The sequence below is a fragment of the Notechis scutatus genome, chromosome 5 (genome assembly GCF_049901735.1).
Source record: "Notechis scutatus isolate UNSWTSFEM ecotype Mainland chromosome 5, rNotScu1.2, whole genome shotgun sequence".
Classification (NCBI taxonomy): domain Eukaryota; kingdom Metazoa; phylum Chordata; class Lepidosauria; order Squamata; family Elapidae; genus Notechis; species Notechis scutatus.
Window position 1 is genome coordinate 113180603 of NC_142013.1, and position 131829 is coordinate 113312431.

The window sequence follows — 131829 nt, forward strand, 5'->3', positions numbered from 1 at the left end:
GTGGAGGAGGCTGGGGAAGGGCAGAGGCCGGCTGGGTAGTCAGAGGAGGACCCAGGCCCATCCCTTATCCATCCTAGGGCATGCAGGGAGGAGAGGATAAGGGAGAGACGTGGTCTCCTCGGGAGGAAATGGCCTTGATCCTCTTCATGGGCTGCAGCTGTGACAACTGAATAAGAGGATGGACATGCGTATGGGTGAATGCTGGAAACAAAGCATGTAACTATCTCTAGTTTATGGTTCCTCTCTGAGTTTGATGTCCTTCCCAGTGTGTGTTCTGTTATCTGTGGACGTCTTCAAGCCCTTATCTTGCCTGGTTTGTGTTGCTTTTTTCCCTCCTTCTTGTAACTGTTTGTGGGGGAGTTTTTTGTCTTCCGTCAAGGATATTTGGAGCTTGGAAGCAAAGTGAAGGAATAAAAAGGGCTTCAACGGGTTTTTGTGACTGTGTTTATTTTGTATCTCCACTCTGGGTCATCACAGAATCCCCCCATCGATACTACTTGTCAGGTGGTCACAAAAGGGGGACTCTGCAACCATCATAAGTGTGAACCAGTTGCCAAGTGCCAGAATTTTGATCACACGACCACGGGAAGGCTGCAAGTCGTAAGTTGTGAACAAGGGTCATAAGTGTGAAAATCGGTCCCATTTTCCCCCCAGCGCCATTGTAACTTCAAACAGACACTAAGGAAACAGTCGTAAACTGAGGACTGCCTGCCCTGCATGACTTGCAAAAACCCTTCAAAATTGAGAAAAACTGGTAAACGTTTTTCGATTTAGCACAGGGGCATTGAATTCCAAATCCCAAACAAACAAGTAATAATAATAATACTAAAAAATTCAAATACAACCAATTAAAAAAAAAGTTTCTTTAAAGCTACCACTTTGCCTAATAGCTTCCTCCACAAAGCACTTCTAAATGAACCCTAATCCATCACGGAGCGTAAACACTAATAACGATGATGATAACAGTGGCCAGTTTGCCTTCAATCAGCACATTTCCCAGTTAAAAAGTCCTTTATACCAAATTTAATTAAGTGCTTTTTGGCGGAGGAAAAAGCCTTTTTCAATTTTTCGGCTAGACAGGGATGAAGCTTTTGTCCATCTGGGTATCCCGGATATCCATTGTCTTCCCTTAATGCTTTCGGTGGCGAAGAGCCCTTATCGCAGCTCAACAATTAATAATTGATATAGAAAATTTTGATAGACTGATTTACAGAGGGGAGATCTCCCTTACTTATCTGTCTGTGTCTCTCTCTGTGTCTTTCTCTGTGTGTCTCTGTCTCTGTGTCTCTCCATCTATGTATCTATCTCTTATATCTGTCTGTCTATATCTATCTATCTATCTATCTATCTATCTATCTATCTATCTATCTATCTATCTATCTATCTATCTATCTATCTATCTATTATCTATCTATCTATCTATCTATCTATCTATCTAATCTCTCTCTCTATCTATCATCTGTATATCTATCTATCTATCTATCTATCTATCTATCTATCATCTATCTATCATCTATCTATCTAACTAATCTCTCTAATCTCTCTCTCTCCATATATGCATCTCTCTATATCTATCTAGCTGTCTGTCTGTCTCTATCTTTCTAATCTCTTTAATTTCTCTCTCCATCTATGTATCTATATCTGTCTATCTATCTATCTATCTATCTATCTATCTATCTATCTATCTATCTATCTATCTATCTATCTATCCAATCTATCTAATATATATGCATATAGTTTATAGTAATAGATAAAAAGAATTGTATGGTTATTAGAATATATAATTTGTTAAAAGAAATTAAGATGGAAATTATGATTTGTGTAATTTAATGAGATTAAAAGAGGGATCTCGTATTGAAAATGTAAGGGTGGGGAAATTAACAGTCAAAAGGAGAAAATATGGGATAATACACATTAACATGGATTCATGAATTATTATTTGAAGAATATAATTTCCTAAAATTAGCAAAGATGACAATTACCATGAACATGTACTAAAAATGATATGAAGAATGTAGTAATTGGTATAAAGTAATGTATGAGAATATTGAAGAAAGCTTATAGTATGAATGTGTAAATATGGTCGTGTTTGCTTTGAAATGTTAAACGACTTGGATCCACACTATTCACATAAAGATGGATTTAGTTTAGTTTAGTTTAGTTTAGTTCAGGGGTCACCAACCTTTTGGACCTCAGGGACCACCAAACTCATAATTTTAAATCCCGTGGACCAGAGACCCTGTGGAAAATCCCCCAAAAAAGTCTGCAGGAAAATCCCCCACCCCGTTTTCCTACCGATCGATCGTTCTTTATTTGGGATTGCAGGATACCGTCTCCAGCTCCGTTCTCAGGGGGAGAGAGAGAGAGAGAGAGAGACTTTTGGCTTCATGCAAGGAAAGCAGCAGAAGCAGCAGAAGTCTTTCTTTTTCTCCCCCAAACTCCGCCAGAAATGAGTCTCTGAGACTTGTCGCTTCAGCGCAGCCTCTTGGAGCAGGAGGCCTTGCAGGGTCCCAAAGACTCATTTCTGGCAGAGTTTGGGGGGAGAAAGAGAGACTTTTGCTGCTTTTCTTGCGTGCAGCCAAAAGCAGAAGGAGAAAGAAGCGGAAAGAAGCAGCCCGATGGCCAGGCCAGGTGTTTGGGGCGCGTGGGGCAAGTTCTCCCCCCTCCGCCCTTTCCCCCCTCCCCTCACTACCTCGTGTTGTTCACAGTGCAAGCGACACAAGCCTTGTGTTCCCACGGGCCATGTGGGCGGCACAGCCTTGTGTTCCCGTGCAGCCTGGATTAATTGCTTTGGGGGTGACATTTCTCTGCAGACCACCAAAATTTTCTCACGGACCACCAGTGGTCCCCGGCCCACTGGTTGGCGACCACTAGTTTAGTTTATTGTCCTTGCACCTCATACAATGAAATTTAATGCCATCTTCAATGTACATTATGACCATGAAAATAAAATACAAACATACCTCCTTCGCATTCTATACAATTGAATTGAAATCCCCTGATATTGCATTCATATTGCTCTATACAGTAGAATTCAATTTAAAGAAATAAAAATAAAAAACTTGAAAGGGGGGGGGAGAAAAAAGAAGTGTTTTCCCCTTTTCCTGGCGCTGGCCAAAGGCATCTGTAGCTACAATCTGTTCAACTCCATCGTGTAGGAACACAGGAAATAAAAAAATGGGAATGAGGAATCAGGCCTGGAGACCGTCAACCTCATACCAATAGGATTTCCTGTCAGTACTCAGGATGGGGAAACAGGACGCTTCCAACTCGTGGCGGCGTCTTCTTCGGTCCTTTGGAGTGGGCTGTACAGCCGAGAGAACATTACAACGAGCACAACTTCAGGCCGTCCTCCAATTACAATGGTTCGGTGAGTGACCGTTGAAAGTTGGCCCTGAAAAGAAATGTAGGAATGTTTTTTTTCACCCTTACAGCTGTTGTGACATCCCCATAGATGTTGTGGTTCACTGGCAGCAGATGCGGACGGCTGAGGTCTCAGAGAGCGAGGACTCAGATGAGGGGCCTGCGTGGGATGCAAGGATGGGTCCAGGACCATCACGGAGTGGAGCGCTGCCTTCAGAGATTGTGGAGGCTGGCAGCAGTGATGAAGAGGCCCCCGAGGAGCCTGTGCCCAGTGCGTGTGCACGCAGGGCTGCTTGAAGGAAAGAACAGCTGCAGCAGCACGGGCGACTCGGGAGTAAGGCTGCAAAGTAATGGCCCCTCCCTGAAGAGATAAAAGCCAGCTGAGAAACCGCAGTTCTTTGCAGGAAGCAAAGAAGTTCTCGCACTCAAGTCTTGTGGACATTCGGAGTATCTTGGTTGGTGTTTGGAGACTCTTTGTGTGTGAAATATTTCTTGGCAACTTTATCTAGTGTTCTTGGCAGCCTTGCACCACCTTGGCAAGGCTCGTTCTTATCAGAGACGATTAGTTTGAAGCAACCTTTTAACTGGGAAGGAACGGAATTCGTAAAGAATCATTAAAAGGTTTTGCTGTTACCTCCCTTTCATGTTTTTTTCCTTGGAACAAGGAACAACAGGTCAAAATCTGGACACTTGGCCACTGACTCATATTTATTCCTTTATTTATTTCTGGTAAAATGTTTTTTATTTTTATATACAACAAATCCATTCCATTTCAATCGTGCGTCGATTAGGTGCATATTTCAGTTATTTAACCATCATTAATAATGTTCTTCTTGTCAAATTTACCAATACCACAGTAATCACATTCCCACGAAAATAATATAAATGAAGTCCAATATATCTATGACATTAATTTACTCTACAAATACATCCAATCCCTTTTAATTTGTTCTATTCTCCTCCATGCTGCAGCGAGAGCCCAGGATGGTAGAATTGGGTAGCCTCCTTCTTATGACGTCATTAAGCTGAGTCTGTACTTGTATATAAAAAGCCAGCCCCCCCGGGAGAATCCCCAGCTTTGACTCAGCTTCTTGAAGTCACAAGCTGTGCCTCTGAAAGCGTTAGCGTTTCATTCGGCGATTTTCTACAGGAGCTACCCTGGCTTCAATCAGCTCCCTGGGATCTGGGCAGCTGCAACTTCATACCATATAGCCGTGATGGCGAACCTATAGCACGCATGCTGGAAGTGGCATGCAGAGCCCCTTGAGTCCTCGCCCAGAGCAGGTCTACTGCGCAAGCGTGTGCACCACCCACCCAATAGCTGATTGTCGGGTATCTGGTGCTCATGCGTGGGATGCGCGGGGTGCGCATGCACATGTGCAGAGATGAGAGGGGCATGGGGGGGTCACTCACGCATGCACAGAGACGTGCAGCACATGGGAAGGGTTGTGCACGCATGCGCAGGGCGTGGGGGGGGGAACACCGTGCGCATTGCCTTCTGGGCGCTGGCATGTGAGCGTGTAAGCACAAGCGCAATTATTGTCACAGGAACCCAAAACTGTTAGCCACTACTGCCGATTCAGATTCTTCTTTTTCTTTAATTTCTAATGTCAGCCTATTCATTTCTGCCCATTCAAATATTTTTTTCAATTATTTTCCCCTCTATTGGTATCTTATCACTCTTCCAGTTTTGGGCAAATACAATTCTAGCTGCTGTTACAACATGTATAATTAAGTAAACCTTTTCTTTACTATAACCTTCTGTATTCCTATACATTAAAATTAGAGTTATAATAATGAAGACCGTCGGGGGATTATCTTAATTTGGACTTTAAAGGAGCACAAATGCAGTTCGACCATGGTTTTTCTCCTAGTCTTAGGTCCTCATAGAGTAGGGAAGAACCCTGAGCTGGTAAATGTAGTAATCCTTTGTAGACCCTTTCTCTCTCTCTTGCTCTCTCTCTCTCTCTCTCTCTCTTTCTTTCTCTCTCTCTCTCTCTTTCTTTCTTTCTTTCTTTCTCCCTATTTCTCTCTCTCTCCCTCTCTTATTCTCTTATTCTCTCTTTCTCCCTCTCTCTTTCTCTCTCTCTCTCTTCTCTCTCTCTTTCTCCCTATTTCTCTCTCTCTCCCTCTCTTATTCTCTCTTTCTCCTCTCTTTCTCTCTTTCTCTCTCTTTCTCCCTCTCTTTCTCTTCTTTCTTTCTTTCTTTCTCCCTATTTCTCTCTCTCTCTCTCTCTCTCTTATTCTCTCTTTTCCTCTCTTTCTCTCTCTTTCTCCCTCTTTCTCCCTCTCTCTTTCTTTCTCTCTTATTCTCTCTTTCTCTCTCTTTCTCCCTATTTCTCTCTCCCTCTCTTATTCTGTCTCTTTCTCTTTCTCCCCCTCTCTTTCTCTCTCCCTCTGTCATTCTCTCTCTCTCTCTCTTATTATCTCTCTCTTTCTCTCCCTTTCTCCCTTTCTTTCTCTCCCTTTCTCTCTTTCTTATTCTCTCTGTCTCTGTCACTCTCTCTTATTCTCTCTCTTTCTCTCTCTCTTTCTGTCTCTTTCTCTCTCTCTCCTTCTCTCTCTCTCTTCCCCGCCCCCCTCTTTCCTTGAGGGAATAGTCACGCCATCTCCATTTCTTGGAACAATGTGCAATGCACAAGGATTCAGTGTGCAGGCATGCTCTCTATCCGTAGCAAGGTTTTACACCTGGGCAGGAAAAAAAACCCCAAAGGTAGAAGTACAGTACGGATGAGGCGAAACCTGGCTCAAAGACTGTGAGGGGGACCTTGGAATCCTAGTAGACAACCCCTTAAAGTGTCAGCCAGCTGTGTGCGGCAGCAGCCCAAAAGGCCAATACAATCCTGGGTTGTATTAACAGAGGCACAGAATCAAAATCACATGAAGTGTTAGCACTTCACATAGGCCTTAGTAAGGCCCCATCTGGAACACTTGCGTCCAGTTTTAGTCACCCCATTACAAAAAAAGATGTTGAGACTTTGGAAAAAGTGCAGAGAAGAGCAATTAAGATGATCTCAAGGCCTGGAGACTAAAACATATGAAGAACCGTTGCAGGATTTGGGTTTGGCCAGTCTGGAGAAAAGAAGGACTAGGGGTGACCTGATAGCGGTGTTCCAATATTTGAAGGGCTGCCACAGAGAAGAGGGGGGGGTGTCAAAATATTCTCCGAAGCACCTCAAGGCAGGACAAGAAACAACGAATGGAAACTAATCCAAAGAGAAACAACTTGGAATGAATGAGAAACTTCCTGTCGGTGAGAACAATTAACCAGTGGAACTCTTTGCCACCAGAAGTTGTGGGGGCTCCATCCCTGGAGGCTCTTAAGAAGAGATCAGACAGCCACTTGCCTGAAATGATGAGGGTCTCCCCCTCTATACCATTCCAGACAATCCAATCTCTTCTTAAAAACCTTGAGCAAGGTGGGTTGGTCTAGAAGACCTCCAAAGTCCCTTCCGGCTCTATTCAGCCCCCCCCCCAGCTTCCCCAGAAGCCCTTCTTCCAGATGTTCAATCCTGGGTACCTCGCTTTCTTGCGCCCCTCTCCCAAATAAGCGCACACGCTCCTAGCCTCTTGGAAACCAGCCCTCCTTTGCGCACCGCTTCCCTTCCCTCTCCGTGCCCGGGTCCCCCTGCGCCGGGGCAAGCTAGCCGGCGGGGTCCCCACCCTCCCTCCCTCCCTCGCACCCCTAACCCCCGGCCGGGTTTCTTGCAAAGACGCCCCCCTCCTCCTCCTCTTTCCTCCCCTGTCCGCCACTTGCTCGCCTTCTGCGCGTCCGGCTCTTGCGCGGCTTCCCCGACAAGAGGCGGCGACGGCTGCGGAAGCCGGCAGAGGCGGTCGCTGGGAGCCGAGGCGGGGCCGGGTTGGAGCCTGGCGGTGGCGGCCGCTCCTCCTCGGCTTTGATCCCCCTCCACCGCCTCCATCTCCGCCCAGGGAAGAGCAAAGAGCCCGGGCGGAGGAGGAAGGAGGAGGAAGAGGAGGAGGAGGAGGAAGAGGAGGAGGAGGAGAAAAAGAGAGGAAGGAGGAGGAGGAGGAGAAGAAAAGAGAGAGGGAGGGAGGAAGGAAGGAGGAGAAGAAAAGAGAGGGAAGAGGAGAAGAAAAAGAGAGGGAGGAGGAGAAGAAAAGAGAGAGGGAGGAGGAGGAAGGAGGAGGAAGAAGGAGGAGGAGAAAAAGAGAGGGAAGAGGAAGAAGGAGGAGAAGAAAAGAGAGAGGGAGGGAGGAAGGAGGAGGAGGAGGAGGAGAAAAAGAGAGGAAGGAGGAAGGAGGAGGAGGAGGAGAAAAGAGGAGGAGGAGGAAGAGAGGGAGGAGGAAGGAGGAAGGAGGAGGAGGAGGAGGAGGAGAAAAAAGAGGAGGAGAAGCAGGGAGCGGCTGTTGCGCCCGTCGGACGCCGCCGCCTTGACGCGCTCCTGCCCCGCCGCCGCTTCCCGTGCCCGGGCTGGGTCTCCTGCGCCTCGGCCGGCCGACGGCGGAGGGAAGATGGCCGGGGTCGAGGCGGGGCTGAGCGGCGCCGGGCTCCGGGAACAGCCGCCGGGGGACCCCGGGGGCGCTGCCGCCCCCGGCCGAAGAGTCGTCGGACAGCGAAGGGGAGCCCGAAGGACCGCAGAAACTCATCCGCAAAGTCTCCACTCGGGGCAGATCCGGAGCAAGGTGAGCCCCGGGATTGGAGGGGAGGGGAATTGGGGTGCGGGGGGAAGGTCCCCATCCCGGGACCGGCCGGGCTGCTCCTTTGCCCCGGAGGGAAAAACGGGGCTGAGCGCAGCGGCGGCGGCGCCTGGTTGCCTTGGGCGGCCGCCTCTCCTGCTTGCCTGTCCGGTTGCGCGCAGCTGGAGGAGTCCCAGCCGCCTCCTTCCCTTCCCTTCCCTTCCCTCCCCCGTCGGCTTCCCCTTCCCCGCGTCCGGGAGGCAGGCAGCGCTGGTGGGGAGGGGGGTGGGGGGAGGGTGACCCAGGTCTGCCTGCCTGCCTCTGCTTCCTGCCCTGCCCTCCGGAGCTCTGGCTCGCCTGGCCCCGGCGGATGGCGCTCCAGGTTGTGCCGCGCGTGGAAGGGGCCTTGGAGGGCGTCTAGTCCGACCCCTTTACTCAAGCAAGAGACCCTGTGCCATTTGACAGGTACAGGGCCTGTCCAGTCTCTTCTGAAAAGCATCCCATGATGAAGCCACTCCCAACTTCGGAAGGCAAACTATTCAGAATAACAAGAGTTGGGACTTTGGAGGTCTTCTAGTCCAACCCCCTCTTCTCTTCAAGCTGGAGAACCTATCCCATTTAAAGGTACAGGGGCTGTCCAGTCTTTTAAAAGCCTCCCGTGATGAAGCCACTCCCAACTTCTGAAGGCAAACTAATCAGAATAACAAGAATAACAGAAAGGACCTTAGAGGTCTTCTAGTCCAACCCCGTTCAAGCAGGAGAACCTATACCATTTCAGACAAGTGGCTCTCCAGTCTCTTCTTAAAAACCTCCAGTGATGAAGCACCCACAGCTTCTGGTGGCAAGCAGTTCCGCTGGTTAATTGTCCTCACAGTTAGGAACTTTCTCTTGAATTCCAGGTTGCTTCTCTCCTTGATTAGTTTCCAACCATTGTTTCTTCTCTTGCCTTCAGGAGCTTTGGAGAATAGCTTGACTCCCTCTTCTTTGGGGCAGCCCCTCAAATACTGGATCACTGCTATCATGTCTCCCCTGGTCCTTCTGTTCTCTAGGCTAGCCAGACCCAGTTCCTGCAACCGTTCTTCACACGTTTTACTCCCCAGGCCTTTAATCATCTGGGAGAACCCCGTAAGAAAGAGAGTGGAAGTTTGCACAGGGCCTTCTCTTCTTGTGTTGGATCTGGGAGGGATGGAGTTGTGGGTTGTGGGATCCTTCCAGGTCAAAAAGTTTCCTCAAAGCACCTTAAAAATACAGCAGGGACTGGAAAAAAAAACCTTCCTGGGTGAGAAGGAGGAAAGGAAACCGCAAGGAAGTCCAGTTGCCTTTTGCAAAAAGCACCTTGGGGACCCCCATGACCTGGACGATGGAGAGTCTCCGTAGCTGGAAAGGATCGAAGAGTAGTAGCCCAAGGCAAGGGGGGAGTAGCTGCGCCTTGCGTTGGCCAGTTGGGAGTCTAGCTCCACCTTTCCACGCTTGCCAGCGTGGTAAGTTTCTTGGCTAAAAGCCACGCTCCCTTTCTTCACGGCCTCGGGGACCCCAGGGCTGAGTTTCCCGTGAACCTCTTTAACCGGCTGCTCAACCAGAGCATTTATTGGGGGGGGGGGGTCCCCCAAAAAGCTAGGATGGAAACCAAGGAAGTGGCAAGAGCTGGGCTGGCCTAAGACTGAACCACCAGCAACACCAGAGATGATTTGGTGACAGGCAGGCAGGCAGGCAGGCAGGCAGACGGACAGATATCTGCTGAATATAACTCTGTGTTGGTGATGGGAAGGGCATCCGGCCAGTAAATACTTAGCTCCATTCAGTTGTCCAGACTCCACCCTGCAAAGGATTATGGGGTCATTAGAAGTAGATAGACAGATGGACAGACAGGAAGGAAGGAATATATCTGCTGAATATAACTCCACATTGGTGACAGGAAGGGCATCCGGCCAGTAAACACTCAGCTCCATTCAGCTGCCCAGACTCCACCCTGCAAGGGATTATGGGGTCATTAAAAGAAATAGATAGATAGATAGATAGATAGATAGATAGATAGATAGATAGATAGATAGATAGACAGACAAATATATTTACTGAATATAACTCTGTGTTGGTGATGGGAAGGGCATCTGGTCAGTAAATACTCAGCTCCATTCAGTTGCCCAGAGTCCGTCCTGCAAAGGATTATAAGAAGTCATAAGAAGTAGATAGATAGATAGATAGATAGATAGATAGATAGATAGATAGATAGATAGATAGATGAATATATTTACTGAATATAACTCCGTGTTGGTGACGGGAAGGGCGTCCGGCCAGTAAATACTCAGCTCCATTCAGTTGCCCAAACTCCACTCCTTTTAATGGGGTCATTAGAAGAAGATGGTAGGTAGGTAGGTAGGTAGATAGACAGATGGATTTACAGATAAATAGTCCTTAAGTTACAACTACAATTGACCCCAACATTTAGATTGCTAAGTGAAACATGGGTTAAGGGAGTTCGCCCTATTTTACGACTTTTCTAGCCATCATGGTTAAGTGAATCATGGCATTTGTTAAGTTAGCGACATGGTCGTTAAGCAAATCTGGCTTCCCCCATTGTTTTCGCTCATCGGAAGGTCGCAAAAGGAGATCGCATGACCCCTCCTGGGATGCCCCCACCATCATAAGTATGAGTCAGTTGCCAAGAGTCCGAATTTTTGACCACAGAGATGCTACCGTGGTCCTTAATCATGGGAAATAATCCTGAGTCCCCTTTTTTCAGGGCTGTTTGTAACTTCAAGCGGTTGCTAAATGAATGGTCGTAACTCGAGGAATGCCTGCGTGGTTCTCCTTCCTCGAAAAGGAGGCTAACTTTGGAGAATTGGATGTTCGGTCCCGTAGTGCAGGGGTCCCCAACCACTGGTCCGCGGACGGTACGGTCCGTGGAACAAGTCCTACCGGGCGCTGGTTTGCTGGGCGCCGCCATCTTGTTTTGATGAAAAGTGCTTCCGGTGAGCTTTTCCGGTGAAAGCTCACGGAAGCACTTTTCATCAAAACAAGATGGCGGGCGCCAGCTGATGCTGTACCGGGCCGCGGCATAAAAAAGGTTGGGGATCACTGCCGTAGTGGGATCCTACCTTAGTTGCTACTGGTTCGGTGGGTGATCGAATAGGTCGGTGATGTCGAACCTTTTTGCTGTGTGGTGTGATGAAAGCGTGCACATGCCAGCACCCACAATGCAATGCACTCCCCCTGCACATGCTTGTGCAACCCCCCGCCCCCTTACCTGTACTGCGCATGCGTGCACCTCCCAGTTGATTTTCAACCCGTTTGAATCCTTTTTCGCCCTCCTGGAGGCTCGAGGGAAGCCTCTGCAGCCTCGGGGGGCCGAAAAATGGGCCCGTTTCGGCACTCCCGATATTTCAGTGCCAAAAAGGGTGCATTTTTTTGGCCTCCAAAGGCTGCAGAGGCTTCCCTCAAGCCCCCAGGAGGCTGAAAATGGCCTCCCCAGGCTCCGGAGGCCCTCTGGAGGCTGAAAACAGGCACTTCTGGTATTTCCGGAAGGCCTGTTTTTCGGCCTCCTGAGGCTGCAGAGGTTTGCTTCGATCCTCTGGGAGGGCGAAAAAGGCCTCAAACGGTCCGAAAATCAGCTGGGAGATGTGCGCATGCGCAGTGCAGGTAAGTTTGGTTGGGGCTTGTGTGCCCGCACAAATGGCGCGCCAGAGGTTCGCCATCATGGGAATAGGTAGTGATTTTTACTACCGGCTCATTTGAACCGGGCCAAACCGGTAGCATACCACCACTGGTCCAGTCTTCTCTCTCTCTCTCTCTCTCTCTCTCTCTCTCTCTCTCTCTCTCTCTCTCTCTCTCTCCCTCCCTCTCTCTCTCTCTCTCTCTCTTTGGGACGGCAAAACTGTCGAAGTTTTTCATCCTTTTGTTGGCGTTTTCAAGGAAGGTTTTGAAGAAGAGACTAGACCGTCACTTGTCTAAGAGGGTATAAGTTCTGCTGTTCGAGCAGCAGGCTGGACTAGAGGACCTCCAAGGCCCCTTCCAGCTCTATTCTGTTCTAAGAAAAAGGGGACATACGTTCCGGGACGGTCAGTGTGGGCTTCGCCTGGTCCACCCAACATTGTAGCTGTTCGTGTGGATTTTTCTCTTGGTGCGTGGTTGCTTGCCTGTTGTAGGATTGGCCATAATTAATAATCACAGATTAGCCATGATGAATAGAATAGAATAATACAGAATAGAATAGAATTAAAATTAGAATAGAATAGAATAGAATAATACAGAATAGAATAGAATTAAAATTAGAATAGAATAATACAGAATAGAATAGAATTAAAATTAGAATAGAATAGAATAATACAGAATAGAATAGAAAAAATTAGAATAGAATAGAATTAAAATTAGAATAGAATAATACAGAATAGAATAGAATTAAAATTAGAATAGAATAATACAGAATAGAATAGAATTAAAATTAGAATAGAATAGAATTAAAATTAGAATAGAATAGAATAATACAGAATAGAATAGAATTAAAATTAGAATAGAATAGAATTAAAATTAGAATAGAATAGAATAATACAGAATGGAATAGAATTAAAATTAGAATAGAATAGAACAGAAGTCTTTATCGGCCAAGTGTGATTGTACACAGAAGGAATTTGTCTTTGGTGCAAATGTTCTCAGTGTACGTAAAGGAAAAAATAAAGTACATTCATCAAGAATCCTAAGATACAACACTTAGTGATAATCATAGGTTACTAATAAGCAATCAAATCATACTAGGGAACAAATAAAACAATACAAATTGTAAAAGATACAAGCAAATGGGGTTGTAGTTATAAATGGGAAGAGAGAGGTAATAGGAAGGATGAGAAGAAGAATAGTATAATACAGTCTTCCTAAATAGTTTGACAGTGTTGTGGGAATGAGTTGTTTAGCAGAGCGATCGCATAATAATAATCATAATAATCACAGATTGGCCGTGATTAATAATCACAAATGCTGACGGAGGCACGGAGGCTTCGTGGAAGAGGAAGAGGGACGAAGGAGGTCTAGTAGGATTAAAGAGTTTCCCGAACAGTTTTGAAGTATCTGCAACGTGCAACTGACATGGATTTGGGTTGGGCCAGTCTAGAGGAAAGAAGGACATGAGAGCAGTGTTCCAATATCTGAGGGGCTGCCCCAAAGAAGATTTGGGGGTCAAGCTATTCTCCAAAGCCCCTGAGGGTAGGACAAGAAGCAACGGGTGGAAACTAATCCAGGAGAGAAGCAACTTAGAACTAAGGAGAAACTTTCTAACAGGGAGGACAATTAACCAGTGGAACAACTTGCCACCAGAAATCATGGGTGCTCCATCACTGGAGGTTTTTAAGAAGGGACTGGACAGTCACTTGTCTGGAATGGTACTGGGTCTCCTGCTTGAGAAAAGAGCTGGACTAGAAGACCTCCAAGGTCCCTTCTAAATATTATTCTGTAATTCTTTTAACCAGTGAAATTGCTTGACTCCAGAAGTCGTGGGCACTCCATCACTGGAGGCTTTTAAGAAGACACTGGACATCCATTTGTCTTAAATGATGTACAGTCTCCTGCTGGAGCAGGGGATTGGACTAGATGACCTCCAAGGTCCCTTCCAGCTCTATTCTGATAATAATAACGACAATCCAATTCCTTGCCTGCTGGGGGTGGAAGTCTTGGTTTAATGAGAAGGTAATCCTCAACTTATGACTGTTCAGACTGAACAACACTACTGGGGGAAAAGTAACTCCTGGTTGTTTTTCACGCTTACGACCATCGCAGAATCCTTGTGGCCACTTGATCCAAATTTGAGTGCTTGGCAACCGGCGTAGATTTCTGAGGGTTGCAGGGTCCCAGTATCCCATGGTCCCCCATTTGAGACCTTCCCAGTTGGCTTCCAACAAGCAAGGGTCCACGGGGAAAGCCAGGTCTGCTTCATGACCACAAGGTTCACTGAACGACCCTAGCAAAAAAGGATCGTCAAATTGGATAGAACTGACTTCACTCACCACCAGCGACTGAAATTTCAATCCTGGTTTTGGTCGTAAGTGGAGGATCTCTTATACTGCAGCTGTTTCTCAAGTCATAGTTTGCTCAACTACGATGGTCCCAAATCTGTAGAGATTCTCAGTCCTCCAGGTCCTGGTTGTCCCAAAGATGCTTCTTTTTTCAGGAGGCAACTGGACCTTTCTTGTTTTTTCTTTTGAAGAAAAAAACATCCAAAACATCCAAGAAGCTTCTTCATTTCTGATCGGATGGTGGGGAATGGAAGGATTTATTGCAGACAGTTGGTCATTTCCATCCTCTTAGAGAGTCATTGAGGCCACTTGGAGGTTTATCTGTGTCCTCAGGGTCTCCTGTAGTCTGCAATTTTTTTACCCTCCTGCAATCGATTCCCATGTCATTCCAAGGGTGTTTATCCCAAATTGTGTGGCTAAAACTGTAGAGATTCTCCATCATCCAAGTCATGGTTGGCCCCAAGGTGCTTTTTCAGGAAGCAACTGGATTTTTCTTGTTGTTTTTTTTCTTTCGAAGACGAGGGACAAACTGGGCCCCATTCCTGGCTTTTACATCAAAGCCTTGATGGTCTTAATTCTGAGGGAGAAAGACCCCGTGATCTGATAAAACGTAAATGGAGAAAAATGAGGACTATTGGCTTGCGATGTGGAAAAATAAAAAAATAAAATTCTCTCTACACCAAGCTTTGAAATACAGCTCATTTTTTGGAACGGACGGAGGTTCTTTTTCTTCTGTGTATAGCTGGATTCGGAGCAGAACCAGAATTTGATGTTTGCTTTCCGTTCAGTCTTGCGTAGAAGAATTGGGGGGGTTACAATGTCAGTTTCTGAGGACAGTTTGTTCCCTGGCAGCATTTTCAAATTCTTCATGGAAGGAAGGAGATAGACATTTTTAAGACCGGGAAATTAGTAGGAGAAATTTCAGTCCCTTCCTCTCTGATATTTATTTTTTAAAAATTATTTTTCTTATTTTCTATTTCTTTTCTATTGTGTTTTTAGGGCCTTGTAAGCCACCTTGAGGTGTGAGTAGTGGAAATATAAATTTTCTAAATCTATCTATATAAAAGCAAAATATCCCTCATGCATCATCACAAAATCTCCAGAACCGTAAAACCTACAAACTTGAAATTTGGCACATAGGTTCCTCTTGGCTTCTAGGTGCTCACTAAGAATTTTTTTTTTTGAAATGACCATCAGAGCATTAAGTATTTCCCATATTTTTATTATTATTAACACGCTCTGATGCTAAGGAGTTCTACTCCCCCTCCACACCCGAAAAAAAGAAATCTCTTCCAAATGCAAAACACAAGCAGAGGTGTTTCAGTTTCAGTTTCACAGCAGCAAGCAGCTTTAGTACAGAACAGTTGAGCTAAGCCACGCCTAGGCTCCTTGCTGTCTCCTCCTTGCTCACACAGCAAATACTATTTCAGTTTCCAAACAGCCCTCAACTCTCTGACACTGACAGGATGCTAGCCAGATGAACACCAATGGATGTTGGTAGGCAGAGGCAGAATTCCCCCCCCCTTATTTTCCTCCCCAAAAACTAAGCCTGACCACATAGTTTCGTAGTGAAACACGGGTATCGAGCTAGTTCTTTATATGTGATTGCATCGCACAGTTGTTTCTAAGACCTGTTTAAAAAATGATAGTCAGAAGGTGCTGCCAAACACCTTTACTGGGGCCAACCTAAATGCGACTGAGGAGTATTTTGGTTTTCAAATACCCCAGAATTTTTTCCCCCCAAGAATGTAGTAAAGCAACTGATGAGGAAGAACCAAAACATTTTTTTCCCTTTTAATTTTCCAAAGTTTTTCATTTTTATATTACATACATATCAGTGTGTGAACAATATAACACCTGGGTGTTTTACATTTTACATCCAATATTTTACATCCAATATTAATAATCATATTCACTATTTTTTCCATATTCTTATTTCATTCCAACCTTAATATCTATCCTTGTATTCCATTATAATCTCTTATTCATTTATATATTCAATATTTTATTATATTAGTTCTTTTATGTTAATCCTCATATTATTCAAATATACTTAATATCACCCTCATTCAAATTCTAATTTCTTTTTCTTACACCATCTTATTATTAAGGAATTGTATACCCTTATTTTCCCTCCAATTCCATCCCAATTCTCACTTTCAAGTTATGCCACTACAGTTCCCAAGAATATTCCCAAAATATATTTTCTTTTTAATGTAACATTTCATTCATCAGATACATCTTTCCTTTTACCACAGATAAAACATTATTAATGCATCTTTTCTTTTATGTACACTGAGAACATTTGCACCAAGACAAATTCCTTGTGTGTCCAACCACACTTGGCCAATAAAGAATTCTATTCTGTTCTGTTCTGTTCTGTTCTATCCATCATATTTAATGCATTTGACCAATCCTTGTAGCTCTACTAATATTAGTCCTATTCATATTAGATCACCACTTTAACAATCAATCAAATTCCATTTCATATATTCCGTTATTCCCCTTCTCTCTTATTTCCAACCCTATTCTTGTTTTAATTGTATCTTTATTACATTGTAGGAAGACGAAAAGATCAAAATAAATTTAATGGGAGTGGAGTTTTTTCTTTAACCATTTTTTTTAAGTTCACCTCTTATATTCCTCTCTCAAATCTTTATTCCTATCTACTTCCACATTTTAAGCTGCTCTCCCTTCTCTACCCTGTTTCATTGTCTAATTTTCAAAATATCTGCTCTTAATTTTATTTCTCTCTGAGGGGAGCCATCTTACCCTTTTATTATCACATTTAATACATTTAACAAATCCTTAAAACTCTATTAGTAATAAGCCTGTTCATATTAGATTCCATATTTCCATTATTTAATTAATCAATATTTCAATACATTGTTTTTATGCTAATCACTATTTTCAAATCACTATTCTCATTCAAATTCCATTTCATATATTCCATTATTCCCCCTCTCACTAATTTCCCTTTTTAAATTGGCCAGATGCTTCAGCCGTTGCCATCTGCAGCTGGGAACCAAATCCGAGATACAATGTAGAGACTGGGGGAGGAAAAAAATCTACAAATTGTCGAATGTTTGAGGCCAACGTATACCTTGCATTTCGGGTGGTGAAAATCGGTCCTTGCCAGTTTTGTAATTATAAAAAATTACAAAGCTGCAATTATAAAGAATTGACAACCTCGATAAGCTTTTGCTGCTGGCAGTTCAGATCAGCACTTTTGCACTCGTAATTTAGCAAAAGAAAACCAGTTTGGCTGTTAGTGGTTAAAGAGCCAAGCTAGAAACCAGGCGATGTGGAATTCTAGTTTTGCTTTAGGCATGAAGCCAACTGGATGAGAATGCGTTGGTATTATTATTATTATTATTATTATTATTATTATTATTATTATTATTATTATTATTATTATTATTATTATTTTATTAATGTTTGGTGAGACTCACAGCCTTTGGGGCTGGTTGGTAGCTCAACAGCTCGAGTCCTAACCAAGGACCTAGGAACTGTTCAGGTAGTGTCGGAGGATATAAGCCGTTCCAAGCAGGGTGTTTTTTTTGTAGAATCAGGGTGTTCAAGTCTGATAAATTCAGGATTTCCAAATAGCGAGGCAGACCTTTAGGTATTGCTCCAAGGGCTCCAATTACAATTGAGTTAACACACGATTTCTTTTTCCAAAGTTGCTCAACTTCAATTTGTAAGTCACGATACTTTGTGATTTTTTTTCTTGCTGCGTGTCTTCAATTCTTGCATCACCAGGTATTGCAATGTCGATGAACCAAACATTTTTCTTTTCAACTGTTGTTATGTTGTGGACCAAATGCCTGTCCGTCTGAATTCTGAAGTCCCACAAGATGATGATGATGATGGTGATGATTATTATTAAATGTATTTGTCAAGCAAGCATTAGATAACAGGTATAAGTATAAAATTGATTATGAATACATGAAATGGATACGAATAAAAAGGGAGCAGTAGGACAGGGACGGTAGGCACGTTGGTGCGCTTATGCACGCCCCCTACAGACCTCTTAGGAAAGGGGTGAGGTCAATAGTAGACAGTCTAAGGTTAAAGTTTTTGGGGTTTGGGGAAGAAACCACAGAGTCAGGTAGAATATTCCAGACATTGACTACTCTGCTGAAGTCGTATTTCCTGCAATCAAGTTTGGTGCGGTTTACCCTGAGTTTGTATCTATTGTGTGCTGATGTATTGTGGTTGAAGGTGAAGTAGTCATTGATGGGTAGGACATTGCAATGGATAATTTTATGCACTATGCTTAGGTCGGACCGAACGGCGTGGTTCCAAGTTGTCTAAGCCTAAAATTTCAAGTCTGGAGGCATAAGATATTCTGTTGCAGGTAAAGGAGTGGAGGACTCTTCTCGTGAAATATCTCTGGACTTTCTTGACTGTATTAATATGCGATATGTAGTGCGGGTTCCAGACTGATAGCTGTATTCAAGAATTGGTCTAGCAAATGTTTTGTATGCTTTAGTAAGTAGTGCAATATTACCGGAGAAAAAGTTACGTAAGGATTAGGTTAACAACTCTTAATGCCTTTTTGGCGATGTAGTTACAGTGGGCTCTAGCCCTTAGATCAATAGAGACGAGAACTCCAAGGTCCTTGACATAGTGGGGGTCATCAACAAGAAGAAGGCAAGGACAAACCACTTCCAAAAATCTTGTCTGTTCCATTTCAGGAGGCAACAAGTCAAGGCAGTCATCAGGAATTCACCCACACTCAAAGTACACTACGCGTAATACTTTTCGGAGCACTACTGGTGTCAAGATAAAAGGACTGAAGGATTCCCTCCCCTCTCTAGCCCATGAAAAATCCTATCTGAGTTTCCCTTCAGATGAGCTAGGGGTGTGAATTCTTTGGCAGGGGGAAAGGCATGTATTTCTTTCCGGTTTTGTCCCATATCTGTTCACGAGCAATGCAAAAAATGCAGAAAGACAATTAGGTCAAAACTAGGGTGGGGTGGGATGGGATGGAATGGAATAGAATAGAATTTGAATAGAATAGAATAGGAAATAGCATAGCATAGCATAGAATATGGAATGGAATGGAACAGAACAAAAGAGTAGGAGGAGGAGAAGGGAAGGAGGGAAGAAAGTAGAATAGAATGGAATGGAGTGAATATAGAATAGAATGGAAAGAATAGAGTAGAGTAGAGTAGAGTAGAGTAGAGTAGAGTAGAGTAGAGTAGAGTAGAGTAAAGGAATGGAATAAGGAACAGAACAGAACAGAGTAGAATAGAATAGAATAAGAAATGGACTAAGGAATAGAATAAGGAATAGAATAGAATGGATCGTAACGGAATGGAATAGAATACAATATTGGAATGAAGAGTGGAGTGGAGTATAACGGAACAGAACAGAATAGAACAGAACAGAACCAGAAAGTACCTTGGAGGTCTTCTAATACAACTCCCAGCTCAAGCAGGAAAACCTATACCCAGGGGTGGGATACGACAGGGTTAACTACCGGTTCAGGATTTACGAGCTTCCCTGCATGCTGCGAGCCGCGCGCCTGTAAATCCTCATTAGCACGCTGCCGTGCGGAGAAGCAGCCTTTGAAACAGCCCTCTTTTCTTGTTTTTTTTTAACTGCAGCTGTGCCTCGTTCAGCAGCTGAAGTTGAAAAAAACAAGGAAATAAAGATCAGGTAAGAGCCCGGGTGGGCGGGTGAGCAAAAAACATCAGCAGACGTAGAACCGGTTCTATGTCTGCTGCTCTTCAGAGCTACCGGTTCTACAGAGGTGGACAGAACCGGTAGAAACCCACCCCTGCCTATACCATTCCAGAAAAATGGGTTGTCCAGTCTCTTCTTAAAAGCCTCCAGTGATGAAACATCCACAACTTCTAGAGGCAAGCTGTTCCACTGATTAATTCTTCTAACTGTCAGGAAATTTCTCCTTAGTTCTAAATTGTTTCTCTCTTTGATTAGTTCTCTTCCATTGCTTCTTGTCCTGCCTTCAGGTGCTTTGGGGAATAACTTGACTCCCTCTTCTTTGGGGCAGCCCCTGAGACATTGGAAGACTGCTATCATGTCTCCCCTAGTTCTTCTTTTCATTAGACTAGACATACCCAGTTCCTGCAACTGTTCTTCATGTTTGATCATCTTAGTTGCTCTTCTTTTCCCAAAGTCCCAACATCTTTTTCTGTAATGGGGAGACCCAAACTGGATGCAGCATTCCAGGTGTGGCCTTAACTAAGGTTTTATAAAACGGTAATAATAAACAGACTGTCTTTAAACAAAGTCTGGGCATCAAAGGTTTCTACTGACCCAATTAAATTGTAAGTCAGGACTTGAATTCCTAATTACAAAAAGCTTTGGGTGCAAGAAATAAGAAATGAAAAAATAGAATTCAAACCAGAAATGTTTTTATTAGGGATAATTAGATCCATAAAATTATGGATTGTGCGGAAATGAATAAGCTTACTATGGAGTTGCAAGAGAAGGAAAAAAGAGAATTCTATACGGTCTGGGAGAATTTGTATACTTGGATAGATAACAGGAATAACAGATAATGTATAAGGTAAATATGAATAATGTATATATGTATATAGTCATGAATAATGGAAGATGGCAAAACCGATGCTACAATGAATGGCAAAAATTGTAAACATGATTTGTGGTTTTTTTTTAATTTGTAAAACTTTAATAAAAATTATTATTTTTTAAAAAACCAAAAAACAAAAAGCTTTTTACTTAAATGATGAAGCGAGGACTTTGAAAACAAAGCAGCAGAAGAGAGAATTAAAGTTTTTTTAAAAGTTAATAGATACCACCCATGATAATCAGCAGGGTGTTCCTTCGCCAGATTGGAGTAGTTTATAAATACTGACTCCAACAGTCAATCATAGAATGAAACCACCACGTTTGGCAAGAATTATTATTCTTTTTGTTCTGAAACTGGTTGCTTGAGATCAAGGAATGGGCAGATCATGTCTGACACTTTCTTATCGCGAACAGATTTTGCTGGCTGCTGTTGGAAACAGGCCACAATAGCAAAAGCGTGATCCAGAAGAAGAAATGATAACAGTAACCCAGATAATTTATTCGGGTAGGATATGAAAGCCGGATAAAATAATCAGCACATGCTGACATGGACTGGAACAAAAGGGTTGAGGGATTCGGTGTTCCTTTTTGTCGTGTCCGTCGAGAAAGGAAGCTCGGAGTCAGTGACTTGGTTTCAGCTCTTTATTGGCTCCTGATACAGCTTAAGCTTGAAAGGAAAAACTGCGGCTTTTTATTCTCGAGCCAGCGGCGGTCGCCAATGACACCGCTTGAATCTCCCGCGATTAGTTTCCACCAATCGCGGGGATTCGCAGCGGACCAATCAGTGCGGCTCGCCGACCAATCCGGTCGCGCGCGCCTTAACCAATCGCGACGCGGGCTACGAGTATGTAAATTGACTTGTACAGAACACCCTCCCCTCTTGGTTCGGTCCTACGTAACGTAGTCCCGTAGGTAGGCGGGGCTTCGTACTTGTCTACTTGACTTGCGCAGCTTAGTTGTTGTTTGGTTCCCGGCCGGTTCGGCCGGGACTTCTGTTTCTCTTGGCCCTGTCGATGGAACCCCCTGGAAGGTGTCGCTGGGCCTCTTGTTGCAGCTCCCTCCCGGTCTACCCGGGTTGGTCGAGCTGCGACTTTCGCCGCGCTCCTGCCTGGTCTTTCCGGGCTGGTTGAGCTGGCCTGGCTGTTCCTTCCTGGTGAGACTTCGGGCTGGCTGTTGACTGGTGAGTATGTGCTGGTTATTTCCTATTTGATCCTCTGTGTCTTCCCTCCCCTCTTGGTTTGTGTTATCGGGGTCGTCTGTGTTTGGTTGCGTGTCGGTTGTGTTTTTGTTCTTGATCTTATTTGATCGATGTGGCGTTTCCATGTTTGTCCATCGGTTGTCTGTAGCCGGTAGGAGTGGGGTCCTGTCAGTTGGGTTATAGTTGCGGTACCCATAGTGGGTCTCCGGTAAGGTTTTTTGCATAGACTGTCGCCTGGTGCAAAAACCCGGTGCTTGCTAGATGAGTCCGGGGGTTTTTCCGGGTTGTATGTGGGGTGTAGTCTGTCGAGTGGTGACCTTAGTTTTCTCCCCATTAGTAATTCTGCCGGGCTTTTGTTAGTCGTTGTGTTAGGGGTGATATGTTGTATTAGGAGCATTTATTTATTTTTTCTTGTATGTCCCGTGTTCGATCTTTTGGAGGGTTCTTTTTGTAAATTGAACCATCCGTTCTGCTCCCTACCATTGGCCGGATGCGCCGTCGCTGTCAGTGCGTGTCGTGATGCCTCGTTCCGCTAGGAATCTTTCGAATTCCAGCGAGGTGAACTGGGGTCCGTTGTCTGACACGATGACATCCGGGAGACCGTGGGTTGCGAAGAGTTTGTTTAAGACCTTGGTTACCGTATCTGTTGTGGTGGTCTTCATGTTGCTTACCTCCAGCCAGTTGGAGTAAGCATCCACCGTGATGAGGAATGTGTTCCCTTTTGTGGGCCCGGCAAAGTCTATATGGAGTCTCGACCATGGTCCCCTGGGCGTTTCCCATTCTAAAATTGGTGCTGCGGGGGATTTGGTCTGGTTTCTTGGCAGCGAGCACTTGGCTACCCAGGCCTCGATCTCCTTGTCCATACCTGGCCACCAAGCATAGCTTCTGGCTAAAGCTTTAGTCCTCACAATCCCCGGGTGCCCTTCGTGTAATAATTGTAATACCTTCCCTTGCAGTTTTTCCGGTATGACCACCCTGTCCCCCATAACAAACAACCTTTCTGTAGTGACAGTTCTGTTTGCCGGTTTCGGAATGTCCTGAATGCATCATCGCTGTCTTTCTCTGGCCATCCCTTTGCTACCCAATGTAATACCCGCGCCAGACGCTTGTCTTTATTAGTCTCTCGGGCAATGTCTGACGCGGTTATGGGTAGGTCCGGCAATGTCTCTATGCTGAGGGTGGTCGCCGTGGGAGCTGGATCGTCGTCAGGTCGGGAAGCGGCGAGCGGCTCAACGCGTCTGCATGGGAGATCGTCTTACCCGGTCTGTGTGTGAGCCGGTAGTCGTAGGCGGCGAGGAACTCAGACCACCTTGTCATCCTGGGGGATAGGATGTTCGGGGTGGCCTTGTTCCCCGCCAGGATGCCTAGCAGCGGCTTGTGGTCCGTGATGAGGGTGAATCGGCGGCCGTAGAGGTACTCAGTGGAACTTCTTTACTGCCGCGACGATGGCCAGTGCCTCCTTATCTAATTGGCTGTAGTTTCTTTCGGGTTTGCTGAGTGTTCTTGAAAAGAAAGCGATGGGTGCTTCTTTTCCGTCTGGGAGTGTATGGCTGAGGACAGCGCCGACGCCAAATGGTGAGGCGTCGCATGTGACGGCGATGGGTAGGGTCTCATTATACTGAATGAGAACGGCATCCGAGGTGAGCAGGTCTTTGGTATTCTTGAATGCGGTGTCCTCCCCGTTTCCCCAGGTCCATTTGGCCGTCCTGTCCAGGAGCCTATGCAAAGGCTCCGCCGCGGTCGCCTTTTGGGGCAAGAATACATTGTAAAAATTTAGCAGTCCCAGAAATGCCTGCAGCTCTGTTTTGTTCTTGGGTGTGGGGGCTTCCTTTATGGCTTTGACCTTGCTTCCGGTTGGGTGGATGCCATGTCGGTCTAGGAGGTACCCCAGAAACTCGACTTGCTCTGTGTATAGCTGGCATTTCTCTTTCTTCACCTTTAGCCCGGCCCTTTGAATTTTTCTAGTACCTCCCTTAGGCGACCCTCTAGTTCCTTCTGGTTGGCTGCTGACACCAATACATCGTCAAAATAGGGGACCACCCCTTGATTCCTCGCAGCAGTCTCTCCATGAGGCTCTGGAAAATTCCTGGGGGCTACGCTGACTCCAAACTGGAGTCGGTTACAACGCAAACGCTCCCGGTGGGTGACTATTGTTTGCGCCTCGGCGGTTTCTTCATCGACCGGCAGTTGCTGATAGGCTTGCGCCAGGTCGAGCTTAGAAGACCTTGCCCCCCAGCGAGTGTAATAGGTGTTGCACTACTGGGACGGGGTAGGCGCTTTGTTGCAGGCGCAATTGAGGGTGGCCTTATAGTCCCCGCAGATCCTTACTGACCCATCTGGTTTGACTGGGGTGACTATAGGGGTCTCCCACCGGGCGTGGTCGATTGGCTGCAAAACCCCCTGTTTGACGAGTTTGTCAATCTGCTCGTCTATTTTCTTCCGGAGTGCAAAAGGCACCCGTCTGGGTTTTAGGCGTATGGGGGCGACATTTGGGTCTAGGCTAAAAGAGATAGGGGCCCTTTGTACTTGCCTAGGGTGCCGTCGAATACTTCTTGGAAGTCCCTCGCCAGCTGCTGCTCCCAGTCGGCCTCTGTGGTGTGGTTTACTCCCGTGACCTCGATCCCGAGTGGCGCGAACCATTGGAGTCCTAAAAGGCTGGGTCGGTTCCGGTCCACGATAGTCAGGGAAGTTTCGCAGTGCGGTTTTTGAAGGTCACCATGAACTGTCCGGTCCCAATGACGGGGATGCGGTTCCCCTGATAGTCCTTGATGATCAGTTTCTGGTTCTCCAGTCCTCTTTTCTGGATGTTTGGCACCAGGCGCTTGAGTTCTTTCCAGGCGACCATGGAGAGGTAGGATCCGGAGTCTACCTCCATCCGGCATGGTTCGCCCTCGATGCTCACCTCCACGTAGACCTTCCGGGCATCCGTGGTTTCGGCATGGCCGATGGTGACCGTCTGGTGGGTTTCTTCTCTCTGTCGGCCTTCCCCGCTCCGTCGTCCTCGGTTGTCTCGGTTCCAGCGATAGTCGGCTTGGCGATCTCTGGTTCTCGGGGGGGTGTCGTCTCGCCCCGGTTGCTTGGTTCTCGCCGGCGGGGCTGTGTGTCTTTTGAGTCGGCAGACTCGGGCGATGTGGCCCTTCTTGTTGCACTGCCGGCAGATCGCGTCGATAAAACGGCACTCGGATCGAAAGTGGTTTCCCCCGCACCCGGCGCACTGGTTCCCCGACTTACGACCCCGTTGATCTCGCCGGTCCCGTCCTGTTTGTAGTCGGTGGACGTCTTCCTCCTCGTCCGTGGTATCGGAGGCGGAGTCCAGGTCCCCGTGGTGTGTGGTGGTTTCTCGCCGGCTTGTCTCGGGGGTTTCAGTGTGGTCCCCGTTGTCTGCCCTCCGAAGTCTGGCTGCTGACTTCCGGGTGGCTTCGGCTGCGGAAGCTTCGGCCAGGGCGTCCCGAGGTCGATGTTGCCTTTCGCCATCAGTCGACTTTTTAGTGCCTGATCCCTGAGGCCTAGGACCACGCGGTCTCGGAGGACATCGTCCAGGTCCCTGAACTCGCACATCCCCCTAGGTCTCGCAAGGCGGCTATAAAGTCGCTAATGCTCTCGTCCTGCCGCTGGTTTCGCTGATAGAACTCATCCCGCCGGATGAGGATGGGCACAGCGGGGCGTAGTGGTTCCGAAGGAGTGGCTCGAGATCGGCCCAGTCCATCGCCTTCACGTCCTCTGGCTTCGCGAGGGCTTTGGCCATCTTAAACACTGCGGGCCCGCAGTGTGTGAGAAGACGGCCCTTTTCTTCTGCCCGTTCGCATCCTTCAAATTGCTACTTCGAGGAACATCAGGAATCTATCCGTGTACGATTCCCAGTCCTCGGTAGCGGGGTTGAAGGGTGCTGGTGGGGTCATGCTGGCCATCTCGTCGGTCCTTTGTCTTCCTCGGGACACGTGCTCGGTGGTTATTCTCTGGATCCCATCCTCGCCGCCAGTGTCGTGTCCGTCGAGAAAGGAAGCTCGAGTCAGTGACTTGGTTTCAGCTCTTTATTGGCTCCTGATACAGCTTAAGCTTGAAAGGAAAAACTGCGGCTTTTTATTCTCGAGCCGCGGCGGTCGCGTGACCAATGACACCGCTTGAATCTCCCGCGATTAGTTTCCACCAATCGCGGGGATTCGCAGCGGACCAATCAGTGCGGCTCGCCGACCAATCCGGTCGCCGCGCGCCTTAACCAATCGCGACGCGGGGCTACGAGTATGTAAATTGACTTGTACAGAACACTTTTCAATGTAGTTTTTTTTTTGCAGAGCCCGTTTTCAATTTATTTCAGTTTATTCAGTATTTTGAAGGGCTGCCACAAAGAACAGGGGGGTCAGCTTATTATTTTTTTTCAAAATATTGGAAGGCAAGGCGACAAACGATGGAAATTAATCAAGGAGAGAAGCAATCTGGAATTAAGGGGAAACTTCCTAACAGTGAGAAAAATTACCAGCTTGACACCAGAAGTTGTGGGTGACGGTCCATCACTGGAGTTTTTAAAAAGAGGCTGGGAAGTCATTATTCTGAAATGGTCTAGGCCAGGGCCTCCTGCTTGAGCAGGGGGCTGGACTAGAAGATCTCCAAGGACCCTTCCAGCTCTATTCTGATTTTTTTTTATTTCACGGAGACGTCTCTCTAAAGTTGGCCATTGACTTGATGTAGCTCAGCAGCAGAATGATGCAAAAAAATAATAAATAAATAAATCATATTTTTGCTACCAGGCATCAAAAAGCCTCTTGTTTGATCTCACAATTCATGTCATGCCCCTGTCGGAATCTGAATCCAAGGAGGAAGACGAACAGGGAGTGAGAGTGGGGCTCCGTTGGCTGTGGAGGAAGCTGGGAAAGGGCAAAGTCCGGCTGGGCAGAGCAGGGGAGAGGTAGAACAAGGGAGAGGGAGTTCAGAGGAAGACCCAGGCCCACCCCCTCTTCATCCTAGGGCATGCAGGGAGGAATGGAGAAGGGAGCAATGTGGGTTGCGTGGCTTACGGGGGAGGAAAGGGCCCTGATTCCCTTCATTAGTCACAGCTGGGAAGGGAGTTTAAAAGAGATGCAAGCTGAGTGTGGCAGCTCCTGGGAGCAAATGTGAGTTTATCTTGTGTTGACTTTGGTTGTCTGTGTTCCTGATGTCTTCCCAACCGGGTTGCAGTGCCTTCATGTCTGGAATTCTTCCTCCTGCCCTGCCAGACTAATTACCTCATTTTGCCTTGATTGGACTTAAAGTTACAGTTTTTGTTGACCATGTTCTGGACTTGATTCTCTCAAGCCAAAGGCTGTTCCTGGGAGAGTTTTTCTCCAGCCCAGAAGGTAACCAGGACATTGGGGGCAAAGTTGGAGATAATAAAGGGATTCCTACTGATTATCTGACTGGGTTACCTTTGTGCCACGCCCCTTGGGTCATCACAATTCAGTACAGGTAGTTTTCGACTTGCAACAGTTCGTTTAGTGACCGTTTGAAGTCACAATGGCATTGAAAAAAAAGGCTCTTAGGACCATTGGTCACACTTATGACCATTGTAGCATCCCCATGGCCACGTGATCAAAATTCAGCCGACTCATACTTATGACGGTTGCAGGATCCTGGGCTCACGCAATCCCAGGCGGTAGGCTGCTACCGGTTCGCACCGGTTCAGATGATTCCGGAACCGGTTGCTAATTTTACACTTGGTTCTCCCAACCAGTAGTTGCAATGACTGCCTGGCCCCGCCCACCCCACCCCGCCTCTCCCAGGCATCTCCACGCGGCCCATTTGGGATCCCAGGTAAATGCAGGGCACATGCAGAGGCTTGGGGAGGGCGAAAAATGGGCCTCCCAGAGACTCAAGGAAGCCCAGGGAGGGTGAAAACGCCCCCCCCGCCATGGTGCAGGGGGCCAACTAGGCCACGCCCACCCTGGCCATGCCCACCCAGCAACCGGGCAGAGAGCCGGTTGCTAAATTTTTTGGAGCCCCCTCCCTGCACAATCCTTGTTTGCAACCTTCTGACAACCTTCTGAAATCATCATAAGTCAACAGAGTAGCCCAATTTGCTTAACCACTGTGTTACTCATTTAAGAACTTCTTTTTTTCTTTTTGGAAATTTATTTTGATTTTATATTTTACAATAATTCTATTTCATTTCAACCCGTGTGTCGACTGGGTACATATATCTTAGAAGAGAAGAGAAGAGAATAGAATTCTTTATTGGCCAAGTGTGGTTGGACACACAAGGAATTTATCTTGGTGCAAATTCTCTCAGTGTACATAAAAGAAAAGATACATTCATCAAGAGTCGAGAATCATAAGGTACAACACTTAATGATAGTCATAGGGTACAACAAGCAATCAAATCATACTAGGAAACACTCAATATAAATCATAAGGACACAAGCGACAAAGTTACAGCCATACAGTCACAAGTGGGAGGGGATGGGTGACAAGGAGTGAGGAGAAGATTAACAGTAATAGTAGTGCAGACTTTGTAAATAGTTGGACAGTGTGGAGGGATTTGTTTAGCAAAGTGATGGTGTTCAGGAAAAAAACTCCCCTTGTGTCTAGTTGTTCTGGTGTGCAGGGCTCTATAGCATCATTTTGAGGGGAGGAGTTGAAACAGTTTATGTCCGGGATGTGGGGGGTCTGTAACTATTTTCAGAGCCCTCTTTTTGACTCAGGGTGCAGGATACTTGTCCTCCTCCATGGAAGGCAGGTTGGTAGCCATTATTTTTTCTGCAGTCCTAATTACTCTCTGGAGTCTGTGTCTGTCCAGTTGGGTTGCAGAACCAAACCAGACCAGATCGTTTATCCTGTAGCCCTAATGGTTTCTTATAATTAAGATTACTAGCCTTTTTAAAAATCACAATTAAAGTTAAGAGACAGCAGGTCAAATTGATTATGAGTTGGAATAGATCTTTGTTTAAAAAGAAATAGAATCCTTCCTGTTATTAAGTGTAATTCTTTGGAAATATTGGTGCAAATAACTAATTTCTGGAACTTTTATAAACTCAGGACATGACTTTATTTACTACATTTTCAATAGTCATACACAGAGGTGCAGACGACAGACTCAATCTTGTGCTTACAATTATATTTAATACTTTTCTTACCAATGTAACAATAATCACATTTTAACTATTATTTAATATATCTATTTTTTAACAATCTTATTCCTTTAGATATCCATCTAGTCCATTTTAATTTGTTTTATTTTCCAACTGTTGATCAAACCCATTTAAGAACTTCAATGATTCACTTAACAACTGTGGCAAGGCAAGCCGTAAAATGGAGGCGAAACTCACTGAACCAATTTCTCGCTTGGCGACACCCATTTTGGGCTCCATCGGGGTTGTAGAAATCTAGCTGTAATCTGTTTTCTCGGTGGGAAGAATCGCTTCTGTCAATTCTCATGCTTCTCTTTTGTTGCTTGGTTTAATGTGATGGAATCAATTTGTTTTTTCTGGGGGGAAAAAAGAGGAAGCTTCTGAGTGTGTAAACACCAGCCCTAGATGCTATAATTAGTTATTTATTATATTATTAGAAAATAGGAGTCATTTCCTCCCCCTCCCCAAGAAGTCCTTATCTTCCTGCAACAATTGTGTTTCATTCCAGTTCTCTGCCGGGTGCGTAAGTCACATTTGGCTGGTAGATTTTTCTAGAAAAATAGAAATATTGGTCAGCTCCGAGTTTTGGGTGCCGATATAGGTCGGCATAGGTAAAGGTAAAAAAAAGGTTCCCCTTGCACATACATGCTAGTTGTTTCCGGTTCCAAGGGGCGGTGCTCACCTCCGTGACAAAGCCGAAGAGCCAGCGCTGTCCGAAGGCATCTCTGTGGTCATGTGTCCAGCATGACTAAATGCTGAAGGCGCACGGAACGCTGTTCCCTTCCCACCAAAGTGGTCCCTATTTTTCTACTTGCATTTTTTACGTGCTTTCAAACTGCTAGGATGGCAGAAGCTGGGACAAGTAACGGGAGCTCACTCCATTACGTGGCGCTAGGGATTTGAACCGCCGAACTGCCGACTGTGATGACCCAGGGTGTGACACAAAAATAACAAAGTCACCAAAGTAGAACAAATTCCCTTTAATGCCTCCAACTTTGGCCCTAATGTCCAATTATCCTCGGCTGGATATCAAATTCTTCTAAAAACAGTCTAGAAGAAATGCAGTCCGAACCCAAAGTAAAGATAATTAGAAATAAAAAAATCCAATACAAACCACACTGAAGTAATTAACACGGCAGGCCAGGATGATAAATTGCAGACTTTCAAAGGATAACGCAGCACCCACAGTTGGGAGGATGCCAAAACCCAGATAAGGCTTGACCAAGATAATGCACGCTTTGCTTCCAGCAAGAAGCTGCGTGCAAACGCCTCTCTTACATCCTGTTCTCCCAGCTGCAACTAATGAAAGGGATCAGGGCCTTTTCTTCTCCCATAAGCCATGTTGCTCCCTTCTCCCTTCCTCCCTGCGTGCCCTAGAATGAAGAGGGGGTGGCCCTGGGTCTTTCTCTGAATGCCCAGCCAGACTGTGCCCTTCCCCCATTTCCTACACAGCCACCGGAGCCACACTCCCACTCCCTGTCAGCTGTTCCACCTCTCCCTCGGAATCAGATACCAACAGGGGCATAACACTGACCTTTCTGATCGACAAGCTCGGTGTCTTAAGCCACTGAGGCACCGCGTCGGCCTAATTTAGCCTAAATATGGTTTATTATGTTTTTGAAAATATCATTTATTATGTTTTTTTGTGTCCCGGGGACTTTCACACAGTATTCCTTGAGTTGTTCTCTTAGGTCAAGATTACAAGCAGTCCTCAACTTACGACCACAATGCAGCTCAAAATGTCCGTTGCTAAGCGAGACGATGGGAAAGTGAGTTTCCCCATTTCACCACCTTTCGTGCTGTAAAATGAATTCTGCAGTTGTTAAGTGAGCGAACCACCTGTTAAGTGAATCTAGCTTCCCTGTTGACTTTGCTCATCAAAAGATTACAAAAGGTGACACTGCAATCGTCATAAATATGAGTCATTTGCCAAAAGTCTGGATTTTTTAATCACCGTAGAGATGTTGCAAAAGTCGTAATCTGAAGTGACCCCAGAAGAAAGGCCCACAAGCCACGAGAAAGCAACTGTCTCGCTTAGTAACAGAAAGTTGGGACCCCGTTGTTGCTGTAAACCGAGAACTACCTGTAGTTCTAGAGAGAAGACAGAATGAAAAAGGTGAATTTAACATTGACTTGTAAGGTGTCCTCACTGTGTTTGGGTGCTGTCCATATTCTTAAACTGGAATATCCGAGATTGACCGATGAAAACATGGGAAAAAAATGGGAAACAACAGTGTTGAGTTGACGAAAACAATAAAGGTTGAAGTTTGCCTGGAATTTCCACCTATGCCAGGAAGTCCCCAGTTGTTGTCACCCTTTGTGGCTAATTTGATGAGTTGTTTCTGGGGGGGGGGGGAAGAGAAGTTTTCCCCAAGTTACGTAGTTCTACTGAAATTGGGGAGGAAGATTTTCAACACAAGGAAACGGACGTTCCTTCTGACACTTCCAAATTCTTCGGAAAGCTTGAATCTCCAAAGATGGGATTCAGTAAGTCCTCCACTTACAACAAGTCAGGTTTGCCGCCTTTTGCAACCTTTTGCCTCAGTCTTTAAGTGAATTGCTGCAATTGTTTAGTTAGTGCATCTGGCAACCTAAATTGGGACCATCCCAGGGGAGGATGAAACTGATAGCAGCTTTTCTGAGAATCAGGATAGATAGATAGATAGATAGATAGATAGATAGATAGATAGATAGATAGATAGATAGATAGATAGATAGATAGAGAGATAGATAGATAGATAGACAGACAGAGGGAGAGAAATTCCCCACTACTGCGATCAAAAAAGGAAGGGAAGTTGTCTAAAACCTCACAGATGGAGCTATGACATAAATGTAATATTTTTTTCTTAGAGAGCATAAGGACTGAATGTACTATTCTGATAGAGGACCTGCAGTGGAAGAAAGTTGGTGTCAATTACCATTTCCTTCCTTCCTTCCTTCCTTCCTTCCTTCCTTCCTTCCTTCCTTCCTTCCTTCCTTCCTCCCGCTCCTTCCTTCCTTTTCCCTCCCTCTCTCCCTTTATCTCTCCAACCCTCTTTCCTTTCTTCCTTCATCCTTCCCTCTCTCTCCTTTCCTTCCTTTCTTCCTCCCTCCTTCCTTCCTTTGTCTCTGTTCTTTCTCCCTCCCTTTTTTCCTCCCTCCTTCCTTTCTTCCTTTCTTTCTCTCTCTCTTCCTCCTTCCCTACTTCTTCCCCTCCCTCCCTTTATCTCTCTGATTCTCTCTCCTTTCTTCCTTCACCCCCCCTTTGTCCCTTCCTCTCTCCTTCCTTTCTTCCTCACTCTCTCCTTCCTTCCTTTGTCTCTCTCCCCCCTCCCTGCCTCCCTTTTTTCCTCCCTCTCCTTCCTTTTTCCTCCCCCCTCCCTCCCCCCTCCCTTCTTCCTTTCTCTCTCCCTCCCTTCCTCCTTCCCTACTTCTTCCCTCCCTCTCTCCCAACAATTAGACATCATAAAGCCTTGCTAGTTCTTTTTAGCAGTACCATGGAGGAGGAGGAGGAGGAGGAGGAGGAGGAGGAGGAGGAAGGAGAAGAAAATGGGGTTCCACATCCCAATGGAGAGAATGTTCTTGAAGAGGCCCAACTGTGATGGGTCCTAAGATCCAAAGTGCCCTCCGAAATGATGCTTCTTTGGTTTAATTCCTTCCTTCTTTGTCATTTTTCCTCCTGGCAAGCAGAGAGAGTTTGATGAAGTTGGTCAGGCCTTGTTCTTGTGTATTTATGTATAATTAACCACCCAGAGCTGGCAGGAATGGCATCATGCATCCAGAAAGGGTTGGTGGGGCTGACATGCCTTCCTCCTTCCCTCCCTCCCTCCCTCTCCCCCTCTCCTTCCTTTCTTCCCTTTCTCTCTCCTTCTTTCCTCCCTTCCTCCTTCCCTCTCTCTCTCTCCTACCCACCTTCCATCTTCCTTCCCTTCCTCTCTCCCTTTCCCTCCCTCCCTCCATTCCTGCCTTTCTCTCTCCTCTCTCTCCCTTTCTCCCTCCCCTCCCTCCCTCCCCCTCTCCTTCCCTCCCCCTCTCCTTCCTTTCTTCCCTTTCTCTCTCCTTTTTCCTCCCTTCCTCCCTCCCTCTCTCTTTCCCACCCACCTTCCATCTTCCTTCCCTTCCTCTCTCCCCTTCCCTCCCTCCCTCCATTCCTCCCTTTTCTCTCCTCCCTCCCTTTTCTCCCTTTTCTCCCTCCCTCCTCTCTCTCCTTCCCTCCCTTCCTTCTTCCCTCTCCCCCACTCCTTCCTTTCTTCCCTTTCTCTCTCCTTCTTTCCTTCCTCCCTCCCTCCCTCTCTCTTTCCTACCACCTTCCATCTTCCCTCCCTCCATTCCTCCCTCTTCTTCCTTTCTTCCCTTTCTCTCTCCTTCCTTCCTCCCTCCCTCCCTCTCTCCTACCCACCTTCCCTCTCTTTCCTTCCCTCCCTCCCTCCATTCCTTCCTCTCTCTCTCCTTCCTCCCTCCCTCCCTCCCTCCTCTCTCCTACCCACCTTCCATCTTCCCTCTCTTTCCTTCCCTCCCTCCCTCCATTCCTTCCTCTCTCTCTCCTTCCTTCCCTCCCTCCCTCCCTCCCTCCCTCCCCCTATGTTTTTAATTCTTATTTTTACAGAAGCGACCCAAGGTTGTTTTGCAGAATTTCTACAGCACAATCTTGAGAAACTGGGAGTAGAGATTCTCCCTTCGAGAACCAAGAAGGGTTTAGTAGGATATGCAAATGTAATTAGGCCAAGGTCTGTTTTGGGTGGAGAAGAAAGCATCCGAAGAGATAATTCTCTTCTGAACTGAGATAACTTTCAGTGCTTTGCTTTGTGGATTTGCTTAGCCCTTCGGATCCAGAAGTAGAAAGATGGTTGTGTACATGTGTGGCTGTGTCTTCATCTCTTTGCAGCAAACACATTTTTTTTTTTGGCTAGGGTGAGTAAAGATGCAGCTGCTTTAAGGAGCTGCAAGGAGGAGCTGTGTGTGCATCCAACACAGATGTTGTGAAATTCCTTCTTGCTTCCAAAAGAGGAACTCTGTCCTGCCTGGAAGTATCCTCAGGTGACCTCTGATAACAAAACAACAGGAAAGCAATGCAGGTGTTTAAATAACCCAAATCTCACAAGGCTACTGATTCCCATGAGGTGTTGACATTCTCATCTGACGTCCTCTAAGAACCTCACCCTCTCGGGAGGTTTTGCAATGTGGTATATTTTGAACACTTTTGTTATCATCCAACCTGGGTCGCTCGCCGGGACCAGAGCTTTTAATCTTTTGAGCTTTTGGACTCGTGCTGGAGCCTATCTTCAGGGAACTTCTCCCTAGCAGAGTGTGTGCTTTGGGCTACTTTGTGAGTTGTATTGATGTGGTACCTTCCCAGGGGGTGGGATTCTACCGGTTTGGACTGGTTCGGGCAAACCAGATGTTAAATTTGCATCTGGTTTGCCGAACTGGTAGTTGAACCGACCGGCTGGGCCTCCAGATCCCAGGGGAGGCCATTTTCGCCCTTCCAGAGGCCTGAGGGAAGCCTCCGGACACTTGGGAAGGAGAAAAACGGCCCTCCCGAATACCGGAAGTCGCAAAATGGGCCTGTTTCCTGCTTCAAGAGGGCCTCCAGAGCCTGGGGAGGCCATTTTTGCCCTCCCAGAGGCCTGAGGGAAGCCTCTGGACCCTTCAGAAAGTGAAAAACGGCCCTCCCGAAAGTTCAAATAGGCCATGCCCACACGGGCCACACCTACCCAGTAACAGGGTAGCAAACCAGTTGCCGGGATTTTTGAATCCCACCCCTGTGCCTTCCTAATGGTTGACCGGTGCGTTGACAGCTGGTGATTGGTTGTTTGGTTTCCTTGTCCTGCCAATCCCTAAGTTTCTGGTAAACTGGTGATAAATCAGCGCCCCCATTGAGTGACAAAGGGCCCGTTTCCCAGGCTTCAAATATTTCCCTGGCTGTTTTTGTCCCTGCTCGGCCAACAATCTTAGTAGCTGCGAAATGAATGGATGTCCTTGTTCATTGCAATATGAGGTTACCAATGAGTTTGGGTCTCCTCGCCTGACCGCTCCCTTGTGTTCTTGCAATCTGGGGGTTAGTTCCTCCCCCATTGGTCCTACCTAATCACACGCAGGTGTTCTTACGATCCATGAAAGGTCTTTGTCCTTTTTTGTCCTCCCTCTTTGTCTTCTTCGGTCCCTGCTGTTTGACTCTCGTTTTATGCTCTCTGTATGGTCCAGGGATGGCTTGTGCCTGGTTTGCTTGAGGCCAAGGACAGGAAACTCCATGTGGTTTCCTGAATGATGAACAATTGGCCTTGAGAAAGACCAAAAAAGGATATGAAAGAGAAGCGAAGCAGAAGTCAGAGGTTGAAGACAAGCTTGGTGATTTGAGTTTGGTATCTTGAGAGCCTCCAGTGGCCTCCAGACTTGTCGAAGAATATTTCTCATCTGAAGAGGAGAAGAATAATGACGGATTAGGCATTAAATGCACGCTAACCTCTCCTAGATTTTTGTTCTCTCTTGTTTGCAGGCAAAATTAGCTTTCTAGATAAAAATCCTGACTTTATGGAGAGAAACCAAGGAAGTCCAGTTGCCTATTGAAAAAAAGCACCTTTGACCCAGAAATTGAGAATCTCCCTAGACATCTCCCTAGACTCCCTAGACAAACTGGGGAAGGGCAAACTCCGGCTGGGCAGAGCAGGAAAGAGGTAGAACAAGGGAGAGAGAGTTCAGAGGAAGACCCAGGCCCACCCCCTCTTCATCCTAGGGCATGCAGGGAGGAACGGAGAAGAGAGCAACATGGGTTGGGTGGCTTACGGGGGGAGGAAAGGGCCCTAATTCCCTTCATTAACCATACCTGGGAATGAGAATTTAAAAGAGATGCAAGCTGAGTGCGGCATCTGCTGGGAATAAACATGAGTTTATTTTGTGTTGACTTTGGTTGTCTGCGTTCCTGGCATCCTCCCAACTGTTGAATTACTACCGTTCCTTCACATCTGGAATTCCTTCTCTTGCCCTGCTGGACTAATTACCTCATTTTGCCTTGATTGGATTTTAAGTTACAGTTTGTGTTGTTCAAGTTTTGGACTTGATTCTTTGCATCCAAAGGCTGTTCCTGGGAAGTTTTTCTCCAGCCCAGAAGGTAACTAGGACATTGGGGGCAAAGTTGGAGCTAATAAAGGGACTCCTATCTGACTGGGTTGCCTTTGTGCCACGCCCCAGGTCATCACAATGGTTTATTTAGTCTTATTGTATATTGCAGAAGTTGGAGTAAATTCCGATCCTTCCCAACCGTACAATACTCTGAGTTTTAAGATTTGTCTATTCTCAATCTGTTGCCTCGATTTCTCCAACTTTCTTGAACGCTGAACATACAATACTATGAGCTTAAGATTCATCTACCCTCAATCTGTACACCCTCAATTCATTTTCTTTTCAAATCTGTTCCTTATTTTCAGTATTCTGCTATTATAATTGTTCCCTTCTTTTGGCATTCTGGTGACAGTCCCAGAATTGCTTTCTCTCCGCTTCTGGGCCATCACCATCATCGTTTGTTATGTAGAGACATGCCAGATTTTCTATGGAAATATAATTATAGTTTTCTGCCTGCGGGCTTAGTTTTTCATGGGGGAGAAGAACCGGAAGGCAGGGGAAAAAAAAAACAGGTAGGAGACAGGATAACTTATGAAAATGCGCCTAAATTTTTTTTTTTAAAAAAATCCAGAGTCTGCTTCCACTTTTTTTCTGCAACGAACAAATTCCATTAAAAAAAGGATATATATTTAGCTTTTAATAAAATGATTTGAAAATGTGGTGCCAGAGCACTTCTGGGACTTGGCTATCATAAACAAATACAATTTTCTCTGCCTACATAAGTCAAGAAGAAAGCATATTATAAGAGCCTGGAAAAGGGAAGACTTACCAGGATGAGGTTCCAATCTGGTTTTGGACATCAGAATGTGATTCTCTCTGTGTCTGTCTGTCTGTCTGTCTGTCTGTGTCGTGCCCCAGTTGGAATCTGATTCTGAGGGAGAAGTGGAACAGCTGACAGGGAGTGGGAGTGTGGCTCCAGTGGCTGTGGAGGAAACTGGGGAAGGGCACAGGCTGGCTGGACATTCAGAGGAAGACCCAGGGCCACCCATCTTCATCCTAGGGCACGCAGGGAGGAACGGAGGAGGGAGCAACATGATTTATGGGGAAGGAAAGGGCCCTGATCCCCTTCATGGGCTGCAGCTGGGAAGACTGTTTAAAAGGGCACACTGCGCATAGCAAAGTTGCTGGAAGCAAAGCGTGCATTATCTTTTGTCGAGGCTTATCTGGGTTTTGGCATCCTCCCAACTGTGTGTGTTTCGTTATCTTTTGGAAGCCTGCAAGTTATTATCCTGGTCTGTCGTGTTAATTACTTCAGCGTGGTTTGTGATGTTCTTTTTAAAAAAAATTTCTACTTTACTTTGTATTTTGGGTTCGAACTGCATTTCTTCCCTTGGTAGACTGTTTTTTTGGAAGAGTTTGATCTCCTGCCGAGGATAATTGGACATCGGGGGCCAAGTTGGAGGCATTAAAGGGAATTTATTCTACTTTGGTGACTTTGTTATTTTTGTACCACGCCCCAGGTCATCACAGCCTGTCTGTCTCTGTGTGTATGTGTGTGCCCGCCTGGGTGGGTGTGTGTAGCTACAAATATAGAGCTGACCCAGAATGGCTTAAACCAGGGGTGGGCTTCAAACACACTAGCAAGGGGTTCTCCACCCAGTTGCTGGATGGGCGTGGTCATGGTGGGCGTGGCCTATTCAGTCTCCTGGACCATGGTGTGTGTGGGGGGCATTTTTGCCCTTCCTGGGCTCCTGGGACGCCCTGCACTTACCTGCATCCAAAACAGGCCACGTGGGGACTCCTGGGAGGGGCGGGGTGGGGCACGAGTGGCGAGGCCAGCCAAGAGTAAGATTTGGGGGTTCTCTGAACTGTGCAGCCTCACCCCTGGCTTAAACTCGGTATATATTTTTTCTTGGGACCTGAATATGAGGTGTATAGAAACGGCTACCATGTCAGGAAAAGATGCGTCTGCTTTAAAGAGGACCCTGCCACGTGCTACAATGAAATTGACTTTGACACCCCTGGTGTAGAGCATCAACGGAGCGCAGCTTGTTTTGCGGTATCTCTAATTGGGGGACCAAATCTTAAAAAATTGGAATAATATTCTGTATCCGGCAGCGACAATCTTTCGCAGGTTCGTGGGGAGGTCTTATTTTTAGCTGTTCCTCACAGCTGAGGAAACGGGTACTGAGCGTGGTGTTTTGCAGTGCAAATGTTTTCCACGCTGGGAGATCTTTTAAGTGGTGCCTATCACAATATTTAACAAATATACGCTGCATATTATAAAGAGTATAAGAGTGTAAATTGCTGTGTTCCTTTTTGTAAGAAATAGACTTACCGGTTACTCAAAACTCAGTTTGGAAGAGCATGAAATTGTACACATGTATATTTAGAGGGGAGAATCGTGTTCTTCGGTGTATAGCATATATAAAAGTGATTGCGAACCTTTTTTGTTGTGGTGTGCCAAAAGCATGCGCGTGCCGGCACCCACAATGCAATGTGCGCACATGCGCACGCAACACCCCTGCCCTCCCTTACCTGCACTGTGCATGCGCGTGCCACCCAGCTGATTTTCGGCCCGTTTGAGGCCGTTTTCACTCTCTCGGAGGCTCGAGGGAAGCCTCTGCAGCCTTGGGAGGCCGAAAAACGGGCCTTCTGGAAATACCGGAAGTGCTCGTTTTCAGCCTCCAGAGGGCCTCTGGAGCCTGGGGGAGGCCGTTTTCGCCCTCCTGGAGACTCAAGGGAAGCCTTTGGAGCCTCAGGTGGCTGAAAATGGGCCCGTTTCAGCACTTCTGGTATTTACGGAAGGCCCGTTTTTCGCCCTCCTGCGGCTGCAGAGGCTTCCCTCGAGCCTCCAGGAGGGCGAAAACAGCCTCAAACAGGCCGAATATCAGCTGGGAGGCACACACATGCGCAGTGCAGGTAAGTTTGGCTGGGCCTCTGTCAGAGTATATTCATGAATTGGAATAGAGCATGGTATCAAGGTCAGCCAATGAATAGGCATAGCAACTAAATCAGCCAATGAGGACTGTTTGGAAACTGAAACTAGAAGTAGCCTAGGAAACCGAAACTAAAAGTAGCTTAGGTGTGACTCTATGTTAAGCTCTGTAACCCTGCAGCTATGTTGAGCTCTGAGTCTGTCCGTTGAAGATGAAACTAGCTTGCTTGCTTGCCTGCTGAAGTTACTTGCAACACGTTTCTGTCTGAATTTGCTCCATGTTGGAGAAGTCTACAACGGGTTTGTAAAATCTACTCATTCTGTTTATAAAGATGTTAAAGGAAGCATCAGCCATCTGTGTTTATTTTTCTGGCACTGAACTTACGCTGAAAAACTCTGAATAGGGTCGCATGCCTCCACAAATAGTTCTGCGTGCTACCTGTAGCTTGCATGCCGTAGGTTCTCCATCACGGATACGTAACTTTTAAAGTTAACTAGAAACATTAAGAAATCAACTTGTATTCAGCAGATGTTATGAAGGGCTGAGATGTATGTCACATGAAAAACAATGGGAGGAATGGATGGTTAATTGTCTTTCTTCAATACACCATTTGCTTACAAGAACCACCTGGGCCTTGACTTACGACCACAATTCGAGCCCCAAATTTATGTTGCTAAGTGAGGCATGGGCGAAGTGAGTTTTGTCCTGGTTTTTTTTGACCTTGCTTGGCAAGGTTGTTTTAGTGAATCCCTGCAGCTGTTAAGTGAGTAATTACTGACGGTTGTGAAGCAAATCTGGCTTCCCCGTTGACCTTGCTTGTCAGACGGTCACAAAACGAGATCACGTAACCCTGGGACACTGCGGCCGTTGTAAAGACGAGTCAATTGTCAAGCATTTGAATTTGGATCACATGGCCCTGGCGATGCCATAACGGTGGAAAGTGTGGAAAAAACTTGGTCATAAGTCTTTTTTTCAGTGATGTAACTTCGAATGGTCACTAAACAGGCTATTGCAAGTTGAAGATTACCTGCGTTCAGCAGAGGCTATTAAGGGCTGAGATCTCTCTCTCTCCTCTCTCTCTCTCTCTCTCTCATCTTTATCTCCATCTCTATCTCTATCCATCCATCCATCCATCTCTACCATCTCTACCATCTCTACCATCTCTACCATCTCTATCTCTATCTATCTATCTATCTATCTATCTATCTATCTATCTATCTATCTATCTATCTATCATCTATCTATCTATCTATCTATCTATCTATCTATCTATCTATCTATCTATCTATCTATCTATCTATCTATCTATCTATCTCTCTCTCTCATCTTTATCTCTATCTCTATCATTTCTATATCGATCTCTCTCTTTCTCTTTCTCTATATCTATCATCTCTATACCTATCATCTCTATATCTATCTCTATCATCTTTATCTTTGCCTATCTCTATCATCTCTCCCTCCCTCCCTCTCTTTCTCTCTAAATTAAAAACGGCACTGAAGGAATTACAACCAGTCATTGCATTTATGACTTTCATAGCCCTCCTATAATCAAGGGTTCAAAATTTGGGTGCTTGGAAACCAGCCTGTTTCCCATGGTTACAGCATCTCACAATCCTGGGATTATCATTCACAACCTTCCCAACTGGCATCTGACAAGCAAAGTCCATGCGGGGGGAGCTGATTCGCACAATGGCCATGTGATTCACTTAACAACTGTAGCAAAAATGGTCATAGAATTAGGCGCTGCTCTCTTAAGAAATGCCTCGTTTAGCCACGGAAATTCTGATCCCAGTTGCGTTGGTCGTAAGTTGAGTCACTCAGTAGGGTGAACCAGAACTCACCATCTCCTGGTTAGTGGCCCAAGGTTACCCGGCTGGCTTCCATGGCTAAAGCCAGACTAGAATTCACAGTCTTCTGCTTTCTAGCCTGGTGTCTTAGCCACTAGACCAAACTGCCTCTCAAAGTTATTCATTCATTCATTCATTCATTCATTCATTCATTCATTCATTCATTTATTTATTTTTGGCGAGCGTGCATTTGATAACATACATAAGTATAAACATGTTTATTAATACATGAAATGGATAAGAATAAAAGGGAGCAGTAGGACAGGGATGGTAGGCACGGTGGTGCGCTTATGCACACCCCTTACAGTAGACAGTCTGAGGTTAAAGTTTTGGGGGTTTGGGGAAGAGACCACAGAGTCAGGTAGAGTATTCCAGGCATTGACCACACCTGTTGCTGAAGTCGTGTTTCCTGCAATCGAGTTTGGTGCGGTTTACCTTAAGTTTGTATCTATCGCATGCTCATGTATTGTTGTGGTTGAAGCTGAAGTGGTCATTGACAGGTAGGACATTGCAATAGATAATTTTGTGTACTCCGCTTAGGTCGGACCGAAGGTGGCAAAGTTCTAAGTTGTCTAAGCCTAAAATTTCAAGTCTGGAGGAGTAAGGTATTATGTTGCGAGTAGAGGAGTGGAGGTCTCTTCTCGTGAAATATCTCTGGATTATGTTTTGTGCATTATACTATGTCTCAATCAGGCTTTGTCTTCCGCAAATTTAAGTGATATTTGTTTGTTGGTGGGGGGGACGGAAATAAAGGTTTCTCTTACGTGTGTCTCACAGCCTTTTCATTCAGGAGAATTGTGTGTTTCAAACCGTTCCCCAGCCCCAATGTGAAAATAGTGAACATATTGTGACTTTGCACACAGCTCGAGAAAACATTCATTATCCGTTGGCAGAGTGACATTTTCTTGGCAGGCTCGCTAATTAGTAACACCTATGCTTATTTTTTACACACACACACACACACACACACACACACACTCCTCCCCAGAAAAATACAACTTTTAAATCTTGGAAATGGAAGAAAAGCTTTTTAAAGTTCACAGGGCACAATAGATTATTTTTCCTGGGTAGACTTGTGCGCTTGCCAAAATGGTAATTAAGAAGTATCCACATAATATGTGTTTGTGTGTGTGTGTGTGTGTGTGTGTGTGTGTGTGTATGTATGTACATATGTGTGTGTGTGTGTGTGAGGGAGAGAGAGAGAGAGGGAGGGAGGGATATAAGTTTGATAAGCCCATTCATTGAGGGAAAGAACAGAAGGAGATGGAGATGGTTGAGAGAGAAGTTTGACTCCCAGGCGTAGAAAGAGAAGAATTATGGCATGCACAATTTCTCGGATTGTGTTTTATTTATTCTGTTTGGATCTCACATTTCCTGGAAAGACCGAATGCGTAATTGCTGTAGCTTTTAATCCTTGCAGTGCTCTGAGCTAAATTAGATTCTGAATACAACCTTCTTCTTTAAACATTTCTGCTTGAATTTTGTCATCGGTGGAAATCTCTAACCTTCAACAGATCCGGCACATTTGGAAAAGTTTAGAGCTTGCTCAAAAAAAATAAAAATAAAAACATCAAAGACCCCCAGATCCCCCAAAATCACATTAAAGAATGGTACAAGCTCCATTTAATATTATTTTCTGAAGATGCTGACTCAAACCATCACAGCTGTCTCCATCCAGCAGGGATACCCTGGATAATCGCTGATGCAGAAAGGTTGTGTTACTTTGTGCAGCTATTTTGGATGTGTATACTATGAAACAATGTGATATGAGTAAGCTATCCACCCTTCCTGTAGTTGTTAAGAAAGAGATTTCTTAAGCAGCCTGATTTCAGAGAAGTAAAGCAAAGAGGGATTTTTTTCCCCACACGTGTATTAATTTATTTGTTTCCTGCATAATTGTGTAATTGAGCTAGTTTATGATCAGGGTTTCCTTCGTCCCATTTCTCTTCCCTCTTACGATTATACCTGGATTGAAAAGCGTTCCCAGTTACACACGATTAAATAATGGCTTCAGGTTGCTTTTATAGCTTCCTTCCCTGTTCTAAAAAGCTTTTTATCCTGGAATTGGAAATCAATTTAAATGCAGGGATGGATACGACAATTTGTTAAATCCAAACAGTTTTGTGTGTGTGTGTTGTTGTTTTTTCTCCTCTGTAGCCTCCTGCTGTCTCGTTCTCTGAAAATCCGTTGCTTCTGACCTACTTCCTTCTTCTCAGTTGCCATAATCCTTTGAGTGGGAATTTAATGCAATTTTTTTTTTTTTTTACAATGGGCTGAGCGTAGAATCTAGAGAGAAGAGAGGAAGAAAAGACACAGCAGCAAATGGTCGCCACACTGCAAAAAGGATGTTGAGACTCTAGAAAAAGTGCAGAGAAGAGCAACCAGGATGATGAGGGAACTGGAGGCTCAAACATACGATGAATGGCTGCAGGAACTGGGCCTGGCTAGTCTAGGGAAGAGAAGGACCAGGGGAGACAGGAGAGCAGCCTTCCAAGATTTGAGGGCCTGCCACAGAGAAGAGGAAGGGTCAAGCTATTTTCTAAAGCACCTGAAGGTCAGACAAGGAATAATGGGTATACAATTAAACTACAATGGGCATAATAAGAGGTTAGATCTTCTTGTTAGCTGAGGGTAATCAACTGTGGTAATGACTTCTTTGTCACATGCAAGAAGGAGCCTTATCTGTGTATTGGAGAAGAATAGGATGGGTTTGACCCCCCCACAGCCTGACCAAGTCAGGCTGAGTCGGAGGATGGAATGAACATAGAATCCCAGAGCTGGAAGGAACCTCAGAGATCTTCTAGTCCAGCTCAAGGCAGGAGTTTCGTGCGAGGGCTTCCCTGTCAGCTGGACACCTGCTTAAGGCATGGACAGGAGACCACCAGGAAATCCTGGGACTGAGACGTGGAGAAACGTCCCAGAAGGTAGCTACAGCAAACAGTATCTCGAATTGCTGCTGAGAAGACTCCAACCAGGAAGATATTTTTATTTCAGCGGGTAATTTTCACCCCCATCGAGATGCTCTGGATTTTATACAGTTGCCCTTCAGGTAATAAAATGTAGGGCAGAAGCTCCTGGGATGTCTGACCTCAGCAGCACGGTTGATAGAACTGTCAACAATAATCAACATCGTTATTATCTGGGGATGAATTGGAGTGGGACTAAACTTAGCATGTGTTGCAGCCAAAATTAATGCATGACCAATGCATGACTATTCCATTCTATTCTGTAAATTTTCTATTCTATTCTATTCTATTCTATTCTATTCTATTCTATTCTATTCTATTCTATTCTATTCTATTCCATTCCATTCTATTCCATTCTATTCTGTAAATTTTCTATTCTATTCCATTCTATTCTGTAAATTTTCTATTCTATTCTATTCTATTCTATTCTATTCTATTCTATTCTATTCTATTCTATTCTATTCTATTCCATTCCATTCCATTCCATTCCATTCCATTCTATTCCATTCTATTCTGTAAATTTTCTATTCTATTCCATTCTATTCTGTAAATTTTCTATTCTATTCTATTCTATTCTATTCTATTCTATTCTATTCTATTCCATTCCATTCCATTCCATTCTGTAAATTTTCTATTCTATTCTGTTCTATTCTATTCTATTCCATTCCATTCCATTCCATTCTATTCCATTCTATTCTGTAAATTTTCTATTCTATTCTATTCTATTCCATTCTATTCCATTCTATTCCATTCTATTCCATTCTATTCCATTCTATTCTGTAAATTTTCTATTCTATTCTGTTCTGTTCTGTTCTATTCTAAAAAAGGCCAAATCTCTAGCAATATAGACAAGAGTGAAACTCGGTTAGATATAATACCAGATTGATGGCTCACCAAAATACAACATTCTATGCAAGGGAAATTTAGGGATGAAATATGTAATAGAAAAACCTAAAACGAAGCATTATTATAAAGGTTCTTTGGAGCCAAAAGGGTCTTTTTATAGGTTTCTGTTGGGCAGCAGATTAGACAATGATGAGATTAAGAGCAGGCTTAATTGTGGCAGACAAATTTATATGTCTTTTTTTTTTTTTTTACTCGATTTGATTAACTAGATTACATTACTCTGTATTTTAAATCGGCACGCTTAATCTAATTTGGAAAGAAACCATTCTAACTCGGTACAATTTTCGTTGATGGGGAAAAGAAAATTGCAGGGAAACCGTTTATTGAGCCGAGACGTGAACATCGTTTCATTGAATTGTCATTCCAGCTGCAGAGAAAGCAAAACTATATTTCCCTCCCTCAATTAGCGTTGAATTGTAAATTTGAACCGTCACTAAATGAATGGTTATAAGTTGAGGAGGACCACCTCTAATCGAGAAGGTCAAAGATAACAACTTCTCTGATATGCCAGAGATGTTTGTGCCGAATCATCAAGGGATCCAACTTTATTTTAAACCAGCTCGATACCCGTAGTTTGCTATGAAACTATGTGGTTGGGCTTAGTTCTGGGGGAGGAAAATAAGGGGGGAAAATTCTGCCTCTGCGTACCAGCATCCATCGGTATTCATCTTTCTAGCGTCCTGTCAGTGTGTGAGAGAGTTGAGGGCTGTTTGGAAACTGAAGCAGTATTTGCTGTGTGAGCAAGAAGGAGACAGCAAGGACCCTGGGCGTGGCTTAGCTTAACTGTTCTGTACTAAAGCTGGTTGCTGGTATGAAACTAAAACTGAAACTCCTCCGCTTGTGTTTTGCATTGGGAAGAGATTTCTTTTCAGGTGGGGAGGGGGAGTGGAGCTCCTTAGCATCAGAGCGTGTTAATAATAATAATATAGGAAATACTCTAAATGCTCTGATGGTCATTTTGAAAAATCCTTTCTTAGCGAGCACCTAGAAGCCAAGAGGAACATACGGGCCAAATTTCAAGTTTGTAGGCTTTACGGTTCTGGAGATTTTGTGACGATGCATGAATGGAGATTGTGGAGGTTGGCAGCAGTGAGGAAGAGGTTCCCGAGGAGCCTGTGCCCAGTGCATGTGCGTGCAAGGCTGCTTGAAGGAAAGAGCAGCTGAAGCAGCATGGGTGACTCGGGAGTAGGGCTGGAAGGTAATGGCCCCTCTCTTAAGAGATAAAAGCCAGCTGAGAAACTGCAGTTCTTTGCAGAAGGCAAACAGGTTTGATACTTGAACCTGGTGGACATTAGAAATATCCGAGCTGGTGTTTGGAAACTCTTTGATTTATTGCTTAGTAACTTTATCTGGTGTTCTTGGCAGCCTTGCAAAAAGTTGGCCAGGCTCTTTCTTATTGGAGCTAATTAGTTGGAAGCAGCCTTTTACCTGTGAAGAAACAGGATTCGTAAATGAAACATTAAAAGGTTGGGCTGGTACCTTTGTCTTGTGTTTGCTCTCTGGGAACCAGGTTTGGGTCAGAACATCCCTGGACGAAAATGTCAGAGTATTTGCAGGACATCCGACCAGCACACAAGTAAATAATTCTGCAGGATTCATCTGCATAAGAAAAACTTTCTTATACATAGTACCACACAGCAGAAGTCAGCATACAAGTTCAGGAACACAGAAGGAATATTCACAATAGCAAGTCATTGCAGAGTAGAGAGATTCAGAGGCCTAGAGGCCTAGACTTATAGAGGCCAAACCAACTCTTATATACCAGTGGTGGATAAACTTTTTCGGCTCCCATGCCGATAATTGCGCACGCACTTGCTTGCGTGCATGCAAGCACCCAGAAGGCAATGCGTGCTGCCCCCCACGCCCTCTGTGCATGCGTGCGTGATTCCCTGCACCGCTGCACCGCTGCGCATGGCGCCGTCCCCTCACACACCATGCATCTCTGTGCATGCGTGCATGTCTCCCATGCATCCCCACCCCCTGTGCATGCGCACCAGATACCCGACAATCAGCTGTCAGGTGGTGGCGCGCGCATGCATGCGCAGTAGGGCTCTTCCGGGCGACCTCTCACATGCCGGGGGAAATGGCTCTGCGTGCCATAGGTTCGCCAACACGGTTATGTACAGTTCAGCAAGTCAAAGTCACGCCCAGACTCCAAACTGTCTCTTATGGCCCCGTACAAACAACTTGTCAGGATTCCGGCAGTTGCCCTAATGAAATCATGATCCTCGATCCAAGCTTCGAAAACTTCAAAGGATTTATTAGGAGCGAACATGTCGGCATGACCTGCATGAAGCCGACTCTGAGACACGTAATTCACGGTCACCTTTGACCCTGTTTCCCCCTCCCCTCACCCCTCTGGGTGTATCATAATTCATATTCTCCAACGAGAAACACGTCCATAGTTGAGAGTCATCAATCACATTCTCCAATTAGGGATTTTCTTGGCAGAAATCTTTGCAAGATAAGAACGGAATGCACTTTTGGTTTTAAACTGCCGCACTGCTCCTTCAAATTTCTCTCCCCACCCCTTCATGGCAACTCTAAAACCATTTTTAGATGTTTTATCAGTTGACAGAAATACTATATTTCAGTTTCCAACCAATCCCCATTGGCTGACCTGTCTATTCCAATCCATGAATTATAGTGACAGAACTGCGGGGTGGAAATTCAGGGTTTTAAGAGGTGGAACAGGGTGCAATTCTGGGACTGCATTTTTTTGCACCCTGGTCATCTCTGGAGAAACAACAGATTGTGTGTGTGTCGCTGTGTGTGCGTGTGCATTTTGTTCCCCCAAAAGAGACAGCATAGTCTCTCCCGTTACGGATTTGTTTAGAAGACCTGCTGTGGGGTTCAAGGGGATATTTGAAATTAACAAGTTTCTCTGGATAACAAACGTCATGCTTGGCTTGTCAGCACATAACATTTCACAGGCACTTTGGCGCTGAAGTATTTATTTTAGACTCTGTCTCGTAATGTCACGATCTCGTAAGGTTTCAGGCGATGTGAAACGTCAACCCAAAAGGTAGCACAAACACTTCCACTTCTTGCGATAAATGTTTGTCTTAGCATGACCCAAACGCTAATCCCAGTCAACGAAAGCTTCGGGAGCGCACAACAGAATCCACCGTTCCCTCTTTGATTTTCAAATGTCCATTTGAAAATGTTTCAAAAACATCTCAAAGTGCTTTATATCACTCCGTGCGTACTTATTAAATAATAAGTGCCTATTTGGCATTTAGAAAGATATGCACATATCTATATCTATCTACATCTATTTATCTGTCTATCTATTTATCTATCTATCTATCTATCTATCTATCTATCTATCTATCTATCTATCTATCTATCTATCTATCTATCTATCTATCTATCTCTCCCTTCCTCCCCCCCCCTCTCTCTCTCTCTCTCTCTCTCTCCCTCTCTCTCTCTCTCTCTCTCTCACACACACACACACACACACACACACACTCTTCCCCCCACTCTCTACCTCTTTCTCTTTTCTCTGTCTATCTCTACTCTCCCTCCCCATCTCTCTCTCTCTCTCTCTCTCTCTATCTATCCCTCCCCCCTCCCTCCCTCCCTCCCTCCATCTATCATCTGTCTCTCTCTCTGTCTCTCTCTCTCTCTCCCTCCCTCCCCTCTCTCTATCTATCTCTCTCTCCCTCCCTCCCCATCTCTCTATATCTATCTATCTATCTATCTATCTATCTATCTATCTATCTATCTATCTATCTATCATCAGGTATTTAGAAAGATAGAGAGATAGAGAGATAGATAGATAGATAGAGAGAGAGATATCTGTCTGTTAAAGTAAGCGGTATTAAAAGGTAAAGGGCTTCTTGATTGAGCAGGGGGTTGGACTAGAAGACCCCGGAGGTCCCTTCCAGCTCTATTCTGATTGAATAGCTGTCAACGTCTGAGAATCGCTTCCCTTCAGAGGTTGTAGGTGCTCCATTCCTGGAGGCTTTCAAAAAAGAGGCGGGACAACCATTTGTCTGAAATGGTACAGGGTCTCCTCCTGATGGAACAGGGGGTTGGACTAGAAGACCTCAAGGTCTCTTCCAGCTCTATTCCGATTGAATAACTTCTCTTCAGAGGTTGTGGAGGCTCCATCACTGGAGGTTTTCAAAAAGAGGCGGGGCAAAGTTTGCCTGGAATGGTTTTCTGGACTGTGCCAGTGGGGAGTTGAACCCTGAACTTCCTCTCAAACTACTACTGGTGATGTAAGGCATGTTAGTTTGAACGGCCTGGTTTGGTGTGAGGAAATAAACACTCCGGAGAACTCCTCATTGTTCTATTTCCACTTTGACAAACTGTGCACATTTTTTCATCCATTCTCAGAGTTTGCATATTTGCGCGTCTCAGTTCTTGACTCCCACGTTGCCTGAGGCGCTCATTAAAAGTGAAGAACCATCTAGAAAGGTCTTGAATATCGACGGTGGCGTGGCTGAGCTCGCGTTAGCTTGAGGTTTTGAAACACCTGCGGCGTTTCTAAACTTCTGGTTTTGTTACAACACTGTCCCCTTTGCACAATTCTGCACTTTAGCTCTGTGCTCCTCGGGTGGGTGAGGCGGTAGGATTTATCTCTGGCTTACGTTGCATGGAGCTCGAAGGAGCTACTGGGGCTTGGGCATTGAACCTTCTACTACTTAGTGTAGGAATCCTAATTAAAGTTTCTCCAGGACATCTACTGTGTTTTCCCCAAAATAAGATCTTGTCTTATAAAAAAAGGCACCAGGTCTTATTTTTGGAGGGATGTCATTCACTGACTAACCTCACTTGCATGCATCACCCCTGGCCTCCTTTTCGCTGTCAGAGGCCTTTAGGAACTTCTCCTCCTGTGGCCGGCAAGGCTTTCCTGAAGGCCTTTGCGGTTGATAATAGAGCTCTGGATCGATCCAAAGCTTTGTTCTCAGCTCCAGAGGTCTTCAGGAAAGCCTTACCAGCCTTGCCGGCTGCAGAAGAAATGGGCCGGCGAGGCAGGTTGTCGGGGTGTGTGAGGCCTGGCTACAACTGTCCAAAGGTAAATAGTAGGGCAGGTCCACTCCCCCATCCCTACCCTAGCTTAATTTTTACCTGTGCCCTCTGGAGTGGGTGGGGTCTTCATTAGGGCTTATTTTGGGGGTAGGGCTTATATTGGGCAAATGTGTAAAAAATCAAGCTAGGTCTTACTTTCAGGATAGGTCATATTTTCAGGGAAACAGGGTAGTGAAGAAGAGGGCACAATCTCTTTGGGTCTCTGGTTTCATTCATGTCATGCTTGAAGAATCAGGAACATACCTTTAACTTCAGATAAGCTGATTGTGGTACGGAGGTTCTCTGTCCTCCAGGTCATTGGTTGTCCCAAAGGTGCTTTTTTTCAGGAGGCAGCTGGACTTCCTTGGTTTTTCCTTGAAGACGTTTCACTTCTCATGCCAGAAGCTTCTTCAGGTCTGTGCGCAAAATGTAGTCCCCAAACTGGTAGTGACACCAGTTGAATCCCACCCTTGGTTGCTTCCGACCCACATTAAAGCATAAAAAGTTTTTTTTAACTATATTGATTGTGGGAGAATTAGTGAGTAGTTTCTCTCCTGAACCCAATTTTAAGTTGCCCTGTTTAGCACCTGAAATCACGGATTGGGTGCAGGGTGAATTATTTTCACCAGGATTGAAATTATTTGGAAAAAAAAAAAAGACGTACAGCCGTGAGTTTCAAACCCAACAAATATTTCACTGAGCTGAACAAAACTGTGACTTTGATTTGTTTTTTTTCTCCCTTTATGAAATGACTTGATCTCATTCTATCATCTGGCCCGGTCTGAAAAACTACGCAATGCTGCTTTTATTTAAACTCGCATTGTTATGTTCTAAAATAAACTCTTCGAAAAAAAAGTTTCTATTCTAGGAAGCAAATGTTACCATCGGCATTAAAGAGGTTTTCTCCATGTGGATCTAGCCAACCTTTCAAAACGATGTACTGCATAAAAGAATTGGTTCCATTTCTTGTGCTCGTCACTTCCATGTCTTCAATTTAATGTTGCAATGAGAAGCATCTGACCTGTAAAAATGAAAACCAGATGAGCAATAAGCTAAAAACACATAATGGGTTTTTCAGACAATACACAGTATACTGGCATTCTTGCAGTAGCTTTTAAGAAATCTGATAAAAGTGCTGTTGATCTATTCTGTTGTGGTTTTTCCTCCCCTTACTTTCGCTTAGAGGCATCCGGAGTTGTCCAAAAATGAAAGGAAATTCTGTTTTTACATCAACTGTCTATCCTTATTTAATGTTGTTGCATTCGCAGCGCAGAACAGAAAAGAACAGAATAGAATAACAGAGTTGGAAGGGACCTTGGAGGTCTTCTAGTCCAACCCCCTGCTTAGGCGGGAAATCCTACAAAAGGATTAGGGCTTTGATCGAAACGTGATGGATGCCATCTTGACTGTTGTCACACCCGCTGTGGCTTTTTGCGATGCCTGGTAGAAACAGTTGACAAGCCAAGTGTCTGTTTGTGTGCACTGTGTTTTGGACAAGTGGACATTGTTCCTTGAGGGCTCCTTGGTGCTCTCAGATTTGCTTCTTTCCTTGCAGACGTTTCATTACCAAACTAGGTAACGTCATCAGTGCTAAGCACCAACACCAATTGGTCAGCAGCTTGTATCGCTATTCACCGTAGTTGGCTAGATTGTTCAATCAGTTTTTCTTCACCGGATTTGAATACACTTTAGATGTGGTTGTGGTTTTTATTATACTGTACTTATTTCAAGGCACGACTGTTTATTGACGATCTGGATGTGCCAACCTGATTTTAGTGGAAAAAGCTTACCTAAATAAGGAAAACAATTACTTTTACTTGTCACTAAACAAAGACCACTAATGTTAAATCAACTTTATTAAAAGAACTCACTAGTGTGGGATTGTGCTTCTCTTAGATTGCAGTCAAATGCTCTTGTAACTAACAAAACTGTTGAATGACCTACATATTCACACACACACACACACACACACACACACACACACACACACACACCACTGTATAAAATAATTATCCTTGTCAATCTCTCCTGGTTTATTACTGATCATGAGAAATTTCAGGTATTTTTTTTTAAAGTAGATAGTAGCAAAGAAGTGGAAAAAACTTTCAGGACTGATGTCGGAGTTTGGTGGTTTTCTTGAAGACATTTCATTACCCAAACTAGGTAACATCATCAATGCTAGATACTGATGAGGTTACCTAGATGGGTAATGAAATGTCTGCATAAAGACAACCAAGCTCAGAGAGCACTGGGGATGCCACAGTTCTCCTTCTTCTTCTCCTTCCCCCTCTCCTTCTCCTTCATTCCACAAATCCCACTCCCTTCTAGTACTGATGATGTTACCTAGTTGGGTAATGAAATGTCTGCAAAAAAGCAACAAAGCTCAGAGAGCATCAAGGACCCTACATCATCATTCTTCTTCTTCTTCTTCTTCTTCTTCTTCTTCTTCTTCTTCTTCTTCTTCTTCTTCTTCTTCTTCTTCTTCTTCTTCTTCTTCTTCTTCTTCTTCTTCTTCTTCTTCTTCTTCTTCTTCTCCTCCTCCTCCTCCTCCTCCTCCTCCTCCTCCTCCTCCTCCTCCTTCTCCTTCTCCTTCTCCTTCTCCTTCTTCTTCCTGCTCCTCCTCCTTCTCCTTGCTTTTTCCTTATCTTCTCTTTCCCCTCCTCCTGTTCCTTCATTCCACAAATCCCACTCCTTTCTATTACTGATGCTGTTACCTAGTCAGGCGATAAAACATCTGCAAGAAAACAACCAAGCTCAGAGAGCCTCAAGGATCCCTCATTTCAAGCTACAAATATTTTCCTTTATTGGTATATCGTGCCTTGAATAATACACAGTCCTTGGGTGCTAGGAGGATTGAAATACGATGCCTCGGATCATGTTTAAGCTTATTTTTGTTTGTGCATGCCTAGTGTCCCTCTGAATTCGGTCCATAATTTGACAGCATCGGAGTAGATTAATATGTAGGAAAATACAGAAGGAGAACTCCGCTGCAGTGGTTATTTATTACTTAATGAAAAGGCAGCAGTTCAAAACTCTGGGAGAAGCAAAACATTTTGCAAGTTCTTGTCATGATGCCAAGAAAGAGCTAAGGCTGACGAGAAACAAACAGCTAATTAATCCAAAAGACTCAATCTTCCTTTTCCAAATTAGCAATCCGGTGTTCTGTTTTATGGATTAAACTTAATTTGAAATGCTTAATTTAAATTCCATGGAAAAGGATTATTGTTTTTTTTTTTTAAATAGTTTAGACTGGATGTGTACATCTCATATCCCTGGAAAGAAAACACTCCTACAAATACCCATATTTGGATATTTTTCTGGAACTTCGGCTATTTTTTTTTTTTTTTGCAAAGGTTGAAAGTGAACATTTGAAACTTGGTCCTTCTGTGAAAGCTTTAACATTGGCAGGAAAAAAACAACTCTGGTTTATTCGTCAAAGTTCTCACCTGGAATTTTTACTGTATTTCCAGCGAAAGAGTCTCTCGCAGACAATTTTATAAAATAGTTGCTCTTTCCTTATTCTTTTTGTTCCAAAAGAACAATTAGAGGAATACTTTACGGAGTTTGCAACTCTGTGCACAAGTTAAAGGGATAATGTTACACCATTTTACGTGAAAATAACATCGGGCTGTTTTTTCTTTAGTGGCAACATAGAGTTGGTTACATGTGTTTACATGGGCAAAATAACCCAAAATGGGAAGTGGGTGTAACTTCTAAGTAACTTCAACTTTGTTTATTGATCAGTTCCGCCATCTTGTGGGAATTGGCTGCACTTCTATTCCTTTACAAATGGATGATGCTCAGTGTGGAAAAACATCTTGTACCAAGGCAATTTTCCTTCTCGTCTCTTCTCTTATCTTCTCCTTCTTCTTTTCCCTCCTCCTTCCTCCTCCTCCCTCCCTCCTTTCATTTCCCATCCTCTTTCTTCCTTTCCTTCTCCCTTTCCTCCTCCTCCTCCTCCTCCTCCTCCTCCTCCTCCTCCTCCTCCTCCTCCTCCTCCTCCTCCTCCTTCTTCTCCTTCTCCTCTTCTTCTTTCCTCCTCCTCTTCCTTTTTTCCCCTTGTCCTCTTTCTCTCTCTTCCTCCTGTTTCTTTTATTTCTTCTTCTCCCTCCTCCTCCTCCTCTCCCTCCTCTCTTCTTCTTCCTCTTCTTCCTCTCCTTCTACCTCCTTCTCCCCTTCCTCCTCTTCTTCTCTTCCTCCTCCCCCTCCACCCTCTGCCTTTTTGTTCCCCTTAAATAAAGTTATTTTTTTCAGGGTATGCAATTTTTATTCTCTTTTTACTAAAAAAATATATCAACGTTTCATTTGGGATTTGATAGGCAACATAAATGCACACCCTCCACTCCCGATTCCAGAAACCCAAAACCCACCTAAGACTATTAAAACAGCAGAAAAACCAAAGCTGAATTAAAAATAGTTCAAATTGCTAGATTGCTATAACAGCTATAATTAAATACATTATTAAGCCATCGCTTCAGAATATTATCTGTGGAGAACAGCAGAGACAGAAAATAATTATATGGTATATATAACCATTTTGGCGTGTGTAGGATTTTAATATATTCTTCTCTTTTTTCCTCTTTAAGACCAGTATAAGGGAAGGTTTGCTCTTGAAACAAACCAGCTCGTTCCAGAGATGGAAACGACGTTACTTTAAACTACGGGGCCGAACTCTTTACTATGCCAAGAATTCCAAGGTAAAAATTTATTATTCACTTATTAAGGAACGTGCTTTGCCTGATAGAATAATTGTATTTTTGAGGCTTTTAGAAATTGCTACGGAAGATAAGAGTGATAAAATAAGATTGCTGCTGTATTTTTTTCCCCCTTGCAACTATTCCATTTCCTTCTACTTATAGCATAACTTTCTAAGGCACTCAAAAGAAGCCAAGATTGCACATTTGGCTTTGGATTTTGCGAAGAAATTATTCGATAGCCTAGCTAGTGAATGCAGGTCGGATTTACATTGTTAGTGTTCCTTTCAAATTGACCTTGGGTTAAAACTGGCATGATCTAAAAGAGATCTAGAAACGGTAAATATACCTTTTTCCCCCCTGAAAGATTTTGCTTTGCCAAGAATCAGAGAACAATGCAGGAACTGGAAAACTAGCTCTTCCTTATTCCTGCTACAAAGGCATTTAAGGAAAAGAACACTACCATTTCTAATCCTCTAAAACGTGAAATTATCTTTATACCTTGGGCTCGAGAGAGAGCCTGGTGGCTTAATAAAGATAAATCCATTTGCAGATGAAACAGTGTCTATATTCATGTTTTATCCAATATTTTAGGGGGGAAATTCTTATCAGTCATAGTTTTTTATCATGCTGGTTGTTCTGAGTATATAGGAAAAGCTTTAAATCGAGGGGGAAGCTGCTGCATATCACAACATATGTATTCATAAGTACAGATTTTGAATAATATGGAGTGATGTGGTGGCCTAGAGGTGAATCTCTCGCCTCACAATCGGGAGGCTATGAGTTCGATCCTAGCTAGAGGCAAATATTTCTCTTTCTGGGCATGATGACTATAACTCCCCATTGGCAACAGGAAGGGCACCTGGCAAGTAAAACACTCAGCTAGCTCCACTCAGTTGCCCAGACTCCACCTCGCAAGCGATTATGGGGTCATTAAATGAAGAAGATGATGATGATGATATATTTTGAATAATACATAAGGATAATGGCTCAAAACCGTAGAAGTGGTGGTAGACATCAGAAGAAACCCGTCCATGCTACCACTTCTTACAATACTAGACAACACAGTATCAACAGTAGAGACCTTCACATTTCTATATTCTATTATATCACAAGACCTAAATGGGATACCTAACATCAAAAACATCATAAAAAAAAAGCACCAGGAATGTTCTTTCTGCGCCAACTCAGGAAGCTCAAACTGCCCAAAAGGAGCTGCTGATCCAGTTCTACAGAGGAATGATGGAGTCTGTCCTCTGCACCTCTATAACCGTCTGGTTTGGTTCAGCAAACAGGTTAGACACAGACTCCAGAGGGTAATTAGGACTGCAGAAAAAACAATGGCTACCCACCTGCCTTCCATGGAGGACCTGCATACTGCATGAGTCAAAAAGAGGGCTGTGAAAATATCTACAGACCCCTCACATCCCGGACATAAACTGTATCAACTCCTTCCCTCAAAATGACCATATAGAGCCCTGAACACCAGAACAACTAGACCCAAGGACAGATTTTTCCCAAATGCCATCACTCTGCTAAATAAATAATTCCCTCAACACTGTCCAACTATTTACAAAGTTTGCACTACTATTACTATTAATCTTCTCATCACTCCTTATCACCCATCCCCTCCCACTTGTGACTGTATGACGGTAACTTTGTCGCTTTGTATCCTTACAATTTATATTGGCTGTTTCCTAGTATGATTTGATTGCTTATTTTACCCAATGACTATCATTGTGTTTTACCTGATGACTCTTGATGAAGGTATCTTTTCTTTTTATGTACTCTGAGAACATTTGCACCAAAGACAAATTCCTTGTGTGTCCAATCACACTTGGCCAATAAAAGAATTCTATTCTATTCTATTCTATTCTATTCTATTCTATTCTATTCTATTCTATTCTATTCTATTTTATTCTATTCTATTCTATTCTATTCTATTCCATTCCATTCCATTCCATTCCATTCCATTCCATTCCATTCCATTCCATTCTGTAAATTTTCTATTCTATTCTATTCTATTCTATTCTATTCTATTCTATTCTATTCTATTCTATTCTATTCTATTCTATTCTATTCTATTCTATTCCATTTCATTCTATTCCATTCTGTAAATTTTCTATTCTATTCTATTCTATTCTATTCTATTCTATTCTATTCTATTCTATTCTATTCTATTCTATTCTATTCTATTCTATTCTATTCTATTCTATTCTATTCCATTCCATTCCACTCCACTCCACTCTATTGTACCCTATGACTGTTACTAAGTGTTGTAGCTGATGATTCTTGACTCTTGATGAATGTATCTTTTCTTTTATGTACACTGAGAGCATTTGCACCAACACGAATTCCTTGTGTGTCCAATCACACTTGGCCAATAAAGAATTCTATTTTGTTCTGTTCTGTTCCGTTCTGTTCTGTTCCGTTCCATTCCATTCCATTCCATTCCATTCCACTCCACTCCACTCCACTACTCTACTCTATTGTACCCTATGACTATTACTAAGTGTTGTAGCTGATGATTCTTGACTCTTGACGAATGTATCTTTTCTTTTATGTACACTGAGAGCATTTGCAGCAAGACAAGTTCCTTGTGTGTCCAATCACACTTGGCCAATAAAGAATTCTATTTTACTATTCTATTCTATGAGGTGGAGAGACAGAGCTTAAACATCTTAACTTCCTTCCTTCCTTTCTTTTCTTTTAGAAAAGAGCTTTGCATTTTGCATAATTCAGGCTAACAGTTCTTAGATTTATTAATGGGTTCAGCCTGTAATGAACAAGAGGAGCTTGGCTGGGATTGAACTTGCACCTCTCTTTTCTTTCCACAGTCCTTAATATTCGATGAGGTTGACCTCTCAGATGCCAGCGTGGCTGAATCGAGCACCAAAAACGTCAACAACAGCTTCACGGTAGGTGACCTGCTTATTGTAGGCTCCTAAGAAGCCACCGAAAGCTTTGAAAATTTGATTTTTGCTCCAAGAACAGGGAGAAGAAGTAAAGAAAAAGTCAATTGAATAATCTATTGGAACAATATATTGTATTTTATCTGAGTTTATAACTCAATGCCAATGTTAAGTGGAATAATATATTGCAATGAAAAGGAGCAATGTGAGTTGCATGGCTTATGGGGAAGGAAAGGGCCCTGATTCCCTATATTAGCTGCAGCTGGGAACACAGTGTTTAAAAAGGGATTTTTTTGCACAGCTAGTTGTTGGAAGCAAATTGTGTGTTATCTTGTTTTGTCGAGGCTTATCTGGGGTCCTAGGGTCTTAACCAACTGTGTGTGTTTTGTTGGCCTTTCAAGTCTGCAATTCCTTTTCCTGCCCTGTCCAGTTAATTGCTGCAGCGTGGCTTGTGTGGATTTTTAGTTACAGTTTAGTTACAGTTTGTATGTACTTTGTTTTCGGACTGAATTTCCTCCACTTAAGGACTGTTCTTGGGAGAGTTTTTTTTTTTTCTCCAGCCAAAGGTAACCTGAACTTTGGGGGCAAAGTTGGAGGTACTAAAGGGACTTTTCTTACTTATGTGACTGTGTTGCCTTTGTGCCACGCCCTGGATCACCACGCTATTCTTGTTCCTAATATTCTGGCTAGCGGTTTAAGGTGCTAACTTCTGCCTCGCTAAGAATGTGCATTTCCAACCCCTTTCCTATTGCAGAGCTGCTCAAAGCTGCACCCCCACTCCCCCGACCCCATTCCTCCCACAGAGAAAAGTAAAAGCAGTTTTAAATCTTTGTCTGGGGCAGGCCCCCCCGCGACCCTCCTTCCTTCTGTAGAGAGGGAGGAGTAAGGCTGCTTAAGGCACAGAAATGAAGAGAAAACGTTTTTTTTAAAAAATCAGAATTCATATCCCTCACTCTCGTGTCCGTTCCATCCATAGCTGGGTCCTATCTCCACCTATGACCCTTCCTCTGATCCCCCCCAGAGCCTCCTCTGTACATACATACCATCCTTTGATCCTTCACAGCCATTCAGGTGTTTGGTTTGGAAAGAAACCACACCAACCCTTTGTCTCTCGGCGCGCCCACTCCTTATCGCCCGAAATCTAGCCCTGTCCTCGGTTAAATATTGGATTTCTGAAAACCATAGCCCCCTTTCCCCCCCTCGTTTGGCATCAACGGAAGAGGGCCGTTTCACCTGTCCTATTGAAGTACAGCCGTTCTGTTCTTACCTCGATCAGATAACGCGTCAAATCACCCGGTTGGTCTTTACGAAGAAAGTTCTGTTTTCACTGACGGACATTCTGGTTTCTATTGCTTTTGATTGGTTTGACTCGGAAAAAAAAAAAGGGCTTTGTGGACATGGGAAAATGAAAAGAAGGACCAAGGGGGAGAGATGAGACCAGTCTTCCAGTATTTGAGGGGCTGCCCCAGAGAAGAGGGAGTCAAACTATTCTCCAAAGCACCTGAGGGCAGGACAAGAAGCAACGGGTGGAAACTAACCAGAGCATACAAAACATTTGCTAGACCAATACTCGAATACAGTTCATCAGTCTGGAATCCTTATCACGTATGTGATATTAACACAATTGAGAAAGTACAGAAGTATTTCACAAGAAGAGTTCTCCACTCTTCTACTCGTTGTAGAATACCTTATGCCACCAGACTCGAAATTCTAAAACTAGAAAACCTCGAATTACGCCGTCTTCGGTCCGACTTAAGCATAGTATATAAAATCATACATTGCAATGTCCTACCTGTCAATGAATACTTCAGCTTTAACCATAACAACACAAGAGCACACAACAGATACAAACTCAAAGTAAACCGCACCAAACTTGATTGCAGGAAATACGACTTCAGCAATAGAGTGGTCAATGTCTGGAATACTCTACCCGACTCTGTAGTCTCTTCCCCAAACCCCAAAAACTTTAACCTTAGACTGTCTACTATTGACCTCACCCCTTTCCTAAGAGGTCTGTAGGGGGCGTGCATAAGCGCACCAACGTGCCTACCGTCCCTGTCCTATTGTTTCTCTTATTCTTTTATTTTTCTTATATGTACCCATTTCATATATTCACAACTATGTATACACTTGTACTTATTATCTTGTAAACAATTGACAAATCAAATAAATATATATAAAAATATATATACTCAAGGCGAGAATCTTCAGTTGAAGATTCGCCAAACTCAGGGGTGAATATGCAAGAAATACGCACTGTGAATGGTACAAATTATTACAAGGAATCTACAGTATTCCAAAGGTTTGCTTTGTTTTTTTTAACTTAGAAAGCATACCAGATATGACATGCAGTCCGTTTCTACGAACCGAAGCAAACCCTACTAATTACAGCCAAATTTCATTTGAAAAGCTGTACTTCCTTTCCTTTAAGGCCTTGGGAATGTAATTTTTTTTAAAAAAATATTATCAGAAAGAGTCACCCTCATGGAGAAATAGCATCCTAGTCAAATGACTGTCCAGTCTTTTCTTAAAAACCTCCAGTAATGGAACATCCACAACTTCCGGTGGCAGGCTGTTCCACTGGTTAATTTTTCTCACTGTTAGACAATTTCTCCTTCATTCCAGGTTGCTTCTCTCCTTGGTTAGTTTCCATCCTTTGCTTCTTGTGCTGCCTTTGGAGAATAGTTTGACCTCCTCTTCTTTGTGGCAGCCCCTCAAATATTGGAACAATATTATCATGTCCCCCATAGTCCTTCTTTTCCCCTAGAATAGACAAACCCAAATCCTGCAACTGTTCTTTGTTATGTTTTTGTCTCCAGGCCTCGAATCGCCTTACTTGCTCTTCTTCTCTGTACTTTTTCCAAAGTCTCAACATCTTTTTTTTTTTTTATATTGTGGCGACCAAAACTGGATGCAGAATTCCTAAGGTGGCTTTATAAAATGGAACTAACACTTCATGTAATCTGGATTTTATCTTTCTGTTAATGCAGCCTAGGACTGTGTTGGCTTTTTTGGGCAATTTGCCCAAAGAGCGAAGAATCCCTATAAGTGCTAAATCTGCTCATTACGATAATCGACATCCCGTCAATGTTTCCATGTTTCTCTGAACGTGTAAATCATATCCATTCACAAAACCCCTTTCTTCAAACAACAGTTAATAGCACAATCTTTCTCAGAAGTGGATTTGTGAGCCGTACACAATGCACAGGCGTGAGTGTGTGTTAAGCCAAGATCCCCTGTTGTACATTTTTTATCTGATTGTTGGACGGAGATCCCGAGATGAATATCTCGAGGTGGCATACCGAGTGCTCCCTCCCATTTTTCCCGGTAACAATGCTGTGAATTAAGTAGGGCGGAGAGAGAGAGAGAGAGGGAGAGAGAGAGAGAGAAAGAGAGAATGAGACACACAGAGAGACAGAAAGACAGAGACAGAGAGAGAGGAAGAGAGAGAAAAAGAAACAAAGAGAGAAAAATAGAGGAGAAAGAGAGAGAAAGAAAGAGGGTGAAAGAAAGAGGGAGAGAGGGAGAGAGAGAAAAAGAGAAAGAAAGAAAGAAACAGAAAAAGAGAGGAGAAAGAGAGAGAGAGAAAAAAGGGAGAGAGGGAGAGAGAGAGTGAAAGAGAGAGAGAGAGAGGAAGAGAGAGGAAGAGGGAGAGAAAGGATCAGAAAAAGAGAAGAGAAAAAGAAAAAGAAAGAAAGAGGGAGATAGGGAGAGAGAGAGAGAGTGAGAGAGAGAGAGAGAGAGAGGAGAAAGAGAGAGAGAAAGAAGGAGATAGGGAGAGGGAGAGAAAAGAGGAAAAGAGAGAAAAGAGAGAGGGAGGGAGGAGACCGGAGGGAAGGGAGGGAAGGAGGGGGAGGAGAGAGAGAGAGAGAGAGAGAGAGAGAGAGAGAGAGAGAGAGAGAAGGTGGACCCGAGGATACTTTATGAGTTTTTCTGGAGCTAGATGGCTTCATTTCTTCATCGTACTTGTTCCCAGAAGTCCAAACTCAAGTCCTCCTTGCGATCTTCTTTCTAATACTTGGGTGTGGGTGAAGAAGGAACTTAATAACAGGTAAGCAAAGGTGAGCAGAAGGGGTCCATTATCTTTCCCCTCTGTTTTTTCTCTCTCTCTTTCATTCTTTCTTTTGTCGAAGGCAACAGATGGTTAACTGGGAATCCAATTTGGTTGATATCACAGTTCAACCTCCAATTTCCCCAGTATGACCAAGAGTCCCAGCAAGGAACTCCCTAAGGTGATTTTCAGCTGGACCTATTTTGGGGTTCTCCCTCCCCCCCATCCTTGAAAATGTGTTCCAAATCCAAGATAGAAGCTTCTTCCATTCAGTTCTTCTTCAGGTCAGAACTGAAGAAGCTTCTTGGATGAGAAAGCAAAACAGTTTCAAGGAAGAAAAAAAACATACGAAAATCCAGTTGCTATTTCGGGAGATAAAAGCACCTTTGGGATAACCATGAGTTGGACGATTGACAATCTCCATACATATTTAGGAAACTCTTAGCCTATTTAAAAAAAAATGTGGTTGATTTTCATTTAGTGGTTTGTTTAAAATTTTTACCTGGTCTTCCTAGAAGAAAATTGGAATGGTAGAAAAAAATTGAACGGAAGAGATGGGTATTTTATGCCTTGGTCAGGCAGGCTTCTTGCAATTTTGCAAAGGGGCAACAGTTGTTTTGGAGGCTAAGCTGGCGGGAGAAAAAAATGGAAAGAAAAAAAATTGTGAAGGCAGAATGGATGCAGAAACAGCCAGGAAAGGTTTTCATGGGTTCACACCTTGCAAAAAATGCAGCTGCTTTTTTAAAAAAAAGACACACAAAATATTCCAGTTTCTGGCCAAGAATCTCTTTTGATGATTGGGTTGGATCACAATGTGAACAATTGTGTCCATTCTCCGGGTTATTTCTTCCAACCCAGAGCAAGAAATGCAAATTTGGCAGCATAGTCGCCGTGTTTACCACCACGCCCAGGTAGTCCTTGACTTACAAACGGTTCATTTAGTGGCCATTCATAGTTACGATGTGCCTGCCAGATTCTCTTAACAACCGGGTTACTAATTTGCCCACTGCAGGGATTGCAACGAATGCAGCAGGAAAATCCATACAATCGGGGCAAACTCACTTACAACAAATGTTTCACTTACCAACGGAAATGTTGAGCTCCATTGTGGTCGTACGTTGAGGAGGTAGCCGTACTTTTTTTTAAAAAAAGGGGAGATCTGACTGCATGATTTTCTCCCCACCCCACCCCCCGTAATGAGATTCCCTACTTCTTCTTCGCCGACGTTCAGGAAAAGGAACGGATACTGAGGGTTTGAATGGAGCAAGAAAAAGGACGGAAAAAGATCCTTCTGTTTGTTTATATGAAAATGCTCAGGAGTTTTTACTGTTTGCACGTGACCCTGGGGCTGTATGTGTGTGTGTGTGTGTGTGTTGTACCTACGTACTGAGTGATCTCGCCTGATGTGTTAGTGCCATTTGTGGAGAGCAGCAAAGAGCGAACACGCTGCCAAGAAGAAGACTGGGTAAGTTGTTGGCCAGGAAGATCTGCTATTTTTGCAAGAGGCTTAAACCGGGTTTATCAAACAGACCGTCTTCTAGTGCATCTCGACATGGCATTCAGAATCTGGAATCATGTTCTGGGGATCTTAAATAGATTATGCCATCGTTTAAGCTTTCCAAAATGAGAGCTCCAGAGAGGTGAAAAAGATATCGCAAGCAACGAATCTAACCAGGATGGAAAAAAAAAAATGTGCTTTGCTTCATGGTCTAAACCTCACTGCTTTTTGGAAGTCGGAGGTATAAATACTATATTGTTTTGTCTTTGTTTGACTCGTCCTGAAGAATTTCAGACTGAGGAGATTATATTTGAATTTAAGATTTGGCAAGGGGGACCCAACTGAATGGGAATGTCATTCAACTCTGATGATTGACAGCTTTCCCTGTCCCGTCTGTCAGGTTGTGCTGCGTTTTGGTGAGCATGCCAATCTCTGGTTACACGAGTCCTTAGATCATTGTGTACTTGTCAAATGCAGGATATTAAGAAAGATTTATCATTGTTACTAGGGTATACACTTACGGATGTGTTTTTAAAGCAAATCTGAAAAAAACATTCTGATTTTTCCCTGGGTGTGTACAAATCGAATGCAGGATAAATTACTTTGTTCTGTAATATGCAGAAACGAAACCTTTGCAGCTGCTGGGTTAATTTGCTCTTACAACGGTGACGAAGGGGAGTGTTCTCATTTATGTGTCAGATAAAAAGAAGTTGTTGTTTTTTTAAAAAAACTCTTATGTTCTGTTTGGACCTGCCTTCCCTTTAGCAATTTACAATCCTAACCTAAGCGATCCTTTTCAGATCATCACTCCGTTCCGAAGGTTGATATTGTGTGCAGAGAACAGAAAAGAGATGGAAGACTGGATTAGTTCTCTCAAGTCTGTCCAGTCCCGAGAACATTATGAGGTAAACTTGAGAGAAGAATAGAATAGAATAGAATAGAATAGAATAGAATAGAATAGAATAGAATAGAATAGAATTCTTTTATTGGCCAAGTGTGATTGGACACACAAGGAATTTGTCTTGGTGCAAATGCTCTCAGTGTACATAAAAGAACAGATACATTCATCAAGAGTCAAAACAAATCAATAATTTGTTTTTTTTTAAAAAAGAGTCAGGATTGTCTCTTTATCAAGGTGCAGAAAATAGGAAAGAAAAATGTCTGTGTTCTTAATAAATCCACAAAAACCGAGCTGAGCATCGATTGGAGGTTTATATTTAGCCTGTTCTGTTTTTGCTTCGAAAGAAGGAATGTCATGCAGGGGTTTTCGTTGGTTGGTTGGTGGGTTGGTTTGCTGGAAAGGCGAACTTCTCCAAGATGCGGTGATTGTAAACTCTCGCTCATCTCGCAACTTGGAAATCTCTCTTTAATTTTAATTTTTATTTTTAATCAGGCAGCCCAGTTTAACGTGGAACATTTCTCAGGGATGCACAACTGGTATGCTTGTTCCCACGCGAGGCCCACTTTTTGCAACGTCTGCCGTGAGAGCCTCTCTGGAGTCACTTCCCACGGTTTGTCTTGCGAAGGTAAATCAGTCCACACTGAATCATCATTTAGCACGAAAATGCAAAGTACGAGTCCCTTGTTTAAACGGAGGGGTGATTTTTGTTTGTTGTGTCGGTGAATGTCTTCCTTCAGAAGAAGAATAGAATAGAACAGAACAGAAGAAGAATAGAACAGAACAGAACAGAACAGAACAACAATAGAATAGAATAGAATAGAATGGAATGGAATGGAATGGAATAACAATAGAATAGAATAGAATAGAATAGAATAGAATGGAATGGAATGGAATGGAATGGAATGGAATAACAATAGAATAGAATAGAATAGAATAGAATAGAATAGAATGGAATGGAATGGAATGGAATGGAATGGAATAGAATAACAATAGAATAGAATAGAATAGAATAGAATAGAATAGAATGGAATGGAATAACAATAGAATAGAATAGAATAGAATAGAATGGAATGGAATGGAATGGAATAGAATAGAATAACAATAGAATAGAATAGAATAGAATAGAATAGAATAGAATAGAATAGAATAGAATAGAATAACAATAGAATAGAATAGAATAGAATAGAATAGAATAGAATAGAATAGAATAGAATAGAATAGAATAGAAAAAATGGAATGGAATAGAATAGAATGGAATGGAATGGAATAACAATAGAATAGAATAGAATAGAATAGAATAGAATAGAATAGAATAGAATAGAAAAATGGAATGGAATGGAATGGAATAGAATGGAATAACAATAGAATAGAATAGAATAGAATAGAATAGAATAGAATAGAATAGAATAGAAAAATGGAATGGAATGGAATGGAATGGAATAACAATAGAATAGAATGGAATGGAATGGAATAGAATAGAATAGAATAGAATAGAATAGAATAGAATAGAATAGAATAGAATAGAATAGAATAACAGGGACCTTGGAGGTCTTCTAGTCCAACCCCCTGCTTAGGCAGGAAACCCTCTACCACTTCAGATAAATGGCTATACAACACCTTTCTAAAATCTTCCAGTGTTGGAGCATTCACAACTTCTGGAGTCAAGTTGTTCCATTGATTAATTGCTCTAACTTTCAGGAAATTTCTCCTTAGTTCTAAGTTGCTTCTCTCCTGGATTAGTTTCCTTCCATTGCTTCTTTTCCTACCCTCAGGTGCTTTGGAGAATAGCTTGATTCCCTGTGTGATTGATTTGGATTGTGAGGAGTTTGTAGCCTGGTTGAAGGAACAATGTATATGAATAGTCCTCACGTACCAACTACTTCATTTAGCAACTGTTTGAAGTTACAATGGTGTAAAAAAAAAAAAACCCTCCCAGTTTTGCAGCCAACCCTGGCATTGGTAACCATTGCAACATCCCATTGTCACCTAATCACCGTTCAGCTTTGCAACCAATGCATCTTTACAATGGCCACAGGTCCTGCGGTTGTCATTTGCACACTTTCACAATTGGCTTGGGATGAGTGGAGTTCGTGGAGATCATGGAAGTAACATTGTGAGTCACGCTCGCACAATGTTTTGTTTAACTAGCAAATAGGAAGGGAGGTCATTTGTCCGTTGCAGTCTGCTCAGCGCTTGGAGTTGCTAGGTTTAAATTGTCATAGTTAAACAATGACTACCTAGAATATGGGCCGGTGTGTTGCCTGTGTTCCCTGGTGTGCAAGAATTAACAATGATCTTGTGTGCAGTGTTGCTGTGCGGAAGTGTCATCGTGCTTCCATTAATTGGGGCATCAAATAACTTCACTTCCTGTTTGCTAATTAAACAAACCATCATGTGGTTTGTGATGTGACTTCTGTGGTCTCCATGAACTCCACTGTGATGACCTGGGGCATGGCAGAAAGGCAACACAGCCAGAGAATAAGAATGAGTTCCTTTATTAGCTCCTACTTTGCCTCCAATGATCCAGTTACTTTCCAGTCTGAAGAAAAACTCTCCCACGAACCTGCAACAGCCTTTGTCTGCAGATATTCCAATCTAAACGTTGTAAACTGAAAACTTTAAACTATATCCTATTGCCTCTGTGTGTGGTTTAGGAGTTGTACAGAGGTGGAGAAAAGGGCACTCCAAAGAGTGATAAAAGGGCACAAAAGATCAGCGGATGTTCTCTTCCTTCATTGGAGGATTTGTATAACATGGGATGTAGAAGGAAGACACAAAAGATCTTGAGAGACCCTTCACATCCAGGCCACTCGTTGTTTGAGATCCTACCATCAGGAAGACGATATAGAGTGCTGAAAGCCAGGACAAGTAGATTTAAACATAGCTTCTACCCAAGTGCTGTGATCAGGTTAAATGCAGAGTTATGAATCTGGTGGTCTTAACATATATATATCCTGGTTGTATAGTTTTTAATTGTTAATTGTTTTAATTTGTTTTACATTGTTATTTGTATATGTCTTTTGGTGTTGTTCAGTTGTATGTTGTGAAAGAGCACCTTATTTCGTTGTTCTCAGGTTCTGAGTACAATGACAATAAATTTATCTATCTATCTATCTATCTATAAATCCAACAAGACAAAATAAGGTAATAAATCTGGCAGAGCAAGATAGGAGTTCCAGAAATGAAGTAACAAGGCAGTAAATCAAACCAGTTTGGGAAGATGTCAGAACTCAGATAACAGCAGCCAACACTAGATGAACTCAACATTTGTTCCCGACAACCGTCCCTCCCAACTGCCTCTCCTTTAAACTCCCTTCCCAGATATGCCTTGTGAAGGGAATCAGGGCCCTCTCCTCCCTCATAAGCCACACAACCCACGTTGCTCTCTTCTCCGTTCTTCCCTGCACAGCTTAGGATGAAGAGGTCTTGGTCTTCCTCTGAACCCCCTCTCCCTTGTTCTACCACTCCCCTCTGCCCAGCCGGACTTTGCCCTTCCCCAGTTTCCTCCACAGCCAACGGAGTTATTCTCCTGTTCCCTTACATCTGTTCGTCTTCCTCCTCAGATTCAGGCTTCGACGAGGGCATGACATCCACTTGTCCCAAGCCAATTTGGGACTATCTGTAGCTTGCTCCAGTTCAGTGGTCTGGAAGACAGTTATCATGTCGCTCTGGTCCTTCTCTTTGATAAGGTCGACATACCTCATTCCCTCAACCTTTCATCATACAATTGAGTGTCCAGTCCTCTAATGATCTTTGTTGCTCTTCTCTGCACTCTTTCTAGAGTCTCAGCATCTTTTTTTGTATCATGGTGACCGGAACGGTACACAACATTTCAAAGGTGGCTTCACTAGTGCAGTATAAAGTGGTATTATCACCTTTGATGTTCATCCCAAAAATGCTTTTTTCAAGAGGCAACTGTACTTCCTTGTTTTTTTCCTTGAAGAAGTTTCACTTCTCATTCAAGGAGCTTCTTCAGTTCCTCTTCTCCAGAATGGAAGAAGCTTCTTGGATGAGAAGTAAAACATTTTCAAAGGAATATCCATGCAGATTCTCCGTCCTCCAGGTCATGGTTTGTCCCAAAGGTGCTTTTTTCAGGAGGAACCTGGACTTTCTTAGTTTTTCTGTGAAGATATTTCGCTTTTCATCCAAGAAGTGTCTTCAGCTCTGAACTCCGAATATGCTGAAAAAGCTTCTTGGGTGAGAAGCGAAACCTCTTCAAAGATAAACCAGAAAATCCAGTTGCCTCTTGAAAAAAGCACCTTGGGACAACCAGGACCTGGAGGACTGAGAATCTCCATAGACACTTCTGATGATCTTGATGTCTATGAGGTTGTGCACGCATGCAGCTGAGGAATAATCAATGCATGGATTCATCGGAATAGAGCTGGGGGGGACCTTGAAGGTCATCTAGTCCAACCCCCTGCTCAAGCAGGAGACCTTGTGCCATTGGAGACGGGTGGCTGTCCAGTCTTTTCTTTAAAACCTCCAGCGATGGAGCACCCACAACCTGTGAAGGAAAGCTATTCCATTCATTGATTGCTCTCACTGTTAGGAAATTTCTCCTTAGTCCCTAAGTTGCTTCTCTCCTTGGTTAGTTTCCATCTGTTGCTTCTTGCCCTGCTTTCAAGAGCTTTGGAAAATAGGTTGGCCCCCTCTACTTTGGGGCAGCCCCTCAAACATTGGAACACAGCTATCATTGTCTCCCTAGTCCACAGAGTTTAGACTTTGACTCATGATGTTGAATTTTTAGAATATACAGTATAATAATAGAGCTGGAGGGCCCTTGGAGGTCTCCTAGTCCAACCCCTTTGCTCAAGGGGATCCTATACTATTCCAGACAAGTGGCTGTCCAGTCTCTTCTTAAAAGCCTCCAGTAATGAAGCAGCCACCACTTCTGGAGGCCACTTCTGTTTCACTGGTTAATTGTCCTCACTGTTAAGGAAGTTTCTCCTTAAATGAATTCCTTGATTCATTCCTTGTACAATTCTTGGATTCTATCTGCAGGGTTTTTAAAAATCCAGTTACCCATATTATTGAAATAATACGCTTGGGCAAGCGTTACGCTTCCTGACATGTTAAATTACAAGTCACAGGACTCGCATCTCGTCAGATTAATGTTTCTTTCTTTGGAACCAACAAAGGCATTTGGAGAAGCAGCTGTTCTTGGAAAGCTATCAACTTGAAACTTCTGGGATGCTGAATTGCACAGGGAAAGCTTGCAAGCAACAGGCTTTTATTGTGATAAATAATAATTATCCAGGACTTGGCTAAGGTTTGAAGTGGTTTTTCAGCCCTTGTTTGTATAAGAGTGCAGATGCTATGCGTCTTGGCTTCATAAGGTGTCTTACAAAGAGACTGCCTAGCAGCCTCTCTTGTGTGTGTGTGTGTGTATGTCTCTGTGGGTGTGTGGGTGTGTGTGATACTTATGCCTAAACAGAACTGAATAGATCAAGTAGCATGCATTTTGCTTGGGGAACACACATGGCATTGATAACAATGAAAGGTAAGGCTTTCCTCTGTCCAGTTGTGTCCCCCTCTGTGGCATGGTGCTTATCTCCGTTTCTTGGCCGAGGAAGGCAGCATTGTCCAAAAACATTTTCTGTGGTCATGTGTTCAGCATGATTATACCCCAAAGGCGCACGAAATGCTGTTGCCTTCCCACTGAAGTGGTACCTATTTATCTGCTTGCATTGTCATGCTTTTGAGCTGCTAGGCGGGCAGGAGCTGGAGCAAGGAACAGGAGCTCACCCCTTTGTGCGATGCTCAGGTCTTGAACCCGATCTGTGAGCCGGAAAGCTGATAACGCTCAGCGTCTTTAACGGCCGAGCCATCGCGCCCCCATACAATGACCGATAGCTTGACCCTTTCTGAGAACCTGGTCATAAATTTCCATTTAAGGACTAAAGCTGGAGTAGCCGTCCACATAAAGATGTCACCACGATACGAAGAAGATGCCGAGGCCCGAGAAAGAATGCGCAGAAGAGGAATAAAAATGTTCAGGGAATTGGAAGCTAAACTGTATGATGAATGCCCAAGGGAGCAACAATCCTCGACTTATGACTGGAATTGAGACTGGAATTACGATTCTGAGTCATTACAGTCGTAAGTTGAAGCATCGTGTGACCGAATCTGATTTTTCGCGCTGGTCATTTATGCGAATGCCATGCTTGTTAAGCAAATCCGTTTTCCCCAATAGTCATATTTTTGCCAGAAATTGGAAGCCAGTGACAGAAACTGGTAAAAAACATTGCAAACTGTGACCATGTGACCTCAAGACGGTGCAAACGGCCATAAAGGGTGTGTATGCAGGTGTGTATGTATGTGCATTTAGGAGAAAGAGAGGCAGTGTTAGGGTTCCGACGATTGCTCTAATTAAATCAGTGGTGGCTAACCTTTTTGGGCTCCTGTGCCAAAAATTGTGCACGCGCTTGCATGTTCGCACTCACGCTCAGCACCCAGAAAGCAATGCGTGCCCCGCCCCACGCCCCCTATGCATATGTGCACATTTTTCAGCCAGTTTGAGGCCTTTTTCAGCCTCCCAAAAGCTTGAGGAAGGCTTCTGCAGGCTTCTCCAAGCTTTGTAGGCCAAAAATTAGCCCCGTTTTGTCACTTCCTGTTTTTCCAAAAATACCGGAAGTGACAAAACGGGGCTAGTTTTCGGCCTACAAAACTTGCAGAAGCCTGCAGAAGCCTTCCTCAAGCCTTTGGGAGGCCGAAAAAGGCCTCAAACCAGGTGAAAATCAGCTGTAATTGTGTCCACATGCGCAGTGAGGTGCTTGCAGCTCGCGTGCCGGCACAAATGGCTCTGCGTGCCATCTCTGGCACGCGTGCCATAGGTTCTCCATCACGGAATTAAATCACGAGCCTCGAGTCAAGCTTCAAAGGAATCCAGAAGATTTATTAGGAGCAACATGTCCGGCACTAACCCATATGAAGCCAACTCTAAGACACGTAATTTACTATTACCTATGACCCTGGGTGTTGTTATAAATCAGATTCTCCAACAAAACACATTCACGGACTGGGTATCATCAATCACATTCTCCAATGAAAGATTTTCCCGGGCAGAAGATCCGGTAGCCTAGGCTACAATCTCCACAAGATAAGTGTGGAATGTGCTTCTGGCCTTCATCTGCGCACTGCTCCCTCAGGCCTTCCCCCCCTTCTTCTTATGGCAACTTGGAAACAGGCATAGGAATGATTTACGAGTTGACAGGCAGAGCTTGGAGGTGGAGTCAAAAGGGGAATCAACCTGAAGTCATTGCATTGTCACAAGCAGTCAAAGTCCAACCCTTCTTCAATTCCATTAACTCTTTATCGCCAGTTTAGACTGACAGTTAATGGATTAGATTCTTGTATATAGACAGGAGCAATAAATCAGCTTAATTGGAACTTAATATGTGGTCCTCATTCTCTTGATTTGTGTGTGTTTGTGCAATCATCTTAACTTGGAAAACGGGTTGTAAATAGCTCTGGGAAGGTCCACCATAACTTTGAACAGTTGTTAAGCGACTAATCGTAAGTTGAGAACTATGTGTAAATTGGTGAAGGTTGAAAGCAAATCCTTCCCTATGAATGGACATTTGGTGAAGATAGATTTTGTGACCTTGAAGGAAATAATGTTCTCAGGAACCTATGTATGTTTTTTTTAAATATATTTATTCCTTTCTCCTAGTATGCAAGTTCAAGGCTCACAAAAGATGTGCCGTTCGGGCAATAAATAATTGCAAATGGACAACGTTGACTTCAATTGGAAGAGATATCATTGAGGATGAAGATGGTGTAAGTCTTTGCAACACACAGTAAATCCTATTTTTCAGTTTTTGTTGAAAAACAATTGCCCGTAATAACCATTAGGCAGGGTGAATTTTAGCTCGCTGTGGGTCCTGTCTAACAAACATGTTTTTAGCACATGATGTCCTGTTGAATTAGGTATGTAACTTTACCACCAAGAAAACCTTGGATTATTTTCAATTAGGCTCTGGGGAGCTACAGATTTGTTTCCAGCAGGGTTGGAGATGTCTATAATAGTTTCATTCCCAGCTGCAGAGAATGGCCAGATTTTAGGACTGATACTCCATCTGGTCTTGCAGTAGTGAAGAAAGAACATTAGTGGCCAAGGATTGAGAATGAGCAGCTGTATAATGCCACCAATGAAATGTTGAGGGTATCTGTTCAGCTTCTGAATAAATACAGTAGCTCTCCTTCCAACCATCCTTGGTATCATCCTCATCTTCAACCTCATTCTCAACCACAACCTTAACTTCATCTCATCCTCATCTATACTCCTCATCTTCAACCTATCTCAACTTCAACCTCACCTTCAGCCTCAGTCTCACTCTCATCCTCATCCTTATCCTCAACCTTAGCATCATTTTCATCCTCATCCTCACCTTCATTCTCATTCTCAACCTCAACTTGAACCTCAACTTCATCCTTACCCTCAACCTCGATATCATTTTCATCCTTATCCCCACCCTCAATCTCAGTTTCAACCTGTCTCCTCAACTTCAACTTGAACTTCATCCACACCCTCAACCTCATCCTCATTTTTATTCTCATCCTCGACATCAACCTCATCTTTACCCTCAATCTCAATATCATTTTCATGCTCACCCTCACCCTCACCCTCAACCTTATCCTCAACTTGAACCTCATCCTCATCCTCAACTTCATTTTCATTCTAACCCTCATCCTCAACCTCAACCTCAACCTCATCTTCATTGTCACCCTCAATCTCAACCTCAACATCCTCATCCTTAATCTCATCCTCATCCTTACCTTCAGCCTCAACCTCAACCTCATCCTCAATGTCATCCTTGTCCTCACCCTCATCCTCATCCTCACCTTCAACCTCAACTTCAACCTAAGTCTCAACCTTGTCCTCATCCTCATCCTTGTCCTCATTGTGATCCTCATCTTTATCAATTTGTACCCCACATTCTTTTTTATAAAGCTCAAGGCTGAGTGCATGATAAAGGAAAAACATGGGAATAAGGCCCCTTGTGAGTGGATCTCTTTGGGTCAGAGTTGAGTAGTATGAAGAGAGACCAGCCAATCCCACCTCTAGTGTTGATGAGATTGAAATCAAAAGGGATGGAAGCTAAACTTCCTTCTTTCTCCTCCCCATTGACTCCCAATAAACCTCCACTCTAGGTAGCCATGCCTCATCAGTGGTTAGAAGGCAATCTTTCGGTCAGTGCCAAATGTGCAGTGTGTGACAAAACGTGTGGCAGTGTTCTCCGCCTGCAAGATTGGAAGTGCCTGTGGTGTAAGACCATGGTAAGTCTGGGCGGTGGTTGAGATTGCCCTTTGGTGAAGATGTTCTCCTGGATTGGGACAAGGGAGTTGACCAAACAGCATGGACTTCTGCAGCAGAGGTGGGATTCAGCAGGTTCTGACCAGTTCTGGAGAACCGGTAGTGGAAATTTTGAGTAGTTTGGAGAACTGGCAAATCCCACCTCTGACTGGAGATTTTAGAGTCTCCTTTCCCTGCCATGCCCACCAGAACTGGTAGTAAAAAAATTTGAATCCCACCACTGGTCTGCAGGGCAGTGGTGGTGATAAAAGAGTCACAATGATGGTTGTGGTTGTGTGCTTGAACCTTTTTATGGGTGCCACAGCACACACACAAACAGGAATGGGACTCCAGCAGGCTTGTTTGTGACTGTGGTGTCTTTGGGGCTTGTGGTTTTCTCGCAGACGTTTCATTACCCCCCTAGGTAACGTCATCAGTGTTGGGGGAGTATCATCGTGATTGCTTTCACTCACTGTCTACACAGAGTGTAGATTTGTCTAAAGCTCTCCATTTCCTAAAAATACATTGCATTATCCATTGTAACGCTGTTTCTATTAATGGCGCAGAGGGGGAGCTTAATTGAAATATGCATGTTGCCAGATCTCATTGAGGGTTCATTGACTAGGGTCCTACTACTTACGGCTTAAGTTACCGCAACTTAAAAGGCACAGGTAGTCCTCGTCTTATGACAACAGTTGAGCGTGACATTTCCGTGGCTAAGCGCGATTGTGGTTAAATGAATGTTGCCTCATTTTACAAACTTTCTTGCTGCCGTTGTTAAGGTAGTAACACAGTTCTTAAATGAATCCGGCTTCCCCATGGACTTTGCTTGTCAGAAGGTCGCAAAAGGGGATCACGTGACCCCAGGACACTGCAACTGTCATAAGTACATGCCAGTTGCCAAGCCTCTGAATTTTGATCATGTGATTGGATATTGGAACAGTCCTAAGTGTGAAAAATGGTCATGTCACTTTTTCATGCTCTGGTAACTTTGAACAGTCACTAAATGAGTGGCTATAAGTCAAAGCTATGTTTATTGATTTGTGAAGATCTCCCTCATCAGAATTAATCTGATCAACTGACTCTTTTTTCATTTTTTTGTCAGAAATTTTTTATTTTTAATACAATCGTTCCATCTTCAGTTGAACAGTGTGTTGCCTGGGTACAAGCATCTTGGTTAAACAGTAATCAAAGTTATAACATCCTTCATGACATCTTAATTCTGCGATATTTAACATAGTTATGTCCACCTATCCATTATACCAATCAATTATACAATATTAACATAGTAATATTCAACAAGTTGGCCATCATATTAACTTATCACTTTTCACACATCATCTTTATTTTGTTTCCCTATTTCTAGCTTCCTTTTTTATTATTTAACCATTGATACAATAAATCCCATACCATATAGCAATGGTGTCTAATCTTTTTGGGCTCCTGTGCCAAAAATTGTGAGATCCCCCATGCCGCCCCCTTACCTGCACTTACCTGCACTGTGCCTCCCACCTGATTTTCAGCCTGTTTGAGGCCTTTTTCGGCCTCCCAGAGTCTTGAGGAAGCCTTTGCAGGCTGAAAAATGGGCCTATTTCATCACTTCTGGTATTTCCAGAAATACAGGAAGTGACGAAACGGGCCTATTTTTCGGCCTGCAAAGGCTTTCCGCAAGCCTCTGGGAGACCGAAAATCAGCTGTGAGGTGCGCGCATGCACTGTGAGATAAGTTTGCCTGCGGCTCGCATGCCATAGGTTCGCCATCACGGCCCTATAGTATTCAGTTTGCTCTTTCTCCTTAATTGTCAATGTTCATCTATTCATTTCCGCACATTCTAATATTTTCCTAATCACACCCTCTTCCGTAGGTATCTCTTCATTCTTCCAATTTTGTGCAAATACAATTCTGGCCGCAGTCAATATATGAATAACTAAATATGCATTTTCCTTAAACTGTATTCTTCGGGTAGAATCCCCCATAGAAATATTTCAACTGACTCTTATATGGTTAATCCCTCAGCTGTTTTCCTGTGTTTTTTTGAAGAACTGTTTATTAAATGCTTTTAATAAAGAAAATGGCAAAAGAAAGTCTGGACGAACCTTTAGATGTTATAATAAACTGTTTATTTAGAACTTGGAGGCGAGCTATTTGCCAGAGCTGTTGCTTCGTAGCCTGTCAGCTGTCTGATTTCCTTTTAAGCTTCTGTGCCATTCCTCCCCATTAACCCAATTACTTTAATCTGGTTTAATTTAATTTAATTTGATTCCATATTGGCTTCATTTATCATTTTTAAGCATGTTTTTCTCCCTGGACCAGACCAAACAGCTTACCTAATTAAAAGCAATCAGGCACTGAAGTCTAAACAAATGGATCTGCAACCTAAAATTTGTTTTTAACATGACTTCTGTTTTCTACTTTGTATCCTTTTATTACTTTTGGAACATCAAAAATAGACAAGATAAGTAGCTGTCTCCTATACGCATTTATTGAATTATGGGCAAACAGTGCATTTCTAATTGCTAATGGATTTTTTTTTTAAGATTTAAGTTTTGATTGCTACGTTAAAATTGGCTTTACATAGATATTGTCTTTTATACTTCTACGATAAGTCAAAATATATAAACTTAGCAAGAATTTTTTTTTGTAATTTTTTAAAATTTTATTTAAAGTACATACAATTCATCTTCCATTTAATGGTGTGTTGTCTGGATACAAAAATCTTGTGCAATATCAATTAAAATTTACTACCATGTTCATTATTTTGGTATTAATTCTCCATTCTTATTCTTATCTTATTAATATACACTATCTCTATTACTATAACACTCCTCTTCCTAACATGTTTAATTCTATAAACCTATATTTCACTAGTCTATTAGCTAGTTCTAGCTTTCAGACTTTTTCTCTAGCCATCACTAAAATAGTTCCCATACCTTATAATATTCACTCCTGCAAGTGTTAATCTATTCATTTCTGCACATTCCAATATTTTTCTAATCACATTTTCATCAGTAGGAATCTCTTCGCTTTTCCAATTTTGAGCAAATATAATTCCAGCTGCAGTTAATGATACTTTCTCTTTACTGTAAGTTTCGGGTAAAATCCCCAACAGGAGTATTTCAGGTTTTAAGTCAATATGCTGTTGTATCATCTTTTCCAACCATATATGTATTTTTTCACTTGTACACATGTCCACCAACCAAGGTAACCAACCAAGATAACTTCAGCCCAGAATAACACACGCTTTGCTTCTGGCCATGTTGTGTTGTAATCGTCTCTCTTATATACTATTCTCCCCAGCTGCAATCAATGAGCGGGATCATGGCCTCTTCCTCTCTCGTAAGCCAAGTTGTTGCCTTCTCCATTCCTCCCTGCATCTCCTAGGATGCAGAGGGGATAGGCCTGGTTCTTCCTCTGACTGCCCAGCCGGCCTCTGCCCTTCCTCAGCTTCCTCCACAACCTCCGGTGCCACACCTCCACTCCCTGTTGGCTGTTCCTCCCCTCCCTCAGAGTCCGACTCTAACAAGGGCATGACACTCTCTGCACTTACCTGGGAACCAAAACGGGGCACTGCAATGATCATTACAAGTGTGAAAAATGGTCCTAGACCCCTTTTTTTTCAGTGCTGTTGTAACTCCGAGTGGTCACTAAACAAATTGTTATAAGTCAAGGACTAACATCTAAGAGCCGTTCACGATGAAATTAGGAACAATCATGGAATGAATTTAAGGAGGGAGCGGGAATATCTGACCCCTTGCTCGGAATTTTGCCAAGTAGCAAAGATAAGATTCCATATTTGGGGTTGATCTGGTTTTTATTACAGATTTGTATTTGCCCCCAAAGCAAAATATAAAGTATTTTCTAAAGTAGGCGTGAGCTTCAATGGACTCCAGAAGATGATGGAGGACAGGAAGGCCCGGAGGAACATTGTCCGTTGGGTCGCGTTGGGTCGGACACGACTTCGCAACTAACAACAACGACAACAAGGGGCGAGCCCTTCTTTGTGTGGTCTGCTCAGCTTCACAGAGGGCTTTTGCACCTGCCCAGAGTTTTCTCTGGGGGCAGAGTTTGAATTAGGCAACTTTGGAGACAGGAAACGTGGCTGTGTTTTGGAGGAGGGGGAGGTCATGGAGAGAATCCTCCCAGCCCCAGAGAAACTCCATCTGACAGGTGTGGAACACCCAGATCGGCCTGGAATGAAAAAAACAAAACACCCATATTTTTATCATAGAAAAATGTAGAAAATAGCTCTTTCGGTTTGAAAACAGCTGTTCTACATCTGTGCGAAGGACCCTTTGCTCTTACAGAGACTGTCAGATGAGACTGTCTCTGGAAATACACCTAAACCCTCACTTAATCAGTCATGGGATTGAAATATTTTTCCCACCGGTTCAGTGGGTGTTCTAACTCACCTCCTGCAAGCCTGCACGATCCCGGTTGCTTCGGCAGTTGCCGCACAGCACTCTGTGTACCAAGCAAAGCAACTGCACTTCAAATTCAGAGGATAAAGGTGAGTATGGAAGCCTGGGCGGGCAGGTGGGCCCAACAGCAGAGCAGCGGAGAAAACCGGTTCCGTCTCTGCTGCTCAGAACCAGGCCAAACCGGTAGAATACCACCACTGCACTTAATGACCACTGTTAAGGCGTTCCCCGTTAGGAGAATGAGTGCACTCAGGGAAACGTAGTGAGAGTGGTGTTGAATAACCCACAACCAGCATTCAGATACACTGAATAGTAAAATGTAGGTTTTACTTCCAGTAAATGGGTAAAACAAAGTCCAACAAACAGTCCAAATCATACATGGTTAAAGCAGTTAATATCAGTCCAGGGAGAATCCAAAAACGAAGTCAAGTATTATAAACAGAGTTCAGGAAACGGAGTTTGCTAACAGTTGCAAAACTCACAGCAATCCGAGTAGAACGATGATCAGGCAATGCGGCAAAACAGGAAATGCAAGGAGAGAGAAACCAGGTTTCTGGCTCCATCTTATGGCCGTTGGAGGAACCTCAGCCAATCACAATTACAGCATTCTCTTAAAGATACAGTATTAAATTACTAACCTGGTTTATATATTGCCAACCCAACTGTTAGGTGACTATCATTCCTAACAACCACAATAGAGCCTACTCACATTATCAGAATTCTGTTGCTTGGCAGCTGGTTCACATTTATTATGGTTGCAGCATCACCTGAGGGTCACATGATCCCCTTTTGAGAACAATCAAAGGGGAAGTCACTTCACTATGGTGTAGCCAAGAGTGGGATTCAGCCAGTTCGGGCCGGTTCAGGCGAACTGGATGTTAAATTTATATCTGGTTCGCCGAACCGGGTAGTTGAACCAACCGGCTGGCTCTGCCCCTCCGAGGAGTCTCCACGTGGCCCATTTTGGATATAGGTAAGTGCAGGATCCACGTGAAGGCTCTGGGAGAGTGAAAAACGGCCGTTCCGGGAGTTCTGGAAGTCAGGAAACGGGTCTGTTTCTGGCTTCCGGAGGGCCTTCGGAGCCCGGGGGAGGTTGTTTTTGCCCAACCAAAAGCCCGAGGGAAGCCTTTGGACTCTGGGGAAGGCAAAAAATGGCCCTCCCGGAAGTTCCAGTAGGCCACACCCACCATGGCCACACCCACCCAGCAACCGGGCAGAGAACCGGTTGTTGGGATTTTTGAATCCCACTCCTGGGTGTAGCTAACTTAACAACTGCAGTGATTCAGTCAACCACGGCAGCGAAAAAGGTTGTACAATGGGAGCAAAACTCACTGAAGACATGTCTCACTTTGTGACAGAAATATTGTGCTCAATTAGGGTCATAAGTCAAGGATGTTCTGTATTCAGATTTGCATTTTCGCCCTAAAATCAACCTCCATTTCGTAAATGTTTTAATAATCCACGGCTCCTCCATTTTATAAAACCATTTCCAGGTACATACGGCGTGCCGAGACTCGTATCCGCGAAAGTGTCCCCTTGGCCAGTGCAAAGTCTCAATTATTCCGCCCACAGCGCTGAACAGCATAGATTCGGACGGTATGTATATTGATATGGCAGATGTACGATTGTGTTTCACATGTATGATTTATGCACAGGGATTGCACACAACATATGATGTGGATAACGGTGCAGGACAGTTTGCAAAAACGCCAGAAAAGCTTCGATGGGAGAGGGAGGCAATTTGTCATGCCCCTGTCGGAATCTGATTCCAAGGGGGAGACCGAGCAGCTGACAGGGAGTGGGAGTGTGGCTCCGTTGGCTGTGGAAGAAACTGGGGAAGGGCAAAGTCCGGCTGGGCAGGGAAGGGAGAGGTAGAGCAAGGCAGAGGGAATTCAGAGGAAGATCCAAGCCCACCCGCTCTTCATCCTTGGGCATGCAGGGAGGAATGGAGAAAGGAGCAATGTGAGTTGCATGGCTATGGGGGAGGAAAGGGCCCTGATTCCCTTCATTAGCTGCAGCTGGGAACACAGTGTTTAAAAAGGGAGGTTGCGCACAGCAAATTGTTGAGAGCAAATTGTGAGTTATCTGGTATTTGTCAAGGCTTATCTGGGGTCCTGGGGTCTTCCCAACTGTGTGTGTTTTGCTGGCTTTTCAAGCCTGCAATCCCTTCTCCTCCCCTGTCAAGTTAATTGCTGCAGTGTGGTTTGTGTGGATTTTTATTTACAGTTTGTATGTACTTTGTTTTCGGACTGAATTTCCTCCACTTAAAGATTGTTCTCGGGAGAATTTTTTCTCCAGCCGAAAGTAACCTGGGATTGGGGGCAAAGTTGGAGGTATTAAAGGGACTCTTCTTACTTACATGACTGTGTTACCTTTGTGCCATGCCTCGGGTCATCACACAATTCAAGCAGAATGTGGATATGAAGATAGTTTCTTGCCGAAGTCCATATAAATTAAAATAAAGAGAATTAATGACACTTAAGATACGAACGCTCAGATTCATGCTTCTAATTAGGTTTCCATTTGTGGAGGCCTGGCAGATTGCCGTAAATTCAAACACAGAGATGAATTTTCTATGTTCTAAAACATATTGGCCTTCATTAATGGAAAAGAAAAGAGTTTTAATATCGTTTTATAGTATCTTGGTAAGACCACACCTAGAGTACTGCATCCAGTTTTGGTTGCCATGATGTCAAAAAAGATGTTGAGACTGGAAAAAGTGCAGAGAAGAGCAACAAAGATGATTAAGGGACTGGAGTTATAACACAGGAAGAATGGTTGCTGGAATTGGGTATGTCTCACTTAATGAAAAAAAGGAATGTGGGGAACACATGATATCAGTCTTCCTGTTCTGACTAAGGCTTTTGAGACCGTGATTACGCACACACTTATTTTAAAAACAAGTCTTGTTTTATTGCAACGCTGGGAATTATTTTCATTCCCAGCCAGTAATGAACCTCAAAACAGTTCCTCGAGATAAGCACCCACCTTTCTTCCCTACGAAGTGCTGCCAATAACAGAAGTGTTGAATGAACTAGAAAGAAAACCAATAGAAGAACAAAGAGCTTCAAGAATGAATCTAAACCGAATGAATGACTTTGCTTCCTGCAAAGGTTTTGTCATCTTTGCCTGTCCTTATACCTTATGGGAGGGGCAATCACATCCCAGCTTTCCTCCCGAGTTGCCCCTTTTGTCTCAGCTGCTCTCACCTTCTAGCAGGTGCACTGAGAACAGGCTTCCCTGGGTCCTCTGCCCCACTGCTGCCAGACTCTGGAGGCAGCACCCCACTCCCAGATGGTCCTGGCCCCATCTCCACATCGGACGCAGGACCCTCGTCCGAGTCCTCTCCAGACTCCCTGACCAGTCCCCATTCTTCCCCGCTGTCCGATTCCTCTGCTGTCTGCACAGGCTGCCAGCGAACCACAACACTTCCAATATTTGACGGGCTGCACAAAAGAAGAGTGGGGGTCAACCTATTCTCCAAAGCACCCGAAGGCCAGTTGAGAAGCAACCGACGGAAAGAAATCAAGGAGAGAAGCAATCTGGAATTAAGGATAAATTTCCTGACAGCGAGAACACTTGATCAGTGAAACTATTGGGGTCTCCATCGCTGGAGGTTTTCAAGAAGAGATTGGACAGCCATTTGTCTAAAACGGTATAAGGCCGTGATAGTTAACCTATGGTACGTGTGCCACAGGTGCCACGCAAATCCATTAGTGTCGGCATGCGAACCCCATCCAAACTTATCTGCACTGCACATGCGCGTGCCTCCCAGCTGATTTTCAGCCTGTTTGAGGCTGTTTTCGCCCTCCCGGAGACTCGAGGGAAGGCTCTGCAGCCTCGGGAGGCCGAAAAAACGGGCCTTCTGGAAATACCAGAAGTGTTGAAATGGGCCCATTTTCAGCCTCCAAAGGCTGCAGAAGCTTCCCTCGAGCGTCTGGGAGGGTGAAAACAGCCTCCCCTGGGCTCTAGAGGCCCCCTGGAAGCTGAAAATGGGCACTTCCGGTATTTCCGGAAGGCCCGTTTTTCAGCTTCCGGAGGCTGCAGAGGATTCCCTCAAGCCTCCGGGAGGGCAAAAATGGCCTCAAACGGGCCAAAAATCAGCTGGGAGGCGCACGCATGCGTAGTGCAGGTACGGGGGTGGGGCATGGGTGTTGCATGCGTCCTTTTGGCACACCACAACAAAAAGGTTCACCATCACTGGTATAAGGTCTCCTGCTTGAGCAGGGGGTTGGAATAGAAGACCTCCAAGGTCCCTTCCAACTTCTGTTCTCTCTTCTCTGAATGAACAGTCATTCATCCTCTCTTCAAAATCGAGTCCAAATTTCAGGAATTAACCTCTGGATTGTAATTGTGATTAACCTGTGCTGGAACTAGGAAAGATTCTAGATTGGTTGATAGTATTTTATTACTGATTTTTCGTGCAGGTTTCTGGAAAGCCACCTGTCCGCCCACCTGCGCCAGCCCTCTCTTGGTTTTTGTGAATTCGAAGAGTGGAGACAATCAGGGTGTGAAATTTCTTCGGCGCTTCAAACAGTCGCTCAACCCAGCTCAGGTTTTCGATTTAATGAACGGGGGACCCCACTTAGGGTAACTTTCTATCCGGGTTTATTTGGGAAAGGAATGAAAGCGGGCGAGCAGAAATGCATTTTGGGATTATTCCAGAGACGCAGATTCCATATGTCCTTGATTGTTGATTCCCTAACCTTGGCAACTTAATGAAATGTGGACTTCAACTCCCAGAATTCCTCCTGCTGGCTGGGGAATTCTGGGAGTTGAAGTCCCCGCATATGCAAGTTGCCAGGTTTGAAAAACAAAACAATACAACAAAAACAACAAACAAAAGATAAACAAAACAAAATAGAATACAAAACTGCTCCTCCAGTGGTGAACAATTCATATTTATTTTCCTTTCCAAAAAGGAAAGGAAATACTGTACGTCATACTCCAGGGAGCCTCCATTTTAAAATTCATAATTGTGAAAAAAAATGGTCATAAGTCACATTTTTGAATACCGTTGTAAATCTTCTGCCTAATAGAGTTAGTCCTCAACTTACAGCAGTTCATTTAGTGACCAAAATTACAACCATAGTGGAAAAACTGATTTATGACCCTTTTTCATGCTTATGACCATTACAACAGCCTCAGGGTCCTGTTGTCATGGCCCTGTCGGAGTCTGAATCCGAGGAGAAAGACGATTGGCTGTGGAGGAAACTGGGGAAGGGCAAAGTCCAGCTGGGCAGAGTAGGAGAGAGGTAGAGCAAGGGAGAGGGAATTCAGAGGAAGACCCAGGCCCACCCCTTCTTCATCCTAGGGCACTCAGGGAGGAATGGAAAAGGGAGCAATGTGGGTTGTGTGGCTTACAGGGGAGGAAAGGGCCCTGATTCCCTTCATTAGCCACAGCTGGGAATGAGAGTTTAAGAGAGATGCAAGCTGAGTGCGGCAGCTGCTGGGAATAAACATGAGTTTATCTTGTGTTGACTTTGGTTATCTGTGTCCCTGGCATCTTCCCAATCGTGTTGAGTTATTGCCATGCCTTCATTCCTGGAATTCCTCCTCCTGCCCTGCCGGACTAATTACCTCATCCTGCTTGATTGGACTTATAGTTACAGTTTTTGTTGACCACGTTTTGGACTTGATCCTTTGCAGCCAAAGGCTGTTCCTGGGAGAGTTTTTCTCCAGCCAGAAGGTAACCAGGACATTGGGGGCAAAGTTGGAGCTAATAAAGGGACTCCTACGGATGATCTGACTGTGTTGCCTTTGTGCGACGCCCCTTTGGGTCATCACACACGTGATTTACATTTGGATGCTGGGGAATGGACTCATACTTACAACTGTTGCTGTATCCCAAGGTCATGTGATTCCCCTTTTGCGACCTTCTGACAGGCAAAGTCTACGGGGAAGCCGGATTCACTTAATGACCGGGTGACTAATTGAACAACTTCAGCGATTCACTTAACAACGGTGGAAAGAAAAGTTGTAAAATGGGGCAAAACTCCCTTAACACTTAACGACATAAATTTTGGGCTCAGTTGTTGTCGTAAGTTGAGGTTTACCTGTAATATATCCGTTTCCGTGCTCAGAACTATTATAATATTATTTTAAAGCCACGGTTTTTTTTCTCCCTGGAAATTTCTCCAACACTTTGTTCCAAACCTAGTTGATTTTTTTCATGGTGATGAGATTCTCTTGCTGAATACAGACAATTCTCTTCTCTTTTCCAGTTTACGGTTATTTCAGAAGTTTGACAATTTTCGAATCCTGGTGTGCGGGGGAGATGGGAGTGTCGGCTGGGTGTTGTCTGAAATTGATAAACTCAACCTACACAAACAGGCGAGTGGTCCTTTTTCTTTTAATCCTCAAGAGAAGTAAAGTGAGTTTTGTTTTTTAAAAAATGAAAGAAGAAGAATATACCGCGATTATAATTAAACAGTGTCATAGACCAGTGGTGGTTAACATTTTTGGACTCCTGTGCCAAAAATTGTGTGTGCGCTTGCATGCTCGCGCTGATGTGCCAACACCCAGAAGGCAATGCGTGCCCCCCATACCCCCTACACATGCGCGCGCAATCCCCACCCACCCACCCCCTGCCGACCCCTTACCTGCACTGCACCTACAGCTGATTTTCGGCTGGTTTGAGTTCTTTTTTGGCCTCCCAGAGGCTTTAGGAAGGCTTCTGCAGGCTTCTGCAGGCTTTTCAGGCCGAAAACTAGGTCCGTTTCATCACTTCCGTTTTTCCGGAAAAACCGGAAGTGATGAAACGGACCTAGTTTTCGGCTTGAAAAGCCTGCAGAAGCCTTCCTAAAGTCTCTGGGAGGCCGAAAAAGGCCTCAAACCAGCGGAAAATCATCTGTGAGGTGCGCGCATGTGCAGTGAGGTAAGTTTGCCTGCAGCTTGTGTGCTGGTATAATTGGCTCTGCGTGCCACCTGTGGCACGCATGCCATAGGTTCGCCATCACGGTCATATAGTTTATTAGTAGTTAAAGTTAAGCAGGGTAATTTTATTATTGATTTTGTTTTATTATTTTATTTTATTATTTCAATTTATTTCGTGTCACTTCTCTTCACTTTACTTTTTTTTTTATTTTATTTTTATTATTTTATTATTTATTTTATTTTATCTTATTTATTTTTTTTATCCCATCCTTATTATTTTTACACATAATGGAAGGCAAAACTGAATACCTAACACATCTAAACACAACTGCCTCCTCCTATTTTCCCAACAACAACCTTGTGAACCGGATTGGGTTGAGGGAGAGTGGTTGGCCCAAAGTCAGCCAATTAGTTTTCAACTCTAAGGTGAGACTAGAACTCCCAGTCTCCTCATGATTGGCCCAATGTCACCTGGCTGGCTTTCATGCCTAAAATGGGACTAGAACTTCCAGTCTCCTGGTGATTGGCCTAAGGTTACTCAGTTGGCTTTGATGGCTGAAGCAAGACTAGAACTCCCAGTCTCTTCATGGTTGGCCCAAGTTCATCCAGCTAGCTTTCATGGCTAAGATAGGACTAGAACTCCCATTTTCCTGGTGATTGGTCCAAAGTCATCCACCTAGCTTTCATGGCTAAGGTGGGACTAGAACTCCCAGTCTCCTGGTGATTGGCCTAAGGTTACTCAGTTGGCTTTGATGGCTGAAGCAAGACTAGAACTCCCAGTTTCTTCATGGTTGGCCCAATGTCACCCAGCTGGCTTTCATGGCTAAGGTGGGACTAGAAACTCCCAGTCTCCTGGTGATTGACCCAAAGACAACAACAATCATGTGAAGTGGATTGGGCTTAGAGAGAGTGACTAGCTCGAAGTCACCCAGCTGGATTTCACATCTAAGGTGGGACTAGAATGCCCAGTCTCCTGGTGATTGGTACAAAGTCACCCAGCTGGCTTTGATAGCTAAGCCAAGACTTGAACTCCTGATCTGCTGCTTTCTAATCTGGTGCCTAAACCAGTAGACCAAACTGGCTCTCAGAAAACAAATCACAAATCTATATTCTAATCTTCATTCCAGTGTCATTTGGGAGTGTTACCGCTTGGGACGGGAAATGACCTCGCCCGAGTCCTCGGTTGGGGAGGGTCCTGTGACGATGACACACAACTGCCTCAAATTTTAGAAAAATTAGAACGAGCTAGCACCAAAATGCTAGACAGGTAAGGAAAGGCCTTCCCTGGCTTATATGGTTTGCATTGTCAAATCTTTCCACAATCAACGTTCCTTCTCGGTGAATCATTCTGCTTGTGAATTTGAATTTTGGAATTTTTTTTTCAGATGGAGCATCATGTCATATGAATTGAGATTGCCATCCAAGCAATGCATCCTTCCAGTTACTCCTGAAGAAGACGCTGAAGATTGTCAGGTAAAATTGAAATTTTGGGGTTGTAATTAAATGATATAAGATCTAATCTGATGGTTGGGTAAATCTAATTTTTTTTAAATTTTTTAAAAATTTTATAGAACGAAAACATTAAAAACAATGGATGTGATAAAATTGTCCTGACAAACCTATTTGTCATACATATCTATTGTGGATCGCATATAATACAAATTTACATACATAATATATGCATTTATACATTACAGCAATTTTCCATATTTTTAATCTACTACCTTAACATCCTTATCTTAATTTTAATTTTAAGTCCTTCCTTTTTCCCCACCATTGGTAAAATTTGTCCCATACTTTATAGTATTCAGTCTCGTCCTTATTTTTTTATTTCCAATGTTACTTTATCTATTTCGGTGCATGTCCATATCTTTTTAATTATCTCAGTTTCATCGGGAATTTCCTTAACTTTCCACTTTTGAGCATAAGCTAATCTTGCTGCCATGATCATATATTAGATATATATATATTATATATATACATATATTAGATACATTTGTTCCTTACTGTATCTCTCTGTATTAATTCGCAGCAAAAAAATTCTGGTTTATACTCAAGTTTAATCTCACCAATTTCTTCTAACCAACTTTGAATTTTATGCCAGAATTCCTGGGCTTTCCTAAAAGTCCACCATATATGATAATACAATTGTTGGGTAAATCTAAATTTTTGGATGTCATTAAATTATGCAAGATCTAATTTGGATGCATTCAAAACTGAGTGATACTCTGGCTCTCGTCTTCCCTTCTCTCACTATACACACAGACACACAATCACAAATACACACAAGCACACAGGGACAGACACTTAGATAAAAGTGCTTCTGAATTCAGAATACTCACTCCTGGTTAATTATGTATAGGATTTCAGCAAATGCTTAAGAGAAGAACTTGCAATAATACCATTATCAAAATCTAGGAAACTTACACTGTTCCACTTAATTGAAGTCATATGATTTAGTTGGAAAAATCTATTGATATTGTAATAAGAATAATTGCAAGCATTTTCAGCGGGTGTTTAATTTCTAAAATGCTGAAGGAAGAGAAGGTGTTTTTTTTCTCCCACAGCTAATAATGGGAGACCAATAAAGGAGAATATTAGTAGCTCACGTTTGAACTGTGAGGTCCTTGGTGCTCTCTGAGCTTGTTGGTTTTCTTGAAGACGTTTCATTACCCAAACTAGGTAACATCCTCAGTACACTAATCAATTAATCAGTCAATCAATCAATCAATTAATCAATCAATCCTTTCTGGTAGGAAATGAAATAGATTCTGGTCTATATAATGCTTTATTATAAGATGCCATTCAAACTTTTTTCATACTGGAACAAATCCATACAACTTGCCACTATTTTTAATTTATTTGTGGTCTGTCCTATGCCACTGAAAAATTGCAGATTGCTTGTATTGCAACCACAAGATAGTAGCTTCAATCAAATGAAGTCATGTCCGCCATCTCTCTCACCTCACTCTCTCTCTTGTCTATCTATCTGTCTGTCTGTCTGTCTGTTCCTCCCTCTAATCTCCATGTCTATCTCTATTATCTATCTCTCTATCATCTCTCTATCTCCATCATCTATCTATCATCTATCTCTCTATCTCTCTATCTCTCATCTATCAACTATCTTTCTATCATCAATCAATCAATCAATCAATCAATCAATATACCTACCTACCTACTTACCTAGCTATCTACTATCTCTCTCTCTCTTATCTATCTATCTATCTATCTATCTATCTATCTATCTATCTATCATCTATCTATCTTTTATCTGTCTATCATCTCTTTTATTGATATATGTTTGGGTGAAAAATAAATATTTACTATGCAACTACATTTTAAGATCCAAAGCTTTTTAAAACCTGTTTTCAGATGTCTGCCTATGAGGATTCAGTTGCCACACATCTGACAAAGATCCTTGATTCGGATCAACACTCCGTTGTTATATCGTCTGCCAAGTAAGTTCAACCACAGCATGTAAAATTGCTTTCCAATTTGAAAAAAAAAACCTCTTTCCAGCTTTCTTGATGTATGAAACCTTCTGTTGGCCTTTTTTATTTCTGAAGCATCCGTAAAGCAAGAGGTTACTTACGATTGAGATTTGTAAATCACATAAGTAAAAAGGGAGGTGAGGAAAGGAGAGATTTTGTCCGTGTGATCTCATTTGTAAAACATAAAACTTACAATCTTCGTGGCTTCTTTTTTTCAATGATAAGTGGCTGAGCTAAATTAACGCCTAATGTAAAATTAATGCTGTGATCTCATCCATTTCCCTTCTTGTTCCGGTATTTCTTTCCCCTGAAAAAAGGATCTTGTGTGAAACCGTGAAAGGATTTGTGGCCAAAATGGGGAAGACTTGTGAAAGACCAGAGGAAAATGCAGAAACGGACGCCATGGCTATTAAAGTAAGAATTGAGATGGTTTTGTTTGAAGAAATTATTCAGTGTTTCATATTTATCTTTGTGTTTCCCTAGCATTGTTGCTTCTTTTGTATGGACACACAGAAGGCTTACAAACAAACAAAAAGTTATGGAAGCCACGAGGGGAAAAGATGGTTAAAGATGGCTAGCTTTAAACCTAAAAGGGGCTTAACGACTGTCAGGAAAATGGTTGTATGGATGTGTAAGGCATCCAGAAAGTATCCATGATATTAATCACTCCGAGACATTTTCTCTCCAATTGATTTATTTAGAAACAGATCTGGCATGTCAAAGGCAATTTCCCAAAGTGAAATTATTTTCCCGCGTTACACAGAATCCACCTTCTCTCCTCCCACTTCTACACTTCATAAATCACGAGAACCAATTAACTGCAACTGGAATTTCTTAATACGACATACAGAATAACCTTGAACTTTTCAACTCCTCCACCCCCCCCTTTCCATGAAATGTGACAGCTGAATTTTAAAGCTGACAGGATGATCATTGCCACTAATGGCCAACCTAGGCCGGCTCCATTATGGTCGTAGGTTGAGAACTACCTGTATCTCTCGCCACTGAAATGGTAGATTATAGTCTGCCTTTTTTAAAATTATTTTTTAAATTAAATTTAAATTTTAAAAACAGAACAGAACCAGAGTAGAAGTAGAGTAGTGCAGAATAGGAGTAGGAATGGAGTGGAGTGAAGTGGAGCAGAAGAGAAGAGAAGAGAAGAGAAGAGAAGAGAAGAGAAGAGAAGAGAAGAGAAGAGAAGAGAAGAGAATATTGGAATGAAAAATAGAATAGAATAGAACAGAATATAGAATATTATAGAATAGAATATAGAATATATAATATACAGTATAATATAATAGAATATAGACTAGAATAGAACAGAAAATAGAATATTATAGAATAGAATAGAGAATATACAGTAGAAAATAAAATATAATATAGAATAGAATAGAATAGAATAGAATATATAATAGACTAGAATAGTACAGAATATATAATAGACTAGAATAAAACAGAATATATTATATAATAGAAATAGAACATAGATTAGAATAGAATATAACAGAATATAGAATAGAATAGAATATATAATAGAAAATAGAATAGAATAGAATAGAAAACAGAATAGAATAGTTGCTGTGCCAAACCAGACAGTTATAGAAGTACAAATGACAGACTCAGTAATTCCTCCGTAGAACTGGGTCAACAGCTTCTTATATATTCCTTTATAATCTTTTTTAGTGCTCGGAACTGAACGAGAAGTTGAGTCTTCTGCTCCAGGCTCTCCATGCGGAAACCCAGGTTAGTTCAAGCCGTCCCCACATGGCTACGACCCCCATCGCTGAGGAAGAACCGGACGAGTCATCGAGTGAGGAGTCTTTGTCGGATGCCAAAGAACCATTGACCGAGAACAACACAGCTGCTCCGACCCAACAGATGTTCAAATCCCGAGAGCAGCTGATGCTACGGGCCAACAGTTTGAAGAAAGCTCTGAGACAGATCATTGAGCAAGCAGAGAAAGGTGAAGGAAACTTAGTTGTCTAGCCGCGCTTGGGATCGTGGTTTGTTGATGGGGCTAACGTGACTTTAAAAAGTGAAACTTAAGCTAAAAATCCTTGTTGACTGGTAGAAGGACAGGCCTAAAAGTCTACGGAGATTCTCGGTCCTCCAGGTCATGGTTGTCCCCAAAGTGCCTTTTCAAGAGGCAACTCTTGTTTTTCCTTGAAGACATTTCGCTTCTCGTTCAAGAAGCTTCTTCCATTCTGAAGAAGCTTCAGCACTTCTGAAGAATTGAAGAAGTTCCTCGGATGAGAAGTGAAATGTTTTTGAGGAAAAACAAAGAAAGTCCAGTTGCCTTTTGAAAAAAAAAACACACACATACACTTTTGGGACAAGTTCAAGGCTAATTTCTCTCTCTGTAACTTGGATGCCTTCTCCAGCCTATCTGCAAATGCAAGTTTGCTTCCCTAACATAGTAAGTACAGCTTGCTGTGTCATCTGAAATCTACGTAGTGAGGTTAACCATAGTTTAACAATAGTTTGGTCAACTTATCCCCTTTGTGTTGAAAATAGAGTTTTTCCCCTGTACTTTTTATGGGTCTTCTTTTTTGCAATATCTGCTAAACAAAACTCCGCATGGGTGACAGGAAAAGCATCCGGCCAGTAAAACACTCAGCTCCATTCAGTTGCCCCGACTCCCCGCAAGGGATTACGGGCTCATTAAACAATGAAAAATAAAAATAAATAGAAGGAGGGATCTTTGCATACATGTTAACAACTTAATGGTACTTCTTTCCAAGTAAGGAACGTTATTAGAATTATGCAATGGTTGGGTTATCAATGGGAGAATCTGATCATCGCAGCACAGAAACATAAGAAATGTACAATTTTCTCCTTCATTTTCCCAGTAGAAATCAAATACATTGCACAAGCCAGTGCAGGAGATATTGAATCATTCCTTCTTCTATATAATCTCTCGCTGTTTTTTTAAAAAATTAATAGTAGCATTTGGTGTTACAGTGGTGGATGAACAGAACGCACATAGTGAAGATCAAATAAACCAGGCTGCGATGGAGTATAATAAGGAATTAGATGAGTCCAAGGAAGAAAAAGACGAAGACACCAAAGAATATGAATCTCATCCGAGTAAGTAAACTTGAAAGGATATTTGCGTGAGAATTCCAAGTGCGGATTAAGAGATTTTTTTTTTTTAAATTAAGCATCAACATATTGAAATATGCAATGGGTGGAAACTAATCAAGGAGAGAAGCAACCTAGAACTAAGGAGAAATTTCCGGACAGTGAGAACAATTAATCAGTGGAACCGCTTGCCTCCAGAAGTTATAAATGCTCCAACACTGAAAGTTTTTAAGAAGATGTTGGATAACCATTTGTCTGAAATGGGTATAGGGTTTCCTGCCTGACGGGGTTGGACTAGAAGATCTTGAGATCCCTTCTATTCTATTCAATCTATTCTATTCTATTCTATTCTATTCTATTCTATTCTATTCTATTCTATTCTATTCTATTCTATTCTACATTCCATATTCTATTCTATTCTATTCTATTCTATTCTATTCTATTCTATTCTATTCTATTCTATTCTATTCTATTCTATCTCTATTCTACTCTACTCTACCTCTACTCTACTCTACTCTACATTCCATATTCTATTCTATTCTATTCTATTCTATTCTATTCTATTCTATTCTATTCTACATTCCGTATTCTATTCTATTCTATTCTATTCTATTCTATTCTGTTCTATTCTATTCTATTCTATTCTCCGTTCCATATTCTCTTCTCTTCTTTCTTCTCTTCTCTTCTCTTCTCTTCTCTTCTCTCTCTCTCTTCTCTTCCTTCCCTTCCCTCTCCTCCCTTCCTTCCTTCCCTTCCATTCCATTCCATTCCATTCTATATTTCTATCCTATTCTATTTTTTATTCTATTCAATTCTAGTTTATATTTTCTATTCTATTCTATTCTGTTCTATTCTATTCTATTCTATTCTATTCTATTCTATTCTATTCTATTCTATATTTTCTATTCTATTCCATTCTGTTCCATTCCATTCCATTCCGTTCTAAAATCTGTTTTATTTCTATGAAGGAAAAAGCCCCTACAAATTCCTAAAATGAACTATAAAGCGTTTCCAGCAAGCAAAACATTATCCTACTGGTTCCTATGGTTCATTTATGTCATTTCCACAAGTATATAACCAAGGTACAGGTACTCCTTGACTTATAACCAAAACTGAGCCCCAAATTTACGGGGGCCAAGCGAGACAGTTGTAAAGGGAACTTTGCCCCATTTCACGACTGTGCTCGCCACCCTTGTTGTTAAGTGAATCACTGAAGTTGTTAGACTAATAACACGGTCGTTAAGTGAACCTGGCTTCCCCACTAACTTTTCTCCTCAGAAGGTCGCAAAAGTGGATCATGTGACCCCAGGGATGCTGCAGCTGTCATAATATGAGTCAGTTGCCAAGCGTCTGAATTTTGATTACGTGCCTGTGGAGATGCCACGATGGTCATCAGTATGAAAAAAATGGTCACAAGTCACTTTTCTTCAGTGCCGTTGTAACTTTTGAACAGTCACTAAATGAACTTTCATAAGTGGAGGACTACTTACATATATTTTCACTCTGTGGCCAGTTAAAACTGCCCCAAATGTCCAGAAGGAGAGAGAAATCGCCTGAAATCCTTCACCTGTTGATTCTTTTTCAGTCCTGGTTGGTGTCGCCACCAAGGAGAATCTTCCAGTCCTGAACACAAGAATAATTTGTCCAGGTAATGAATAGATGAATGAACAGAACAGAATTATTTATTGGCCAAGTGTGATTGGACACATAAGGAATTCGTCTTGGTGCAAATGCTCTCAGTGTACATAAAAGAACAGATACATTCGTCAAGAGTCAAGAATCATCAGGTACAACACATACTGATAGTCATAGGGTACAATAGAGTAGAGTAGAATAGAATAGAAATACAGAATAGAATAGAATAGAATGGAATGGAATGGAATGGAATGGAATGGAATGGAATGGAATAGAATAGTATAAATATTGGATGAAGAATAGAATAAAATAGAATAGAATAGAATAGAATAGAATAGAATAGAATAGAATAGAATAGAATAGAATAAATATTGGATGAAGAATAGAAATAGAATAGAATAGAATAGAATTTTTTTACTGGCCAAGTGTGATTGGACACACAAGGAATTCGTCTTGGTGCAAATGCTCTCAGTGTACATAAAAGAAAAGATACATTTGTCAAGAGTCAAGAATCATCGGGTACAACACTTAATAATATTCAAAGGGTACAATAAACAATCAAATCCTACTAGGAAACAGTCAATATAAATTGTAAGGATACAAGCGACAAAGTTACAGTCATACAGTCACAAGTGGGAGGGGATGAGTAATAAGGAGTGATGAGAAGATTAATAGTAATAGTAGTGCAGACTTAGTAAATAGTTGGACAGTGTTGAGGGAATTATTTGTTTAGCAGAGTGATGGCATTTGGGAAAAACTGTCCTTGTGTCTAGTTGTTCTGGTTTGCAGTGCTCTATAGCGTCGTTTTGAGGGAAGGAGTTGAAACAGTTTATGTCCGGGATGTGAGGGGTCTGTAGATATTTTCACAGCCCTCTTTTTGACTTGTGCTGCATACAGGTCCTCAATGGAAGGCAGGTTGGTAATAATTGTTTTTTTTATGCAGTCCTAATTACTCTCTGAAGTCTGTGAAGTACACACACACACACACATATACACACAAATATCTGCTGATGGCGCTACTTAAATTTATATTTGTGTTTGTATGTATAATGTGGTTTATGAGTGTTGTATACCGGAATAAGCAATTGCAAGACCCTTGCAGATGTTGTTCAGTTGAAAAAGAGATTGATTTTCTTCTTTTAAACTTTTGTCTCTTTCTCTTTCCAACGAATGGAAGGGAGACGTTCAGAAAGTTAGAAAAAGAAACTTTTTCATCCCTGACATTTTGTCACGTTTGTTGAACATTTGACGGAGAGGCAAGATTTTTTTTAACCTATGAATTGAGTCCTAAATGACTTGAATATCTAATTAAAATGTATATATATACACAGATATATTTCCCCCATTTTTCCATCAGGTCTGAGAGCGGGCCTCGCTGCCTCCATTGCGGGAAGCTCCATTATTAGCAAAATGTTATTGGCAAATATTGATCCGTTCGGCGCCACCCCTTTTATTGATCCTGACCCAGAATCGCTGTAAGAAACAAGTTTAATTCTTGCTCCATTTCTAATTTAATGGGTCTTCTTCTTCTTCTTCTTCTTTAAACAGTATTAATATTCGGTGCTGTTACGTTTATGTATCACTTGGGAGAGCCTTTAAATGGCAAATCAAAGCAGTAGAATTCTTTCTCATCTGTTTGGTCCTCCCATCTCAGAACAAAATGGCAGAACTTCTAATTAGTGCAAAGCAGTGGTGGGATTCAAATTTTTGACTACCGGTTCTGTGGGCGTGGCTGGGTGGGTGGGGTGTGGCTTGGTGGGCGTGGCAGGGGAAGGTTACTGCAAAATCCCAAGTCGACCCTTGTTCCTTAGCTGTTCCCTTCCTCTGGCAGCTCTGTGCATGCGCATACTGGGAACAGGCTCCAGCTGTTCTTCTGCCCCACTGATGTCTAACTCTGAAAGCAGCTGATGACTGCCAGTCGGCCCTGGCCCCATCTCTGCCTTGTCAGAGCCTTCCCCAAACTCCAGAACTGGCCCATGTTCCTCCCCAACCTCCTCACTGTCCGACACTGCTGCCAGTTCTGCTGGCCGCTGGCAGGCCAAACATACAGTTCCCCCTGTAGGATAAGATAAAAGGTTTGGGATTGCTCTAAGAAGGAAGCTTAGAACTGGGCTGTTGTTTGTATCCCTGTGCGTGCTTCTTCTGTGTGCTATTACCAACATGAGTTGTGCATTTATGTATAGGGAAGGCTATTCAGAGAAGTGCGTCATGAACAATTATTTCGGTATCGGATTAGATGCGAAGATTTCACTAGAGTTTAACAACAAGCGGGAGGAACATCCTGAAAAATGCAGGTGAGTCACAGTGAAGATTTGAAATAGTCCTTGCTTATACATTTGTAACAAACTAGAGCTAGTCCTCAACTTACAACCATTTGTGTCATGCCCCTGTTGGAATCTGACTCGGAGGGGGAAGCCGAATAGCTGACAGGGAGTGGGAGTCTGGCTCCGTTGTCTGTGGAGGAAACTGGGGAAGGGCAAAGTCCGGCTGGGCAGAGCAGGGAAAAGGGAGAACAAGGGAGAGAGAGTTCAGAGGAAGACCCAGGTCCATCCCCTATTCATCCTTGGGCACACAGGGTGGAACGGAAAAGAGAACAACGTGGGTCGTGTGGCTTACAGGGGAGGAAAGGGTCCTGATTCCCTTCATTAGCTGCTGCTGGGAACACAATGTATAAAACAGGAAGCTGTGCACAGCAAGTTGTTGGGAGCAAACGTGACTTTATCTGGTATCGTCGTGGCTTATCTGTGTTCCTGGCATCTTCCCAACTGTGTGAGTTTTGCCATGCTTCCAAATCTGAAATTCCTTCTCCTGCCCTGTCAAGTTAATTACTTCAGTTTGGTTTGTCTGGAGATTGAATTACAGTTTGTGTGTACCTTGTTTTGGACTGAATTTTCTGTAGTCAAAGACTGTTCTTGGGAGAGTTTTTCTCCAGCCAGAAGGTAACCTGGACACGGGGGGCAAAGTTGGAGATAATAAAGGGACTCTTCTTGCTTATCTGACTGTGTTGCCTTTGTGCCACGCCCCTTTGGGTCATCACCATTTAGTGACTGTTCGAAGTTACAACAGCACTTTTGACCATTTTTTACACTTACGACCATTCCAGCATCCCCACGGTCACGTGATCAAAACCCAGAGGCTTGGCAACTGGCATGTATTTATGACAGTTGCAGTGTCCTGGGGTAACGTGATCCCCTTTTGCGACCTCCAGACAAACAAAAGTCCATGAGGAAGCCAGACTCACTTAACGACCATGTTACTAACTTAACAACTGCATCGATTCGCTTAACCGTGGCAAGAAAGGTTGAAAAACGGGGGCAAAAGTCACTTCGGAATCCAAAGGTTGTTCTCGCTTAGCGACAGGAATTTTGCTGGGCTCACTTGTAGTCATAGGTTGTGTGCGTAGGCAGGGGGTTGATGTCTTACTGAATGTTTCTGTTCTGAACCAACCTGGTTCCAAGAGAGCAAACACAAGACAAAGGCAGCAGCCCCCACCTTTTAAGGTTTTATCCATGAATTCTGTTTTTTTAACAGATAAAAGGCTGCTTCCAACTAATTAGCTCCGACAAGAAAGCTTTGCCAGGTTGTTTGTCAAGGCTGCCAAAAACCCAGAGATAAGAACTAATTTACAAGAGTTTTCAAATACTATGATGTCCACGAGGCTGAGCTTCAGAGCGTCTTTGCCTTCTGCAAAGAATGTTTCTTCAAACCTGGCTTTTTATCCTCTTGAGGGAGGGGCCATTACCTTGCAGCCTTACTCCCGAATTGCCTGTGCTGCTGTAATTGTTCTTTCCTCTGAGTAATCCTTCGTGCACATGCACTTGGCACAGGCTCCTCGGGAACCTCCTCATCGCTGCTGCCAGCCCCCACAATCTCTGAAAGCAGCAGTCCACTCCCTGATGGTCCTGGCCCCTCATCTGAGTCCTCGCTCTCCTCAGCTATCCACACCTGCTGCCGGCTAACCACAGCAGTTTCTGATCTTTTAATTCCAGGCCTTTTAAGGTGTAATCACTGTTTTTTCTTTTAGAAGCAGGACCAAGAACATGATGTGGTACGGAGTCCTTGGTACTAAAGAATTGTTACAACGGACTTACAAAAACTTAGAGCAGAAAGTTCAACTCGAGGTAAGGCTTAAACTTCCCCGACACGCCGTTTGTCTCATGTCCCTCCCCTGAAGCAAATTGAATCTTGACTTTTGGGTGATATTTTGGGTGGATTTTAGTTGTAAAAGTTGACTGCACCTTGTCGCTGTTGCACCTTGTGAGGACAAAATATATAACGTAGACAAAAATCCGGCCGGGTACAGGACTCAGTGGTGGGATTCAAATTTTTTTTTTACTACCAGTTATGTGGGTGTGGCTTGGGTGTGGCATGGCTTGGTGGACGTGGCTTTGTGGGCATAACAGGGAAAGGTTACTGCAAAATCCCCCTTCCCTCCCCACTCCACTAACCTACTTTCCAGCTCCGTTCTCCTTTGCAGGGCAACAAAAGAAGATCCAGCCGATCAGCTGGGACTCAACGGGAGTCAGAGACTAGATGGGGGTGGGGCCAGTTAGAGGTGGGATCGGCCGGTTCTCCGAACTACTCAACATTTCCGTGACCAGGTCGCGAGAACCGGTCAGAACCGGCTGAATACCCACCTCTCGATGTACGACCACAATGGAGCTCAGCAAAATTGCAGCTTGCAATGCTGCATTCTAACCGCTGCACCACCAGGGCTCTTATAAGTTAGATTTCAAGTCTAACCTATATCTGTAATTAGTGGAAACTCCAGTATATTTCAGTGGTTATTTATACAGTGTTTTATACCTTGCAGTGCGACGGACAATATATCCCTCTTCCTAGCCTTCAAGGCATAGCTGTTTTGAACATCCCAAGCTACGCCGGTGGGACAAATTTCTGGGGTGGAACCAAGGAAGATGATGTAAGTCTTGCTCTTCAGGTTATTTGCTTCTCAAGTCCCGAACCCTAACCTTCATATCCCAGACATAAACTGTTTCAACTCCTACCCTCAAAATGACACCATAGAGCACTGCACACCAGAACAACTAGACACAAGGACAGTTTTTTCCCCAATGCCATCACTCTGTTAAACAAATAATTCCCTCAACACTGTCCAACAATTTAGTAAGACTGTATTACTATTCTTCTTCTCATTCTTCCTATTACCTGTCTCCTCCCACTTATGACTATAACCTTGTTGCTTATATCTTTACAATTTATAGTGTTTTATTTGTCTTCCTAGTATGTTTTGATTGCGTATTAGTAACCTACGTATGATTTGATTGCTTATAGTAACCTATGACTATCACTAAGTGTTGTATCTTATGATTCTTGATGAATGTATTTTATTTTTTCTTTATGTACACTGAGAGCATTTGCACCAAAGACAAATTCCTTGTGTATCCAATCACACTTGGCCAATAAAGAATTCTATTCTATTCTATTCTATTCTATTCCATTCCATTCCATTCCATTCCATTCCATTCCATTCCATTCCATTCCATTCCATTCCATTCCATTCCATTCCATTCTATTCTATTCTATTCTATTCTATTCTATTCTATTCTATTCTATTCTATTCTATTCCTTTCTATTCCTTTCTTATTCTATTCTATTCTATTCTATTCTATTCTATTCTATTCTATTCTATTCTATTCTATTCTATTCTATTCTTATTTCTATTCTAAGCCAGCTGTTGATTTTCCAAAGGAAGTTTGCATAAAAATAGAAAATACAGTTTGTTGAAGTCAATTTGGTACCAAATTTCAGGGTTCCAAGTAACAGATCCAACGCAACCAACTCTGAGGCCCAGGGGTCCCTCAAAGTGCATATTTATTAGATATGTCATATTGGCACATCTGGTGAAAACTCGACTCTGAAGGTCCTGGGGTTTTCCCCACCCAAATGAAAAGTCAAAGTTCTTTCCCCCACATCCACATGTCCATCACAGGATCCAATCTGGTCACAGCCCAAAGTCCGGTTGGTTTCAGTCCACGGGTTCTGACCTAGGCTTCAAAAGCACGAAGCCGACTCCTCGTCCCCATAAAACCCCTTTTAGTTAGGTTAAAATGAATTCCTCTCCAGCAAAGTTCCGGCCAACAGTCTTTCAAGAGATTGCACAACTACAGACCTTTATCAGGCTTGGAGAGTCGCCAGGCCGATATCTTCTAAACGCCATGCTGTTGCAGCAATCACCTGCAGTTGTTAAGTTAGTAATCCCGTTGTTAAATGAATCTGGCTTCCCCATTGACTTGGCTTGTCAGAAAGTCACAAAAGGGGATCATGTGGGACACTGTAACCGTCATAAATATGAGTCAATTGACAAGCGTCTGAATTTTGATCACGTGACCTGCAATTGATCATAAGTGTGAAAAATGGTCATAAGTCACTTTTTCCAGTGCCGTTGTAACTTTGAACGGTCACTAAACAAACACTTGTAAGTTGAGGTCTGCGTGTATTGAGATCCCAACCTTGTGAATAGTAACTCTTTCAAATACTTTGGTAGTGACCTTTAAAGTTACAGTTCCGTTCCAAACCTCCACCTTCTCTGATATTTACGCAATGCTGATTTAGATCCTGGAGTGAAAGACCTAATCCTTGAATGACATCAGGGATGGAATGCAATTATTGAAATGTCAAATGTGAGTTGTAGGGCATAAAATATTTTTTAAACAAAATAAGAATTGAGTGGAGTACAGCAGAGCAGAGCAGAGCAGAGCAGAGCAGAGCAGAATAGAATATTGGAATAGAGTAGAGTAGAGTAGAGTAGAGTAGAGTAGAATAGAATAGAATAGAATAGAATAGAATAGAATAGAATAGAATAGACTAGAATAGAATAGAATAGAATAGAATAGAATAGAATAGGACTATAGAATAGAATATTGGAATAGAGTAGAGTAGAGTAGAGTAGAGTAGAGTAGAGTAGAGTAGAGTAGAATAGAATAGAATAGAATAGAATAGAATAGAATAGAATAGAATAGAATATTGGAATCAAATCGAGTAGAATAGAATAACAGAGTTGGAAGGGACCTTGTAGGCTGTCTAGTCCAACCCCCCACCCAAGCAGGAGACCCTACACCATTTGTGAGAGATGGCAGTCTAGTCTTTTCTTGAAAGCTTCCAGGGATGAAGCTCCCACCACTTCAAAAGGCAACTTCTGTTCCATGGGTTGATTGTTCTCACTGTCAGGAAATTGCTCATAATTTCCAGATTGAATCTCTCCTTGGTCAGTTTCCATCCATTATTCCTTGTCTGGCCTTCAGGTGCTTTGGAAAATAGCTTGACTCCTTCCTCCTCTCTGTAGCAGCCCCTCAAATATTGGAAGACTGATCTCCTGTCTCCCCTGGTCCTTCTCTTCCCTAGACTAGCCAGGCCCAGTTCCTGCAACCGTTCTTCGTATGTTTCAGCCTCCAATCCCCTAATCATCCTGATTGCTCTCCTTCTCCAGATCTTCGGGGCGCCATCGTTCGATGATAAAATCTTAGAGGTCGTGGCGGTTTTTGGCAGCATGCAGATGGCCGTTTCCCGCGTGATCAAGCTCCAGCATCATAGAATAGCCCAGGTTGGTGTGGTAGCCGGAAAGAAGGAAATGAGAGCATTCCCTATATCAGGGATTCCCAACCTGTGGGCCGCGGCCCACTCCCGGGCTGTGAACCATTCAGAACCAGGCCGTAGAAATGACAGACGAGCACATGAACCACCACCCCAATTTGAGCAAGCAGCGGGCAATTTTTTTTACTACTGTGGGCATGGCTTGGGCATGGTGTGGCTTGGCGGGCATGGCAGGGGAAGGATACTGCAAAATCCCATTCCTTCCCCACCCTATTAACCTACTTTCCAGCTCTGTTCTCCTGTGCAGGGCAACAAAAGAAGACCCAGCCAATCAGCTGGGACTTGGGAGGCAGAGAAAAGATGGGGGTGGGGCCAGTCAGAGGCGGGATTTGCCAGTTCTCCAAACTACTCAACATTTCCATTACCGGTTCTGCAGAACTGGTTCGAACCGGCTGAATACCACCTCAGCTTTCTTCCCTCCTTCCTTCTTTCCTACCTCCCCTTCCTTCCTTCCTCTCTCCCATCATCCTTCCTCCCTCCCTCCCTCCCTTCCCTTTCTCCAGTGGTGGGATTCAAATTTTTTTACTACCGTTTCGGTGGCCATGGTTTGGTGGGCCTGGCAGGGGAAGGTTACTGTAAAATCCCCATTCCCTCCCCACCCCACTGACCTGCTTTCCAGCTCCGTTCTCCTGTGCAGGACAACCAAAGAAGACCCAGCCAGTCAGCTGGGACTCAATGGGAGGCCGAGAATAGATGGGGGGGCAGGACCAGTCAAAGGCGGGATTTGCCAGTTCTCCAAACTACTCAAAATTTCCGCTACCGGTTCTCCAGAACTGGCCATTTTCAGAATCTTGTACAGAATCTTGGATTTATAAACTGTACAGATGCAGAGAGATAACTCAACAAGACGTCCATAACAAAGAACATTTATTGGTTCATCGGGTATCCTCACAACTCACGTTTGTGACGAAGTTCTTCTTTGATGACCAATCCTTTGTATATCTGCCTTGTAGTAAAAGATGGTTATCTCCTAACCCATCTCGTAGCGATAGAAAGAAGATGCCATGAGTTAGAGAGTTCAGACAAAGAATGAGGGAAACCTCCCCCAACCCACCAAGGGTCAATCCAATCAGGATTACGGATGTGGTCACGTGACATGGACTACATTTCCCAGGATACCTTTAACTACATTGACCAAGATGCGTTCCCTTAAGGGGACAGCTCATAATTCCTAAGTAATGATCCAATTCCCATAGACTGGCTGGGACAGCGCAGGCCAGAATTGGCTGAATACCCACCTCTGGTCTGGAGAGGAGCCACCGTACTTCATGGAAATTTGCTTGAGCGACTTCCAGCTTACTGAAATCTCTTGACTCTTTTTTTTTCCAGTGCCGGGCTGTGAAGATCACCATACTTGGGGATGAAGGAGTTCCCGTTCAGGTCGATGGGGAAGCTTGGATTCAACCCCCGGGGATCATTAAAATCGTGCACAAGAACCGAGCGCAGATGCTGACGCGAGACAGAGTATGTCGGGGGACACGAGAAGCGGGGGCGTCATTCTCCCAAACACACAGCGACCATAATAATAAAAAAAAGAGCAGAGATAGTACAGGGAGTCCTCAGCTTTCAACAGTTCCTTTAGTGACCGCATGGTCAGTGATGAAAATTTAGATGCTTGGCAGCTGTCTCATATTTATGACGGTTGCAGAGTCCCCTTTTGCAACCTTCTGATCGGAGGAGGATAAACCCACTGGTTTTAAAACCAGTTTTTAAAACTAAATCAGTTTCTCAAATGTGTGTGTGTGTGTGTGTGTAAATCTATCTATCTGTCTGTCTGATATCTATATATCCCTCTATCTCTCTCTATATCTATCTATCTTTCTGTCTGTCTATCTGATATCTCTCTATCTCTCTCTATATCTGTCTGTCTGCATAGCTATCATATCTATCTGCCTATCTGTCTGTCTGCCATCCATCCATCCATCTACACACAGACCACACACACACACACAGACACACACACACACACAGACCAAAGAGCCACATAACATTTGAGAAGCTGATTTAGCTTTAAAATCTGGTTTTAAAACCAGTGGATTTATATTCCTCCAGTCAAAAGTTTGCAGAAAGGGGATCCCATGATATATATCTATATATCTATATCTCTCTCTGTGTGTGTATGTGTGTGTATCTATGTATAAGTACATATGTACATATGTGTGTGTGTGTGTGTCTAAAATCCAGACGAGGTTTGCGTGATTCCTCTAAATTTTAAGACACATTTTTGACCAGTTTTACTTTTGGGTCAAAACCCACTTTTTTCAGGACCTTTCATCTCTTCAGCAGAAGTGAGGTATACAGGTAGACCTCACGTTACAACCTTTCATTTAGTGACCAAAGTTATGACACTAAAAAAAAGGGACTTATGACCATTTATCACGCTTATAACCAGGGGCGGGATTCTTCTGGTGTAACAACTGGTTTGCTAATTGCAGCTCCGTTGACTGGGGAAGAAACTGGGGAAGGGCAGAGTCCAGCTGGGCAGAGCAGGAGAGAGGTAGAACAAGGGAGTTCCGAGGAAGACCCAGGCCCACCCCCTCTTCATCCCTGGGCACGCAGGGAGGAAAGGAGAAGGGAGCAACGTGGGCTGCGTGGCTTACGCGGGAGGAAAGGGCCCTGATCCCCTTCATTAGCTGCAGCTGGGATAAAAGTTTATAAGAACTGCATGCTGACTGCGGCAGCTGCTGGGAGCAAACATGACTTTATCCCTGTGTTGTCATGGCTTATCTGTGTTCCTGGCATCTTCCCAACTGTGTGAGTTTTGCTGTGCTTTCAAGTCTGAAATTCCTTCTCCTGCCCCATCAAGCTAATTACTTCAGTTTGGTTTGTTTGGAGTTTAAGTTACAGTTTGTGTGTACCTTGTTTTGGACTTAATTCTCTGCAGTTAAAGGATGTTCGTGGGAGAGTTTTTCTCCAGCCCAAAGGTAACCTGGACATTGGGGGCAAAGTTGGAGCTAATAAAGGGACTCTTATTGCTCTTATTACTGATTGTGTTGCCTTTGTGCCACACCCCAGGTCAACACACCTGGTTACCTAATCAAAATTCAAACACTTAGCAACTGACTCGTAGTTGTGACACTTGCAGTCTGTCCCGGGGTCACACAATCCCCTTTTGCGACCTATGACCAGCAAAGTCCATGGGGAAGCCAGATTAACTTAATTACTGTGTCGCTAACTTAACAACAACAGGGGTTCCCTGAACCACGGGGGTGAAGGAAAGTCCTGAAAATAAAACTCACTTCGACAAACGTCTCACTTAGCAACCTAAATTTGGGGCTCAGTTGTGGTCGTAAATACCTGTAAATCTCTCTTTTTTTTCATGCACACATAAATCTGCATGCACATATTTATGCATTGGGGGGACAGAGAGAGAGGGGGGGGAGAAGAACCCCAAATAAAGTCTTTTGCACCATTAAACTAACTAGACTACGAATGCCTGGCACGGCTGTGGATTCAAGGATGCCGAATTTATTTTAATTTTTTCCCCCCTCAATCCTGAACAGGCCTTTGAAAGTACATTAAAATCCTGGGAAGATAAACAGAAGTGTGATTCTTGCAAACCAGGGTTACGGTCCCCATTGTACCCGCACCAGACGGTAGAACTGGCTTCGGAGGAAGAGACGGCGCAGATCCAGGCTTGTTCTCAGGTGGCGGAAGAGCTGATCACCAGGTAGGGAAGAGGCTAAAGCAAAAAATCGGTAGAGATTCTCAGTCATCCAGGTCATGGCTGTCCCAAAGGTCTTTTTCAGGAGTTGTTTTTTTCTTTGGAAGACGTTTCGCTTCTCATCCCAGAAGCTTCTTCAGCTCTGACAGGATGGTGGGGAAGGGAAGGATTGATACTCCTTGCAGGCAGCTGGTCACTTGCATCCTTTTAGGGGGTCGTTGAGGCCACTTGGAGGTTTCTCTGTGTCCTCAAGGTCTCCTGAGTGTACTGCAAATGGTTCCCGTAGTCTGCAATTTTTTCCTCTGGAAATCCATTCCTACTCCTAACCCAGTGATAGGATTCAGCCAGTTCACACTGGTTCAGGAGAACCGGTTGTTAACTTTCTGACCAGTTTGCTGGACTGGTTGCTGGAAGAAATCATTAGGGCAGAAAAACTGGTTGTTAAATTATTTGAATCTCACCACTGCTCCCACCCCATTCAAAGGGGGCTCATCCCAAATTGCATAGCTAAAAAGTCTGTACAGATTCTCTGTGATCCAGGTCTTAGTTGTCCTAAAGGTGCTTTTTTATAGGAGGCAACTGAATTTTCTTGTTTTTTTCTTTTGAAGATGTTTAGCTTCTCATCCAAAAAGATTCTTCAGCTCTGACTGGATGAAGGGGAAGGGAAGGATATATACTCCTTGCAGACAGAGCTGGTCATTTGCATCCTTTTAGAGGGTCGTTGAGGCCACTTGGAGGTTTCTCTGTGTCCTCAGGGTCACTTGAGTAGTGCAAATGGTTCCTGTAGTCTGTAATTTTTTTCCCTCTGGAAATCCATTCTTACTCCCACCTCATTCAAAGGGGGTTAATCCTAATTTGTATAGCTAAAAAGTTGGTAGAAATTCTCCATCCTCCAGGTCATGGTTGTCCCAAAGGTGCTTTTTTCAAGAGGCAATTGGACTTCCTTGTTTTTTTTTCTTTTGAAGACGTTTCACTTCTTATCCAAGAAGCTTCCTCAGCTCTGACAGAATAGTGGACAGGATAATCCTTCCATTCCCCACTATCCTGTCAGAGTTGAAGAAGTTTCTTGGATGAGAAGCAAAACATCTTGAAAAGAAACAAAAAACAAGAAAATCCAGTTGCCTCCTGAAAAAAAGCAACTTTGAGACTAAAGGCAGTTCACCATTTCAGGTTTATCCCCTGCATCCTTTTTATGGGGCTTCTTAATCCTTCAGGTCATGGTTGTCCCCAAGGTGTTTTTTTTTTCCAAAAGGCAAATAGATTTTCTTGGTTATTTTCCTCTTTTTTTGAAAATACAGGTAGTTCTTGATGTCATCTCATAAAACATTTTGTATACACGTTTTATGGTTGACAACCGAAAGAAGGGGAAAGTTTCAAAGAGCAGACGGCAGTGTGGAATCGAAAGTACATTCCATTCATATTTTCTTCAAACACTGATTAGATGACTGAAGCTTCTGCCGCACAAAAATCTAATTGGAGAGCATGATTGATGACTCTTGGCTATGGATGTGTTTTGCTGGATGATACACCCAGAGGGGTGGGGGGAAAAGCAGGATCAAGGGTGACAGTGAATTACGTATCTCAGAGTTGGCTATGCCCAGGTAAATGCCGGATGTAGAATGTTACCTTCAAATAAATCTTTTTTAGTTTTGGGAGTGTGGCTCGAGGTTCATGATTTAATTGGAGTAACTGCCGGAATCCTGACACTCGACTTACGAAAGTTCATTTAGTGACTGTTTGAAATTACAACAGCACTGGAAAAAATGACTTATGACTGTTTTTCACATTTGCAGCATCCCATAGTCACACGATCAGAATTCAGATGCTTGGCAACTGGCATGTACTTATGACAGTTGCAGTGTCTCAGGGTCATCTGATCTCCTTTTGCAACCTTCCAACAAGCAAAATCAAACCGTGTTGCTAAATAACTGCAGTGATTCGTTTAACAACTGTGGCAAGAAACATCGTAAAATTGAGGCAAATCTCCCTGATCAAATGTCTCGATTAGCAACAGAAATTTGGGGCTCAATTGTGGTTGTGTATCGAGGACTGCCTGCATTTATTATTAAGTGTTGTACCTGATGATTCTTGACTCTTGATGAATGTATCTTTTATATACACTGAGAGTATTTGCACCAAGACAAATTCCTTGTGTGTCCAGTCACACTTGACCAATAAAGCTATTCTATTCTATTCTATTCTATTCTATTCTATTCTATTCTATTCTATTCTATTCTATTCTATTCTATTCTATTCTATTCCTATTCTTCATTCCAATTTACATTCTATTCCTATTCTATTCTATTCTATTCTATTCTATTCTATTCTATTCTATTCCATTCCATTCCATTCCATTCCATTCCACTCCACTCCACTCCACTCCACTCTACTCTACTCTACTCTACTCTACTCTACTCTACTCTACTGTACCCTACCCTATCCCATCCCATCCCATCCTATTCTTTATTCTTTTCTCTTCTCTTCTCTTCTCTTCTCTTCTCTTCTCTTCTCTTCTCTTCTCTTCTCTTCTCTTCTCTTCTCTTCTCTTCTCTTCCCCAATCTGCTGTTTTCCACAGAATCTGTGAAGCTGCCAAAACTCACAGCCTCTTGGAGCAAGAGCTGGCTCATGCGGTGAATGCTTGTTCCCATGCTTTAACCAAAGGCGGCCCGAAATTCCCTGAGGTAAGAAAGAAAAATGAAAGATCTGTCTTCAAATACGTTCTTGATAAGAATTCTCAATAAGAATCAAGATCACATGAAGCGTTAATACCACTGTATAAGGCCTTGGTAAGGCCACACCTGGAATACGGCATCCAGCTTTGGTCACCACAATGTAAAAAAAGATGTTGAGATTCAAGAAAGAGTGCAGAGAAGAGCAACAAAGAGGATTAGGGGGCTGGAGGCTAAAACATATCAAGAACGGCTGCTGGAACTGGGTTTGTCTAGTCTAGTGAAGAGAAGGACTTGGAGGTGACATGAGAGCAGTCTTCCAGTATTTGAGGGGCTGCCCCAAAGAAGAGGGGGTCAAGCTATTCTCCAAAGCACCCAAAGGAGAGAACCAACCTGGAAGTAAAGTGGGGGGGGGGGTTGGACTAGAAGACCTCCAAGGTCCCTAAGTCGAGGACTATCTGTAATTAAATTTACAGCTTTGTGTTGCTGGGATATTCATGAGCTCCCTCCCTCCCCTCTCTGCAGAGCCTTACCAGGAATACTGCGCTGGAAATCGCTGCCACCGTGAAGGCATTGCATGATGAAACAGAATCCTTGTTAGTTGGGAAAGTCTCGTTGGTAAGATGATGATTTCTCGTTTCTTAAACCGGGATATTGGCCAGAAAGAATCCACTAAGTCTTTGTTTAGGGTAGAGTTGAGGATCCATAACCTGGAAGTTGCCTTTACCCTTTCCAGACACAATCCCTTGTCTTTACTCCGTTGGTTTCCTTGACTATCCAATGTCTGCTGTGGTGGAGGCTAGGCATCCTGTATCTGCAAGGCTCAGGGGCTACACTATCCTCTTGGGGCAAAGGGTAGAAGTTCCGGCATTCTGAATTGAGCCAGGCGTTTGTGGACTGGGTCCTCTAGAGAGATCAGGTTGTCAGAAAATCAGCAGAGCAAGTCAGAAGCTGGTGAGGGAAAAGGGAGCTGAGGATTTTAATTATCCCTCCAGGAATTATAAGTGAGCTGAGATCAGAATTGGGGGAACGACTATGTCCTTAAAAAGGGATATTTCCAGAAAGGAAGAGAGAGAGAGAGAGAGGCAGACAGAAATGATAAATAGAGATGAATAGGATAGAATGGAATGGAACGGAACATAATAGAATAACAGAGTTGGAAGAGACCTTAGAGGTCTTCCAATCCAACCCCTGGGATAGATAGATAGATAGATAGATAGATAGATAGATAGATAGATAGATAGATAGATAGATAGATAGATAGATAGATGACAGATAGAGAGACAGACAGACAGACAATGATAGGTAAATTGAAGAGAGAGAGATAAGAGAGACAGACAGACAGAGGAATGATAGATGATAGATAAATTGAAGAAATAGGTAGACACATAGGAATGACAGATGATAGATCAATTGAAGAGATAGCTAGCTAGCTAGATAGATAGATAGATGAGAGATAGACAGACAGACAGACAGACAGACAATGATGGATGATAGATAAATTCAAGAGAGAGAGATAAGAGAGAGAGAGAGACACACAGGAATGATAGATGATAGATAAATTGAAGAAATAGGTAGACAGACAGACAGACACAGAGGAATGACAGATGATAGATCAATTGAAGAGATAGATGGATGGATGGATGGATGGATGGATGGATGGATGGATGGATAGACAGATAGATAGATAGATAGAGAGAGAGAGAGAGAGAGAGAGACAGACAGACAGACAATGATGGATGATAGATAAATTGAAGAGAGAGAGAGAGAGATATAAAGAGACAGACAGACAGAGGAATGATTGATGATAGATAAATTGAAGAAATAGGTAGACACATAGGAATGACAGATGATAGATCAATTGAAGAGATAGCTAGCTAGCTAGCTAGCTAGCTAGCTAGCTAGCTAGATAGATAGATAGATAGATAGATAGATAGATAGATAGATAGATAGATAGATAGATAGATAGATAGATAGATGAGAGATAGACAGACAGACAGACAGACAGACAATGATGGATGATAGATAAATTCAAGAGAGAGAGATAAGAGAGAGAGAGAGAGGAATGATAGATGATAGATAAATTGAAGAAATAGGTAGACAGACAGACAGACACAGAGGAATGACAGATGATAGATCAATTGAAGAGATAGATGGATGGATGGATGGATGGATGGATGGATGGATAGATAGATAGATAGAGAGAGAGAGAGATGAGAGAGAGAGAGACAGACAGACAGACAGACAATGATGGATGATAGATAAATTGAAGAGAGAGATATATATATAAGACAGAGACAGACAGACAGAGGAATGATAGATGATAGATAAATTGAAGAAATAGGTAGACAGACAGACAGACACAGAGGAATGACATGATAGATCAATTGAAGAGATGATAGATAGATAGATAGATAGATAGATAGATAGATAGATAGATAGATAGATAGATAGATAGATAGATGACTGATAGTTAGATAGTTGGTAATAATAAAGAAGAATATTTTTCTAGCTCAGGGTTGAAATGGTGACTCTTTGCTCAGAGCTCCGAGAGCACCAAGGACCCCTGAGGTAGTTGATTGATAGATGATAGATAGATGACATAGGTATCTAGCTATATAGATATACATAGGTGATAGACAGACAGAAAGGCTCTTGTGAGACAACTCGGCCTAACAAAATTATAATTTGCTGTTTTGGTAGCAACTGGAATCTCCCTGCGAGGAGTTGCTGGTGTCGGCGGTGCACAATTTGGAGACTGAACTGAGAAAAATGGCCGAAATCCCTTGGCTCTGCTATATATTGCAGATGAATGATGATGAGGTGGGTGGAATTTCACGTGTGCAAGCCCCAATCCTCACCGTTCCTTTTTTTTTTTCTGCCTTCAAAATCTGACCCACTTGCAGGAAAGTTAAACTGCCAGAGGTTATGGATGCTTTGAAGATGAATTGGAGGAGGTATTTGAACCTTCTGCGAACACACCATCCTTTCGGCAGAAGCAAGGAGTTGCTTCCGATGGAGACTGAAAAAGATAGAGCTGCTTTAAAGCTCTTGAAAGACTCGGAAAAGTTAATGAGAGTTTAAAAGCAGCTTCATCCCTCCCCCACCTTTTTCCCCCAGGTTTACTCAGTGCTTTTTTTTTTTTTTAAAGCAGGTGCTGTGCTTATTACACAAAATCTGAATTCTTTTTTCCTGCACCCTTTTTGAAGCATATTCAGTTCTATTTGGGCTACCGATGAATATGGATTTTTGGCTGTTCTTTGTGTAGAAAAGCTCAGGGTTGACCTTGCCAGTTTTCAGGTGTGAGCAGAGTGTCAACTAAAAAGATACTCCTTTGGTCTTTTGAGTTGCCAGCAGAAAGGGAGTGGGAGAAAGCAGCACATTCCTTAAATGCCTCAGATAATCACCTTGGCAGCCGAAGCTGTCAGCGAGCAAAAATATTACTGGAGAGCATGATTGATGACTCTTGGTTATGGATGTGTCCCTTTGGAGAATACACATCCAGGGGGTGGGGGGGAAGAGCAGGGTCAAGGGGGAAATGAACGATGTATTTTAGTGTCGGCTGCATCCAGCTAACGGCAACATGGCCACTCCTATTAAATCATTTTTTTTTATTTTTTACTGTTGAGAGATGCGGCTAGAGACTTATGATTTGAATAGGGGACACAGAGAATATAAATACAGGTTTTTTTTTGTTTACTGTGTGTAAGATTTTAAGTTATGAGGAATGCAATTTAGTTGAAAAATTGCTTCATCATATAGTTAATTTATGCCCAACAGTTATCTAGTCTTGAAAAAGGATGACTTCACTCTCCATTCAGGACATTTTCATATTGTAGAATTATTCCTAAAATTCCTCTACTTGGCAGACAATCTGTCTTCCTGGTTCATTTTTTTTCAAGGTCGAATTTCACGATCCCTTTAAAGCAGTGATCCCCAACCTTTTTTACGCCGCGGCCTGGTACCGGCATCAGCTGGGCGCCGCCATCTTTTTTTGATGAAAACGTGCTTCCAGTGAGCTTTCTACCCGGAAAAGCTCACGGAGCGCTACACCGCCATCTTTTTGATGAAAAGCGTGCTTCCGGTGAGCTTTCTACCTGGAAAAGCTCACCGGAAGCACTTTTCATCAAAAAAAGATGGCGGCGCCCAGCAAGCCAGCGGCCCGGTAGGACATGTTCCGCGGACCGGTACCGGTCCGTGGACCGGTGGTTGGGGACCCCTGCTTTAAAGGATAAACTTGGATAAATGAAGGATAATTTCATTTTTCTTTCATCCTATTAAGTTTATCCATTGTATTTTACCTTTTGGACTTATAACAATCTTTTCCAACAAAGCGCATCCTGCATATGGATAGAATCTTTATTTTTTTTAAATATTACAGTTTAATCTTAATTGCTTTTAATGTATAAATTGGTGGGTGCCTCAAATGAAGAAAAAGAAAATAATAATAATCTTAATTTTTTTTTTTAGGATCCTCCTTTGGAATACTGTAAACGAAACAACCGAAGTACCATGTTTCGTATAGTGCCAAAATTTAAAAAGGAAAAGGTTCAAAAACAGAAGACCAGTGCCCAGCCTGGTATGTTTTCAAAAATATTGTTGCTTGGAAGAGACAGAGTTTGTGAGTAGACTGTGTGTGTGTGTGACACAATATGCACCGAGCTTGTCTTGGCTTCCTTGTTAGTCCATCTTCATGACAACTTGAAGTTGTTTTATCCCACAAGAAAGTTGTCCTTTACATCTACTTGCGGATCAAGGATGTGCAATTACCATGGCTTAAGGAGGCCACAAATCTTGTGTGACACACTGAAGGCTACATTTTAAAAGTGAGTGAATTAAGGACCCATTTGGCGATCGGGTTTTGAGGGGTAAATGAACACTTTGGGCATCTTGCAATATTTATAGCCTGTTTCACCCTTTTAAATCGCACAATCTCCTCCAAAATTCAGAAATCTACACAAGGGGATTTCAGAATCCATAAATCAGATATCTGAGGTTCCTAGCCCATATATTTTACATCTCCATCAACTTTGTCTCTGAGAACACTGAGATCTTTTGAAAGTTCTCAGATGTTCTTCAAACTTTAGCAAGCCATTGAGTTTCAGTTGAAGACATTATGTGCTACTTTACTGGTCTTTTCCAGAAGATGTAGTCCCTTGAAAGTTCTCAGATGTTCTTCAAGCTTTAGTAAACAACTTAGTTTCTTTTAAAGACATTATGTGCTACCTTACTGGTCTTTTCCAGAAGATGCAGTCCCTTGAAAGTTCTCAGATATTCTTCAAGCTTTAGCAAGCCATTGAGTTTTCTTTAAAGACATTCTGTGCTATCTTACTGGCCTTCTGTTGAAGATGCAGTCCCTTGAAGGTTTTCAGATGTTCTTCAAGCTTTAGCAAGCCATTCAGTTTAAGTTGAAGACATTATGTGCGATCTTACTGGTTTTCTCTAGCAGATGCAGTCAAGTCCTCAATATGTTTTAAGAGTGAACCATCTAGCTACTCCAAGAGACAAAAGTTGACCTATGGCCTCTGTGAATATGTTCTTCTCCAGAACATGCTATTAATTTCTGCATTGTTCAAGGTTTCCTCCACAGAAAAATCAGCATAGAAACTACACTATTATCCAAACAAAGAATAACACTTTTTTAGATACTGAAGCTCCATAGAACATTTCTTTTCATTAGGAAACAGACTTTCCTTGTTTTACATTCTCATTGTTACAGGTTGCATTAAGCTAGGGGTGTCCAACCTTGGCAACTTTAAGACTTGTGGACTTCAACTCCCAGAATTCCTCAGCTGGCTGAGGAATTCTGGGAGTTGAAGTCCACAAGTCTTAAAGTTGCCAAGGTTGGACACCCCTGCATTAAGCCATACACAAGTCCTGTTTTTAAACAATATCATAACAGGATTTTAGTTTCAAAGTACTAAAAATAATGGCCACATGAAGATTTTTTTTAATTAATTGCAGGAATGTCATTGAAATTATTGACTTTGGAATTTCTTGGAGGTATCCTGGCTCATAGGTAACTTCCAATAAAAGAACTTTTGATCAAACACACACCCAATTGGTTTTCCATTGCTCATCCAGTATTAAAATCCTTTCTGTATGGGCCACATGATATGTACAGAGCTGTTTATTTGACCTGGTGAAAGAGGTAATGCTTGAATGAAACATGGAAGAAGTCTCCACAAATGCAATTTCCCCCCCATTTGCATTTCAATCAATATATTGATGGGTCCTTGGTGCTTTCTAAGCTTGGTGTTTTTTTTCTTCAGACGTTTCATTACCCAATTAGGTAACATCATCAGTGCTAGAAGGGAACGAGATTTGCAGGGAAGAGCAGGAGGAGGAGGAAAACTGTGAGGTCCTTGGTGCTCTCTGAGCTCTGAGCTTGGTTCTTTTCTTGCAGATGTTTCATTACCCAACTAGGTAGCATCATCAGTGCTTGAAGGGAGTTGGGCTTGCAGAGAGGAGGAGGAGGAGGAAGAGGAGGAGGGGGAGGAGGACTATGGGGTCCCTGGTGGTCTCTGAGCTTGGTTGTTTTCTTGCAGACGTTTCATGACCCAAACCAGGTAACATCATCAGTGCTAGCACCAAGGGCCTCTCATTTCAACCTTCGAATTATTCGCTTCTATTGGAAACCATAAATTGCCATTTGTACATCCTGGAATTACGTACAAACAGCACCAATCCTAATTAGGCAAGCTAATGAATTGGCACCGAGAAGCGTTGTCGGCGTAGCTGGATGTTGGAGCTGAGAGCATGGCTAGAATCCAGACAGCCCTCAGATCCCCGGGCTTCCCTTACTTTTAACCCGCATGTCAGACATCGCTGCCCCATCCGACCTGACTTTCTGCCGCTATTCACCGTTTTCGCTCTCTTCTCTTCCCTTTCCCACTTTTCTAATCTACGGCCTAACCCTTTGCTTGTCACGCCGCCCAGCATGTAGAAACCAATTAAGGGGGTTTTGCTCTTAACTTTGGTAGTTCAGAAATGGGGCACGGATGAAGTTGCTGCTTGGTTGGAGCTGCTGAGTTTGGGAGAATACAAAGAAAACTTCATCAGCCACGACATCCGAGGGGCCGAACTTTTGCACCTGGAGAGGCGAGACCTGAAGGTATTGGCGTTGTCGTGCTACCTTTTTCTTCCCTGCCTTATGAGCCTTTCAAAAGAATGGATGTAAGCTTTCCCTCACCCCTCTTTCCCTATCCCACCAATGTACTTGTAGCTTGGCTTTTTAACACGTCAACCTGGCTTAACACACCTGGCTAAAAAACGGCTGTCTTGTTAGGCTGAATTTCTCTACCTGGTGAGAATAAGAAGGACAACTATTTTCCTTTTGAAAGAGGTCTTAGAGAGCCTTGGAGTCTTAGTGGACAATCCCTTAAACGCAAGGCAGCCATGTGCTGACACAATCCTTGCTTGGATAAACAGAGGTGTAAAATCAAAATCCCGTGAAGTATTACTACTGCTTTCTAAAGCCTTAGTAAGGCCACACCTGGAATTCTGCATCCAGTTTTGGTCACCCCATTACAAAAAAAAGATGGAAAAAGTGTAAAGAGGAGCAACTAAGATGATTTAAAGGTCTGGAGACTAAAACGTATGAATGGTTGCAGGATTTGGGTATGTCTAATCTAGAGAAAAGAAGGACTAGCAATATTCCAGAATTTGGGGGGGCCTTCCCCAAAGAAGATTGGGGCAAACAAGCTCTTGTTGTGTTCAGTTTGGGTTTCATTGTGGTTTTTTTTTGCTTATTATTATTTGTGGTGTATGTGTGCTTCTCGCACCTTCCCGTCAAACCGTAATCTACAAAAACACAAATTGTCAGATATAATGATCGAGAGAGAGAGAGAAAGAGAGACGTTTAACATCCAGTTTGCATGTTAAAAGAAGCATTTAAGGTTGGTTCAGGGCTGTAACGAGAGCAGAGTGTGAATACAAAAAATAAAATAAAATCAATATAGCAATTAAAGCTCTGGATTTGATTCCAAGAGCAAAAATAGTAGCTTTTGTGTAGCTCTTTAAAGTGGCCACATCTTTTCCTGGATTACGGAGGCCAGCAGTGTGATTCTAGGTGAGGACTTTAAAGAGTTGCAGAGAGGGATGCTACGTTTGCACTCTTGTATGCTTCCCAAGTGTTTGCAAAGCATTGCACAACGCTAAACGCAGCGCATGTACACACACAAGCACAAAGAACTTGGATAAGACATCTTTGAAAGGTTTACTGGCATCGAATTTTGTATTGTAGTAACAACTTGGGTGTGTTTAGCCCTGTAGACTGCTGACATTACAGAAATAAGTCTGTATGCAGGGGGTCTGTGACTTACAACCACAATGGAGCCCATAATATCCGTTGCTAAACGAAACCGTTCTTAAGGGAGATTTGCCCCTATTCTACGACCTTTTCTTGCCACCGTTGTTGAGTGGATCCCTGGGAGTAACATGGTCATTAAATGAATCCGGCTTCCCCCATTGACTTTGCTGGTCAGGAGGTCTCAAAAGGAGATCCTGTGAGGCCAGGACGCTGGCAACTGTCATAAATACGAGTCGGTTGCTAAGCATCTAAATTTTGATCACGTGACCACAGGGATGCTACAAAGGTTGTAAGTGTGAACAACGGTCAGAAGTGACTTTTTTCAGGGCTGTTGTAACTTCAAACGGTCACTAAACGAGCAGGGTACGTTGAGGATTAGCCGTCTTCATATTTCATGGTGGGGTTTAAGAGAAGAGAAAATGGAGGAAAACCAATGACATTTATTAATTTTAGGGAAGATCATATTGACCCACCCAAAAATCTCTTTTAACAGCCAAGCTCAGCGAAACTCTGAGCTCTTGTTGTGTTGCTCCGCTGTCAGGCCGTCATAAACTGGAGCCGGTCAGTGGAAGCATGAATTGAAATGAACATCGGAGGGCAGCAGCGCATAACTAGGAACAGGCAAACCAATGTGGAAATTCTGGGTTTTGAACGAAGTACGCTGGAGGCTGCAACGGGCAGCAAAGCAGGAGCGTAAACCTCTTGTAATTCATTACATATGAATTACTCCGTGAGCTGATTGTCCCTGGAGATTCTCAGCCCTCCAGGTCATGGTTGTCCCAAAGGTGTTTTTTTCAAGAGGCGACTGGACTTCCTTGGTTTCATCTGAAGACGTTTCGCTTCTCATCCAAGGAGCTTCTTCAGTTCTGAAGAAGAAGAACTGAAGAAGCTACTTAGATGAGAAGCAAACATTTACAAAGGAGATGTCTATGGAGATTCTCAGTCTTCCAGGTTGTCCCAAATGTGTTTTTTCAGGAGGCAACTAGACTTTCTTGTTTTTTCTATTGAAGACATTTCACTTCTCATCCAAGAAGCTTCCCCAGACTCCAGGACTGGCCCAGGTTCCTCCCCCAATCTCCTCACTGTCCAAATCTGCTGCCAGATCCGCTGGCCGCTGTCAGGCCACAACAGCTGGGGACTTGCTTTCCAATCTTGAAATCCTATGAAGATGTGCCTCCAACCACATTTTAAAAAAAAAAAAGAACAAAAACCACTTTGTTGTAGGACGACATCGTGTATAAGTGACTTCGTTTGTGATCTAAAGTCAATATTTATTTCTGATGCCTAGTTTGTTCTATTAGACTTCCGAATGCTTGCTTTGATATTTAAGGCTGTGGCTGGTTATTTTAGTTGCCTTAAGCTGGATATTTGAAGATGGTACGGCAAAACGGTCATTTCCATAGCTGCCATTCAAGAAACGAATGTGGATCCTTGTAAAATTTGATTTGGTATCATTCCACGTTCCAGGGAGACAAACCAAGTCTAAAATCTAAGAAATAAAGAATACAGGGGGGAAAAAATAGACAGCACCACTTCTTTTACAAAAGTTTTCATTAGAAACAAAATTCCGTATCTAAGTAAGTTGATATCATCATCATTTAATGACCCCATAATCCCTTGAGGGGTGGAGTCTGGGCAACTAAATGGAGCTAGCGGAGTGTTTACTGGCCGGATGCCCTTCCTGTCACTAGGGCGGATTTTGGTTCAGCAGATACATTCTCATCATGCCCAGAAAGAGAAATATCTGCCTCTACCTAGGATTGAACTCACAGCCTCCTGATTGTGAGGCAAGAGCTCCTCCTCTAGGGCCACCACACCACTGTCTAAATAAGTTGATATGTATGTGGGGGGGAATGAACTAATTGACTAAAATGGGTGCTCTCTAAACTAGCTTTATTGCCAAAAGTTAAATGATCTTCTGCTGCTCTGGATTTGTGTGAATGAATCTGTCTTCTCCCTTGTCCCGTAGGATTTGGGGATAACGAAAGTGGGTCATATGAAGCGAATTCTTCAGGGAATTAAAGAATTTGGCAGGAGCCCACCGTTGCCGGAAGTGTAGCTGTGCCGGCTGCTCCGCTGAGGAAGTGCTACTTACACAAAGGTGTAGAAGGATGCGGGTTCCTCCCGGGCGAGTAAACGCCAGGTTGTGAGAAGAGCGTTAACTCTGATCGGGGCGAGGTTTGACGAACAAGCCGGATGCGAGTATCCAAAAGGTTTTGTGGGTCTAAGTCATCCTCTTTTCATGACCCCCATAATCCCTTGCAGGGTGGAGTCTAGGCAGCTGAATGGAGCTGAGTGTTTACTGGCTGGATGCCTTTCCTGTCGCCACTGTGGAGTTTTGTTCAGCAGATTTATTCTCATTGTGCCCAGATAGAGAGAGAAATATCTGCCTTTAACTCTACAGCTTCCTGATGGTGAGGCCAGAACTCCACCTCTGGGCCACTGGGCCACTCTTTTGTGGGTTTAAAAAGGCTGTGAAATATATGACGAGAAGTAATCAAAATGTCTCCATTACAGTAAAAACAACAACAACAACAGCACGTTTCCTGCGTAGCATGTACATTATTGGGACCCCGGCAATCCACCCAGATCCTTTTCAGGTTCTTTCCATTTGCAAATGACAAATCATTTTACAAAATGGGATTGTTCTGTTTGACAAATCCTTGAAGCCTCACTTTATCCAAGAGCCTCCAGTGTCTTCGTAGACTCGATCCCATACGGATGTTTCGGGGGTGGTACCTCAAAACCATCATTCTCTCGGGGTTGTTGTTTCCCCCCCCCACACACTCTTTCATTGGCCGAAAATAACGTTGGACGGCGTGAACGGAGAGGCCAAAACACCTGTTTTTTTTTCCCCAGCCCAAACTGCCTGCCTGTTTGCATGATAACTTCTTACACTTGAAGAACTTTTATATCTGTTTTTCATAAGGTTTAATTTATTACTGAGTTTTTTGGGTATGTGTGTGTGGGGTGGGTGGGTTAGGGATTTTATTTTATTTTCCCCTGATGTGATAGAAACACGCTGCGTGTGGCGGACATCGTTGCCGTATTCTAACTGTGGGAAAACCTCTTCTACTCTGGCTTCAGGTAATTTCAGAGTATTTTTTTTTTGAAAAATGCTAGAACGGGGCAGGCTTAGGGTTTGATTTTCCCAAGGGAGAACCATCTGAATATTGATAAAATACGCCACGCTTACTCTCTTCCTTAAAGCAACTCCAAGTTTACCTCGGATGTCTGAGCTTCAAAATGTGGCAGCCGAGCGACTCAAAGCGCATCAAATTTGATGGATGTCAAGTCTCAATTATGCCATTTTAATGAAAGAGGGGAAGGTTACAGAACCCCGCCTTTAACGTTAAGCCAAGTATTATTTATTTATTTATTTTCAGTTTAGAGATGGATTTAGCCTCCTGGGAAATATTGTCATCCCATGGTGGGTGAGTTTGGATGGGAAAATTTGGTGGATCGGGGCAGAAAAAGAAATCCCATTTCTGAAAAATTGTGCCTTTTGCTTCAGAGCCAGGAAAGTTTAGATTCTAGATATTACTGAAGTTAGGAAGATCAGCAAAGGAATCCAGAAAAGTTAAGATGGTATCTTGTGGATGGACTCGAACTCCCACTCTGGATGAACTACAGTTCCCAACAGCCTCCACCGTTGTTTAGGGAGGTTCTCCATCATTCCAGGTCATGGTTTTCCCAGAGGTGCTTTTTCCAAAAGGCAACTGGACTTCCCCCCTCCCTTTGAAAAAAAATTTATTCCTCATCCTAGATCGAAGCTTCTTCAGTTCTCCGTGAAGGGAATTGAACTGAACAGAAGGAGCTTCGTGGATGAGAAGCGGAACGGAAGCGGAACAATGCCCCAGAGGGCAGGAGAGGAAGCAAGGGATGGAAACTAATTAAGGAGAGCAGCCACCTGAAACTCAGGAGAAAATTCCTTATGGTTAGAGCAATCAACCAACGGAACTGCTTGCCACCAGAAGTTGTGGGTGCTCCAACACTGGAGGTTTTTAAGAAGAGATTGGACAACCATTTGTCTGAAATGGGTATAGGGTTTCCTGCCTGACAGGGTTGGACTAAAAGATCTTTGAGATCCCTTCCAGGCCTGTTGTTCTATTCTATTCTATTCTATTCTATTCTATTCTATTCTATTCTATTCTATTCTATTCTATTCTATTCTATTCTATTCTATTCTATTCCTATTGTACCCTATGACTATCATTAAGTGTTGTACCTGATGATTCTTGACTCTGACGAATGTATCTTTTCTTTTATGTACACTGAGAGCATTTGCACCAAGAAAAGTTCCTTGAGTGTCCAATCACACTTGGCCAATAAAGAATTCTATTTCTATTCTATTCTATTCTATTCTATTCTATTCTATTCTATTCTATTCTATTCTATTCTATTCTATTCTATTCTTCTATTCTATTCTATTCTATTCTATTCTATTCTATTCTATTCTATTCTATTCTATTCTATTCTATTCTATTCTATTCTACTCTACTCTACTCTACTCTACTCTACTCTACTCTACTCTATTCCATTCCATTCCATTCCACTCCACTCCACTCCTATTCCCTCCACTCCACTCCACTCCACTCCATTCCATTCCATTCCATTCCATTCCATTCCATTCCATTCCATTCTATTCTATTCTATTCTATTCTATTCTATTCTATTATTCTATTCTGTATTTGTATTCTATTCTATTCTATTCTATTCTATTCCATATTTCTATTCTATTCTATTCCATATTCTGTTCTGTTCTATTCCACTCCACTCCACTCCCTTCCCTTCCCTTCCCTTCCATTCTATTCTATTCTAAAGTATATTTGTTCTGTTCTATTTTATTCAGAAAAAAAAAATACAAGTAAGTTCAGTTGCTCTTTGAAAAAAGCACTTTTGGGGATCTCCTATTTTTGGGCTCTTAAATTCCTTCTGCTAGCTTTTAAACCATTACAAGCTAACCAATATGCAGGGAACTCATGATTGTGTCTGAATCAGATCTGAATTCCATTCCTCCAAACAGTTGGACTCCATACTCTAGATCAATAGTTTGTGTCCATGCTGGGTTTCTTTAGGAACCCCAACGTCCTGCTTCACCCATTAGAATTAAACTTTTGTCCTCTTGGCTAGTGCCAATTACAATCTTCAGCTTACATCCATTCACTTAATGATTGTCCAGAGTTACAATGGAACCAGTTGTTAAGTGAATCATTGACTTTGCTGGTCAGAAGTTTGCAAAATTTAATCCCATGACCCCAGGACACTGCAACTGTCATAAGTACATGCCAGTTGCCAAGCCTCTGAATTTTGATCACGTGACCACAGGGATATTGCAATGGTCGTAAGTGTGAAAAAAACGGTCATAAGTCACATTTTTCAATGCCGCTGTAACTTTGAATGGTCACTGTTGTAAAACCAGGTCTACCTGTACTACTATGATTGAAAGTCACCGAAACTGAGAATAGGATAAGCCTTACAGAGCTCAACTGCCACTAAAGATAGCAACATCTACTCAAGAAGGGGGATAAAATATATTAAATGTTTAAGATTTAAGATGAGTTAGTGTGTATACGTGCAAACATTTAAGATGAGTTAGTGTTTATATGTGCAAACACTTTGCGTGGAATTGTGTTGAAAGCAAAGGAAGGGAAGAGGGATCGGTTTGAAAAGCGAAATGCTTCTAAACTGACCTTCCGTGGAAAATTTCCCCCAGATTGCAAAATTACTACACTCATTTTGATATTTTGCCATCCCTATCGCATTCTTGGATCACAAAATTGCAAACGCCACTCTGCTTTGCACAATAATACTTTTTTTTTTTTTTAATAAAAAAGATCCTTGTGGGTTAAAAAAAAAGGAAATAACGGAAGGCTGACATGCACTGAAAAAGAGGCTATAATTAATTTTAATTTAGCCACAATTACTCGCTCTGGGCTTTCCCCCTTTTTGGAATATTAATGTGTTGTTCTAAGGAAGGGAGTGATACATTAGCTTGGATATCCTTAAATGCAGAAAATTAGATTTTTTTTTTAAAAAGGGGGAAAAAAATCACCTGTTTTTAAAAAAATCCTTGAAATAGAACGTCCCTGCTGCTTCCTTGTGATTTAATTAAAACCGTGTTCTACATTCATACAAAAAGTTAGTTCTTCTTTCTAACCATGTTTTCATTTGAATCTTTCTTTCTTTTTTCCAGTCCAGAAAATAAAAACAAACCCTTTTAGAAAAAAAATGTTTTAAATCAGCATAGATATTGTGTGTTTTTCCCCCCCCAATGCCGTGATGGCAAACCTATGGCACACATGCCACAGGTGGCACGCAGAGCCATTTGTGCGGACATGTGAGCCACAGGCAAATTTACCTCACTGCACATGCCTCCCAGCTAATTTGGGGGCCCTTTTCGGCTCCCAGAGGCTTGAGGGAAGCCGCTGCAACCTTTGGAGGCCGAAAAACAGGCCCGTTTCGTCACTTCCTGTATTTCCGGAAATACCGGAAGTGACGAAACGGGCCTGTTTTTCAGCCTCCAAAGGCTGCAGAGGCTTCCCTCGAGCCTCTGGGAGGCCGAAAAACACCCGAAAATCAGCTGGAAGGTGCACGCATGCGCAGTGCAGGTAAGGAGGCGGCAGGGGGATTGCGCGAGCATGTGCAGGGTGTGTGTGGGATGTGCACATTGCCTTCTGGGTGCTGGCACGTGACTGAGTGTGTGCGAGCGAGCGCACAATTTTCGGCACAGGAGCCCCAAAAGGTTAGCCCACCATTGCCCTGATGCATAATAACTCACACTTATTTGATTGATATAGTCCTAACTTTCTTGCTTGAAAGTAGCGGGGTGATTTGTATGAGGACTGGGGGTGCCATCTCGAATTTTTCTTCGACTTTCCTCTTTGTGGATACACCTGAAAGGTGGGGTGCCAGTTTAACACAGGTAATCCTCAACGTACAACCACAATTGACCGCAAAAATTCCTGTTACTACGTGAGGCATTTGTTAAGTGACTTTATGAGCTTTCTTGCCACGGTTATTAAGTGAAACCACTGCAGTGGTTAAATTAGTAAAACCGTTGTTAAGTGACTCTGGCTTCCTCATTGATCCCCTGTCCAGCGGCCGTAAGTGTGAAAAACCAGTCATCAGTCATTTTTTTCCATGTCGTTGTAACTTCAAACGTTCACTAAATGAATGAGTCAAAAACTACCCGTATTTATTTGATCTGCTCTCATCTCCTGATTTTCCCATCATTGAACAGACACAGTGTGATATATTTAGTGTTGATCTGCTACGTGGAAGAATTTGTGCAGTTGTTGAGCTAAGTGAGTTGAACCCATAACCTAGAATCTTAAATCTGGGTTCCAGCACCCTGCAGATATAGAAATGGGTTTTAGTTCCATATAGATAGGGTCGGGTTTGAACCTGTCATTCAAAATTAAGGACCTTCGTCTTAGCAGCAGCGTGGGTTATCTTCGAACAATATTGGAAAAAAAAATGAAGATATACCGTGAGATGAAGAGATGGTCAGGAAGATACTAGATTGTGCAGATGTTCTGACCCAAACCTTGTTCCAAGGAAACAAACACGAAACGGAGGTAACAGCAAAACCTTTTAATGATTCTTTATGAATTCCATTCCTTCCCGGTTAAAAGGCTGTTTCAAACTGATTGTTTCTGATAAGAACGAGCCTTGCCAAGGTTGTGCAAGGCTGCCAAGAACACTAGATAAAGTTGCCCAGAAATAGTTCAAACACAAAGACACCAACCAAGATATCCCGAATGTCCACAAGGCTTTGAGTGCAAAAAACTTCTTTGCTTCCTGCAAAGAACTCTGGTTTCTCAGCTGGCTTTTATCTCCTCAGGGAGGAGCCTGTTTTTCATTGAGAGAAATTCCTAAACAAAGCATGCTAATTCTATAACGATGGGAAAGTAAGGCTGGGGCCAGGCATAAAAGAAGGAATGAATTTGCAATTTGAGAAACCAAGGAATCAGTTATCTGAATTAGAAGTAAGGAACTTTGGGACCATGCTGATGGTTAAGGGAAAAATCGTGGAAAAACCACTAGGTGGAAAATCAAGGAAGAGATAAAAAAGCACAGCAGTGTTCAACAAAATATGCAATGTGAGGTATCTAGTACATGTTCTTTCTAATAGTTAAGGAGCAGGTTTATATGAAAATAACTTGTACCCTGTTTTCCTGAAAATATGACCTACCCTGAAAGTAAGTCCTTGCTTGATTTTTATACATGCACCCAATATAAGCCCTACTCCCCCAAATAAGCCCTAATTAAGACCCCACCCTCTCCAGAGTGCACAGGTAAAAATTAAGCTAGGGTGGGGATCGGGTGGTGGCAGAGCTGCCCTACTACTTACCTTTGGACAGTTGTAGCCAGGCCTCGCACACCCCGACACCTGCCTTGCCGGTCCATTTCTTCTGCAGCCGGCAAGGCTTTCCTGAAGGCCTCTGTAGCTGATGACAAAGCTCAGGATCGATCCAGAACTGTTATAGGCTGCAGAGGCCTTCAGGAAAGCCTTGCCATCCACAGAAGAAGTTCCTGAAGGCCTCTGACAGCGGAAAGTAAGCCGGGGGCAACCCTGAAAATAAGACCTGATTCCTTTCTTTTGGTGGCAAATATATATATAAGACAGGGTCTTATTTTGGGGGAAACTGGATGGCATTGAGGTATGTTGATCTGAATCTGTTAATTTGCCCAGAATTGTATAGAGCATGGGGTCAGACTAGAAGACCTCCAAGGCCCCTTCCAACTCCATAGGCTCCTTAAAACCACTCTCAAGTTTGAAGACATGGAATGAAATTCCCAACTGTTTGTTCTTCTTAGATTTATACACATTTTCCCGTTAGTATGCTCGGCTTTAATTCAATTCTCGGAAAAATTGTGCAAGGGATAAATAGTGGGGATTATGGAAAGTAACATTTCTTCATACAGAAATGATCAGGAACATCAAGATGAGATTATAGTTCGATGTGTTACTCAACTTTGGAAGCTTTTTCATGATTGGCTGGGTTGAGAAGCCAACACAACTTAAACTTTCCAAAATTGGGAAACATTAGTCTAGACATCAGATTCTCCATTTTTTTTTTTTTGCCAACTATTTCATAAAATTAAAGTGGTTTGACATTTCTTTTCTTTTTTTTACTAAGTCAAGATGTTCAGAGATAATAATCCTTGCAAAAAAGCCACTTAGGTAAAGCTTTTGATATGCTATTTTTTTTTAACTCAGTGGAACGGAATAATTTATCGTTTCGCACAGAAGCAGTTTCTTCAAGAAACGTTTTGCGCTACGGAGCATTTCCCCTAAAAATTGGCCAAATATTGAGAGCTAATTCCTTTTAACTACCAACCGCCCGTCAGGCATTTTTCCAGGATGGCATATAATCTTCTGGCTCGGGCCGCGGTTTGGACTAGAAAACCTCCAAGGTCCCTTCAACTCTTGTTATTCTGTAATTTGTTTAGCTAGAACTCTTCATCAACAATGGTAAAAGCAGATTAAACTTTAAAAGAGGCTTAAAATTTGTAGATATGAAACTGCTGTTAAATTGCCTAGTGTCATGCCCTGTTGGAGACTGACTCCGAGGAACAGCCGACAGGGAGTGGAAGTGTGGCTCCGGAGGTTGTGGAGGAGGCCGGGGAAGGGCAGAGGCCGGCTGGGCAGTCAGGGGAGGACCCAGGCCCATCCCCTATCCATCCTAGGGCATGCAGGGAGGAGAGGATAAGGGAGAGACATGAATGGTGTGGTCTACGGGGGAGGAAAGGGCCCTGATCCTCTTCATGGGCTGCAGCTGTGAGAACTGGTTAAAAGGACGGACATGCGTATGGGCCAGTGCTGGAAACAAAGCTTGGAAATATCTCTAGTCTGTCCTTCCTCTCTGAGTTTGGCATCCTTCCCAATGTGTGTTGTGATATCTGTGGATATTCTCCAGCCCTTATCTTGCCGGGTTTGTGGTGTTCTTTACTCTTTATAATTTAAACGGCATTTCCTCCTTTTCGTAACTGCTTGTGGGGGAGTTTTTTTTTTTGTCTCCAGTCAAGGATATTTGGAGCTTTGAAGCAAAGTGAAGGAATAAAAGGGGCTTCACCTGTTTTTGTGACTGTGTTTATTTTGTATCCCACCCTGGGGCATCATACCTAGGTAAAGTAATGATGTTTTACCTAATGCTTGAAAAAGTGCAGCTGTGGACTCATAAAACAGTTTTTCTCTCTCTCTAGAATCAGGACGTAGGTGCCAAAACAGCAAGACTCATACTTTTCTTCCTGATGTGTGTGATTTAGCAGAAGCTAACCTTTTTCCATGTTTAATTTCATTCCTCTTTGGAGAATGCTGAATACGCCAATCCCTCTATTTCTAAATAGATATAGGAACCAAATTAATTACGTTAAGAGCTCACTACAATTAACGGGAGTTATTTTAGTCATACCCTCATTGACCGCAATGAGCTTAGTTGAAGCACGGTGACAACCTAAATTATCTCTGTCCATGGGATCATTCGTTGAAGGGCAACTACAGTTAGTTCCTGACTTACAACAGTTCATTTAGTGACCGTGCAAAGTTACAACGGTACTGAAAAAAAAGCAACTTACGACCATTTTTCACAATTACAACCTTTGTAGCTGCTCCACGATCACACAACCAAAATTCAGACGCTTGGCAACTGCTTCATATTTATGACAGTTGCCGTGTGTCAAGGTCATGGTGATCCCCCCTTTGCAAAACTTCTGACAAGCAACATCAGCAGTGGGGAAGCCATATTCACTTAATGACCAAGTCACTGATTTATCGATGGCAGCGATTCATTGTGGCAAGAAAGGGACAAAATTCACTTAACAAACGTCACTGTCATGCCCCTGTTGGAGTCTGACTCTGAGGGAGAGGAGGAACAGCTGACAGGGAGTGGGAGTGTGGCTCCGGAGGTTGTGGAGGAAGCTGGGGAAGGGCAGAGGCTGGCTGGGCAGTCAGAGGAAGACCCAGGCCCATCCCCTCTCCATCCTAAGGCATGCAGGAAGGAGAGGATAAGGGAGAAACGTGAATGACGTGGTCTACAGGGGAGGAAGGGGCCCTGATCCCCTTCATGGGCTGCAGCTGTGAGGACTGTTTAAAAGGACAAACTGCGCATGGCCCAGTGCTGGAAGCAAAACGTGAAATAATTCTAGTCTTTCATTGCTTATCTGAGTTTTGGCGTCCTTCCCAGTGTGTGTATTTAGATATCTGTGGACATCTTCAAGCCTTTCCCCCCACCCCCCTGGATGTATATTCTCCAATGGGACACATCCTTAGCCAAGAGTCATCATGCTCTCCAATAATAATCTTGCGCGCCAACAGCTTCGGTTGCCTAGCACTTATATGAAGCATTTAAGGAATGCATTACTTTCCCCCACTCCCTTTCTGCTGGCAACTAAAAAGACCAAAGAAGTATTTTTTTTTTTTTAGTTGACAGCCTCCCTGCATCGTGCAAATATTCTGATGTGAATTTTCCTTTGGTGATTAGCAGCATTCAAAGTCCTGTATCCAAATTAGAGAGAGGCCCTTTGGGATATTCTGCAAATCACTCAGGCTGTGATCTCTTACAATATCGATCATAATAACAACAATCCAAAAATTTAAATCTTAATATGGGATGAAATCTGCTGAGCAGAGAATGCTTTAAGTTTGGGAATTTTTATTTACTTGTATTTTGTTTTTGGTTTTTTTAAAAAAAGAAACAGTGAGTTTTGGTTGTTTACAAACTGTTTACAGCAACACAGGTTTATATATATGAAAACCGAGATATTTATTGCATTTACCGTGTTTCTCCAACAATACGACCTCCCCCAATAGGAAGACTCAACATGTTTTCTAGGCATAAAATGAAATTAAGCCCCTCCCCCCAAATTTAGGCCTATTTTAAAACATGCCAAAATGGGGGGGAAAGCGGGGGGACTTGCCGTTAGGAGCGCCCCGCGGGCAGCAATTTCTCGCCAGCAGCTGCTCCTAATGGGCGATCATGGCAGAGTGCAGAGAGCTCCCTACTCCTGCCAAGCACCTTTGCGGCAGACCCAAGATCTTCAGCGCCCGCCGCTGTTGATTTCCCTTCTGCCCATGCCGCCGCTGCGTTTGGAGCTGCCGCTTCCGCGTTTGGAACCCCGCCACTGTTTGGAGCACTGCTGCTGTTTGGAGCTGCTGCTTCCGCATTTGGAGCTGCCGCTTCCGCGTTTGGAACCCCGCCACTGTTTGGAGCACTGCTGCTGTTTGGAGCTGCCGCTTCCGCGTTTGGAACCCCACCGCTGTTTGGAGCACTGCCGCTGTTTGGAGTTGCCATGTCCACATTTGGAGCTGCCGCCGCGTTTGGAGCTGCCGCTTCCGCATTTGGAGCACTGCCGCTGTTTGGAGCACCACCGCCATTTGGAGCGCCGCCGCCACTCCAAACACGGCGGCAGCTCCAAACGCAGAAGTGGCAGCTCCAAACATGACGGCGGTGCTCCAAATGGTGGCGGCACTCCAAACATGGAAGCGGCAGCTCCAAACGTGGCAGCGGAATGGGCAGAAGGGAAAGCAACACCGGCGGGTGCCAAAGGTCTTGGGTCTGCAGCAAAGGTGTTTGGTGGGAGTAGGGAGCTCTCTGCGCTTCGCCATGATCACTCATTAGGAGTTGCTGGTGGCGAGGCTGCCCGCGGGGCGGTCTAGATGAGGATGCAAGGGGGGGAATTAAGTCACCCCCGAAAAGACGGCCTAGCTGTTTTTTTGGGGCTCAAAAAATATAAGACCCAGCCTTATTTTATGAGAAACACGGTACTATTTTGAAAGATGTTTTAAATGTGTTTTGCACCTTTGGGATATATTGTTACCTTGCTGTGTACAGATTATTTGGGCGGTTCTGTTAATAGTAATTTTATGATTCTTAAGTGACCAGGGTTTTATTTTTGTGTGTGCCTTTCTATCATTGGGGTGCATGATTACTTATTTATTATTGTATGGAAGTCATGGAGACGTGTATTTTTGTATGCCGTTGGAAACGATGATTGACTTTATTCTACTTTTACGAGAGCCTCTCCTTTCAAGGGGGCTTACTTGATTTTCCTTCTGAAATAAACACATGGATACAAAGTCCCACTGTGTCTTTTTTACCTTCTTCTTTTTTTCTTCAAAGGTTTGATTTAGCGGATTTAAAATTCCTTTTTTTTTTTTTTTACTTTTAAAGAGAGAGAGTTATATTTGAAAAAAATAAAATAAAATAATACGAGAATTCAGTAGATCCAAACAGCTGAAAGAGAAGAGCAGAATGGGAACACTTAAAAATTAAATGAAAAAAATTGTGGGGATCGACAGCATCACTACCAGGTGGATTTGTAACTGGTTGATAAACCGTACTCAGTGAGTAATCCTTAACGGTATACTACATCTACACGGAGGGAAGATAAGCAGTGGGCTAATACAAGCTTCCATCTTATGCCCGGTACTTGTCATGCCCCTGTTGGAGACTGACTCTGAGGTAGAGGAGGAACAGCCGACAGGGAGTGGAAGTGTGGCTCCGGAGGTCATGGAGGAAATTGGGGAAGGGCAGAGGCCGGCTGGGCAGTCAGGGGAGGACCCAGGCCCATTCCCTCTCCATCCTAGGGCACACAGGGAGGAGAGGATAAGGGAGAGACATGAATGGCGTGGTCTACGGGGGAGGAAAGGGCCTTGATCCTCTTCATGGGCTGCAGCTGTGAGAACTGGTTAAAAGGACGGACATGCGTATGGGCCAGTGCTGGAAACAAAGCATGGAAATATCTCTAGTCTGTCGTTCCTCTCTGAGTTTGGCGTCCTTCTCAGTGTGTGTTCCGATATCTGTGGACGTCTTCAAGTCCTTATCTTGCCTGGTTCCCTTAATTGCTTCGGTGTGGTTTCTGTTGTTTTTACTATTTATAATTTATAGGCATTTTTAGTTTCAACGGCATTTCCTCCTTCTCACAACTGTTTGTGGGGGAGTTTTTTTTGTCCCCAGTCAAGGATATTTGGAGCTTTGAAGCAAAGGAATAAAAGGGGTTCACCTGTTTTGGGGACTTTATTTATTTTGTATCCCACCCTGGGTCATTACAGTACTCTTCAATATCTTCATAAATGAATTAGGTGAGTAATAGAAGCAGAACTCATCCAATTTATAGGCAATACTAAGCCAACACCACAGGATACAAGCTCAGGATCCAAAATGATTTGACAAACTTGAACAATGGGCCTTGTCCAACAACATGAAATTGAACGTGGAGAAAAGCAAGATTTTACACCTAGGCAGGAAAACCCAAAGGTACACAAAGGCTCAAGAACAATAACTCTGAGAGGCATCTTGGAGTCCTAGTGGACGATCATTTAGAAATGAAGATATAATCAAGAATCAAGACAGAAAAACACAGGGTATTAATAGAAATTTAACAATTCTGGATAAGCTATTGTTAGAGACAGATGATAAATTAACAAAAAATATTGTATAGATATTTATTAGAATACAAACTTGAGGAAGAACATGTTTTAAAGAAACAATGGTGGCATGGGCAAAAAATTTCGGTTATAATATTGAATTGGCTAAATGGCAAACATGTTGGACCACAAATAAGAAAATAACATTGGCTATGGCTTATAAAGAAAATAAGATGTTTTACAAGTGGCATCTTCCGCCAGCAAAGGCTTTCTAAAATATTTAAAAATATATCTCCAAATTGTTGGAAGTGTAAAGATGTATCAGGCACATATTTTCACATGTGGTGGGCCTGAAATGCTGCAAAAAAATATTGGAGACTGATTCAAATATGGATAGAACACATGGTGGGAGTATGTATTCCATTTAAAGCAGATTTTTCTTCTTCTAGGAATAACATCAGAAAAATTTAAGAAGGAAATAATGTATCTAATAGTACCTGTATTGATGGCGGCTAAAATAATATATGCACAATACTGGAAAAATGAAATCATACCTCCAGAAACAGAAATAATAAGAAAAATTATGGCATGTGCAGAATCAGATAAGTTAACTTTAGAAATAAAAGACAAAGGAAGAGTCTAAATATGATAAAACATGGAATAAATTTTATCAATGGTTATATAGCAGAAGACAAGGTCAAATATCAGTAGTTATGATTAATTAGTAATTAATACGTTAAATAAAGAGATTATAAAAGATGAAGTCAAATGTATATATGTATAACAAGGCTAAGTTGGATGTATTGTGTTGTATTCTCATAATTAAAATTTAAAAATATTTAAAAAAAAAAAAGATTAGGCTGGCTGTGCGTGGCAGCAGCCAAAAAAGCTAATGCAATCCTTGATTATATAAACAGAGGCATAGAATCAAGATCAGGTGAAGGGTTAGTAGGCCATACCTGGAATACTTGCATGCAGTTTTGGTCACAAAAAAGAGATTGAGATTTTGGAAAAAGCTCAGAGAAGAGCAACTAAGACGATTAAAGGCCTGGAGATTAAAACACACGAAGAACGGTTGCAGATTTGAGTTGGCCAGTCTAGAGGAAAGGAGGACTAGGGGTGACACGATAGCAGTCGTCTAGCATTTGAGGGGCTGCCCCAAAGAAAAGGGGGAAGGGAAATCAATTTATTCTCCAAAGCACCAGAAGGCAAATTCCACGGCAGTTTTTAAGTGAATTTGGCTTCCCCCACGTCACCCCAGGAAACTGCAACCATCATTAAGTACATGCCAGTTGCCAAGCCTCTGAATTTTGATGGGGATGCGGACAGGTCATAAGTGTGAAAAATGGTCTAAAGTCCCTTTTTATCCAGTGGACACCCGCTTTTATTTCACTCAAACCTGCAAACTTGGTTCATTTTGTTTCTTCAGACCCCAGTAAGGTTGCAGAGGGCACCTCAAGGGGAAAAAAAAAACCTGCAAAAGTTTCGTGTGTCTGCATTGGAAGAGCCCCAACCCGCCCCCCCCGTCTGCCTCTTGCAGTGCCCCCAAACCACATCCTCCGAGTAGCAGTAACAACTTCGGGTTCAGCAGCCACCAAGCAGTGTTAGGTCTTCTCTCCAGGGAGAGGTTTTCTTTGGAGGGGGGGGAATTCCAAACTGGGGAGGGATTTTCTTTCTGCGCTAAGCCATCTGCACCGCAATAAAGGAGAATATTTGTAGCTCAGGGTTGAGATGAGGGGTCCTTGGTGCTCCCTGAGCTCGTTTTCTTGCAGACGTTTCACGACCCAACTACGGAACATCATCAGTGTTAGAAGGGAGTGGGGTTTACAGGGTGGAGGAGGAGGAGGAAGAGGAGGAGGAGAACAAGGACTGTGGGGTCCTTGGTGCTCTCTGAGCTTGGTTGTTTTCTTGCAGACGTTTCATGACCCAACTAGGGAACATCATCAGTGCTAGAACGTGCAAGAGGAGAAGGTATTGTGGAGAGGAAGAGGAGGAAGAAGATGAGAAGGAGGAGGAGGAGGAGAAGAGGAGGAGGAGGAGGAAGAGAAGAAAGAGGAGAACTGTGGGTTCCTCAGTGTTCTCTGAGTGTGCTTGTTTTCTTGCAGACATTTCACGATCCAACTAGGCAACATCATCAGTGCTAGCAGGGAGTAATAGTTGCAGGAAGGGGACAGAGGAAGAGGAGGAGGAGGAAGAAGAAGAAGAATAGGACTGAGAGTTCCTCAGTGCTTTCTGAGCTTGCTTGTATTCCTGCAGACGTTTCATGACCCAACTAGGTAACATCCTCAGTGCCACATGGGAGTGGGGTTTAGAGGTGGGGGAGGAGGAGGAGGAGGAAGAGGAGGAGAACGACTGTGGGGTCCTTGGTGGTCTCTGAGCTTGGTTGTTTCCTTGCAGACATTTCATGACCCAACTAGGCAACATCATCTGTGCTAGAAGGGAGAAGGTATTATGGAGAGGAAGAGAGGAGGAGGGAGGAGGAAGAAGATGAGAAGGAGGAAGAGGAAGGAGGAGGAAGAAGATGAGAAGGAGGAAGAGGAGGAGGAGGAGGAGGAGGAGGAAGAGAAGAAAGAGGAGAATTGTGGGTTCCTCAGTGTTCTCTGAGTCTGCTTGTTTTCTTGCAGACCTTTCATGACCCAACTAGGTAACATCATCAGTGTTAGAAGGAGAGGGGGTTTGTAGAGAGGAGGAGGAGGAGGAGAACAATGACTGTGGGGTCCTTGGTCCTCTCGGAGCTTGGTTGTTTTCTTGCAGACGTTTCATGACCCAA

The 131829-nt window shown here is 43.1% G+C and overlaps 1 protein-coding gene across 5 annotated transcripts; it reads left to right on the forward strand.

Moving 5' to 3' along the window:
- Positions 1-7669: 7669 nt before the first annotated feature.
- On the forward strand, positions 7670-117793 carry DGKH (diacylglycerol kinase eta). Of its 5 annotated transcripts, none has more exons than XM_087967579.1 (30): positions 7671-8007; positions 54161-54271; positions 57106-57186; positions 63530-63634; positions 64123-64255; positions 71306-71412; positions 72787-72912; positions 78840-78942; positions 81774-81936; positions 83571-83679; positions 85350-85489; positions 85608-85695; positions 87595-87680; positions 88031-88127; positions 89397-89676; positions 90657-90800; positions 92380-92442; positions 93787-93904; positions 94613-94723; positions 96454-96550; positions 97243-97350; positions 99877-99990; positions 101370-101504; positions 103544-103710; positions 106281-106386; positions 106900-106992; positions 109078-109197; positions 110845-110953; positions 113358-113488; positions 116655-117793. In XM_087967579.1, the coding sequence occupies exons 1-30, from the start codon at positions 7837-7839 to the stop codon at positions 116742-116744; spliced, it is 3606 nt and encodes a 1201-aa protein (XP_087823705.1). In that variant the 5' UTR covers positions 7671-7836; the 3' UTR covers positions 116745-117793. The 5 variants fall into 5 exon arrangements, with proteins under 5 accessions (XP_087823707.1, XP_087823705.1, XP_087823706.1 ...); XM_087967580.1 differs by having other exon boundaries at positions 90675-90800; XM_087967581.1 differs by lacking the exon at positions 113358-113488 and having other exon boundaries at positions 7670-8007.
- The last annotated feature ends 14036 nt before the right edge of the window (positions 117794-131829 follow it).

Bases quoted from the DNA above. Each gene is read 5' to 3' on its own strand.
- DGKH (XM_087967579.1), top strand. From the start codon at position 7,837: ATGGCCGGGGTCGAGGCGGGGCTGAGCGGCGCCGGGCTCCGGGAACAG. The intron at 83,680-85,349 runs GCGAGTGGTCCT...TCTTCATTCCAG, and splicing joins AACTCAACCTACACAAACAG to TGTCATTTGGGAGTGTTACC. The intron at 88,128-89,396 runs GTAAGAATTGAG...AATCTTTTTTAG, and splicing joins CGGACGCCATGGCTATTAAA to TGCTCGGAACTGAACGAGAA.